Below are 108,966 nucleotides of genomic sequence, written 5' to 3' on the forward strand. Positions count from 1 at the left end.
GGACCGCTGCCGTTCCGGACCGCCGCTGGACCCGCAGGTTATTTAAGTTATTTGGGGGGGGGTTCGGGAGGGTGGGGGATTTAATTTAAAGGGTCGGGGGTGGGTTTTAGGGAGTTTTAGTGTGCCGGTTTTTCGATTTTTCGATTTTTAACGATTTTTAACGATTTTTCACGATATTTTACCCCCCCAAACGGCAACAATACGATTCCCTCCCCCTCCCAGCCGAAATCGATCGTTAAGACGATCGAGGACACGATTCACATCCCTACTAAAAAGTATTGACTACAGTGGATCAATACTAGGATTGGATAAGTCTGTTCGGAATGACGTGGGAGAAGGGGCAGCTCTGCATTAACATGTGAAAGCTATTCTGTGACCTATGTGAAATGATTGCGTGATCTCATCAATCCAGTTCCCATCAGATAAGTAACTACATACTTATTTATTGATATTTATTAAATTTATTCCTAAATAATGACCTTTGATCTTCACCTAAGAATTGAACATTGCGAGTAGTTAAATCTTTTTATTAAATATTATGTATTGATTCAAATCAGTACTTAATATTTCCATAGTTAATTTCTCATTCTACATTGAGCTTATTTTTTAATTAGCAAAAATATTGATTGGACATTTTTAAAAATAAAATAAATAAATAGGAAAGAGGGTCAGTGCCTGATTCTCTCAGTCCTTTTCCTCTGATCTGCTTTTATACAAATTTGCTTTATGAGCGCTTCCAAACAATTCTAAGTCTTAATCGCCTCCACTGCAATTTCTAGATAGATAACACGGGTCTACAACAAGATGGATATGTCCACAGCCATGGACTCATATAATCACAAATTCTGTTTGATCAAGTCCCCTGGTTTCCTGTGGCAGCTCAGAGGTATATTCTGTGGCACAGTTTTTAAAGTTCTGTAATGGATGTGCAGACGGTTGCATGAAGCACACATTATATAATATACAAACATTTTTCTTTACAAATAAAATACATTTCCATTTTTCCTTAAAAAGAGGGTAGGCGCCCTCTTCTGGGTGGACTGGCTGAGATGAAGTGCCACCTGTCGGGCAGATTTGCTGTGAGCAGATGTTCCCTGCAGGGCAGGCTGGCTGTGAACAGGCATCTCCTGCTGACTGTGGCTCCTCCCAGAGTTGCCGACCAACCCATCCCCGGGACGACTCGCTTAAAGCCTCTGGGTCTGGCAGTTCCCCACAACAAGTGCCAAGGTCTAAGCTGCAGTCCCAGTACTGAGAGGGTACTAACCCCCGCCATGAAGGCCATATGGGGGGATAGCCAGGGAAATGAGCCTGAAGCTTGCTATTACCTCCATGTTCACCTCCCTGCCCGGCAACTGGGGGCCCTAGTCTGGTGGGGGCACGCGCTGAACCTACCTGCCTGCAGCCCATGCTGGCCTGACTGACCCATGCGGTAGGGACAAAACCTCGTGGCTGACTGTGGACCCTCGCGCGAGCATGTTTTAAAATCCGCCTACATATGTACGTAAAAGCCAACAAAGTCCTGTGGAAGATGCACGCTAGCTGTGCACGAATAACCTCTTAAAACTAGGAACATTCTTACGGAAGGATGGAACATTTTAAAATGGATGCATGCAAGTGAATGCACAATTTACGATTCCAGTGTTATCTTTGCTCGCATGCCAATACGTGCGGGTATGGGCGCACGTGTGTTCATTTCGAAATTAGCCTATTGCTGTCTGGTGGCTTTATATTTGTTATCCCTACGTTTACCTGCAAGAAAGGCAGGAGCTTAAGCCTTTGAAAGTTTACCCTGCTGTGCCTGTAATTTTACATAGAACTCTATGTGAGCTATTTAATGATTTCAGTTTGTTCAAAGCAGCTGTTTATTATTATAATTATTATTACCAATATTATTTGGACTTATTCAGAATTTTTGATAAGCAGCTAATGACAGAGCCTTTCAGGACACATTCTTAGAACCAGGGTGAAAATGAGCAAGAGCTGGTATTTAACAACAGAGAAAAAAAAAATTTTGAAATTTGTAAAAATAAACCCAGCAGAATCAGCCTAGCATTCAGAAGAAACACTTTCATGCCGTGTATTAAGGAATTAATTGTAATGTATTATCAGAATCTCATTAAAGTAATGACCGGGTTATAAAGCCCGCTTTTATAAGTAATGAATACAATTTTTTTAAAATTTGTCTCGCTCTCCTCGGTCCACTAGCAGAAGAAACAGTCTACAAAAACTCCAATCAGCAGAACAAAGTTTCACTGATGAGCTGGAACCAGCACACCCGCCAGTGACTGCAGAGCACAATGCTGCTGCTCCACCTCTCCGCATGAAGAACGCAGACGAAGAAGGGAGAACCCCTCGGCGGAAACTATAATAAAAAAAGCAATCAGAACACACAAATGTCCGAACCTCGGCACTGTGTCAACACAGAACTCCTGTGCTCGGGGACCACAACCAGTCCCGCCAGCTCCCTGGGCCGATGCAATAAAATTTGCGGAAAGCGGGCGCTGACTTTTCAGCACCCGCTTTCTTAGCGCACGTATGGCGCCCACAAGGCGGGGCGCCATGCAATAAACAAATAAGGGGGTCGAGTTAGCAAGGAGGCGCTAGGGTTGCTAGCGTGACCTTAGCGCCTCCTTGCTAACGTGACCCTGCGGTTACTGGCGGTCTGCCGGTTATGAACACCGATGCCGATAAACTTGGTGTCGGTTTTCGTTACTGCAGCCGACTGGTTATGAAAACAGACGCCGAGCATATCGGCATTGGTCTTCAAAGTGGCTGGCAGAGTTTTTTTTTTCTTTTTTTTTAACTTTAAAAAAAGTACAGAAAAGCAGTTTTTTCTGAACATGGCCAGCCCGTCCATCCCAGTCACCCTGCAAAGCAGATCCGCTTGTGGCCATCCAGAAGGGAGCGGGCTATGCGCTCCCTTGCCCTCCCCATCCAACGCGCCTACCACAATGAAATACCGGCCATGCAGGAAGAGACCGGATGCGGCTCAGTCATAGCACTTTAAACTGTGTGCGACGTCATTGCCCTGTGATCGTTCTCGCCCCGCCTGGCCACGCCACCATCACGTGCGTCGGGCAGGCGTGAGAGGGGGGAAAGGGGAGCCACAAGGCAGCTAATCCAACTGCCGGAGTCCCCGCCGAGGGACGCAGCCAGGATGTCATGGGCGGTGCCCAATTATGTGGTGGGCTCCGTGCAAGGAGGCATAGGCTGACTTTAAACCTCCTATTACAATACAGCAGTAAAATGTAACCATAACAAAATCTAAAATATTTCTATCATATAAATACATCAGTAAGCAAAATTCACATACAACAATTTAGAACCAAACCCTAGACCACCTACTTTCAATAGGAAGGAATAAGCCACTGGTCCATTCACTAAGCTCAACTTCAATCCTATTACAAAAAAGATCTCCAAATTTAACAGAAGAGTTTAGTCATACCCCATGGTCCCAGCAGACCCAATTGACCTACTTATTGAGTACATAGCCCCCTAAAGGGAGTGACCCACCCCTGGCACCAGTCCAGGTCTTAGGTCAGGAGGGGATGACATCACAGCAGAGACAGAGGCATTAGTTCCAGGCAGGCAGCATTGAGGACCCACCGAAAACTGTCACGTTATCCCTTGAATCCAGTTGTAGGGGCAGTATCTGAATAACGTAAATATGTACTTTGAGTCTGTGGTTTCTGATGATGGCAGCTGAGGACTGGAGGTAAATATTGAAGGGGATGGGGGAGAGTGGGGAGCCTTGAGGCACCTCCAGAGTGGAGATCAGAGTTTAGAAGATGTTGCGCCCCAATTTATTATCTGGCGATTCTCAATGAGAAAGGATTGGAACTATCTCAGAATGTTTCTCCCTACAGCCTTGTTTGCCAGTGTAACCTGGGGATAAAATTTATCTGGGGGGGGGGGGGGGGAGTTAATACATTTGTATTTCTTTCTTTATTTAAAAATTAAAACTGACCTGGGCTGCTAGAGAGGAGTGCTGCTGAAAGCTGATGGGTGTGGGTTTGTTATTGCCCATGACGAACAGTCCTGGGATGGATCGTGCCTGAGCCTGGGCTGCAAAGTGTAACTGACCCCCGAGGTGTTCAGGCGCTCTTGAGATTCTTGGGAAGGACCTAGGAGCACACCTGGGGGGGGTTTGCAACTCTCTCGCAGCTGGATGAAGGAGCCAGCAGCATTGTTTTGTCCCAGACCGTAGTGTGAGTGCCAGGGGAGGCACAGCTATCACCTGCGATGGTTACAGGTGAGGAGAAACTGTCCCAGTGCAATCAGTGTAGCAAAGGCAGCCTTGGGGAACTACTACCGCTGGAGGGAGCAGTACTTTAGTGTCGAGGACCCTTGAGAAAGTCCCTGGTGCCGAAAACAGCTGGGTCGTGAACCAGGAGGGCACTTCCAGTTCGGGGCTGGAATGGGGACATTTTCAAAAGCCAATAAAAATAAAGATAAGCAGCAAAATTAAATGAAAAATAGCGATTCTGGGACGGGGGATCCTGCCTTAGCTCCCACATGAGTTTGGGTGCTCTGGGTGTAAGCCACCTGACCCGACCCTAAAAAGTGGCAAAAACTCCTTTAAAACTTGGGAATCTGGAAAAATAATGGTGGTGAGCAGGTCAGGAGAGCCTCCTGAATTGATCCCTTAGCTGTTTTCAGCTAGTCAAGGAATCTGAACCTTGTGTGAAGTTATAAAAAGGCTAAAAAATTCCTAAAAACCATTTTCCACCACATCATATAAAGAAGGGGGGCATTGAAGTGTTGAAAATAGGATATAACTCTCCACAAAGAATCCCCAGGGACTAATTGTGCTTACATCAGGCCAGCGTAAGGATTCTCTGGTGTGTGGCAGTTGAGAATTCTGGAAGACAGACAGTTGGCAGAGGTGAGAGAGAGAGAGAGAGCTCAGCACACCTATTCTCTCACACAGAAGCTGTTAATCTGCCATAATTAATGTTAAAAGACAATGAGGGAGGTGTAGGCACACTGAGATTGAGTGAAAAGTATGTGTATGTGAGTTTCAGTGGTTTCAGGAAAGTATGAGAAAGGTTTGTACAGGTAAGAGTAGAACAAGAGCTGATAAGGAGTTTGAAAGAGTGAAAAATATCACTTTGGAGTAAAGAATTCTTTTCAATGCTATAAGCTGCTGTGATACTCTAATCTTTAAACATTCCTTGATACTAGAGGTTTTTGAAACTTTCCTTAAGGAAAGATAATTCTGGGATATAATCCTCATTTATTTTAAAGTCCCAGATAAAATCAAGTTGATGCATAAAAACAAAGCAGTGTAAGATATTGGGGTTACATTAAGTAAGCCTCTGAAAACCTAAAGCAGGATTGATCATTAAAATTTGGGAACATAGGCAAACCTGCTTCTTTAAATAAAAAAAGGGTGAACAATCTACAAGTGATTTTAAATATCACAATGGTTCACATTTGGTAGAAAAACCTTCACTGAGGGAAAAAGAGGGTAAGAAAACTCTAACATATGACAGGCATTGAACAAAAGTAGCAGAGGTGCCCAGAGTTTAAAACTTGTGCACCTGGTAAATAGCAAAGCTTAGTATAACAATGTTGACAGTTAGTTGATGTGTGGTAAAAATTATGTTAAATTGATACTCATGTAGCCAAGAATTTTTTTGAGTAGAAATGTCCTAGAAAGGCTTCCATTGTGGTGTCTCAGTTCCCAGACACAGAGGCAATAGTTTATATATATGTTATGTAAATAAAATTATTTCAAAACATAGATGGTAACTTTTAAACAGCCGTGCGGGCGTACATGTACCCATGTATGTCGGCTTGCATGTATGGATGCGACTATTTTATAACATATGCGCATAAATGTGCATATATTATAAAATCAACAGTGCATGCGCACATGTGTGCAATTTTATATGGACACACGCATGTGTGCACAAATGCTGCTTCTACCACGTAAATGGGATTTTGCTAGACATATGGGCAGACACATATACCCATTTCCCAGTTTGTTCCCAGTTCACCCCAGTAAAGGATAGGACTTCTTAACCCCCAAGCTAGATACCCTCCCTTTTACTCTATTAGCCCTGACCCTTCAAACCTTGCTGACCAGCCCTGAATTTTATTTTAAAACTTAGATACCATCCACAGCAGAAGTTAAATTACATGGTAGGGGACCCCGATGTGCACTTGTGTGTGTAAATACGTGCACATTTCAAGTGACCTTCCCAGTGCCTCGCCCATGCTCTGCCCAGACCATGCCCACACCATGCTCCTTTTTAAAACTTTTGAGTTGTATGCATACCAGGAGATATGCATGTACTTGGGCGCTTCTTAAAATCTTCGTGGTGCATGCCGGCTTGAGACATGCGCATATCTCCTGGCTTTGGTGCACATAGGGATTTTAAAATTTCCCTGAAAGTGTGATAGATTAGTTGAGAAGTATAGAAAATGGAAAGTGAAAATGACTCTTATAAAACCCTACTTAGGTCAGAGTCATCGAGGTGGTGGTAAGTTTAGTTTACTTTAGTTTATTTCTTAAAATACCATGGTTCATCAAAGCATCAAATTGTGTATAATAAAAACAATATAAATACAATTAATTCAATAAAAATATAAATAGGTCATATCAAATTAATCTATAAAATATAATACAAATGGTAGTGACCCAATAAATTACCTTCCAAGTACCAAAATATTAAAAAAAACATAATTAGTCTTAAACTATTCAATTCAAAAATCTTAAAAACCATATCAACTAAAACATAAAGGAAGTAATTTTAATAGCAGTCCATGATGGTTGCATATGTAAAATTGGCATATACATGTGTAAGTAGTATGTATACTCATATATGCTATTTTATAGCCCATACAAGTTATGTGTGTACTTCCAAGTTAGCACATAATAGTAAGCACGTACTAAATGGATGTATTTGGAGCATATTGGGGCATGGCTTGCGAGTACATGTCCACTTCCAAATTTTATAAACATTAAACAAAGTATGCATGTATGTCATTATATAGGCTTGGATGCTTTTACAACAGCAATTTAATTCGCCAAATTAAAACCTCACTTATCTTTTGGGACCCGATGCTTGGTGTGATGGCTACTGGTAGAGCTGGCAGATTCCGAATTGATGGCAGTTCTTGGAGTGTGTGTGCAGTGCTTGTGTGGTAATTTTTGGTTATTTTTCTGCTATTTCTTTCTTTCTTTTATTTATTTATTTAGCAGTTTTTATATACCGAGGTATAGCAAAAATCGCCTTCACTCCGGTTTACATTTACAACAACCTGTTACATCTAAAGCATTTAACAGTAACTGAAACTGGTTCCGAACAACAACTTAATCCAATTAATATCTACAATATAACAAGGTATATATCCGTGCTCAAATCATGTAAGGGGAAATAATTGATAATGGGTGATAATCGATAAGGTTTCAGTAAGTCAGTGAAATAGTCATTGGAATGATATTGCATGCCCGAAGTGGAAATGCAATAGGTGTGGTCTGTTGTCTTATCCTATGCCATCTTTGAATGTTTGGCTGAATAGCCATGTTTTGAGATCTTTTTTAAAAGATTTAATGTTTTCTTATGAGCTCAGGTGTTGAGGTAAAGAGTTCCATAATTTCGGGCCAACGATGGAGATGGCTCTGTTTCTTGTGGAGGACAGTTTGGCTAGCGGTAGTGATGGCACATCAAGATGTAGTTTACTTGTTGACCTAGTCGTACGTAGTGACCTGTGTATATGTATGACATTGTCCAGGGCTGTGTTGTCTGCTTTGTGAATTGCATTGTGTAGAATTGTAAGAACTTTGAATTCTATTCTTTTTTCTACCGGTAGCCAGTGTAGATTGTTGAGCACGGGGGTGATGTGGTCTGATTTCTTTTTACCAGTTAGGACTCTGGCAGCGGCATTCTGTAGTAATTGAAGTGGTTTTAAGGCCATTTTAGGTAGTCCTATCAAGAGTGAGTTGCAGTAGTCAAGGCTGGTGAAAATGAGGGCTTGTAAGACGGTTCTGAATTCATGGAGGTGAAGCATCGGTTTTAGGTTTTTGAGTATTTGGAGTTTATGGAAACCTTCTTTTGTTTTTGTTGCAATGTGTTTTTTGTAGTTTAGTTCACTGTCAATCCATATGCCAAGGTCTTTTACGTTATCTTTGAGTTGTATGCAGATGTTATCAATTTGGAAGGGTGGTGTGGTTATTGATCCTGAGTTTTTTCTTACGATTAGAATGCATTCGGTTTTGCTCATGTTTAAACATAATTTTAGGTTGTTTAGCATATTTCGAATTGCATCAAGGTGTGAGGCTGCTATCGACATTGCAACTTCTATGGTGGAAGTGATTGTAATGAGGAGTTGTATGTCGTCAGCATACATGTAGTAAATTATGCCTAGGCTTGATAGGAGTTGGCACAGGGGTAGTAGGTAAATATTGAAGAGTATGGGTGATAGAATAGACCCTTGTGGCACTCCTGTTTCAAGGGGGATGGCTTCGGATGAGTTGTTGTTGAAGGAGACTTTGAAAAACCTGTTTTTTAGGAAAGAAGTGAACCAGCCTAGGATTTTGCCGGCGAGCCCAATGGTTTCTAGGCTAGATATTAGCCTCTTGTGGTCAACTGTGTCAAAGGCTGTGGAAAGATCGAGGAGGATCAGTAGGTGGCCTATTTTGTTATTGAAACCTCTTAGTATAGTATTGGAAAGGTTGAGTAGTAGGGTTTCTGTGCTGAGGTTTTTCCTAAATCCATGTTGGGTGGGATGCAGTATTTTGTGGTTGTCAAGATGTTCATTTAGTTGTTTCAGGACTGCTTTCTCAGTCAATTTAGCAAGGAGGGGTAGGTTTGATATTGGGTGGTAATTGTTCAGGTCTTCTGGGTTAAGGTTTTTCTTCTTTAGTATTGGTGTGATTGTAGCGATTTTTAGCTTGGTAGGGAGCTCGCCTTCCTCGAGTGATTTATTGATGATTGCTGCGACTGTCGGGGCTATGGAGTGAGCGATTTCCTTTAGCTCTCGAGTGGGGATGGTGTCCATGTCATGACGTGCTGGGTTTATTTTTCTCAGCATTTTTTCTGTTTCCATGTTGGAGATAGGTTCGAAATCAAACCATGGAGTTATATTGTTTGTTGATATTTGATTTTCTATGATCGAGGGGGTGTTGAAGTCATCAGTTATTTTGGTTATTTTGTTCTTGAAGAACATGGCAAATCTTGGCTTAAAGTTTTGGTTACAGGTGCGTTGGAGTTGATGTTTTTTGAGATGAGATTGTTTACTATGTTGAACAGGGATTTGGATTTGTTGGTGGAGTTTTTTATTTTTTGACCGTAGTAGTCACGTTTAGTGTTCAGGATTATTTTTTTGTAGGTGGCTAGTTGTGTGCGGTATCTCTGCTGTGTTATGGGCTGTTTGTCTTTTTGCCATTCTTTTTCGTGTTTCCTGAGGTCAGATTTCATGTTTCTTAGTATGGTGTTGAACCAAGGGTTCCGTTGTTCTCTCTTATTCTTTAGCCGTTTGACTTTCTCTGGGTTTATGTTGTTTGCGGTTTCTTCAGTGATTTGAAACCAGGATTGGATAGCGTTATTTATATTTGAGATGTCGAGATTTGCTAGTTGATTTCCAAGTTCTTGTTGGAGAAGATCGGTTTGGAACGGTGGTCGGTATTTGAAGAATCTTTGTGTTTCGTTGGTTTTGGTTGAGTTGTTGGAGTTCACTTGTGTCTTGCATTGTAAGAGATGGTGATCAGACCAGGGGACTGGGCTGTATGAAATGGATGTATCAGAGAAATAGCTATTAGTGAAGATCAGGTCCAGTGTGTGTCCAGCTTTATGTGTGGGGTTGTTCACTTGTAGGTTGCAATTTAGACTTGATAGCATGTCTAGAAGGGTTTGGCAATTTTGTGATCTGGGGCTGGCATCCGTATGGAGGTTGAAGTCGCCAAGAATGATCGTTGGTTTTTTCATGTTGATGTTTGTTATTAGGAATTCGAGGAGCGGGGAGATGTCGTTATCTAGAAGTTTGGGTGGGCAGTAAACTAGGCATATTTGCAGGTTTTGAGAGTCGAAGAGAGCTATTTCATATTGTTTTGGGAGGTTGTGAGGGATCACTTTCATTGAGAGATGTTTTTTTATGAGAAGGAGTAGACCACCTCCTCTTCGGGATTTGCGAGGGATTGAAAAAGTATCGTAGGCACTGTTATCTGGTTGGTTCAGTAAGACTTGATCGGTATTTTTGAACCAGGTTTCAGTTATGGCAATGAAATCGGGGTTTTTTTCTTGTAGTATGTCAGATATTAATATGTATTTTTTGGTTAAGGATTGAGCATTAATGAGGAGGAAGGTAAGACATAGTATGTTTTTGATATTTTTCATTAGTGGGATGTTTATTAGGTGTCTGTGTCTGTTCTGATGATGTGTTTTGGATGGTGTCGCCATCTTTGGAGTGTCTGTTTGTTTTTGTTTGTGGTTAATGGTCTAGCCGGCAGATGCTTGGTGGTCATAGGAAGTGCAGGAGGAGGATGTTATGAGGGATTTTGAAGTTGTAGGAGCTCAGACTGAGATACTGGGTTAGATCAGGATGCGTGCTGGAGGATGATTGATGAGATCTGGATGGGGGTTGGAGGGAGTGTGATGAGATCTGGATGAGTGCTGGAGGCTGATTGAGGTCTGGATGATGAGTGCTGGAGGCTGATTGAGGTCTGGATGAGTGCTGGAGGCTGATTGAGGTCTGGATGAGTCCTTCATTTCCTCTATGTTTGTTTTGTCAGTTTGTCTCTCTCTGTATGTCTCTGTAGTTTTCTTGTCTTTGGGTGGCTTTCAATATGTGTCACTCTGTTTAGGATAATATGTTTGGTGTGACTGTGTGTCTGGTGATGGATCTTATAGTGAGGATGGTGGTATTGGTGGTGGTGGTGGTGGTGGTGCTGGGTGTGGAATACGTAGCGGTGGGAGATGTGGTGCAGGTGATGGGGTGGGTAGCTTGGTGTGAGTGGTGATGGTTGGAAGAACAACTAGTGCTATAAATGTGCGGATCCTATGGGAGCAGCATATAGGTAGGAAGAGACAACATATATCTGAATTCTGTGACAAAGCTAGCTTCCCATCTGTTTTGGGGGCAAAAGATTACATACATATAGCAATCAGGCCACCTGCAATGCCAAAGGTCTCATAACAATGTTTCTAGTCTGCTGCATGCTACATAACCTGACAAAATCCCATGGCTTGCCTCCCCTAAGGGTGAAGGTAAACAACAAGAGATCTAGAAGAGGAGAATGGGGAGGAGACAAAACAAAAAAGAGAAGGAAAAATGGAAAAGATACAATACCAAGGACACGATGATGCTGTCTTTTTTATGAATACATTGATACAGAGACATTTTTATGATGATTCTCCATTTATTTACATAGTAATATGTCATTTATGTTGTGTTCCGCACTCGAGGTTGTCCACGGGCGCGGCCCCCTACCTCGTCTCCCGACCGGACTCACGGCGGAGTCAGGGCCGACTGCCCTGTGCCGGGCTCGGCACCTCTGCGCGGCGGCGCGGGCCTTCGGGCTGGCCATCCGAATCGGAGCCGTCCCTGCTCCTCCCTCGTGGCCGCTGCTGCTCTCCTCCGCGGCCCGGATCCAAGATGGCCGCCACCATCCTTAGGCGCGAGGCTGCACCTCTTTGCTAGATTTAAAGGGACCTCGTCCCTTTAATTGGCTCCAGCTGATTCCCATCCACAGGGCCAGAGGAAGTATAAAAGGAGACTTCCTCTGACCATTCCCTGACTTGGCAACATCTCCTGTGAGAGTTGTTTGAGTCTGCTTGCTTCGGTGAGTTCCAGCGTCTTGATTCCTTGTTCTAGCCTGTCTTGGTTTCCTGGTTCCTGACTTTGGATCGGCGAGCGGTGATTCCTGGTATTGACTTCGGATCAGCTAGCGGTGATTCCTGGTATTGACTTCGGACTGGCAAGTGGTGATCCCTCGGTGTGTGACCTCGGACTGGTAAGCGGCAACCCTCTGGCACTCGACCTTGGACTTCCTTCTGACCATCGTCTCCAAGGGCCCACCTAAGTCCCAGCGGCCCGGGTCCCTACGGGCTCCTTCCGGGGGGACCACGGGCTTCCAGGGGTGGAGCTCCAATCAGCACTTGCACCGTACGTTTGCTCCTTGACCTCTCAAAGGTCCACCTAAGTCCCAGCGGTCCGGGTCCTTACGGGTTCCCCCCGGGGGGACCGCGGACCTCCAGCGGTGAAGCCACATCTTGCTCCCCGACGTCACGACTCTTCGTCAGCCTTCACAGTCACACCTGTCTACAGTGCCATGGGTCCACTGGTCACATCTTCAGTTCCTACCTCGCCACCCGACGGGAGAACCTACGGATCTTCCGCCAAGGTATTCCATCCTCCCGTCTGCCCAAGGATCCACAAGCCTGAGCATAACAATTTATTTATATCCTGCTTACATAAGAAGCCCTAAGCAGAGAATAAATTGAACATAAGATTTTAACCACATAACAACATAAAATAAATACAAAAATAAACAAGAAAAATATTCTATTATACATAAAAATTAAATTAAATTAAATTAATTTAAATTAAAGGCAGAAAAAACAAATGGCTAACAATGGACAATCACAATCAATGTAATCATAAGTACAGTGACTTCCTCAATATTCTCATATAAAAATTCATGTCTTAAAATAATAGGTCACGTGCATTGGAACGAGTGATGTGTGTTTTACCTTATGCCCTTTCTTCTGGCAAGATTATGGGTATCATAAAAAAACATTGGACATACTCATTTATCAAAATGCGCTAAGGCGTTTTCGCATACGTTAAGGGCTTATCACATGTGAAAAGCGCTGTTAATGCATGCGAAAATGCTTTTAATGCATGCGATAGCACCATATCGTATGGTGCGATGCAAATTTTAAAAAGAGGAGGAGTTAAGGGTGGGCTTTAACATTTTGTGAAGCCCTATTGCACAGCTGTAATGCTGATTTTAGCTACAACTTTTTCAGGAGTGTTAAGCTGTGTGATAGCTTGCTGTATTGCCCTTTGTGAATTTTTTTGTGGATGCTGGTTTTGGTAGTTTGAAGCTCCCCCCCTGGGGGGGAAGAGAGAGAGAGAGAGAGAGAGAGAGAGAGAGATGTTGCCCAGGTTGAGTCTCTTAAGCTAGGTTGAGAGAACATTGCACAAATCTCATCTTTCGGTGAGTTTCCTCACTCCGAGGGTCATCAAATGGTCACAAGAGAGCACTGTTCTGTTCATACGTCTCACATTGAATGTCAAAGTGGCCCCTAACCCCCTACACTAATACCTAATAGAGATGTGAATCGGAACCGGAATCGGTTCGGTTCCGGTTCCGATTCAAATCTTATAATTTTTATCGTCCGGCCCGATTGTTTTTTTGTTTATCGGCTGCGCTCAATCCGATAAACAAAAAACCCACTCTGACCCTTTAAAACTGACCCATTAGCCTCCCCCACCCTCCCGACTCCCCCCTAAAAAGGTTTTAAAATTACCTGGTGGTTCAGTGGGGGCGCCGGGAGCGATCTCCCACTCTCGGGCCGTCGGCTGCGCTAATAAAAATGGCGCCAATGGCCCTTTGCCCTTACCATGTGACAGGGTATCCGTGCCATTGGCCGGCCCCTGTCACATGGTAGGAGCCCTGGATGGCCAGCGCCATCTTTAAAAATGGCCGTGCTCCTACCATGTGACAGTGATTGGTCCCGGGGCCCCCACTGGACCACCAGGTAATTTTAAAACATTTTTGGGGGGGTCGGGAGGGTGGGGGAGGCTAAGGGGTCAGTTTTAAAGGGTCGGGGTGGTTTTTTTTTTATCGGGCCATCGGCGCAATTTTTATTAGTGGCAGCCGACGGCCCGAGAGCAGGCGATCGGTCCCGGGGCTTCCACTGGATCACCAGGTGATTTTAAAACATTTTGGGGGGGTTTGGGAGGGTGGGGGAAGGTAAGGGATTAGTTTTAAAGGGTCGGGGTGGGTTTAGGGGTTGTTTTGGTGTGCCGGTTTTCTCACCCCCCCAAATAACTCCCATTAGTGGACACAAACCCGATTAATGATTTTTCACGATAAATCAGGGGAATTTCTATTGTATCACACTCTTTAATGATTTTTGACGATTTAAAAAATATCAGATGATATTTTAAATCGTCAAAAAATGATTCATATCCAAGCCAAACTAACCTCTCATCCACTCAAACACATCAAACACGTTTCCACAAGAGAACGTTCTTTTTCTATTGCCGATATCAACATCTGGAACAATATGCCTTTGGACTTGCGTCTCGAATCCTGCCACAAAACTTTCAAACAAAACCTCAAAACATGGTTGTTTGAACAGGCTTACTATCAATGATCAAGGACTAACATTAAAATTCAGTATACCTGTATTATTTTTCACCCGCTCCATGTTCTGGTCATATTCCTTTCACTCCCCATGTTTGGTTCACCCTGATAATTCCACTGTTCCTCTCTCCCTATCCATCTTCATGTTTCCAATTTCTATGAATCAACTTGAACTTGACATCAATGTTGCATCCAATAGATTAATGGCTTAAGTTACTCTCGCGGTTAATTATTTAAATTAAACATTCATGGTTGATTATAGTTACAGTAGTTATATTTTAATTTACTTAATCTATAAACTGTTATATGTAAAAGCTGTTTCTAACTTATATTTAAGTTCCTGTTTACTTTTGTATAATCTGTTTAATGTAAAGCCTGTTGCTAAAATTAATGTTTAATGTAAACCGAGGTGATGTATAACTATACGTACCGCGGTATATAAGAATCTCTAAATAAATAAATAAATAAATAAATATCCCTAATACCTAAACCTCTCCTTGAGTTACTAGGTTAGCCTCCCATAGAGATATAAATACTTATCTAGGGTCAGGGCATTATAGCTAGTCTCTCTCTCTCTCTCTCTCTTTCTCTTTCTCTCTCTTTCTCTCTCTCTCTCCCAGTGGTTGTATATAGCAAATACCACATTCTGGCACTTAGGTATCAGTGATAAACTCCCTAAAGCACACCTCTTTTCCCATCACATGCAATATTTACTGCATTTTGATAAATCCAGGCCATAGTTATGTGTTTTTGCTGACTTTCAGGAGTTTCAGATGTTTATTTTAAAACAATTACAGTGTTTATGTGATTGATTTTATCTGTTATCTCAATAGCTAGTGATATGGATAAGATTTTTAGACAAGGCTCTTACTACTTCTTTTACCTTACCATTAAACAATGCTAGCAATTGTTTGATTTGTCTTCAACTTTTTTTAATGGTTGGCATGCATTTTATCTGGGCTTCCAAGAGGTTATTTTAAAACAATATATACACCTCATTCAAACTATTAACCTTTACATCCATTTAGATTTTTTTAAACTAATGTCCTCATTCTATCATAGTTTCCCTTTTTAAAGGGATATGCTATCGCAGTAGTTTTACTTAATGTCCTCCCTCCAGTGATTGTCAAATTTGATTGCTTTATAATCACTATTGCTTAGCAGCCCCACCACACTAATCAACTTGTACTACTAGGTCATGCATTTCACTGAGGACTAGATCTAAAGTAGCTGCTCCTCTTGCTGGTTCTAGGACCAGCTGCTCCATGAAGCAGCCATTTATGGTGTCTAAACCCTAGAATGACCCGATGAGATACTGAGCCATTCAATACTGGGGTAATTGAAATCTCCTACTGTTATTGTGTTGCCAAATTAATTTGCCTTTCTATTTTAGTTAGCATTTCAAAGTCTGTTTCTTCATATTGGCCAGGCAGATGGTAGTATACATTTACTGCTATATTCTTACCCAACGTGTATGGAATTTCTATTCATAAGGATTCCATAATACATTGTATTTCCTACAAGATTTTTATCATGCTGAACTCTATTTATCCTTTGTATATAGTGCCACCCCTATACCAATCTGATCTACCCTGTTACATTGATAGAATTTATAACCTGCTATCACAGTGTCTTATTAGTTATCCTTTTTCCTCCAGGTCTCTGAGATACCTATAATGTCAATTTGCTTATATAATGCCATACATTCTAACTCTCCAATCTTAGCTTTCAAAAACAGATATTTTAAGGTATGTTTCACAAACAGATATTTTAAGGTATGTTTTTTTATTTGAATGTTTATTTCTGTTAGGCAATTTGTTATCTCCTATGAGTAGATGTTAATTATAAATTAGGTAGTGTTTAAGTATAGACTATAAAAACCTACAGGTTGCAGGACCACATCCCCAAATCATACATGTACCTATAGCACAGAAGCACGGAAATTCAAAACAACTTAATTAGTCATGTTTCTCTTGATGGTACTTCTAGTGTCTCCTCCTGCTCTGTCCCTTATAAATATCTGCAGATCTGGAAGAGAAGCTGTTGTAATCTGACGCTTCACTGAAGCCTCGAGTATACATAGGCTCTTCTCCAACCTAGCTGTTACACATAAAGCTAATTTATTGAGCTGCAGGCATTTGGAAAGCATCATAAATACTTTCTCCTGTATGGTAGCAGTGTGATTGTCTTCTCTTCTGATGGTAGAAATATGTTATAACTGAAAAAATCAATAAAGCCAAAACAAATAAACACAGAGTGTAAATAGAGAAAAGATGAGGTTTCCTTTAAAGATGATTTTTGTTCATTTCTGAAATGAATCTGTGTTGAACATGATGCAAAGTAATAATCTTTCCAGGGTCAGCAAAGTTCCTTGGGAAGATTTCTCAAGCACTACACGACTGATTATCACCATGTTCCTGATGCTGGCAGTTGCAATTGCTGTACTGGGAAACAGCTTGGTCATTGTTGTTTTTGTAATAGACAGGAAACTTAAAAGCCAAAGCAACTTTTTACTTCTTAATCTTGCAATTTGTGACTTTCTAGTGGGTAAGTTCCAATACCATGAAACTAAATGTTTGTTTTTACTTTATTCTAAAATGTACATGTATAAAAAAAACCAAGGAACAATATTGTCTACGGTATGCATCTCATAAATTATATTTTACCTTTTATTTATAAAATTAATATTTCCAGACTTATACTCTCATTTTTATTTGCAGTGTATACTGTAGTTGTGATATATTATTATTTACCATTTGGTTCATTAAAGCTACTTTATTGCAGATTAGTTATTCAAAAATCCATTTTGCAAAAAAAAAAAAAAAAAAAAGCCATGAACAGTAACTAAAAAGAAATGCATGTGTAGAGTATCAGTAATTGTGATTGCTTCTAGCTACTTGGATTTGTTCATAGTGACTGCTCATGTGTGTTTTTTTAGAGCTGCTGTCACTGGCAGATCTTAAATGAGTATTCAGTTATCTATCACAACAGCAGGAGCACTAGAAATTGGATTTTTTTCGGAGGAAATAAGCTTGTTCTGAAAATTATCCAGGAGTACTGCTTCTTGTTAATATGCTGTATTTGACATTTTCAGCTCCTCTGCTGCTTAGCAGCAGCAAATTGTTCTTTATATAGAGGAATATAAAGACAAAAGTACTTCCGTTTTATTTTAAACCATTTTACAGGTATTTCACTGTTAATTATTATACAAATTGAAATATCATTCAGCAATCTAATAATTGTAAGCAAACCTCTAAGATTAACTTAGTTAATGCAGACTCATTGCTCAAAAAAAATATAAAATAATACTTCTTCATCATCATGATTTTGTAAATTTATTTATTAAAAATATTTTATATTCTGTCTTCCTGGAAAACTGTCCAAAGCAGTGTAGCAGCTAATGAACCATTGGCATTAAAAATTGTATATAACCACAAACATTTACACTTTGACCTTTCACTAGTATTATAGCTTTTTATTTAGACTTGATAGTATAGGGCAATCTTCAATAGCCCTTGATGTTTGCAATGTACATGGGAACTTTTAGTCTGTGACATTGCGGCTGATTTTCTAAAGGAAACCATCCACATTTTTTCCTCTGAAAATTAGCAGTCACAGGAAACATTTATGAGCTAAAATTGACTCTTTTTAAATACGTATGCCACATATTTCAAATAAATAAACAATACATTACAGGCAGCCAAGCAGGGACAAAATAGCATGTGCACATTTGAAAATCCAATGCACGCATGCTATTCTCCTCCCAACCATTCCCCCTCAGGAATGTATCTTTTGAATCCAACCAAAATTACACACTCCATGGAAGCCCGTGTAAGAAAGGCAATTTTCAGATAGTCAATTTACTCAGGTAAATAGCTTTAAAAATTGTTGTCCTATTGCAGTTGTATTTTATCTCATTTCTTTTAAAGTAGCAACTCTCCTGAAAGGAAGGTGAGAAGTAGATTGAAATAGGCATTTTTCATGAGTGGGGAAAACTAAATAAAGATGAAAGTGGTGTGTTGTGTTTTACCAATGTCTTTTTTTTAGGGTCTTTCACGTTGCCCATATATATAAGCTATGTGCTAAATGGAAAATGGATACTTGGACGAGGACTCTGCAAACTTTGGCTAGCTATAGATTATCCTACCTGCTTGACTTCGGTATTTAGTATTGTGCTGATCAGCCATGATCGTTTTCTGTCTGTCACAAATGCGGTAAGTAAAACAAGGGATATAGCTTAAGGCATTTCATTTAGGCAGAAACATCAAGGAATATTTTCTGAAACAATTTTTCAGAATGTCTCCTAAATTATATGTTTTGAAGAACAACGTTAGTTCATAACTGTACTCACTGAAGAATGAAACCTGGGTCATTGCCTAGGCTGTCAGGTCTGACTGGACCTATTGCTGGAAGTTTCATGATATGATACAACCATCACAGTGTAAGCTTGTTCTAACATACTGATGAACAAGACATAGCAGGAATATGAAACAGGACTTTATTTATGGTTTTCCACCTTATTGCAGCTTGAGAAAGGGAATGAGGATAATTTCTTCCAAAAATGATCAGTAACTGAACAAAAGAAAGCAACTAAACACACCCAAGTGTCAGATTTTTCAAATCAACACACAGTTCTACTAAACTTAGTTCAAATAAACACACAAATGTATTACATAAACAACATTGAAAAATCATCAGCAATACTGTAAATCTTATTTCTAAAATGATAATTGCATTTACTTTTTAAATGGTATGTGTGTATTATTTTCAGTCAGTTTATAGTATCACAAAATGATTGACACATCTCAGATAGAACAAAAGGTGGTTGTCCTACAATTGAGGGCATTGTTCCTGTTGTCTTTCTTCTTAAGATATGTCATCGCAAATACTGGTTGGACTATATTCTGCAAGTATATGTGTAACTACTAAGAAGCTAATAACAGGAAACATTCTGATTCAAAGTAAAGTGTTCTTTTTCTGAGAGTTCTCTAAGAGCTTTCTCCATGCTTGCTTGTAGCAGCATGCATGATGTTAATCTTTAATTCTCAGAGGCTTCAGGACAATCCTACAGAGCTGGCAACATTATTCATGACCAAAAATTGATAATACTCTTAGATATGAATGTGAAACATAGAAGTTATAGAAGAAAAGAACCAAATGGTCCATCCAGTCTGCCCAGTAAGCCAATGGTAGCTTGTGCTGTACCTTGTAGGTTACCCCATGCTTATTTATTTATTATTTATTTATTTGTTGAGTTTTATATACCATCATTCGGTGAAGCCATCACAACGGTTTACAAGATTCAAAAGGTATTCTCTTAACATATGTGAATTAAGGGTATAACAGGATACATATTATAAACGTAAAGATATTCTTTTTTTATAGTCCAAAAGAAATCATTATCTGTTTCCCAGACCACAAAAGTCAGGACTCTTGTAGGTTGCTGTTTGAATCCAATTGCCCGTTACCCCCATTGCTTATCAGTTTCCCACACTAGCCCTCGTTGATTGCTCTTGAATCCAATTCCCTGTTATGCTTTGCTGTTGAAGCACAGAGCACAATGTTTGAGTTGCATCAAAGTATCAGTCTTATTGGTTAAGGATTATAACTGCCACATCAGCAAGTTACCCCCATACTTGATTCCCCAGACCATAAAAGTCAGGGCCCTCAGTTGCTGAATGAATCCAATTCCCCTTTTCCCCCTGCTGTTGAAGCAGAGAGCAATGATGGAGTTGCATTAACAGTATCAAGGCTTATTTGTTAAGGGTAGAAACCGCCACACCATCAAGTTCCTCTTTGCACTCTTTTCTTCATTTCCATCCTTTAGCCTTTAGGATTCCACAGTATTTATCCCATGCCCATTTGAATTCTTTCACTGTTTTGGTTTTCACAACCTCTTCTGGAAGGGCATTCCAGGCATCCACTACACTCTCCGTGAAAAAATATTTTCTGACATTGGTTCTGAGGTGTCCTCCTTGCAGTTCCATTTCCTGACCCATAGTTCTACTGATTTCTTTCCATTGGAAAAGGTTTGATGTTTGCACATCAATAAAACATTTTAGGTATCTGAAGGTCTGTATCATATCAGCCCTGCACCTTCTCTCTTCCAGGATATACATATTCATATCCTTCGATCTCTCCTCCCCCTTTCTGATACTGACCCCACACCATTTTGTTCGCCCTTCTTTGGACTGCCTGCATCCTGTCTCTATCCCTTTTGAGATAAGGGCTCCAGAACTGAACACAAGGACCTGTACAAGGGCATCACCACCTCCATTTTCTTATTGGTTATTCCTCTCTCTATGCAGCCCAGCATTCTTCTGGCTTTAGCTATCACCTTGTCACATTGCATTGCCATCTTTAGATCGCCAGACACTATCACCCCAAGATCTTGCTCTTGGTCCATGCACATCAGCCTTCAATTTCATACCTCTCCTTTGGATCACCACATTTTCACCAGGTATTGATCCTTGTGTTCCTCTTTTTGGGATCCTTTATATTTCCTGAATGCTGATCTTTTTGCCCTTAATTTTGCAATCACCTCCTTTGAGAATCAAATTCTTTTCTTTTTCCTTGAACTTTTGTTTACTTTTCTAACATATAGATTTGTTGCCTTTGTAATAGCTCCTTTTAATTTAGCCCACTGATGTTCCGCCTTGCCCATTTTGTCAAAGTTGGTATATTTGAAATTTATAACTCTTATAAATCAACATATATTTACATGGTATTGGAACCGATTTGTGTCATTCAATCAACTCTAATTTATTTCTGTACAATAAATGATTGTAATACTATTTTATAAATTGCACTCCACTTTGATGTGCTAAATGAAAGGTGGAAAATCACTTAATAATTGGTAAATAAATAAAGTACCTTTTATCTTGAAGGTTTGCAGATATTGGAAGCTCCCTTGCCATGGTCTGCCCCATACCACCTGTCATCCCTTCCAGTCTCCCCCCCCCCCAACATGGCCTAACCTAACCCAACATGAGAACATCTTCGAGTCCTCCAGCCTCCAGCACCTCTCCCTCCCATGTATTATTGTTATTATTATTATTTTTTTTTATATACCGACATTCGATCTCAATTGAGCTTTCACACCGGTTTACATTCAGGTACTGTAGGTATTTCTCTATCCCCAGAGGGCTTACAATCTAAGTTTTGTACCTGATGGATTGCCTCTTATTACATTTGTAAAACAGAGTAATGTATAATAGTCAAAATATAGTAAACAGCTAACAGAGCAAAACTATCAAAACAAGTTAATATCAATAATATATACAACCAACAATAAAATAGCTTCATAAAATATAAATTACTAACAAAATAAAACTAGTAGAACAAGTGAATATCAATAACATATTAAAATTTAGTAAAATATAAAATATATTAAAAACTGTAAGATAAAAATAAAATAAAATGCTGAAGTAAGAAATTAATTGCAAGACTGGACAGCAGTATAAAATAAAAGTAGGGTTGATTGGAATTAGTATGGGGATAGGCTTGCTGAAAAAGATGAGCCTTCAATGTTTTCCTGAATTTTAGGTATTCCCTTTAGGTTCACAATCTAAGATCAGAATTTTGACCTACACAGGGCTCCATAGATTTGTGATTTGTAATTTCAACCTACCTGATATTTTTTTTGCTATATTGTATATTCCTTTGCATGACTCTCGTTCAATAAACAGATTCAATAGAAAACATAGACCTATATATTATATACAGCATACTGCAGCATGACATAGATAAAAATAAACAAAATCCAAAAAAGAAAATGCCAATAGTTTGAAGGTGTTGACAAGGTAAAGATCAGAATTAATGTAATAGAAAAGCAGACTTCAACAGAAGAGAAATACATTTCAGGGATTAACAAATACAACTTTATTAGCCAATGTTTTATCTCACAAAACAGTTTTATCAGAGTGCTAAAACCTGGTTCTGAACAGCAGTAATGTTCTCATCTACAGTTCTTCACTAGGCCACTAAGGACTGCAGGGTGCAAAGTGCCTGAAACTTTGCTTCAAACACTTCACTGTTCTTACTGGTCCTTAATAGATTGAAAAGAGGCTATGTTGTTTCTTAAGTATCTAGCTATTATGCTTAGGATGAAAGTTGTTTTTATATTTTTTTTGTTTAATTAAGTAGAGCGTTTCAGCACAGTAGGGTTGGAAAAGACCAAAAAAAGAAAGGCACAAGGAGAAGAGCTTCTTAGACTGCAAGGGGATGGGATGGAGTGAGTGAAATATGAAAGTTGGTTCCAAAATTAGTTTAAAATATGATGACAAATAAGGCCCATAAGGCCCATCTAGTCTGCCAAAGAGAAGAAGTAAAAGTATGAAGATGAAAATCTAAAGGTTTGACATGAGGTGAAATATTGATTTGTAATATGAACTAGTGAGGAAATAAAACAAGGGAGGTAGGGGTGGTAATTGTCAAACCAGCGCGCAGACGCACATTTGCACATGTCGGCATGCTCCCAGGGACGCAGCCATTTTATAACTTGCGTGAATATATGCGCATGTGCTATAAAAACGTCTGGCCAGGTGCTCATGTACACCTTATTTTAAGTGGGCAGGAACATGGGCTCACAAATCCTGCTTCTATGTATATATTTAGGGGGTAATTTTCATAAGGATTTACACGTGTAAATGTAACTGCTATTGTAGCAATTTTCAAAAGCCATTTACTCAAGTAAAGTACACTTACATGAGCAAATCCTATGGACAATTCATGGCATATATTGTAGCAATTTTCAAAAACCCACTTACACGAGTAAAGTGCATTTACTCGAGTAAAATCCAGTTTTAAGTGAGTAAATGCTTTTTAAAATCAGGCCCTAAGGCATTTTATATACCGTTGTTCCAAAAGTCAGCAGCCATACAAAGTCAACAATCCTATTTTGAGTCATCGTTCATATACTTGGTCAACATTTATATTCTAGGTTACCACAACAGCAAATCAGATTTTAGGTGAATACATCAATATCAAGTTCATGTTAACTAGGGGGCTATGATAGTGGTTTGCAATCCATAATTTCTATTTAATTGTCCTTCAAATATTTATCAATGAACAGTCATGTTGCAATTTACATCTTTTCATTACTTATTACTATGATTTTTGATAGTGAAGATATTGGCATATTGATATTTTAAGTTAAATCATATGCATTTCTGAAGAGCCATGTTTTCAGCTTCTACTGTGTAAGGGGGTCATTTTCAAAAGTGCAATCACTAAATGGGGGCAAAGTCGGGGCGGAGTCGGCCCCAGAAGAGGAGGAGTCGAGGCGGCACCGGGGCCGACGCTGCGCATACATCGCTGGTGGCGATAGGTAAGGATCCTTATCGCCGCCAGTTTCGCGACGAATAACTACACCTTTTATGGTGCAGTTATTTGGTGCAAAAGCCGGCAGCCAGTGCACCGCAGTGGTGCGATGGCTGCCGGCTTTCTCAGGCCCACCCCCTGCTTCGCCACCCCGCCCCCCGTTTCTGCCGGATTTTCTAAGGTCTGTGATCTTAGAAAATTCAGCTCTAAGTTAGGGGATTTTAAAAGGGGCGCGCACCTACGCCATTCCAAGTTTACCAATTCGTCCACAAATTCACCCAGTTAACAGCTAGGTCCTCCAACCCCCCACCTGGTTTGATAGCCTACACTCCTCAGTTATCCCAGACCCTTTAAACTCCTCAGAAACGGCTTGATCCTTTTATTTTATAACTTAAACATCATTCGTAGCAGAAGTAAAGTTACTCAGCACGGGACTTTGGTGCACGCAAGGCGAGAGTAAGTAATTATGTGCACATCTCTTCTCCAGGCCCCGAAACGCCCATGCCTGCCTAGATCATGCCAATTCCCCTTGGAAACCTTTGCGATATTACGTGTGTATCTGGGCGCATTTTAAAATACGGGTGGAGTGCACGGGTCCGACTTCTTCATGTATTCCTTAATTGATGCACGAGCCGGGCTTTTAAAATTCACTATAAAGTATGTAGTGTGGGCACTTCAAAGTGTTTTGGCAAGCTGTGGCCAAATTCATGAATATAACTGGTGACTGGTAACCAGTAACTATCTTTAATGAGGATTCTGCTGTGAAAAATTCTATTGTTTTTATTATAAACTCATTTATTGTATTGAGGCCACCAAATAAAGAACTGAAGCAGCAAAGGGCCCCGCCCCCTCCTGATATCACAAACTATAAAATTGAGGCAGCTTTTTCCTTCTCTCCTGGCAAGAACAGTAAATATTGGTACAGCTGAGCACAGTTCTGAATGGGGATTGGTCTTTTCACTGACATCTGACGCAATCAGAGCCTGGTGGATCAGAAGAAGGAAAAAGCCTTCAAAGGATGGTGAGAGAGAGGCACCTCAACTCGCTATAATTTTGCATTTAATGGGATTGGGAGAATGTACCTCATCAGCTAGAAGTTTATATTTGATGGGATGGGGAGGGGAGGGGGGCTTCCTTGGCCTGCTATAATTTAATATTTGATGGTTGGAGAGGGGAGGAGTTCAGTTGCTACTGCATGCATTTTTTGTTTAAACCAATATCGCATAAGACCACCTTTGACCGAGTTTCCTGGGTAATTTTATTCAGGTAAATTTAGCCAAATATATTCAGCGAGAGACTTGTCCTGCTGAATATTTGATTAACGATATTTGGGTAACTTTTTCTGGATAACTTTGTCACTGACTGGCTTACTCAATATTGACCTTAAAGTTCCTAACATCAAATTATAAATTTCATGCATAATAACCAGTTTGTGGTTTTATACTTTCATTTTGTGGTGTATAAAAATAATTTTAATTTTATTTACTTTACTTGTAGGTTGCTTATAGAGCTCAGCAAGGAATCACAAGTCGTGCATTTATAAAAATGTTTATAGCATGGATCTTATCTTTCCTTATATATACACCAGCAATATCGTGCTGGGATATTATAGTGGGCTTCAGTGTTATTCCAGATGGGGAATGCACACCTGAGTTCTTCAACAATAGATATTTCCGTTTCTTTGCTTGCAGTGTAGATTTTTTCCTGCCTTTCTCTGTCATTATTTATTTTAATTTAAATATATATTTCACTATCAATAAACGTAAAAAAAGTAAGAAAAGTCATATTGACAAAAACAAAATGAAGACCAGCAATGAAGATTCAACATCAGGCGTTTTCTATGTAACAACTGATGGTACAGAAGTCTACATGTCATCACATCTTGATGTGGGAGCACAACAGAAGAGACCAAATTCTATTTTGTGTTTGAATTCTAATGCCATGGAGAAGAATAGCCAGCTTTTTTCTGCAAAGCATAGAGGAGGCAATCACGATTTCCCCCTGAGATCTGGAGCAATTACAAACAAAAATACATCCCACACTTCAAATATATCAAGGGAGAAAAAGGTAGCAAAATCCCTTTTATATATAGTAACTATTTTTTGCATTTGTTGGTCCCCACTCTCATTGCTTCTGATCATCCGTGAATTCTGTAATCTAACGTGCATCCAACCAGTTTGGTATGAAATAGCAACATGCTTCCTTTGGCTCAATTCAGCAATTAATCCATTTCTCTATCCTTTTTGTCATCCAGCCTTTAAAAATGCATTTAAGGACTATCTGTTCTACAGACAATTCCATCACCACTCAAATCAATAATTATAAAGATCTAAATACTAGCAAAAAATGTAATAAAATGAATGAGGATGGCTGAATGGCTTAGCAAATGGATGCTGGCAAATGGAAAACTTTTGCCTCAATATCACCAGTTCAAATCTGGATCAGACTAATGGTGGTTCAAGTCATTAGCATAGAGTTGCCACCTCATCCAGGTCAACCTGAACAGTCTGATTCCATCCTGGTCTTGCCCCACTGGATGCATGGAGTTGTAGTTCTGACTTTCCTAAGAAAAGGACTACACTTTCATGAATGCAACAGGGCAACAACAGGATGGGATTAGCCTGTTTGTGATTTGAACTGAGAGAGGTAGGAAGCCTAAATTAACATCTGAAAGCTGATCACTGTTCTGTGTAAAATGATTTGTGGCCTCAATCCAGTACTCATCATCAAGACATATCTATGTAACTATTGGTTCACAGATCTTGGGGTTTATTTTTAAAAGGTTTCCATGATTAAAATCAACATATATTGTACGTGTGTAAGTAACGTGTGTATTTGCATATGCTACTTTAGAAATATCATGAATATGCTCATACTTGCGGTTTCACACCTAAATGTTACCAGGAGTGGGATTCATAGGTTTGTGCATAAGTTGCTATTTTGTAAGCATTATATACATACATTAACAAACTTGTCTGTATGCTTTTACACCTGCTAAGGGAGTGGGATTACATTAGATTTTGCATACAGTTTTGGGTTGAGAGTTTTGGGTTAAGTGGTGATGGGTGGGGGGGAGAGTGGTTCAGGATGAAGTGCTGGATAGTCTGGGTGAACGGCTGGAAATGTCAGCAAACTGGTAATTCCAAGTACATGCAGAGTGTGTCATGTAACGCTATAGAAATGTTAAGTAGTAGTATTAAGTATTAGGGATGTGAATCATTTTTTGACGATTTAAAACAATCGTCAGATATATTTTAAATCGTCAAAAATCATTAGAGCCGCGATACAATAACAATTCCCCCGATTTATTGTCAAAAAATTGTAAATCGGGGGAGGGGGAGGGCGGGAAAACCGGCACACCAAAACAACCCTAAAACCCACCCCGACCCTTTAAAACAAATCCCCCACCCTCCCGAACCCCCCAAAATGTTTTAAATTACCTGGGGTCCAGTGGGGGGGTCCCGGCACGATCTCCCGCTCTCGGGCCATGGCTGCGTTAATAGAAAATGGCGCCGGCGCTACCTTTGCCCTGTGAGAGCTACCTTTACCAGTGAGGGCAAAAGTAGCGCCGGCGCCATTTTGAATATTGGCAATACGGCGCGAGTGCAGGAGGTCGCTCCTGGACCCCCGCTGGACTTTTGGCAAGTCTTGTGGGGGTCAGGAGGCCCCTCCAAGCTGGCCAAAAGTCCCTGGGGGTCCAGCGGGGGTCCGGGAGCGATCTCCTGCACTCGTGACATTGGGTGTCAGGAACCAAAATGGCGCCGGCGCTACCTTTGCCCTGTCATATGGTAAGGGCAAAGGGCCACCGGCGCCATTTCTATTAACGCAGCCATGGCCTGAGAGCGGGAGATCGCGGGAGATCGCGCCGGGACCCCCCCACTGGACCCCAGGTAATTTAAAACATTTTGGTGGGTTCGGGAGGGTGGGGGATTTGTTTTAAAGGGTCGGGGTGGGTTTTAGGGTTGTTTTGGTGTGCCAGTTTTCCCGCCCTCCCCCGATTTACGATTTTTAACGATTTAAAAAAAAACCCCAAACATGAAGATCAGATTTCCCTCCCCCCCAGCCAAAATCGATCGTTAAGACGATCGATCACATGATTCACATCCCTATTAAGTATGTATTTTCAGAATTAGAGTACACACATTCTTTACAAAATACATGCCTCTATGTGAAACTCAAGGTTATCATGCACACATGTGACAATTACTTTATATTTGTACTTTTATAAAATAGAGAAAGTATGCATTTGCCTGCATTACTAAAATATGTGTATACTGAAACATATGGGTATACTTTTAAGAGACCCACCACATAGTTTAGAAAATGCTAGCATAAATATCTAAAGGCCCACTTACACTCGCATTTATTGACTTATGCAGACAACTGAAAATTTTGCTTATTATGCAGTTAATTTTCAAAGGAGCTTTTTTGTGTAAAAATAGCACATACACGTGTAAGTAGCATGTACTTGCAGATATGCTATTTTATAAATGTAGAAGTTACTTGCTTATTTTCCATTTCGTGTGTACATTTTCACCAGCAGAAAAAAGGGCAAGGCTAAGGATGTTCTGGGGCATGGTTTAGAAGAACACCTGATAGTTGATATCGTATAAGAGATATAAGCATATACAGTACATTATGTTCAGGGTGAAGTACTAGAGTGTCTAGGTGAACTGGAAATGGACTGGATGAACTGTCAGACTTATCGATGTACTAGCAGTTCCAAGTATGAGTATTTCCAAAATGGTATACATGCATACTTTATAAATAACCTACCGCTGTGTATAAATGAGTGTTATTACATGTACAGGTTATATATGTGCATATGTTTATAAACCAGATAGAGAAAGTGTGCGACTCCTTGTATTTGTAATATTTGTGTATACTGAAATATATGCATATTCTTTTGGAGCTGAACCTCAGGATAGTTTATAAAATACAAGTATAAATCTCTGCACATGTAAATGCTTTCCCCAGATAGGTTTGAAAGTTAAGCTTCCTGATTGCTCCTTACTAATGACTTTTCAGCCTCATCTAAGACATGAACTTTGTGAGTACAAAAGTTTATTGAAATGTGTTAGATATTGATGCAAGTGATTTACTTAATTTTTCTGCAGCTTCTTTCCCATTCGGCATTGATTGACTGCTTCATGAACATTAACATTCACTGTAAAAATTGATAATAAAAAAAAAATGGTGCGCCAATCTGCTTTTATAACTTTTATGTAGCACTTTATTACTTTCATCACTCCTTCCACCTGACACTTTCTTCTTCCCATAATATTTTCCCTCCGGATTTTCATTCCTCCATCCCTCGATGTTCTCTATCAGGCCTCTCATCTGTCTCTCCCACATGCTATACTCTCTCCTCCCTCTACCCACCTCCCCCAAATTGTCAACCCACCTGCCACCTCTCTCATCTTTTCTCTCAGCATTTCCCCTCCAGCTTCATGTGGGAATCCTGAGACAAACAGGGCAGTGATTGTTCAGCAGCCAGTTGGAGTGGTATGGTGGTGAACAAATGAAGGCAGGTTCTTAGAAGGAGGAAAGGAGAAGGTTTTCTGGTGTGGGGTTGAGGATGAGGGATGTATTCATTGGTCCCAGGTATTATATTTGTAAAAAAATGTCTTTTGCTTGTAAAAAGTATAGGGAGTGTTTACTTCCCATAAATATATTTGTGGTCCTTGGCCTGACATGGTATCAAATTTCAACATCATTGCTTCGGGGGCTTCTTTCTACAGTGTCAATTTTTCAAATTCTGAAATCATAAAAAAACAAACCACAGAGGGAATAGATACATCCTTTGAATTTACATAAAATCACTAGTAATTGTAAATGCTATTTCAGAAATGTCCTTAAGAATAAAATGAGTGTTGGTTGTCAACCCACACATTTAAGGACACCTGCAAATACTAGTGATTAGAGATGTGAATCAGAACCGGAATCGGTTCAGTTCCGGTTCCGATTCAAATCATGCATTTTTTTTCGTCCGGCCCGATCGTTTTTTTTTTTTATTGGCTGCGCCCAATCCGATAAACAAAAAACCCACCCGACCCTTTTAAAACCGCTCCCTTAGCCTCCACCACCCTCCGACCCCCTCCAAAAACGTTTTAAAATTACCTGGTGGTCCAGCGGGGGTCCCGGGAGCATTCTCTCGCGCTCGGGCTGTCGGCCAAAAACAAAAAACCCACCCTGACCCTTTAAAACCACTCCCTTAGCCTCCACCAACCTCCCGACCCCCCCAAAAACATTTTAAAATTACCTGGTGGTCCAGTGGGCCCTGGTAGCGATCTCCCGCTCTCGGGCCATCGGCTGCCACTAGTAAAAATGGCGCCGATGGCCCTTTGCCCTTACCATGTGACAGGGTAACCGTGCCATTGGCCGGCCCCTGTCACATGGTAGGAGCACTGGATGGCCAGCGCCATCTTTAAAAATGGCACGGGCCATCCAGTGGACGGCCGGCACCATCTTTAAAAATTTTAAATTTAAAAATAAAAATTTAAAAATTTAAAAAGTCCTGTTTGTAGCTCTTGAGGACTGAAATTGGCTACCCCTGATATAGATTCATTCATCCTGGGAGGAGAATTAGAAAGCTGAAAACTGCAGCCAGCAGATAATTCCCTGACTTTTAGCTCTCTCTGGCTACTGGACAAATAAAGCAGAAATTAGTCCTGTCAGGAAAAAATTCCAGAGAGTTGGCAACCCTAGCTAAGTCTGAACGTGTGGAAAGCAATCCTTGTTAACCAAGTAAATGTATCCAGAAAACTTTAACTTTAACTGACTATATTCAACATACAGCCTGTTAGGTAGCTGCAAAATAAATATTAAAAAAAAAAGTGCTTATGGGCATACAGGCCCAATGTCCGACACTCCACTCCGCTATATCACTAAATTGTACTGCTCCTTACACCGTCCAGCATTGTTTTGACAGCAACGCCAAACGCTGACAGGCGTGGCACGATTGTACTGTGCTCTAGGTGAGTGTAGGAGCTTTGTTGGGGGGAGGGTGTCAGGTAGGCTGGGAAAGTTCCTTTTGGTGCCTCAGATGGGAGGAGATGGCCAGGAGAGCAGATCATTTTTTTGAATTTGGATGGAGTGCAGGAGATTGGGAAAGCTCACTGGGGATAGGCCCACAACCTTTTGTAAATCTTTTAGGGGGTGGGGTGAGGGGATTTCAGCACATCTGTAATTTAGTGGGCTGGGGGCGGGGTGATTGGGCTTAGAGGCCCGTAACCATTTAAAACATTTTTTTGTTTTGCAGCCACTTAACCGACTATGAGTTTATATCCAGTAAAGTTAAAAGTTATCCAGGCATATGTAACCAGAAAACCTTAAACCTAAATGATTATACTCAAACATAGCTGGTAAGGTTTGAAAGTTATCTGGGTAAGCTTACCAGGATAACTTTAGGGGAGGATATTTAGTGGGAGACTTGTCTTGCTGAATATCTGTGATGCTGGATAACTTGTTCTCTTGCTGCTTTTCGGAAAGTTGATCTCATAACTGCTACATTACGCCATCTGCCATTGAAAACAATGCATCTCATTACCTCCTATGGGTAGAGGTTGAGCATAAATAGATAGTGGTTAATTACAGACCATATAAATCTACAGGCTAGAGGTTCGAGCCCAGTAACACATCCAAAAATCTTATAATTAAGCTATAGCTCATAGTATAATACAAACAACAACAAAAAAAAAGCAAAAAAAAATTAATTAGCCTTGTTTCACCTGATGATAATTTTGGTATCTCCTCCTTGGAGTCTCCTCCTGATCTACCTCTTATAAATATCTGCAGATCTGGAAGAGAAGCAGCTGTAACCTGACACTCCACTGAATCGTCAAGGATTCCTGGGCTCTTCTCCAACCTCACTCTTACACATAAAGCTAATTCATTGAGCTGCAGGCATTTGGAAAGCATAATATATACGGTACTTTTTCCTCTATGGTAGCAGCAAGATTATCTTTTCTTATGATGTGGAAATATAACTCTGAAATAAACAATATGTCCCTAGAAAATAAATAGAGAGTGTAAAAAGAGAAAAGATGAGGTTTCCTTTAAAGATGATTTTTGTTCACTTCTGAAATGACTCTGTGCTGTACAAGATGCAAAGCAATAATATTTCCAGGGTCAGCAAAGCTCCTTGGGAAGGTTTCTCAAGCACTACACGACTGATTGTCTCCGTGTTCCTGATGCTGGCAGATGGAAGTGCTGTACTGGGAAACAGCTTGGTCATTTTTGTTTTTGTAATAGACAGAAAGCTAAAAAGCCAAAGCAACTTTTTACTTCTTAATCTTGCAATCTGCGACTTTCTAGAGGGTAAGTTTCAATGCCATGAAACTGTGTTTTTAATTGATTCTAAAATGTACAGGTATAAAAGAATACTCCACTATGCAGCTCATACAATACGTTTTATCTTTTCTCTATAAATCTAATATTCACAGACTTCTATTTTCATTTTATTTATATAGTTTAGTTGTGGGGATTTTTTGACTTTACAATTTGGTTCATTAGAGCTACTTTACTGGAGAGCAGATAAGAAAAAAGTCCATTAAAAAAAATAAAGCCATGTACAGTAGCTAAAGGTAAATGAACATGTACTGTATCAATAAGTGTGATTGCTTCCAGCTACTTGCATTTGTTCATAGTGACTGCTCATGTGTGTTTTTTAGAGCTGCAGTACAATGCTGTCACCAGCAGATCTTACATGAGCATTCAGTTATCTATCAAAAGCGCAGGAGCACAAGAAATTGCTTTTTCTTCAAAGGAAATAAGCTTGTTCTGAAAATTATCCAGGAGTACTACTTCTTGTTAATATGCTGTATTTGACATTTTCAGTTTCTCTGCTGCTTAGTAGTAGCAAATTGTTCTTTATATAGAGGAATATAAAAACAAAAATATTTCAGTCTTATTTTAAACCGTTTTACAGGTATTTCACTGTTAATTATTATACAAATTGAATTATCATTCAGCAATCCAAAAATTGTAAGCAAAATTTTATGATTAACTTAGCTAACATAGTTAATGCAGACTCTTTGTTCCTAAAAAAAGATAAAATAACATTTTGTAATCATTTTGTAAATTTGATTATTTACAAAATTCTATATATTGTTCTCCCAGAAAACATTCAACGAGGTGTACAATTTAATGACCTATTCCAAAAAGGAAACCATCAATGTTAACTTCTAACGACAAACCACTCGCGAGTTAAACATTAAGGGCCGGATTTTAAAAGGATTACACGCATAGTGAGGGCAAAGTTAGCGCCGGTGCCATTTTGAATATTGGCAATACAGCCCGCGTGCAGGAGGTCGCTCCCGGACCCCCGCTGGACTTTTGGCAAGTCTTGTGGGGGTCAGGAGGCCCCCCCAAGCTGGCCAAAAGTCCCTGGGGGTCCAGCGGGGGTCCGGGAGCGATCTCCTGCACTCGTGACGTCGGGTGACAGGAACCAAAATGGCGCCGGCGCTACCTTTGCCCTGTCACATGGTAAGGGCAAAGGGCCACCGGCGCCATTTCTATTAACGCAGCCGTGGCCCGAGAGCGGGAGATCGCGCCAGGACCCCCCCACTGGACCCCAGGTAATTTAAAACATTTTGGGGGGTTCGGGAGGGTGGGGGATTTGTTTTAAAGGGTCGGGGTGGGTTTTAGGGTTGTTTTGGTGTGCCGGTTTTCCCACCCTCCCCCTCCCCCGATTTACGATTTTTGATGATAAATCGGGGGAATTGCTATTGTATCGCGACTCTAACGATTTTTGACGATTTAAAATATATCTGACGATTGTTTTAAATCGTCAAAAAACGAGTCACATCCCTAGCATTAACTATGTTAGCTAAGTTAATCATAAAATTTTGCTTACAATTTGTTGTATTCAGGGTCCAGCTTGCTTGAACCCAAGCTGGTCCCTGAATACAACATACATGCAAGATACAATTATCACCACCGTTTTTGAAAAAACTTTCTAAAAAATATTGCATTCTTTAGACCGCAAATGATTAAAAGTCCGGACGGTCTCATTTTGAAAACCCGTGAGGTACATTGTCAGGCTTGCTGATGTGGCGAAAGAAAATATAATTAATAATAAAGAAGACAAATACATTTAGGGGTAGATTTTAAAACCCCTGCGCGCGTAAGTCCCGGGGCTTCGTAAAAGGGGCGGGAGGGGGCGTGTCCGAGGCGTGTCCGGGGACGTGTCCGGGTCCGGTCCGGAGCGGGTCCGGGGGCGTGGCGACGGTTCGGGGGCGGGCCGGGATGGCGGTCCTGAGTCCCCCAGCACTGCGGCCTGTGCCGGGGGATGCCTGGGCGGCACGCGCAAGTTACGCCTGCTTCAAGCAGGCTTAACTTGTCCAACAAAGGTAAAGGGGGGATTTAGGTAGGGCTGGGGGGTGGGGTAGATAGGGGAAGGGAGGGGAAGGTGGGGGGACGCGGAAGGAAAGTTCCCTCCGAGGTCGTTCCGATTTCGGAGCGGCCTCGGAGGGAACGGAGGCAGGCTGCGCGGCTCAGCGCGCAGGCTGCCGATTTTGCGCAGCCTTGCGTGCGCTGACCCCGGATTTTATAAGATACTCGCGGCTACGCACATATCTTATAAAATCTGGTGTACTTTTGTTCGCGCACGCGTATGTTTTTAAAATCTTCCTCAGCATGTTTAACTCGTAAGTGGTTTGTCATTAGAAGTTAACATTGATGGATTCCTTTTTGGAATAGGATATTGCTAGGGTGGAAATCCAAGGGTGCTCTTTTTTTCGTTTTTGTACAATTTAATGAACCACTGATATTAAAAACAGTAAATCACAATCACCCAGACCTCAGTAAATTTATTACTACTTATACTTTGAATTTCACTAGCGGTATAATTTTGTATTTCAACTTGAGAGCATAGGGGCAGTCTTCAATAGCCCTTGATGTTTGCAATGTACATGGGAATTTTTAGGCTGAGTACATTGTAGATGATTTTCTAAAGGAAACCATCCACATTGCTTCCCTCTGAAAATTAGCAGCCACAGAGAAAGTTCACAAGCTAAAATTGACTTTAAAAAAAATATTTGTGCGCCATGTATTTTAAATAAATAAATAACATTTTCTATTTCCTATTTATGCGTGCAGGGGCAAAATAGTGTGCGGACATTTAAAAATCTATTGTACATGTAATATTTTCCTCCCTTACTAAAACCCACCACTGGGGATGCGTCTTTTTAATCCAGCTAAAAGTATTTATTTATTTATTTATTTGTATTTTTCTATACCGGCATTCACGGAGTTCGTATCATGTCGGTTTACATAAAACAAGGGGTGAGAAATACATTATAACGTAAATAACTAATAACATAAGAGTATACATTAAAAGGTAAAACAAGTGCATGGAAGAAAAAAGTTACAATAAAACGGGGTCATTCTAACTGGGATTAGAGTTAGAGGAAAGATAAACAGTTTAACGAGAAGTAAAACATTGTAATGATTGGTAGATAGAGACTGTTTCAGTTTAATAGGAAATGATCAGTAATGCTGCATTTGATGGTAGAGAATCTTTAAGGGTCCGGAAATGCTTTCATGAACAGCCATGTTTTCAGTCTTTTCCTGAAGGTTTGAAGACATGGTTCCTGTCTTAGTTCTAGGGGGATGGAGTTCCACAGTGGGGGACCTGCTGTGGAGAAGGCCCGATCTCTCAATGTTATATGTTGGGTGGTATTGTTGTGTGGTACCTGTAGATATTCTCTATATGCTTCCCTGATGGGTCTGTTGGAGGAGTGTTTTTTAAGAGCTATTTGTAAATGGAGTGGAGCCAGTCCATGAATATTCTTGTAGATTGTGGTGAGGGATTTATGAATTATTCTGTAGTGGATTGGTAACCAGTGTAGGTCTTTAAGGACTGGTGTAATGTGATCTCTTCTTCTTTTGTTTGTTAGAATTCTTGCTGCGGTGTTCTGTATCATTTGGAGCGGTTTAGTATGAGATGATGGGATGCCTAGTAGGATGGAGTTGCAGTAATCAATTTTCGCAAATATTATTGCTTGGAGCACTGTTCTATAATCATGGAAGTGAAATAGGGGTTTTATTCTTTTTAATACGTGCAGTTTGTGGAAGCAGTCTTTGGTTGTTTGGTTGATAAACGATTTCAAATTTAGTCTGTTGTCTATGGAGACTCCTAAATCTCTTACTTTTGAGGTTTGCAAGTTGGCTGGCGGATTTGTAGTGATTTTGCAGTTATCTGGAGAGATTAGAATGAATTCACTTTTTGATTGGTTTAGGATTAGATTTAAGCTGGATAAGAGCTCGTTAATTTCTTGAAAGCAATTTTCCCAAAGTTCTAGCGCTTTAGTGATGGATTCTTTGATAGGGATCACAATCTGGACGTCGTCGGCAAATATGAAGTGTTTTAGGTTCAATTTGTTTAGCAGTTGGCAAAGCGGGAGAAGGTATAAGTTGAAAAGTGTTGGTGAGAGAGAGGAACCCTGAGGAACTCCTTGTGATGATGGGTATCTGGGGGATTCTTTGTTGTGAATTTTAACTTTGAAACCTCTGTTTTCTAGGAATGTTTTGAACCATGTTAGTGCTGATCCTGCAATACCGATGTTCGCTAGTTGATTTAGTAATATGGCATGGTTCACAGTATCGAACGCTGCCGATAGATCCAATAAGATCAGTAGGAAGGCCTGTCCTTTATCGAGGCCCAAAATAATGTAGTCAGTCAGTGAGATGAGAAGGGATTCGGTGCTTGAGGCTTTTCTAAAACCGAATTGAGTGGGGAAGAGAATTTTGTGTTCTTCTATGTAATCTGCTAGTTGTGTGTTAACTAGTTTCTCCATCACCTTGGCAATGAAAGGCAGATTTGAGATTGGACGGAAGTTGTTAGGATCTTTGGGGTCCAAGTTAGGCTTCTTAAGTAGCGGTTTGATGGATGCTATTTTGAGGTCGTCTGGGTAGACGACCTCAAAGTACCCCACACCATGGAAGCTTACATGCTTTCAGTTAAACAGAAGAAGCAATTTTCTGTCAGGCCAATTTACTCAGGTGAATAGCTTTAAAAATTGTTCCCCCCATTGCTGCTGCTTTTTATCTCAATCATCTTTATACTAGTATCTGTTCTGAAAGAAAGGGGAGCAGTAGATTGAAATATGCATTGCGCGACATCCATATACAGATTAACATGGTGCGTTGTTTTTCATCAATGTGTTTTCTTAGGATCCATCACGTTGCCCATATATATAAGCTACGTGCTAAATGGAAAATGGACACTTGGAAGAGGACTCTGTAAATTTTGGCTAGCTATAGAATATCCTATCTGTTTGGCTTCAGTATTTAGTATTGTGCTGATCAGCCATGATCGTTTTCTGTCTGTCACAAATGCGGTAAGTTATGCACAAGGGGTACTTTAACTTGTCCAATATGAACATGTTTTTGTTAAGGTATTTCATATACACAGAAACATCAAGAAATATTTTCTCAATTTCACTGAATGCCTTCTAAGTTATATGTTTTGAAGGACAAAGTTAGCTCATTACTTTAATCACTGAAGAAATAAACCTGGGTCATTGCCTATGCTAACAGTTCTGATGGGACCTATTCCTGGAAATTTCATCATTTGATATAACCATCACAATGTAAACTTGTTCTAAAATACTGAAGAACAAGATATAGCAGGAATCCCAAAAAGGATTTATTTATTTATTTATTTATTTATTTATTTAAAAAGTATTTATATACCGTTTTTTAAAAAAGAAATTTTATCAAAAACAGTTCACAGATTTAAAACCAAAAATAAAATAATCAAAATAAAATGGAATTTTTAAACTTTACATAAAAATTGGTAATAACTAGACAGAATGCTAGTATATAAGGTTATTAAAAATATAAAAAGTTTGGAACCATGGGCTTATTGTTTTGGGGGAAAAGGGGAAAAAGGGGGGGAAGGGGAACGGGAGGAGGAAGGGGAAGTGGGAGAAATAGAGCGTAAAAATTATATGAGATAAAGGGAAGAAGGGAGAAGGGTATGATAGTTGGAAACGTGTGAATGAGCAGGTATGTAATGGGATTGTAATGGGTGTAACTATGTTTAAGAGGGTAATTTCGGTATTGATGATTAAGTTTAATTAGAAGACGTGTTGAATGCAAGTTGAAAAAGATATGTTTTGAGAGATTTTTTGAAATGTGCAGGGTTGGATATCGAGCGAAGATGGTTTGGTAAAGTGTTCCAAAGTGTTGGACCGGCTATTGAAAAGGCTCTTTTTCTAGTGAGGTCTAATCTGGCTTGTTTAGGAGAAGGGATATCTAGTAAATTTTGGTTAAGTGATCTTAAGTGTCGCGTCGGTTTGTATATGCACAGTATTGAACAAAGCCAGGTAGAAGTATGATTATGGTTATGAATTAAACTATGGATAATAGAGAGAATTTTGTATTTTATTCTGAACTTTATGGGTAACCAGTGTAATGATTGTAGAATAGGGGTGATATGATGACGTAAAGATGTTCTGGTTAGTATCCGGGCTGCAGAGTTTTGGATCAGTTGAAGGGGGTATAGTGAAGAGTCTGACAATCCTAGGAAGAGAGCATTACAATAGTCTAAGCCAGAGAAGATTAAGGATTGAAGAATGGTTCTGTAATCTCGGTAAAATAGTAGAGGACGAAGATGTTTTAACAGACGTAGTTTGAAAAACGATTTTTTTGTAAGTGAGGATATGTGTTGTTTTAGAGAAAGATCTGAATTAATGTTTATACCTAGGCTTATAGCAGAGCGTGTTATGGGGATAGTAACATTATTGATTGTAAGATGTGATGGTGGACCTAATGAAGAATCAGAGATGGAAGTTAAGTATTCGAGCTCAGTTTTTGCTGGATTCAGTTTTAATCGATTGTGGGAGAGCCAAGAGTTGATTGTAGATAAGTATAGAGAAACTAAAGATAGAGTGTCTGACCAGGATGATTTATATGGGACAAAAAATTGGATGTCGTCTGCATAAATTTTGAACTGAAGATTAAGAGAGGATAGAATGTAGCATAAAGGAAGTAGATATATGTTGAACAGAATAGGAGAAAGAGATGAGCCCTGAGGAACGCCGGAATTAATGATATATGGGGAAGAGCAGTGCTGACTATAATTGACTTGTTGAGGTCGGTTGGAGAGGAAGGATGTAAACCAGTTCAAAACTGTACCTGTGATGCCTATGTTTTGAAGACCTGAAATGAGTATCTGATGATTAATGGTATCGAATGCTGCTGATATATCTAAGAAAACTATAATGTAGTCTGTATATGAGTCGAATGCACGGAAAAAAGTATCAAAAGAGGATAGAAGAAGTGTTTCTGTGGAATGACCTTTTCTAAATCCATGTTGATTAATATGAAGAATATTGTGCTCTGTAAGAAAATCGGTTAACTGATGGAGTACTACAGATTCTATTAGTTTGGCCAGGGAAGTAAGAGATGCTATAGGTCTGTAATTGTTGAGATCAGATGTATCTTTTGCTTTAGCTTTTAAGATTGGTAGTATAGAGGTCTTTTTTAAAGTGTGGGGGAATTCACCTGATTCTAGAGATTGATTAACTAGAAGAGTAAGAAAAGAGCAGGCTTCAAGTTTGAGAGCTTTGAAAAAGGCTCCAGAGCATGGATTATAAGGGGAGTTGGAGGGTTTTTGTTTGTTTATAATGGCTAGAATAGAAGTGTCTGAGGTAGGGGTGAATTCTGACCATGATTGACTGGGTACTAATAAATAGGGCTTTATACTTTGTTACAACTTGAGCAGGGACTGAGTAGAATTTCCTCAGCAAATGAGCTGAACGAAAGAATGCAAAATGGAACAAAAGTAGGCTTTCCATCAATTGAGACTCATTGTTCCTATTGTCTTTCCTCTTTACGCTTGATATTTCAAATACTGACTGGACTATATTCTCCAAATATATATGATGCTACTAAGAAGCTAATAACAGGAAAAATTCTGATTCAATGTAAAGTTTACTCTTGCTGACAATTCCCTAAGAGTTTTCTCCATGGTTGCTTACAGCAATTTCCTTGACATTAACCTTTAGTTCTGTGAGGCTTCAGGACAATTCTACAGAGCAGGCAACATTACAAAACTTTTGCCTGTGTACATGCCTAAAATCACTTCAATTAACATGATATAAGAATTGCTTTGTTTCATCTATTAACCTGATAATTTACTGTTGTACAATGAATAATTATAATACTATTTTAGTAATTGCACTCTGCTTTCATGTTTAAATGAAAGGCGTGAAATCCCATTCTACATAACAAACAAATAAATAAAAAAGTAAATAAACAAATAAATGAATAGATAAATAAATGAATAAATATTACACTTTCTATTACAATTCTGCTCGTGGCTAGGGCCGCGAGCAACCTCTCACCTCTTCTCTGTCCTTCCTCTTCGGCCCAGTGGCCGCTGAAGCCGTCTCTACGCGGCTCGGAGCCGCTGTCATTTAGCTTTGTGCCCAGGAGGCCCCCGACGCCATCTCCATGTGGCCAGAGTCTGCAACATTCTCCTTGCTGTGTGGCGGCAGGGAGCCGCCATCGTGCTTTCATGTGACCTGAAGGCCGCCGACATCGGCGGCCTCCTCCATGGCATGGTGCTGCCCCCAGCCTCCTTTCTGCTGCCTGGAAGCCGCCTCTGGCACTGGGACCTGGTCTGGTGGCCTAGTGCCACTCCTGCTCTACTTTGCAGCATGGATGCCGCTCTTCAAGGTCCTGCCCTTAGGCATGAGGCCATGCCTCTCTTCGGTTCTTAAAGGGCCCATGGTGGGAGTAGTCCCATGGCCCCTCCTGATGATGTCATCCTGGTCAGCCCTATAAAAAGGGCCCTTCATCAGTTCTTCAATGCCTTTGCAAGGAGTCAGTCCGCTCCTGGACTTCTCTACGTTGCCAGCTTCTTCAAGGCATTCCATTCCTTGTTGGGAATTCCCTCATTGTCTTCTTCTAGTTCCTGGTTTCTTGTCGGATCCTGTATTTCTGTCTCATCGGTTCCTGATGTCATTGCCTTGATGTCCCTGATGTCATGTTCTCCAGATAGTCCGATGTCCAGATGTTCCGTCTCTTGGTGCCTCCTTGATGCTCTTGACTGAGTGTCCTGGGGGTCCGAGGTCCAGATGTCCTGTTGTATCCAGATGTTGATGCCTAGATGTTCCATCCCTTGGCATCTCCTTGATGCTCTTGACTGAGTGTTCTGGGAGTCTGAGGACCAGATGTCCTGAGGTTCCGTGTCCAGAAGTGATGCTTTGCCTTCTTCAGTCAGCAGCACTAGTCTCTGGAAGACCCTTGTGATTAATGCCTAGTTATGAGTATCCTGAGTCTTGAATCCTTTCCTGGTCTTCGGAGTTCCTGGTGCCTACTTCCATCCTTGCCTAAAGACTTTGATGAGTCTTCTTCGCCTTCGGCATGGTCTGCAAGCAGCCACGAGTAGCTGTGTAGGGCGTGCAGCGATGCAGCACTCACTCAGTACTTTTTCCATATTCTGAACCCTTGCCTGAAACATCCAGCAACATGAATCCTTGTTTGAGTCTACTGAGTATTCTGAGTCCTTGTCTGAGTTCCTTGAGTATCCTGAGTCTATGTCCATGTCTACTGAATATCCTGAGTCTTCGTCTGAGTCTTCTTGTTTCTGCCCTCAACCTCTGTCCATCCTGATGCATCTGCCGTACCCTGTGGCAGGTCCAAAAGGGCTATCAAGTGGTCGAGGGCTATCACAGAGACCGACATTGCGTTGTTGGGTCTCTTTGATGCGTTCAGGTTCGGCAGACGTCAGGGCTCCTGGTCTTCAGCCTATCCGCCCGTGCTTGGACACGTCTCGCCTGCCTCGGGGCTTCCCCGGAGCTCCTCTGTGGTTGCGCTGTGGTCTAAGTGTTAAACTGTCGCTGCCTGACATCTCCACTCCGCCCTCCTTGCCTCTTTGGAGACTCCTCCCATAGTTGATGGACATCTGGCTGCCGCGGCGTCTGCCTGCCGTCCTCTCCAGCATCCCTGGTCCGGCTTGGGCGCTGCTTCCCGCCATGTTGCTCAGCTACCATAGGGCATGCGTGCCGTGCAGCCCTGTTTCTTATTCCTTCTTTGGTGCGAACCTCAGGGGCGTCCCCCTATGATGACATCACGCATCCCGGATACAAAAGCCTACTCTGTTTGCTAGCTATTCGAGTTAGCAATGGTGAAGGGATTCCTGGTGAAGGGACTCCTTACGGATGGGATTTGCTCTCCATACCTAGCTACTCTGCCTCTCCTTAATTGGACTTACTCTATCGGGATACCCGCTCCTCGGGGGCCTCTCTCTTTTCTTTCAGGTCTCTGCTGGAACCTGTACTCGCTCCTCGAGGGCCCCTGTTCCCGGACTCGCTGCCTGAGCTCACTTCTCCTTGGAAGAACCCACTGCCTACACCATCAGTGAGTTACCTTCTATATTCTCTCAGAGCTGTTCTCTGGAACCAGGTACTCGCTTCTCGAGGGCCTGCCTCTATTCCAGCTTCTGTGTTACCTTCTGGGAGAAACCGCTGTGTGAGTAATCAACCAAAGAGGCTCTATTCCAGAACCCTGTGTATGCTCCACTGTACTCACTATCTCAGTTTCTCTCCACTACAGCACAGCTATTGAGGGATCGCTGTTCCAGTGTCCTGAGGGACTACAAGCCCAGCCAGGCTTCATCTTTACTCATTGCCTTGCCTTCATCTTTACTCAAAGCCTTGCCTTGCAGCAATAATGTAATGTTCATCTTGCTTCAGTTACATGTACCAAGTTATTTCCTAAGTTTATTTCAGTTGTTTTAAATTAGATTGTACTTTATCATAGTTTATTCGATATGTTCCATGTTCCATGTATGTTCCATGTAAACCGCCTTCCCGGCGATAGTTTTCTCTGTTAATTGTGAACCGGAGTGATATGTATTGTATACAGGAACTTCCGGTATATAAAAACCTAAAAATAAATAAATAAATAAATTACTGCCACCTCTGGTGACTTTTCAACTCTGTTTAATAAAAGATAATTCTGTCTTGTATGTCCTAAGCTGAGCCTGACCTGTGGCCCCTCACGGGACTCCCCCCCGTGGGCATGGTCATCTGCCACAGTGTCCAAGGGTCCACCCAAAACCTTACAAACAATAACACTAAGGGCACACTAACCTCTCCGGAATTGGGACCACTTCCCAGCACTCTCGTAACTCTTTCATTCATAAGGTTTGGGGTAAAACCCTTTCTGAAAAATAGCTATTTCCAGATAATGGAAGCTTCCCAGCCACAGTCTTCCCCTACCCCACCTGACCTCTCATGGCCTGACCCAACCCAATGTGAGAGCTTCTTTAACCCGCTCCTCTTGCTGCTGGCACCTCTTCCTCTCAGGTGGTTCACAGTCTCAGATGAGATTTTTGAATTGTATAGTGCTCCATAAATTTCTGGTTTGGTATACTACATATTTTAATTGATTTATTTTGATTTATTACCGATCTTTTTGAATAAGAAATTCATCCAAGTCAGAGTGCAACATATTAGAATGGTAACATACAGTCAGAGATTCATGAGTGTAGCAGCTTAACAGTTCTAGTCTAATGGAGACTTCCGTTTTGGATGCCCAGGATTATGAGACCCCTGCTTGCCAGTTTCACTAACTTAGATGGGCAAGAGTTGAAAGTGCAGGTAGTTTGGCATAAAGTGATCAGAGCTTTATTGAATTAAACTACTACCAAACCACAAAAACTGGTAATGAAAATAACAGCACCAAAGCCTTATAATGAATTATTAAACACAATTCCTTAAATAATGTCATCTCAACAGCCGAAAATGCAGTGGGGAAACACTATCATCATGGGAATCGTGTTGATTAAAGTCCATAAAAGAGCTAAGAAGCTTTGAATACAATGAAACACAATGAAAGATTAAATTAAAAAAATGTTTTACTTGCAATAAAAATATAAAAAATATTGGACTTTAATCAACACGATTCCCATGATGATAGTGTTTCCTGGCAGCGTTTTTGGCTGTTGAAGTGTAATTATTTGAGGAATTGTGTTTAATAATTCATTATAAGGCTTTGGTGCTGTTATTTTCATTACCAGAGCTTTATTGAGGCTTTCTTTGGTGGTTGGGGTAAATATGTCCCATACGTCTAAGATACTCAGGAAGGTTGAGATTGTCTTCATGTCTATGTGGGACATTTCTTGAGAGTTCTAGAGGAAATCTTTGATTTTATTGTCAAAGAAGGAGGCAAAGTCATTTTCTGTTAATTTAGGTTGAGAGCTTAGGTTTTGATGAGGTAGGGGATGGATGACACCTTTTATTATTTGAGTTTCTCAGCTGGACTTGAGGCTTGCTCAATACGTTGAGAAAAGTGCCCTTTTTTGACCTTTGTTATTGCTCTGTGCTATGCTGTCAGGTGTTGTTTGAATTTTAGATAGGCCTTCTTTGAGGAGTGTTTCATACTATTTTCTTTCTAGCTTCTGCCCTTGTTTTTTTAGATAACAAAGTTCTTGGGAGTTCAGAGAGCATCTGTGGGGAGGCCACGGAACATTTTTTGTGGGGCTTTTGTTAGATTATCATTCCAGATCTTTATCCGGTCTGTTTTGGATGATAGCTTTTTGTCCTTAGAGGAGTAATCTAGGGCCTTTAGCAGGTTTACAGGGACTGACACTTCTTCTCCTGATCACTTTCCAGAGCCTTGTCATACTTGCTTTGCAAGAGTCTGATGCAGTAAACAGAAGTGAAAGAAAACCTAAACACATATATTGTATATACTCCAGCATTGTGCAGATAAAATAAACAAACATAATACAAAGTAAGATATGCAATACCAATAGTTTGAAGCTGTTGACATGGCAATGATGAGAATTAATGTATAGAAAAGCAGACCTGCACTCAAAAGAAATAAAAGGTTTAGGAACCAAAAACAAAGCTTTGTTAATTAATGTTTTACCTCAGAAAAAGCTTTTTGTCAGAGCGCTGAAACCTGGTTCTGAATTGCAGTAATGCTTTGCTCTATAGTTCTTTATTAGGTCAATAAAGACTATGCATTCATGGATAAACACAGAGGATCCCTAGTGGGTAGAGGATGCAAATGAAGAAATGGGGTAACCTGTGTTAACCTTAGGTAGCATCTAAGCAAACAAATCCCTAATCAAACCTTTCTACATAAATGTCAATCATAGCAAATAAGACAGGGATATAATCAGTAACCAAGGCAAAAGAATATAAAAGAAGGCAGCACGAGCTTGTCTCCTGCTGCTGCAGATAACATGGGGCTAGCAGCAGGGAGCCGTCTAGGTGCAGGTGGGGGGCGAGCGGGGGGGGGGGGGGGGGGGGGTGAGCAACCGATGTGGATGGCAACAATTTTGAATTGCTGCATCCTCATTGGCTGAGTTAGGGATAAGGGGTTTTGGTGCGGTAAGCTGATTTCAGTCAGCTAGTAGCAGCGAAGCAAGCAGCAGGTTTTATTCTGCGTTTGCTCCGCGGCTATTTTCCATGTTTTTGTGTGTTTTTGTTTCAGTTTGCCTCCTTTGTTCAAGCATTTAGCTAGAATGAGGAGAGTCCGAGCCCGTTCCGTGATCACCAGACCTATGATGAGAAGGGAATTACAGCCGGCGGCCGGCGGCGAGGCCTTTGGGGAGGCGGCGATTTTCTACGCTGACCAGTCCCCATTGGTAAGCGGTCCACCCCAGGGGGAACCCCCCCCGATAGCTTCCTTGCCGGTCCGGTCAACCCCCTCCCTCACAGACCTACCTGCAACCTGTTTTTCGGACTCCGGGGAGAGCAGCCTGGAGTCGGCTGACCCTCCGGTTTTTGAGCAGGCCACTCCCCCTCGTTCGCTGTCACCCCCTTCCCCCTCCTCAGCATGTTGGGAGGCGGAAATTTTTTTAGATGCGTCGGGCGCCTTGCTCCTGCCATTGCCTGATACCAACGGCCCCGCCCCCCTACGTGGCTCGCGCCCCATTCACCTGCCCCAGCCTTTCTCCCCCCGGCAATTCTTACCTCCAGCCTGTCGGCAAAAAGGAAGAGGGCCGGGCCTGCACGGAACATGTAGTGGCAGGCCTTGCCGGCTTCAGGCCCAGTAGGGGCGGGATCAGGACAGAAGGCGGTGCCAAAGGGGCGGAGTCAGCCATTTATGGGTAAAGGAAGGTTGGTTCAGATGAGGGTTCCTATTTCCAGAGCAGTGCAGCTCCAGAGGGGAGGAGGGAGTTCAAGCACACAGAGGATTGCTGGATCCAGGCCAGCTCGGCCTATGCAGGGAGCGATTGCAGGCCTTGCTGTTAATTCTAAAGGAGGTAGAGGATTAAGGATGGGGACAGGATAGGACAAAGTAGCAGGTGCTAGCAAGGGATGTGCCACAGAGCGTCGTGGGAGGACGCATTCCCTTACCCCCTTTTCTGCCCCATGTTAGACAGGGGTACCGGGAGTACCAACAGTTGATCTGATAGCGGACATTGTGGGCCAATACATTGACTCGCACTTCGGGATTAGCTCCCAATCTCGCCATATGGCAGAACTTGGGGATAGGAGTGGCATAGGGGGTTGGCATTTGGATTTCGGGGCTGAATTAAGGGATGAAGATTTTCAGGAGGGTAGAAGACTGTCAGAAGGTCAGGGCATGAAAAAAGGGGCTATGGGCCAGGAGCGGTGCTTCTTAGTGCCATGTACCAAGGGGAAAGGACATGGGGTCGAGGGTGTGACTAGAGGTAAAGGGGACGAAAAGGAGACAGCGTCTTTTGCAGATTAGGTGGACGAAACGTTGCCAGGAATATCGCAGCAGGAAGCGTGGAGAGAAAAGGCGTGGCAACAGAGACTGGTGGATCAATTGGGAAGGCGATCGGAGAAGGTTGTGCAGAGAGCGGATATGTCGGGATATGCGTCGAGAGCAGGGACAGGTAAGATTACGGGAAGTGAAGAGAAGTATGCTAAAGGGGAGGCCAAGAAGAAGAAACGTTCAAAGGTTTCTACTTCTTCCAGTTCGTCCATGCTTTCGACTAGCTCAGAAGAGTTTGGGCCATTAGAGAGGACGGTGCTAGCAGAGGGGCCTAAGCATGACATGGGTCATCCTGCCCTGGCATCATTAACGGAATTTTGGGAGGAGGTGCCGAGGAGATTAGTTAAGCGTATTCGCAAATGCAAATTTGTGAATATTTTTAAATTATTGGAAGGAAGACGAGGGGGAAGAAAGGATAAAAAGAAAGCCAGAAAGAAGGACAAAAAGGAAAGTTCAGGGCCAAAAATTTCCAAAAATATCATGAATTGGACAAGGGGTTTCTTAAGGCTTGCTAGTGTGGTGGAACATTTTGATCCGCGCACAGTATGGGGTATTGTTGTCCTATGTGGACAGCATCTTAGGCGCATTTAAGGATTACGAAGGTTGGGCCTGGCTCAACTACAATGAAACGTTTTGGGACAAAATGGCGGGGAACAGGTTTATGTCCTGGGGGACTCAGTGCATTCATCTGTGGCTCACCCAGATGTCAGTTAAGGGAGTAGGCACAGGGAAAAGTGCAGGTGTATGGGGGGGGGGAGTCGGTGGTAACCAAAGTGGGTATATGGTGGGTGGGGGGGGATCAGAGGTGGCAAAAGTGGGTCCTTTCGAGGGTCAGGGGTGGACAAAAGTATGAGACAGGTACCAGAGGGTTCGGGGGAAGTTCGGACATTTGCTGGCGCTTTAACAAGCTCACATGTCTTTTTCCAGAGCACAAGTTCAGGCACACCTGTTCCTCCTCCGGAGGAGCACACTCTGAAATTAAGTGTACGCAAGGACAGAATACCGCCTTTAATAAGGGTGGTAAACCATAAGGTCTTGGAGCAGAAAGCGGATTCCCCGATAGTTGTTCCCGTTTTGAGAGATTGGTTGCGGGGTTATCCCGATGCAGCGGTAGCAAGGTTTTTAGTGTTAGGCTTTAGTTTTGGTTGTATTATCCCTTATGAGGGGCCAGGTTATGGTGGGCGGGCGCGAAATGCGAGGTTGGCTTACCAGTTGGCCAAAGTAGCCAGGGAAATGTTGAGTTCGGAGATACAGTTGGGACGGGTTGTTGGGCCGTTCGAGAGGCCTCCTTTCCCTAGGATGCATTTGTCGCCACTGGCAGTTATACCCAAGAAGGCATTGGGAAAGTTTAGGCTGATCTTGAATTTATCTTATCCGGAAGGGTCGTCCATCAATGATTTCATTCCGCATAGGGAGTGTACCGTGAAGTATGCTTCTTTTGATGAGGCAGTTAGTTTAGTGCGAGGTGCGGGTCAAGGGGCGCTATTAGCCAAGGCGGATAACTTGGCTCTTCCATCAAGCTTTCCCAGAGAGCTAAAAGCAAGAAGAACAAACATCCAGCCTTGTCTTGCAGCAATAATGTAATGTTCATCTTGCTTCAGTTATATGTTCCAAGTTATTTTCTAAGTTGATTTCAGTTGTTTCAAATTAGATTGTACTTTATTATAGATTATCCGTTCACTTTATTCGATATGTTCCATGTTCCATGTATGTTCCATGTAAACCGCCTTCCCGGCGATAGTTATCTCTGTTAATTGTGAACCGGAGTGATATGTATTGTATACAGGAACTTCCGGTATATAAAAATAAAAAATAAATAAATAAATAAATAAATAAATATAGACTCGGCTTTCAGGTTGTTACCGATGCATCCAAAAAGCTTTCCCTTGTAAGGTTTTGTTTTCAAAGGGGGTTATTTCGTGGATCGCTGTTTACCTATGGGTTGCACGATTTCTTGTGCTTTCTTTGAGGCGTTTAGTACCTTTATACAATGGTCGGTGATGCAGCATACCGGGTACGATGCAATGTTGCATTATTTAGATGATTTTGTGTTTGTGGGACCAAGGCACACAAAAGTTTTGTCAAGAACAGCTGGATGGTTTTCTTGAGATTACCAATGTTTTAGGTGTGCTGATTGTGCGGAATAAGACAGAGGGCCCAGTGACTAGGTTGACATTCTTAGGCATTGAGCTGGATTCAGTCAAAATGGTGTCACGATTGCCAATGGACAAGGTACGTGGGCTCAAGGAATTAGTTAGGTCGGTCAAAGGGTCAAGGAAGGTGACGTTAAAGGAGATGCAGTCGCAGATTGGTTCCCTTAACTTTGTATGCCGTGTGATTCCCATGGGTCGTGCTTTCATTCATCGGCTTTCATTGAGCACAGTGGGTGTGAAGGCAGGACATCATTTTATTCGGGTGACGCGAGCAGTGAAAGAGGAGTTGGTAATATGGGAAAGGTTCTTAGACTCCTTTAATGGAGTGTGCATGATGCAGGAGCCGGAAGTGGCCAACAAGGATTTTGAATTATACTCGGATGCGGCAGGGGCAGCAGGTTTTGGGTTATATTTTCAGGGGCAATGGTGTGCGGAAGAGTGGCCTGCGGAATGGGTGGTAGAAGGCATTACTCGGAACTTCACATTCTTAGAGTTGTTCCCAATAGTGGTAGCCATGGTCATTTGGGGGCATAGGTTGCAGAACAAAAAAGTAGTTTTCTGGTGTGACAATTTGGGGGTGGTGCAAGTGATCAACAAGCAGTCTGCCAGGTACCCTCGGGTTGCCGCGTTGTTAAGGGAATTGGTTTTCTTGTGTCTGAAATGGAATGTTTCTCTCAAGGCCAGGCATGTTCCAGGTAACTTGAACCTAATTGCCGATGCTCTTTCTCGTTTCATGTGGGATGTCTTCAGGGAGTTGGCCCCATAGGCGAGCGCAAAAGGAGAGACATTTCCGGAGCAGCTATGGCACCTTGGCAGACGGACACATGGAGATTGATTCAGCAATCACTGGCGCCAGCCGCATGGCGCTCTTATCGGGAGGGCAGAAGAGTTGTGTCTAGTTTCTTGCAGAGTTTGGGGTGGCAAGGGGGAGGGGGGGGGTTGTTCGAGAATGTGATGTGGTTCAGTTTATTATGTGGGCCAGGCAGACCAGTTATTCGTTGGCAACTGTGCATTCCCAGTTAGTAGGTTTTGCCTTTTTTCAAAAATTGGAGGGCTGGAGTCATCCAGCCAGCAGTTTTTTTGGTGAAGTGGGTGTTGGGGGGATGGGGGAGGGTAATGGAGAGCGTCAGGGACTGGAGGGGTCCTATCAAGTACGCTGATTTGTTGCGGTTAGCCAAGCAAGTGAAGTATGTTTGCTGGTCCCGATATGAAGTTGTGCTGTTTCGAGCAGCATTCTCACTGTCCTTTTTTGGAGCCATGCAGGTTAGCAAGTTGGTTGCCAAAATATAAAAGGAATACTTTGCAGTTGAGTTTGATGGCCCAGCATGTTTGGATCGACGAGCAGTCTGTGACTTTGTGCATTTGTAAGTCCAAGACGGATCAGAGGGGCACGGGCCATTGGATTTCTTTGGTACCAGCCAGTGATGAGGTGGCATGCCTGGTGCGTAGTATTCAAGTGTTTGTAAGGGTAAGACCGGCAGCCCTGGGTGCATTTTTGATTCATGAGGATGGTCTGCCCCTGACCATTTTTCAATTCTCCAAAGTGCTGAAATGGGCAGGGGAGGGCTTAGGGTTGGAAGCGGAGTATTTTACGCCGCATTCGTTTCGAATTGGGGCGGCAACCACAGCAGCGGAATTAGGTTTGCCACCTCAGATGATTCAAGCGATCAGGTGGTGGAAATCGGAGGCATATAGGTCATATGTACGGAAGTGAGGAGGCAGTGGGTCAAGGGAGGGAGGTGTAATACAGGCATATGCATAACAGTGTTCTTTTCTTTGCAGAACGACAGAGGGTTCCTCACAATTGGGAATGTGCTTGGGTCATGGGCCATTCCTTTGTCCATTGGGCGCAGCGGAGGGCAGCAAGGCAATCGTATGGAGAAAATCTGAACTTGGATACTAGCAAGTGGACAATCCAGTGGTTCGGAAGCAGGGGCATGTGATGGGGGCAGTTTCTATGTTTCCTGCAAGAGCTAAAGAGGACACGGAGCTGTTCCTGGATCATGATTGTACATTTGGGGGGGTAATGATATTGGGAAGTTGTCGGGTAGGGATTTGGTAATGCACATGAGGAAGGACCTGGCGGGTATCTTGAATATGATGCCAGGAACGAAACTGGGTGGTTGGATATTATAATCCGAATGAAGTATCATACAGAGTCATTATTTCGTAGTGGTGTCAAAAAAGTGAACCATCAAATTGGGAAATGGCTGGTGCACGGGGGGGGGGGGGGGGGGGGGGGGTGTGTGTGTGTTTGGATACGGCATGATTGGTCGTGGGAGTTGATCAGCAGGTTTTTCAGGAGCTATGGGGTACACCTTTCTGACATTGGGAACGACAATAATGCATTGCAAGAAGGATTGGAGCAACAAATCCGGTATGCCTAGGGCCGCAGTGGGGGAACAAAGATAACCAAACAGTTATCTTTGTTTGTGGTGGAAACCCGAGCTCTAAGTGGTATGTTTGTATTGCATTGTAAAGGTTATTGGAGGGGGGGGGGGGAAATTCCCATATAGCTTGGGGCTGCTACACGGGAAGGCCTATGAGCAAGAGGGGGGGCCGATGCTCAGGCCGCTGCTTACCCTCGCTAGGGGCTGCGGCGGGGTAAGAAAGGAGGAATGTCGATAGAGCCTTACCATTGGGACACGGTGGTAAGTGAAGAGGGGGAAGAAGGAGACAAAGGGGGGGGGGCAGATATTTTGGTTATAATGTTAATAATTTAAAGGGCTCGGGTCTAGTTGATAATAAACTGTGGCCTTGTTTTAAATCCACACTGTTGTCATGTGTGTTCTTGTATGGGGGATGGGAAGGAGCGACATGCAAGTCTTGTTTCCCTGTGTTAACCAACTACAGGATAACTGTAATACAAATAAGGGTGTCAGCAAGCCAGGAAGTACAAGACCACCTCGAAGGTGGTTGTCTGGACCTCTCAATCATCCACCCAGAAGAAACGTGAAAGTAATAGATGAACATCTTTTTATGTACTTTTTTTACTATATGCAATTAAAATCAAGCATAGCATTCAAATGCTGCTTAATTGCAAAGACAAACAATGAAACATAGCATTCAGAAAAATCAGCATGACTGCAGAAAAAACAAAACCCCAACATCAGCTGATGTTTTAGTTTCCCTGCATCAGGGGGACTTATCTGACAGCGTGGAATTCTTCATAGAAATGAAACACTCTACTCGGATCACTCGATCTCTGATGAAGTGTGAAGAGTGGCAAAGAACTGACCCATTCCATCGCTGTATTTAAAAGATGGAGCTGCCTCTGAAAACAGAATGTCAAATGTCTGACATCACACCCTACAAGAAAATAAGCTTTATTAGTACGAACAACACAGCGGATGAAAACAAGTATCATCTGCCTATAAGATGGTAATGAAAAACAAGGAAGAAATTAGAGAAAAATGGTAAGATCCAACTCAGAGTTCAATCCCCCAGGTGCTAATGTTTGGAAACGATAAATCCATTTTTGTTCTAATTGTCATAGGTGACAGAAAAAGTCACCACCTCGCCAGTGTGGAGTTAATTGAGCCAGAACACAAAACTGAAGATCTTGAAAAGTATGTCCCATCTTTAAACAGTGTTCCACCAACAGTACAGACTTGAGCACACCGAGCAGTGACCACAAGAGGTATGTCCAGATGTAGAGCTGGTAGGTTTCAAAGATTCCCATTGAAAGTCTGAATGAACCAGGTGATCACAAAGATTTTGACCACATGGTTTATATCTCCGGCTATCCATGGTCTTTTATAAAGAAAGCTTATCTGCATGCTAGGTTTTTCCTATAGGGATTGGCTTTTAGCCCCCCGACAAAATGACTCTTCAGATTCTTTAAGCTGTGTACTCCCCTATTTCCCGGGAGTTGGCATTGCTTGTAAAACTATTTGGAAATACTGTCATTTATTACACCTTTATCCTACATTTTGAGATCCCCCACAATTTGCCTTCACACGGGGAAAAAATCTATGTGTCACTTGGTTCATTCTGACTTTCAATGGGAATCTTTGAGACTTACCAGCTTTATACCTGGACATACCCCTTGTGGTCACTGCTCAGTGTGCTTGATCTCGATGAGCACAGCTACTCTTGAGTTTTCATACTTATATCGAGTTATTCTTCTCCATCATACATCGAACAGTCAATCCTAGGGAGGTCATATATGTCATCAAATGCCCATGTGATAAATTCTATGTGGGCAAAACTACCCACACGATCAGTAACAGTATGATAGAACATCGTAGCTGTTTAAAGCATAATCAGCTGTCTGTACTGTTGGTGGAATACTGTTTAAAGATGGGACATACTTTTCAAGATCTCCAGTTTTGTGTTCTGGCTCAATTAACTTCACACTGGTGAAGTGTTGACTTTTCCCGTCACCTACTACAGTTAGAGCAAAAATGGATTTATCATTTGCAAACATTTGCGCCTGTGGAATTGAACTCTGAGTTGGATCTTACCATTTTTCTCTAATTTCTTCCTTGTTTTTCATTACCATCTTATAGGCAGATGATACTTGTTTTCATCTGCCGTGTTGTTCGTACTAATAAAGCTTATTTTCTTGTAGGTTGTGATGTCAGACATTTGACACTCCATTTTCAGAGGTAGCTCCATCTTTTAAATACAGCAATGGGATGGGTCAGTTCTTTGCCAATCTTTACATTTCATCGGAGATCGTGGGATCCGATTAGAGCATTTCATTTCTACGGAAAAATTCCACGCTATCAGATAAGTCCCCATGATGCAGGGAAACCAAAACGTCATCTGAAGTCGGGGTTTTGTTTTTTCTGCAGTCACGCTGATTTTTCTGAACGCTATGTTTGATTGTTTGTCTTTGCAAATAAGCAGTTTTTTTAATGTTATGCTTGATTTTAATTGCATACATAAAAAAAGTACATAAAAAGAACTTCACCTTCTATTACTTTCAGGTTTCTTCTGGGTGGATGACTGAGAGATCTGGGCAACCACCTTCGAGGTGGTCTTGCACTTAACATAAGAACATAAGAAATTGCTATGCTGGGTCAGACCAAGGGTCCATCAAGCCCAGCATCCTGTTTCCAACAGAGGCCAAACCAGGCCACAAGAACCTGGCAATTACCCAAACACTAAGAAGATCCCAAGATACTGATGCAATTAATAGCAGTGGCTTTTCCCTAAGTAAACTTGATTAATAGCCGTTAAAGGACTTCTCCAAGAACTTATCCAAATATTTTTTTGAACCCAGCTACATTAACTGAACTAACCATATCCTCTGGCAACAAATTCCAGAGCTTTATTGTGCGTTGAGTGAAAAAGAATTTTCTACGATTAGTCTTAAACTTGTTTCCTTGCTGGCTGACACCTTTATTTGTATTACAGTTATCCTGTAGTTGGTTAATACTCTTTTGCCTTGGTTACAGATTATATTAATCTCTGTGTTATTGGCTGTTATTAACTTTAGGTAGAACATTTCTGCATGGGGGTAACCTGCATGGAGTGGCAGTTAATATCCTTAACAACTTGCAGGGCAGACATTTTGGATTGTATCTGTTGTCATTTATTATGAAACTATGAACACTTCACTGTCCTTACTAGACCTTAATAAACTAAAAAGAGACTATAATATTGGATCATGTTTCTTAAGTATGTAGGTCTGCTTAACTAAGAAGTTTGTTTAACTACAGCACTTTCCTTACTCTATACTGACCTCAAAATTTCTAACACATCAAATTGTAAATATCAAGCGTGATTAGTCAGATAAACAATTTGTGGTTGCATGTCTTCATTTTGTGTTTTTATTCATTTTACTTGTAGGTTGCTTACAGAGCCCAGCAAGGAATTACCAGTCATGCATTTGTAAAAATGACTATAGCGTGGATCTTATCTTTCCTTATATATACACCAGCAATATCATGCTGGGATATTATAGTGGGCTTCAGTGTTATTCCAGATGGGGAATGCATACCTGAATTCTTCCACAACAGATATTTCCGTTTCTTTGCTTGCAGTGTAGATTTCTTTCTGCCTTTCTCCGTTATTATTTATTTTAATTTAAATATATATTTCACCATCAATAAACGTAAAAAGAACAAGAAAAATTATATAGAGAAATATAAAATGAAGACCAGTGATGAAGACTCAGAAGACATTTTCTATGTAACGACTGATGGTGCAGAAGTCTACATGTCATCTAATCGTGATGTAGGAGCACAACAGAAGAGGTCAAATTCCATTTTGTGTTTGAATTCTAATACCATGGTGAAGAATAACCAACTTTTTTCTGCAAAGCATAGAGGAGACAATCAAGATTTCCCAAAGACATCTGGAGCAATGAATACAATTACAAAGAAAAATACAATATCCCACACTTCTAATACATCAAGGGACAGAAAAGTAGCAAAATCTCTTTTTCTTATAATAACTGTTTTTTGCATTTGTTGGTCCCCACTCTCATCCCTTATTATCATCCGTGAATTCTGTAATCTAACATGCATCCAACTTGCTTGGTATGAAACAGCAGGATGCTTGCTTCGGCTCAATTCAGCAATTAATCCATTTCTCTATCCTCTTTGTCATCCACACTTTAAAAAAGCATTTAAGAACCTTCTGTGTGACAGAAAACTCAACAATTACTCAAATTAATAGCTGTAAAGATTTCAACAATTATCAAAAAATGAATATAATGAACAAGAGGGGATAAATGTTCAGTAAAATGGACAAACGTAAATGGAAAATTTTGCCTCCATTTCATCAGTTCAAATCTGACTCAGACTAATGGTGGCTGTAAGTCATTAGCATAGAGTTGCCACTTCTCCCAGGTCAGCCTGAACAGGTTGATTCAATTCTGGTCTTGCCTCACTGGATTCAAGGAGTTGTATTTCTGCTTTTCTTAAAAAAAGGACTACACCTTCATGCATGCAATAGGGCACAAGTAGGATGGGATTAATTTGTATGGTATGAGCTGTGTAAGGTGGAAACCCTATGCTAGTTATCTGCTGCCACGATTAGTCTGAGCCTAGCAGATCTAATTTAGCATTTGAAAGGTGATCAGTGATCAATGTAAAATGATTGTTTGGCTTCAATCAGATACCCAGCATCAGAGATGTATCTATGTAACTATGTGTTGACACACATTAAGCTTGCTCCTTACTAATGACCTTTTAGTCTCATCTAAGAAATGAACTTTGTGAGTACTAGAGTTTTTATTTATATGTATTAATCGGACTTTCTCGTGAACATTAACTTTCACTGTAAAAACTGAAAATAAATAAATCAAAAGACGGTGATGCTCTCAGTCCTTTCTCTCTAATCTGCTTTTATAGCTTCCTTCATAAGGGCTTACTAATGTAATATTTTTCCCTCCTCCTATTTCAGACTCTCTTCTGCCCGTAATATCTTCCTTCTAGCTTGTCACTCCTCACTCTCTTGATGTTCTTCATCCAGTCTCTTATCTGTCTCTCCCACACTCCTATACTCCAACCTCTCTCCCCCCTCTCCCCAGCAACCCTCTCCCCTCCTCCCACTTAAAACATCTCCCCTTCTTCTTCTCAGCATTCAGTTTCCAACTTCCTGTGGAAGCAGAGAGATAAACAGGGTGGTGATTGTTCAGCAGCCAGGTGGGGCAGTATGGTGGTGAAAAAATGAAGGCAGTTTCTTAGGAGGAGGAACAGAGAAAGACCACTGATGTGTGGTTGAGGATGAGGGAGGGATGAGAGAGCATGGGCAAAAGAAATAAAGAGCAGGTTGATGTAAGAGTGGGGTATAAGGACACCAGTGATTGGCTGGTGTAGGAGAAGTAGGAGGAAGAACAACTGTTGAATAGAAGTAGGTTTCCAAGTGGCAGGATACAATGTGTTATGATAGCCACCTGCGGCCGGTTCAACTCACATCATTTCATGCTTGGCTCTCTACTCCCGGTGTAGTCGCGGCTGTGGCCAGCCGCTGCCGCCGTGTTCCTCCTGGCTTCCTTGTCTCCACGTGATGGCTGGGACGTCACTGACCAGCGTTCCAACCCTGGGCCTCCCTAGCGCACACGCGCGCCATCTGTCCTCCCTTTAAAGGGCCAATGGTGGGAACTTCAGGCTCTTCCCCGGCTGATGACATCACAGGCCCGGGATATTTAAGGACTACCTCCAGCCACCACTAACCGACTTGGCAACGAGTTCCCTGGTTCCTTTCTGGTGCTTGCTCCAGTACTCTGGACCCGTTCCTGCTCTACAGATCCCTGTGCTTCATATCGGTATCCTGTCTCTGAGTTTCCTGCTCCTCGGGACCTGGCTCAGCGCTACCACACCTGGGACCCTGTCTCCACGCTTCTCGCTCCTCGAGACCTGGCTCAGCGCTACCTCATCTGGGACCCTGTCTCCATGCTGCCCGCTCCTCGGGGCCTGGCTCAGCACTTCTGCATCAGAGATCCTGTTTCAGTGCTTTCTCTACACGACCTGGCTCAGTGCTGTGACATTACTGGACTGTGTCTCTGTGTCCCCACTCCTCGGGGCACCCCTCAGTGCTTCTACATTGCAAGGTCCTGCTATTGAGCTGCTGTGTCTCAGGCAGTTCCTCTGCGCTACTACTCTACTCGTACCTGCTACAGCGGATCCTCCGCTCTAGCCCTGCTTCAGCATATCAGAGCACAAGCTTCTACTTCTGCACCTCCTCTCCTCAGGGGCACTCCCACGCGGTCCTGCCCCAATGTCCTCAGAACTGTAGTGGCCTTTCACCCCTTGAGGCCTTCTCTCCCTTTCCCTCCGAGAGTACCTCGGTCTTGGACTATCCCTAACTTTGCTAACACTCCTTGCCTCCAGCCGCCTACTCTCTCCGGGACCAGCCACACACAAGTGCACCTAAGACCAGCCAGCCCCGGCACCCAAGGGCTCAACCTACAGGGAACCAGGGCCGGTACTGGCAAAGTTCCTGTTTGCCTCTGTTCCCGACCAGCCTTGCCTCCCGACGGTGGGGACCTGCGTGGCCCAACCCCTCAGGTAGCGTCAACCCCACCTTGGGCCAAGGGTCCACAAATCCTAACACCATGAAAGGAAGTGAAGGAGCCTCTGTTAAGGTAGTTGGCAGAAAAAGGTTTAGCTGGCATTAATAGAAAACTATCACTGAGGATGTCACAGCATCTGCATTTCGCAACTAAAAGCATATTATTCTAACTTCTCATCTGTAGAAATAGAAGTCCTTGAGAAGAAGGTCCAGTAGCTGTGCCTCTAGAGGGGGAATGACTGGAGAGCTGCATACCAGGCAGTTCACATAACTCCCATCTGAGAGTTGTCAACATAGTCTTTCTGTTTGCCATATTCATCACATACCTGATTATTACCTACCAGCCAACTAAGCACTCTCTTAGCCAAAGGCTGAAATATCTCTCCAGCACATAAGTCACCATCCTTCTAGGACCAATAGGTATTCATCTAACGAAATGGTGCCAAAGCACAACTGCTGATTCCTGGCCTACCAGGCCTTGACATGCTACTTGCATAGCAGTCATAGGCCTATTACATAAGAAACTAAGCTGTTAATACCAACTCTAAATACCTTAAACCTGAAATCTCCATGCCTCCCTTCCAACAAAAACCCTTTGCCTTGTGACAGAATAATGATCGACGAAGCATAGGAATCCAAGACATACTCCATATTTTATTTATTTATTTATTTATTTATTTATTTATTTAAAATCTTTTCTATACTGTCGTTATTTAACATCACAACGATTTACAAAATAGACACAAATAGTAAAAAAAATAGTTACAGTTATAGAAGTGCCAATAATGATCCGGTTACAAAGAATTCTAATATAATGACAAATTGATGAATTATGTTTATTTATTTATTTAGAACTTTTCTATACCGACTTTCCAGTAACAGAATTACTGATCAATTCGGTTTACATTTTGAACAATAACAGTGACAAGTAAATGTCTTACAAAGAACAGGTATAAATAACTTGGAAATAAATATATGGGGTTAATAACAAAGAGATATAATATACATAGCCTAAGTAGGTAGAGTTTTGGACTGCCAAGGAGTTGAAGTTGAATTGCATAATTCTTTAGAGAATTCTTTAGAGAATTCTTTGTGTTGTTCTTAGGGTATTCATAGAGGGTTCAAAGAATTTTTTAGAGTTGTACTTGTCTGGTTCTTGTGTAGTTCTCTTGTAGGTTATTGAAAATAACTGAGGATCTTAAATAGTTCTCTTTATAAATAGTTCTCTTTATTCCATTGGAAATGACCTAAAGGGGACCTTGGCAGAGACAATTCAGCAGACTGATGTTATGGAAAAGCTTGGTGGAAGAGCCAAGTCTTAAGTCTTTTTTTGAAGATAATGTGGCATTGCACTGATTTGAGTTCCGGCGGGAGCGTATTCCAGAGTTTGGGACCAGCTGTGGAGAATGCTCTTTTGCTTAACGTTGATTTCATTGGTGGTATCTGGAGATTGTTTCTGTAGGCTTGTCTCACTGGTCTAGTAGAGGTGTGGAGTTGGAGAGGGATTTTGAGCTTGAGTGGGGCCAGGTTGTGTATTGCTTTGTGTATTGATGAAAGCACTTTGAAGAGTATTCTGAAATTGATGGGTAGCCAGTGTAGGCTTTTTAAGATGGGTGAGATGTGGTCTCTTTTGTTGGTCTTGGTTAGGATCCTTGCCGAGGCGTTTTGCAACATCTGTAATGGTTTTAAGGCATTTGCGGGGAGGCCTACTAGAAGAGAGTTGCAGTAATCTATTTTCGTGAGTATGATTGCTTGTAGAACCAATCGGAAATCTTGAAAATGGAGGAGTGGTCTAAGTCTTTTTAAGACTTGTAATTTGAAGTCTTTTACTATATTATTGATGAGAGCTCTGTAATTCATTTGGTTGTCAAGTATAACTCCTAGATTTCTGACTTGTGGTGACAGTGTTAGTTGAGTGGTGAGGTTGGTGCAGGGGAGTGAGTGAGTTCCATCTGGAGAAATGAGTAGGTATTCTGTTTTGTTTTGATTAAGAATAAGATTTAGACTTGTGAGTAAGTTGTTGATGGCTTGTTGGCATGTATTCCAGAAATCTAGAGTTTTTTGGAGAGATTCAGTGATAGGGATTAGAATCTGTACGTCGTCTGCGTATAGGTAGTGGATGAGATTTAGGTTGAGCAAGAGTTGGCAAAGTGGGAGGAGGTAAATATTGAATAAGGTTGGTGAGAGGGACGATCCCTGTGGGACTCCCAGGTCACAGGTGATTGGTTGAGATTCTTCCTTGTTGACCTTGACTTTATATTGTCTGTTTTGAGGAACGATTTGAACCAGTTGAGGGCTGTATCTCTAATTCCAATGTCTGACAGACGATCTAATAATGTATTATGATTGCCCGTATCAAATGCTGCTGATAGGTCTAAGAGGATGAGTAGACAAGGACATCTTTTTTCAAGATTCAATAATATGGAATCCGTTAAGGAGATTAGGAGGGTTTCTGTGCTTCTGGACTGGCGGAAAACAAACTGGGCTGGAGAGAGAATGTTGTTATCATTTAGATATTCTGTGAGTTGTTTGTTTGCTACTCGTTCTAAAATTTTAGCAATGAAAGGTAGATTAGCTATTGGGCGAAAGTTGGATGGGATATCTGGTGAAAGATTAGGTTTTTTCAGGAGCGGCTTTATAATTGCCATTTTGAGGGAGTCAGGGACTAGTCCTTGAGATAGGGAGCAATTGATGATTTGTGCAATGGGTTTGGATTGTTGCGATCCCCCCTGCTGCTGCGCTACAGGAGGTCTCTTACCTTCCTCCAGAGGCCGCTCTGAAGCCTGGGCCTCGCCTGTGTTCCATCCGGGACTTGCTCCAGGGCCTGAGAGGCCTAGCTGTGCCTGTGGCTTGCTTGCCAGCGTTTGGACTTCCTGTTCAGCCACGCCCGTTTCCCTAGGGGCTGGCCCGCAGCTCTCTACCCTAGTTATAGGACCAGCGGTGGGCGGTCCTGGCAAGCTCCTCCCAGGGAGTTGCCTTCTACCTCCAGTATTTAAGGACTTTCTGTTCACTTGCAAAGGGCCTCCGGATCGGGCTCTACAGTCGTCTGTAACCTTGCCGATCCAGGTCCCCCGGTTTCGCCTATGCCTTGATGGGTTCCTGTCCTGTGTCTCTGCCTAGATGTATGCTCCTGTTCCTGCCAGCCGTAGGGCTTCGGATGTCAGTATCCCAGCATCGGAGTTCCTGTTCGCCTGGGTCTTCCCCGCACCCTCCTTCTCAGCGTGGTCCGCGACCAGCCTTCCTGGGCTGTGTAGGGCGCATCTGGGACAGGGTGGTCCGCGACTCAGTCCCACGGGTGGGCTGAGTAGGGCGCCCTGATGGACAGTGCCATGTTTCCGTCCAGCCTTGTCTACAGTGTCTTGCTTCAGCCCTTGCCCGGATGTCTTCGTGTCTCTGCCTTGACCTACGTCCTCGTCTGGTTCCTGAGCCTTCTGTCCTGTTGGGCCCTGGAGTGGCCAACAGGAGGGATTCGTCCCACGGGCTCTTGAGCTTCTGCCAGCCGAAAGGGCTTCGGATGTGAGTATCCCAGCATCGGAGTTCCTGCTCGCCTGGACCTTTCCTTCTTGCTTCAGCCCTTGCCCTGATGTCTCCAACGTCTTGCTTCAGCCTCTCTTGGATGTCTGCTTCAGCCCTCGTCTCACGTCCTCTGTGTAAGGACTCTGTCTGCCCTCGCCTCTGTCCGGCCTGCTGCCCATTGCCGTTCCCAGCGGCAGGTCCGAAAGGGCCGGGAACAGTCGGAGGACCGTTCATTAGTCAACTTCCCCGTGTTGGCTACCATGGGCATGCAGGTCCGGCTGAGGGTCGGACTCCCTGCTTCTGTTCCTGCCTGCCTGGCTCACCATGCCTGCTCAGCTCACCTCCCATGGTGTGGCTTGGGGCTCCTCCTTGAGTCCTGCCGTGGCCCAAGGGCTCACCACCACCCGCTTACGACGACCGCGCCCGCGCGCGCTCGTAACATGGATATGGTTTTAGCGCATGAGATGAGGAGATTGATGGGAATGGTATCCTGAGGATGTGAGGAGGGTTTCATTTTTTTTAGAATGTTTTCTATTTCTAAAGAGGCAGTCATTTCGAATTCTCTCAGGCATGTCTTTTGTGATGGGAAGGTTATATGTGGTGAAACTGGCGTGTAACTGTTGTTGTTCTTGGACTGCGTTAGTAGGTTTGGGATCTTGTTCTTGAAGTAAATTGCCAGTTCTTCTGCTTTGCTTGCCGCTTTATCATCTGAAATGGCTGACGATGGAGGTTTCGTGAGGGACGAGATCAGTGAGAAAAGCGCTCTGGGGTCAAAGATGAAGTTGTGTATTTTTTGTGAGTAAAAATCTTTTTTTGCTTGCAGGATGGATGTTTTGTATAGGTGCATCGTGGACTTGAATGTCGAGAGGTTGGAAGATGTTGGATTTTTACGCCAAAGTAGTTCTTTTTTTCTGAGCTCCTGTTTTAAGGATTTTAGTTTTGGTGTATACCATGGTTTTCTGTTGTCTATTAGCTAGGGCAGTTTTGGTGATGGTTGGGCATGAAGAATCGGCCACTTTTTTGGTGATGAAGTTCCAGGATAATATGGCTGAGTCCGCGTTAGTGAGGTCCAGATTGTTGAGTTCAGTAGTTAGGCTATTGTTTATTGTCTCCTGGCTGCATATTTTCCTGAATTGGATAGTGTTATTTTGCTTTTTTGAGGGGGTAGGTATGTTTATTTTTAGTACGGTGTTGATCAGTTTATGGTCCGACCAGGGAATAGTGAGGCATGTGGGGTGGGAGGAGGTGGAAAGATCCTGGTTGATGAAGATGAGGTCCAGCGTATGACCTGCTTTGTGTGTCGGTTCTTTAATTAGTTGTTTAAAACCCATGAAGTTTAGTGCATTTAGGAATGTTTCGCAGCTCGGTGATAGAGGAGATACATCTACGTGAAGATTAAAGTCCCTCAGGAGGATCGCTGGTGTGTCGGTATTGATGTGCTTGGTTATATTTTCAATTAGAGTTGAAGGATCGGATTCTAGGTATCCTGGGGTAGCGTATATGAGACCTATTTGTAGGTGGGCTGCTTTGAATACAGCGAATTCCAGGGAATGCGATGATATAATAGTTTTTAGTTCCATTCCAAATGTTTTTCTTGCTGCAAGGAGGAGACCGCCTCCTCGTTTTTTGAGTCTAGGAATAGAGAATATGTTGTGCGAGTGCGTAGGGAGTTGGTTGATAGTAGCTATGTCTTCTGGTTTTAACCATGTTTCAGTGACTGCAAAAAGGTCCGTGTTTGTTTCCAGCAGGTAGTCATGCAGGAGGTGAGTTTTCTTAGTCAAAGACTGTGCGTTCAACAGTGATAAGGTGAAGAGAGAGAGGCCGAGTAGTTGGTTTAGAGGAGAGATGATGATAGGAATGAGTCTTTTTTGTAAGGAGTGTGGTGTAGCTTGTTTTTTTGTTGTGAGTCTCTTGAAGTTGTGGATGATAGGAATGGTTGAAACAGTCATGTTTGGTTATGTGGTTAGTTTAGTTTTGGAGATCTGTGCTTGATTTAGATGTGGTCCTTTGTAGTGATGTTAGACTAATATAGTGATGATCCTGGGGTGTAAGTACCGATTAGCGGTGATGAGGAAAACAATTTTTGCTTACAGAGGTCATGCAGTAGAACGAGTTGGAGTTGGGGGATGTTTTGTACTTACTACACTTGTCCTATTGATTGCGTTAGTAGGATGGTAGTGCTCCAGATGATTGTGGTGGTCTGCACTCAGGTCTGCACTAAGGGGCGCACAAAGGGGCCAGCCCCTTTGACGCGCTCCTTCGACGCGTGGCGTTCGACGCGTGGCGTCTGGCTGGTTTTTAATTTAAAGGGCCGCTGTGCCTCTGCCTATTGGCTGCCTTGCAGCCGTCTGTCGATTGGCTGGCTGGCTTTCGGGGGCGGGTTTCTCGCCGCGTGGTTTGCAGGGAAGGAAGGGAGCCTGCCTTGCCTCGCGGTCGGCGTCGGTCCTGCCGGGTGAGGGTTAAGATGAAAAACAGGCCTTACCCCGATGGGACGCCGGCGCCGATTGCGCAGGCCTGATCGCCCGTCTGAGCCGTCTCCAGCCGCAAATTCCACGGTGAGTCGCCAAGGAAAAGGGCTTTTCGCGGGCAGGGATTTAATTTAAAGGGCCGCTGTGCCTCTGCCTATTGGCTGCCTTGCAGCCGTCTGTCGATTGGCTGGCTGGCTTTCGGGGGCGGGTTTCTCGCCGCGTGGTTTGCAGGGAAGGAAGGGAGCCTGCCTTGCCTCGCGGTCGGCGTCGGTCCTGCCGGGTGAGGGTTAAGATGAAAAAAAAATTATGTATACTTTTCCTTCTGGTACATGTTAAAATCATCGGCTCAGTGTGCTGCAGCAGTCAAAAAGCAAACAGAATGTTAGGAATTATTAGGAAGGGAATGGTTAATAAAACGAAAAATGTCATAATGCCTCTGTATCACTCCATGATGAGACCACACCTTGAGTACTGTGTACAATTCTGGTCGCCACATCTCAAAAAAGATATAATTGCGATGGAGAAGGTACAGAGAAGGGCAACCAAAATGATAAAGGGGATGGAACAGCTTCCCCTATGAGGAAAGGCTGAAGAGGTTAGGGCTGTTCAGCTTGGAGAAGAGATGGCTGAGGGGGGATATGATAGAGGTCTTTAAGATCATGAGAGGTCTTGAACGAGTAGATGTGAATCGGTTATTTACACTTTCGAATAATAGAAGGACTAGGGGGCATTCCATGAAGTTAGCAAGTAGCACATTTAAGACTAATCGGAGAAAATTCTTTTTCACTCAATACATAATAAAGCTCTGGAATTTGTTGCCAGAGGATGTGGTTAGTGCAGTTAGTGCAGCTGGGTTCAAAAAAGGTTTGGATAAGTTCTTGGAGGAGAAGTCCATTAACTGCTATTAATCAAGTTTACTTAGGGAATAGCCACTGCTATTAATTGGATCAGTAGCATGGGATCTTCTTAGTGTTTGGGTAATTGCCAGGTTCTTGTGGCCTGGTTTTGCCTCTGTTGGAAACAGGATGCTGGGCTTGATGGACCCTTGGTCTGACCCAGCATGGCAAGTTCTTATGTTCTTATGTTTCATGGTTGAGTTACATGTAAATCTCACCTGTAATTTTACATTTTAACTAAGGTTATCAGAAAGACTGAAAAGGAGTCAAGCACATAGAGACTAAATGCCGGGTGTAAGCAACCCTGTTACTGTGCCTACCTCTGAGCTGTTATCATGAGGTAGGCACCATGAAGTAAAGGACAGTGGTACAGAAGTCTCTGTATCTGATAGTCCCTATATATGGCCTTGCAAACCCTTATAGCAAATGGGTGTCCCACTGCTCGGTTCACATCCCATTGCCCCCACCCCTCCCATAAATGGAAGGCACTCTTACAGTTTTTATAATGATGCACATCACCCCTCTGTGCATATCAGCTGACAGCTTGCCCCACACTGTTTTCTATTTTCATAGACAAGACTGAGGAAGAAGCAGTGGACCCTGTTCCTTCTGTCAATGCTGCTGCAGTGTTGGCTGTAGGTGGCCATCAACAATCACCACCTGCAGTGGCACACCAGTCAAATGATCTCCACACATGGCCGCCCTGGGCCTCATGAGGATCAGTCTTCCCTGCCAGTGCTCACTGGATTATCTCCTTCCCTCCAGCCTTCCCTGTACCCTCCCCCATGGGGCCTCCTTCCTGTTTCCCCATGGAACCTCAGGATGCTTCTGAGCAGGTCTAAGGTTATCCAGCCTTGTGTGGTCGGATAATGTGCTACTTAACCGGATACCTTTAAAAGATATCTGGCAAAGTAGAACTGTTGGGCCATGTTTATTTTTACTCCCTGAAACCTCTTAATTGAGTACAGCCCCCCTGTCTGGTTTTTTTTTTTTAATAAACAAAAAGTACAGCCTGCTTACCCACTTGCAAGGATTATAAAATGTACGGACCCTGCTTCCTTCCCTTCCTTCTCCCAATCCTCCCCAAAATTCTCTGATACCTTTGTTTTTAATGACGGGAGCAAGAAACCCTTTGTCCTGTTCCTGGCGCCTCCAGTGCCACTCTAAGGGTAGCACTGGAAGCATAAGCCAGAGCACCAAGCATCAGGTCCAAAAAGGACAATGAATGTTTGAATTTGGTGCAATGAGCAGGTGCAAAAGCATTCATGCATTCTTAATGATGGATACTCATGCTAGCTATAAAATAGGCAAGTATGTGAGATGTAAACCATACCCCAACATGTCCCAAACGTGCCCTCTTTGTATGCGCTTAAAAACATGAGTTTGCACATACTCTTTTTTCAATATCGGTATTAAAAGTACACATGAACAAGGAACTTTTGCATACAAAACCCCTTTCAAAATTTGCTCTGTTGATTACAGTGTGAAAGATAAAGTGTGCCTAGCAAATGGAAAATATATTTCTGGGATAAGAAAAGGAGATGGACAGCTTAAATATGTCATTCCTTCTGGATGCAGGCCCAGAATACTCATGAAAAAAGTGCGGTATGTGCGAGAAGGGGAGGGTGCTAACCGAGAAATGACTGACAAACAGGGGTTTTACTGGGTTTTTGCACCAGGATATATGCATGATTAAAAAGGGGGGCAAGAATACTGGCCCGAGGGGTTGTGGGCGACAACTTGCACAGAATTACCTGCAAAAATGAAGAAGCCAAAACAGCTGCTCAAACCCCATACCAGAACTGCATACTAGAGATGTGAATCGTGTCCTCGATCGTCTTAACGATCGATTTCGGCTGGGAGGGGGAGGGAATCGTATTGTTGCCGTTTGTGTGTGTAAAGTATCGTCATAATCGTTAAAATCGTGAGCCGGCACACTAAAACCCCCTAAAACCCACCCCCGACCCTTTAAATTAAATCCCCCCCCCAAATGCCTTAAATTACCTGGTGGTCCAGCGGCACACTAAAACCCCCTAAAACCCACCCCCGACCCTTTAAATTAAATCCCCCACCCTCCCGAACCCCCCCCCCCAAATGCATTAAATTACCTGGGAGTCCTCCGTAGCGGTGGTCCGTGGCTCAATCGGGGGAAGGGGGAGAGCACGAAAACCGGCACACTAGATCGTGAGGTCTTCAGCCGGCGCCATTTTTCAAAATGGCCGCCGCAAAATGGCGGCGGCCATAGACGAAAACGATTCGACGCAAGAGGTCATTCCGGACCCCCGCTGGACGTTTGGCAAGTCTTGTGGGGGTCAGGAGGCCCCCCCAAGCTGGCCAAAAGTTCCTGGGGGTCCAGCGGGGGTCAAGGAGCGATTTCCTGCCGCGAATCGTTTTCCGTACAGAAAATGGCGCCGGCCATACGCGTATGGCCGGCGCCATTGTCCGTACGGAAAATGGCGCCGGCAGGAGATCAACTGCAGGAGGTCGTTCAGCGAGGTCCGGAACCCTCGTGAGATTTCCGGACCTCGCTGAACGACCTCCTGCAATCGATCTCCTGCCGGCGCCATTTTCCGTACGGAAAACGATTCGCGGCAGGAAATTGCTCCTTGACCCCCGCTGGACCCCCAGGAACTTTTGGCCAGCTTGGGGGGGCCTCCTGACCCCCACAAGACTTGCCAAAAGTCCAGCGGGGGTCCGGAACGACCTCTTGCGTCGAATCGTTTTCGTCTATGGCCGCCGCCATTTTGCGGCGGCCATTTTGAAAAATGGCGCTGGCTGAAGACCTCACGATCTAGTGTGCCGGTTTTCGTGCTCTCCCCCTTCCCCCGATTTAGCCACGGACCGCCGCTACGGAGGACTCCCAGGTAATTTAATGCATTTGGGGGGGGGTTCGGGAGGGTGGGGGATTTAATTTAAAGGGTCGGGGTGGGTTTTAGGGGGTTTTAGTGTGCCGGTTTTCCTGCCCTCCCTCTTCCCCCGATTTACGATTTTTTGACGATAAATCGGGGGAATTGGTATTGTATCGTGGCCCTAACGATTTTTGACGATTTAAAATATATCGGACGATATTTTAAATCGTCAAAAAACGATTCACATCCCTATTGCATACACACATGGCACAGGCACCTGGGTCACAGATAAATACCCAGATGCAATAAATAACTTGCTGAGCCAAAAGAGATCTCCAGACAAATAAACTGGAATCACCAAAAAAGAAATTATCCATTAAATATATTCAGTTATTGAATTAAAGGTATGTGCACATGTATTACAGATCAATGTTCACAAAACTGTCCCTAAAACAAATTCAAAAAATGGCTGATGGCAGCATGAAACACCATATTGATATTTAAATGCATACATTACGCAGATACAATGTGCTATGTATGGCAATTCTATTGGCTTAAAATTGGCCAACCAATGCTTAAAAAACAAAACAGAAATTGATCAAACAGTTTTTTGTAATCCTTTTCTATCACCACTTGTACATCAACAGTGTCCTATATATGTTGTAACCTTAGATTTATATAAATCTTTTAAAAGAAATGTCTCACTCAATACAAGCATTCAAACCTTCCGGTTCCAGGCTGTTCAGGCTATGAATCCAATCTTGTTCTGTCTGTATGAGACTTTTATCCCAATCACCACCTCTAGGTTTTTTTTTTTAAATATGTCGATAACAAAGAACCTTAGCTCTTGAAATGTGCGATTGTGAAATAAACAATGTTCAACAAGAGGCGCTTGAACTCTTATATATTTGTAACAACTACGATGTTCCGAAATTCTTATTCTTAAGCTCTTTCAGGTTTTGCCCACATAGATCATACTGCACAGAAATAACAACACCAAGATAACATATGTTGATGAGCAATCTGAAAAATGGCGTAATGGAAAGACTTGATGGTTTGTTGGGTGAATAAACTCTTGAAGAATTATCATGGCACTGCAGGAGTGACAAAAACCACACTTGAAATGTCCAATTTTCTTAGGAACGCCATTATATTCAGAATCCAAATATGCTGGAATGATTTTTTTCTTTTAAATTCTGTCCCCTTGTTAATGCAAACCGCAAGTCCTTCTTTTGAAACAAAACCTGAAGGAGCCTAAGAATAAGAATTTCGGAGCATTGTAGTTGTTACAAATATAAAAGAATTCAAGCACTTGTAGTTGAACATAGTTTATTTTGAAATCACAAATTTGATTAAGCTAAGTGTAATTTTTGCTTCTTTGATAGAGCATTGAGAAGCATATTTAAGGACCTCTTCAATCACATGGAGTATAGAGATTTAAAAAAAAAAAAAAAAAATAATAATAATAATGATTCAATGATAAACCTTGCTCCATGCGCATTAGCAATTGAGCAGTATCACAGCAGCCATTTGTAACTTTATGAAATTAAAAAATATAAAAATTTATAGAAAATTAGAAAAAATAAACGGACTGCTGTTATAGTTGTGCTGCCCTTTAACTTGGAGGCTTTTTTGTGACTAATGATTTTACCTTTTCAACCAATTCATAAGGTGGCTGCCTGTGAATTGGCACCTAAGTCTTTTTCCTTTGTTTTAAAATCAAATCTGTAAATTTGCTACTGGAGCTAATCAGCATTGATCTGAGTAGCCCAATGAAGACTACATACAACTCCTTCTAGAAACAGATATTTCCTGACCTTCACTGATGCTTCATCCAGGTAATCAAAGCCTTCACAAAAGTGAAATACTGGAGACTTAAAAGAAGTACATGGCTGTGACAAGCAACAAGTTCCAGCACAAACCTGGAACCATATGCACTGGTGGGGATAGCAAGGAGCATGCTGCTGAATGCCAACCTTCCTGACAAGTTCTGGGGAGAGGTCCTGATGAGTGAGAGCTATCTGCAGAACCTGAAGAACTTGCTGCCAACAAGGAAAATTGAGGTGACACAGCATGAAATGTGGCACAGCAGAAAACTTCACGTGAGTCACATGAAGGTATTTGGCTGCAAGGAAAGGGCACCAAGACAGCAAACAGAGCCACAGATGAAGTGCTGTTGGAATACAGCGAACAATGCTGGGGATACAGGATCCTACTTTGTGGGGCAACCCATGTGAAAGTATCTCAGAATGTTTACTTTGTTGAGGCACTCTCACCAAACGTCACGACTCTAATGAGCCCTGAGCAGATGCGTCCTACAAGTACTACCGCTGACATGAGTCAAGGTGAAGCCTCGGATGAATCAGGTATGACCAATGGTGCCAACCAGGGAGGAGCTGCAGAACGTCAAATATTGCTGCAGATGCAAACCCAGACGAGACTGTGGAGCCACCAGCTGAGATGAAGAAGGAGGAAACCTCATAGAGGGGCAGGGCCTGCCTACAGGGGTTTGGATTTTACATGTAGGGCCCACAAGTGGCTCAGGGATTGGGGTGGGGGGCCATTAGATCACCAATAACTTTTACTTACACTTGTGAGGAGTGGGACAGGTACCTCAAATAGACCACATGGCCCCTGTAAATCTCTGTAGCAGTTCATACAAGGCTGCTTCCCTGGCCAGGTTCTTGCATTGCCAAGGTTGGGAATGCATGAAGTTCTTGGCTGTGAGAACACACATAAAAGTCTTGTTTAATTTTGTCATGGATGCTAATGAGCTTGGAGCTGCTTTTTCCTAGAGTTGGACTCTGGACCAGAGTTGTGATGCAGCCACCCCATCTGGCAGGGGCCAAAGCCCTCCAGATTGGGTGGCAGAAACTAAGCACAAGTGGAGAGAGAGAGAGAGAGAGAGAAAGTGAGAGCCAGAGAGCTCAGAGAGCACAGGCTTTAAGACAGAGGCAGTATCATCACACACATACATGTTTCAAATTAAGAATATAAAAACATAAGAAATGCCATACTGGGTCAGACCAAAGGTCCATCAAGCTCAGTATCCTGTTTCCAACAGTGGTCAAGTCACGTCACATGTACCTGCCAGGATCCCAAATTGAATCACACAAGGCAGTGAAAGCACCAATGAGGCTACATTGCATGTGCATCATATACATCAATCAACCTATCAGCAGGCAGGATGCTGCAGTGGTAGCAAGATACTGACTGGATGACTGAGAGTGGTCTAGGTGGAGTAGGAATCACAACATAGACAAGGGGTGGCCAAGTCCAGTCCTCAAGAGCCATAAACAGGTCAGGTTTTCAGAAAATCCACAATGAATATGCATGAAATAGTTTTTCATGCCCTGACTCCATTGTATGCAGATCTATCTCATGCATATTCTTTGTGGCTATCCTGAAAACTAGGCCTGTTTGTGTCTCTCGAGGACCGGACTTGGCCATCCCTGATCTAGACTCATTCATCTTGGGAGGAGAATTAGAAAGCTGAAACTGCATCCAGCAGTGTGAGACTTTGAGGATTTAAATCCAGATCATTTCCTGACTTTTAGCTCTTTCTCTGGCTTCTGAACAATAAAGCAGAAATCAATCCTGTCAGGAAAACTTCTAGAGATTTGGCAACCCAAGCTAAGTGTGGAAAGCAGTTCTTATTAATTGAGTAAATGTACCCAGATAACTTTAACTTTAACTGGCTATATTCAACATACAGCCTGCTAAGTGGCTGCAAAATAAATATTAAAAAGAATGTTTACAGGCCCAATGTCCCACAGTCCATTCCACTAAACCACTACACTGTACTGCGCACTGTCCAGAATAGCTTTGACAGCAATGCCGGACGCTGACAGGAGTGGTATGATTGTCCTCTACTTCAGGTAGCTATAGGAGTTTTAGGGCGGGGTTCCGGTCTGGTATGGTGGGAAGTTTCCGTTTGGGTTGGGGTGGATATTAGGAGGGGGCCAGGAGGCCAGATCATTTTTCCGAATTTGAAAGGGTTGAGGGAGATTGGGGAGGCTCCTTGGGCAATAAGCTTGCAGCTTTTATAAAATATTTTTTAGGGGGGAAGTGGAGTGAGAGGATTTGAGCACAAAGCCCCACATCTGTTTAAGTAATTTAGTGGGGTGGGGGGATGGGTGATGGTTTTCAGCCAATGACTCACTGCTTGAACCCCTATCTGTATTATATACTGATTTTTTTCCTGAAACCAATTTTATCTGAGACGCCTACCTACATATAAGACACGGCTCATTTTTTAAACATTCTAGATGGATTAGAATTATTAATGGGAAATGATTTAATTCTGGCAACATTTGATGTACATTCTCTTTGTACGGTAATTCCACAGAATCAGGCATTGCAGGTAGTGTCCTTTTATTTAAAGAAGAGAGCACGACTGCATACGGTACCATCATCTTTTGTAGCCACTTAACCAGCTATAAGTTTAATATACAGTTCTGCTTATAAGTTTATATACTTCCGGCAGAATTTGTAAGATGTATAGCATTTTAAGAAAACATTAGTGATCAGACAAAACAAGTCTGTTATTTTTAATATGTTTCAAATGAATCTATTTTATGCATTACAGAATAGCAGAATCATTAAACAAACCATTGGAATAAAGGAAATAATAAAATGGTCCTGTTCAATCATTTACTTACCCTTAGTTCTTAATATCGTGTATTGCCTCCTTTTGTATCAATGATGGCTTGCAGTCTTTTGTGATAGTTGTGAATGAGGCCCTTTATTTTCTACTGTGGTAAAGTTGCCCATTCCTCTTGGCAAAAAGCCTCCAGATCCTGTAAATATTTTGGTTGTATAGCATGAACTGCATGTTTAATTTCTCCCCTAAATGGTTCAATGATACTGAGGTCAGGAGACTGTGATGGCCACTCCAGAACCTCCACTTTCTTCTGCTGCAGCCAATGAAGGGTCAACTTGGCCTTATGTTTCTGATCATTGTCATGTTGGAAAGTCAAAGTGCACCCCAGGTGGAGTTTCCTGGCTGATGAATGCAAATTCTCCTCCAATATTTTCTGATAAGACACTAAATTCATCCTGCCATCAATTTCGACTAAATTCCCTGTGCCACTGTAGTTTACACCCCCCTCCCCCCCAAAAACAGCAGAGATCCACCTCCATGCTTCATGGTAGGGATGGTGTTGACTTCTCTCCAAACATAGCGATTATGGTTGTGAGCATAAAGTTCAATTTTGGTCTCATCATTCCAAATTATTTTGTTCCAGAAGTTTTGAGGCTTCTCTAGGTATTGTTTGGTGTATTGCAAGTGGGTTGTTTGGTGGCATTGGTGCAGCATTGGCTTTTTTCTGGCAACTCTACCATGCAGCCCTTTTTTTTTTTTCAAGTATCTCTTTATTATGCATGCTAAAACACCCTCACCACTTTTTTCAGAGAAGCCTTTATTTCAGTAGTAGTTGCGGTCCCGACCGCTTCCCTTCTGATAGGGCTCAGGCCCGCCTACCTCCGCTTCAAGTAGTCACCGCATTCCGCCTGCTCCGGACACCGGGGGCTTCTCTCACTCCACGTGGCGGCCGCCATTACGGGCCTGCTTCCCTCCGGTCTCGCGCGCGCGCGCGAGGACGTCCGTCTTGAGCGCCCAGCTCCCGGAAGCCCAGCCCCGCCCTCGCGGCTGATGTCATGCCCGATTCCCGATATAACCGGCGTTCAGACTCTCTCTCAACGCCTTGCAACGAGGTTCACAACTTCCTAGTTGCTTCCAGTTGCGTTCCTGTTGATCTCCACGTTGCCTGCTTCTGACTCCGGTTTGCTCCTGACTCTGCTTCAGCTTGCTGCCTGCCTCTGACTCCGGTTTGCTTCTGACTCCACTTCAGCCTACAGCCTGCCTCTGACTCTGGTTTGCCTCTGACTCCGCTTCAGCCTACAGCCTGCCTCTGACTCCGGTTTGCCTTTGACTCCGCTTCAGCCTACAGCCTGCCTCCGACTCCGGTTTTCTCCTGACTCCGCTTCAGCCTGCAACCTGCCTCTGACTCCGGTTACTTCTGACTCCGCTTCAGCCTGCAGCCTGCTCCAGACTCCGGTTTGCTTCTGACCTCGCTTCAGCCCACGTCTTGCCTCTGACTCCGGTTTGCTACAGACTCCGCCGCCGCCCGCTGCCCTGCCTTCAGCCGGCTCTCGGCTCTGCGCAGCCGGTTCCCTGCCTTCCGGGTACCTTGGACTTCCTATTCTCTGCCTGCCCCGGTCCCGGCCTATGCCCCACCACAGCCTTCTGGACATTTTGTAAACAGCTCCCAGTCCCAAGGTCCCGGGACCCTAAGGGCTCTTCCCGGGGGGTCCCTGGTTCCTGGGTGAACCCTTCCAGCTTGTGGCTCCGCCTCCCGGCCTACCCTGTCTCCCTAGGTAGGTTGGCCCAAGGGTCCACCATCCTCTCCAGCAGCATCAAACTGCAACAGTAGTTGCTTGTGGGTTTTTCCCAACAAATTTTCCTGGAATTTGTGTCTGAAATCTTTCTTGATCTGGCTTAGTATTAACAAACCCATAATTTTCCACTTCTTGATCAAAGTCTGAACAGTACTGATCGGTATTTTTAAATCTTTTGATATCTTTTGATATCCTTTTCCTGATTTATAAAGTTGAACTACTTTTGCTCGTAGATCTTTTGACAGGTCTTTTGCTTTCCCCATGCTTCAGTAATCATCAAAGTTAGTGCAGCTTTGGATGAAATGCACAAGGGTTTCTCAAGACCTAAGAAACTCATTGACTAATTCTACACAGACACTAATTACAGTGAAACAAGGCACAGGTGTGGATACCTACCCTTAGTTGTCATCTCAACCTGTGTGTGAAAACTTGAGTATATATTATCAACCCAAACATTCAAGGGTTTGTAAAATTTTGAACAGGGCCATTTTATTAGTTCCTTTATTGCTATGGTTTGTTTGATTGTGCTATTCTGTGCTGCATAAAACAGCTGAGTTTGAAATTAACAGACATGTCTTTTGTCTGAACACTCATGTTTTCTTAAAATGCTACATATCCTACAAACTCTGCCAGGGATATAAAAATTTATGAGCACAACTTACATATCCAGTAAAGTTAAAAGTTATCCAGGCACATGTACCCAGAAAAGCTTAAACCTAACTGACTATATTCAAACATATATTGTAAACCGATGTGTTGTTTCCTACGAACGTCGGTATATAAAAACGAATAAATAAATAAATAGCTAGTAAGGTTTGAATGTTATCTGGGTAAGCCTATCCAGATAACTTTAGGGTAGGATATTCAGTGGGAGACTTATCTTATTAAATATCTGTGATTCTGGATAACTTGTTCTCTCATTGCTTTTCTGAACACTGATCTCATAACTGCCACATTACACCATCTACCTTTGAAATCAATGCATCTCATTACCTCCTATGGATAGAGGATGAGCGTAAATTAGGTAGTGGCTAATTAAAGACCATATAAACCTACAGGTTGAAGATTTGAATACAGGAATACATCTAAAAATCATACATGTAGCTACAGCTCAGAATATAATACGAAAGCAAAGAAAAGCAAAACAACTTAATTAGCCTTGTTTCACCTGATGATACTTTTGGTGTCTCCTCCTTCTCTACCCCTTATAAATATCTGCAGATGTGAAAGAGAAGCAGCTGTAACCTGAAACTTCACTGAATCTTCAAGGATTCCTGGGCTCTCCTCCAACCTCTCAGTTACACATTAAGCTAATTAAGTGAATTGCAGGCATTTGGAAAGTATAATTTATACTTCCTCCTGTATGGTAGCAGTGTGATTATTTTCTTTTATGATGTGGAAATATAACTCTGAAATAAGCAATAAGTCCCTACCAAATAAACAGAGTATAAATAGAGAAAAGAAGACGTTTGCTTTAAAGACGATTTTTGTTCACTTCTGAAATGACTTTGTGATATGCAAGATGCAAAACAATAATCTTTCCAGGGTCAGCAAAGCTCCTTGGGAAGGTTTCTCAAGCACTACACGACTGATTGTCTCCGTGTTCCTGACGCTGGCAGATGGAAGTGCTGTACTGGGAAACAGCTTGGTCATTTTTGTTTTTGTAATAGACAGGAAGCTAAAAAGCCAAAGCAACTTTTTACTTCTTAATCTTGCAATTTGTGATTTTCTAGTGGGTAAGTTCCAATGCCATGAAACTGTTTTTACTTTATTCTAAAATATACATGTATAAAAAAGCATATCAATGAAGAACAATGCTTTCTCCACTATGCAGGACATGCAATAAATTTTATCTTTTATCTAAAAATATAATATTCAGTATGCAGTGCATAATTTAGTTTTGGGGATTTCTTATCTTTACAATTTGGTTTATTAAATCTACTTTACTGTACAGCAGATAAGAAAATAGTTCATTTTGCAAAATAAATAAATAATAATAAAATAAAACCAACCCAAAAAGCCATGTACATTAGCTAAATGGAAAGGCATGTGCATTGTTTCAGTATGTGTTATTGCTTCTAGCTACTTGCAATTGTTCATAGTGACTACTCACGTGTATTCTTCAGAGCTGCAGTACATGCTGTCACTGGCAAATCTTATATGTGTATTCAGTTATCTATAATAAGAGAAGTACTAGAAATTGATTTTTCTTCAGAGGAAATAAGCTTGTTCTGAAAATTATCCAGGAGTACTACTTCTTGTTAATATGCTGTATTTGACATTTTCAGTTTCTCTGCTGCTTAGTAGTAGCAGCATACTGTTCATTACTTAGAGGAATATAAAAACAAAAGTACTTCAGTTTTATTTTAAGCCATTTTACAGGTATTTCAAAGATAATTTATACACAAATTACAATATTCATCAGCAATCCAATAATTGTAAGTGACAGTTTAAAATTAACTTATTTCACATAGTTAACACAGACTCTTTGCTCCTAAAAAAGTTAAAATACTTTTTAATCAGGGAGGTGATTGTTTGAGGAGAGCCCTCTCCTAGTGAGAGGTATTGGCTGGGACTGACACTGGGGTTTTCAGCCCTCTCCGGGCTGAAGATGGAGGAACAACAGCTGTGCGGATTTGCTGGTTGCTCTGCCCCCCTTGTGAGGTCATCGTCGGGGGACGGAACTTGGCTCCTATAAGAAGTAAGAAGCTACGGCTGTTGCGATCCCCCCTGTTGCTGCGCTACAGGAGGTCTCTTACCTTCCTCTGGAGGCCGCTCTGAAGCCTGGGCCTCGCCTGTGTTCCATCCGGGACTTGCTCCAGGGCCTGAGAGGCCTAGCTGTGCCTGTGGCTTGCTTGCCAGCGTTTGGACTTCCTGTTTGGCGACGCCCTTCTCCTAGGGGCTGGCCCGCAGCTCTCCACCTGACTTATAGGACCAGCGGTGGGCGGTCCTGGCAAGCTCCTCCCAGGGAGTTGCCTTCTACCCCCAGTATTTAAGGACTTTCAGTTCACTTGCAAAGGGCCTTCGGATCAGGTCCTACAGTTGTCTGTATCCTTGCTGATCCAGGTCTTCCATGATCACATATGCTTTGATGGATCCCTGTCCAGTGTCTCTGCCTAGATGTCTGATCCTGTTCCTGCCAGCCGTAAGGACTTCGGATGTGAGTATCCCAGCATCGGAGTTCCTGTTCGCCTGGAGTTTCCCTGCACCCTCCTTCTCAGCGTGGTCCGCGACCAGCCTTCCTGGGCTGTGTAGGGCGCGTCTGGGACAGGGTGGTCCGCGACTCAGTCCCACGGGTGGGCTGAGTAAGGCGCCCTGATGGACAGTGCCATGTTTCCGTCCAGCCTTGTCTACAGTGTCTGCTTCAGCCCTTGCCCGGATGTCTTCCTGTCTCTGCCTTGACCTACGTCCTCGTCTGGTTCCTGAGCCTTCTGTCCTGTTGGGCCCTGGAGTGGCCAACAGGAGGGATTCGTCCCACGGGCTCTTGAGCTTCTGCCAGCCGAGGGGGCTTCGGATGTGAGTATCCCAGCATCGGAGTTCCTGCTCGCCTGGATCCTCCCTGTGTCTCGCTTCAGCCCTTGTCCTGATGTCTCCGTCTTGCTTCAGCCTGCTTCTGCCCCGTCTGATGTCTTCTGTTTAAGGACTCTGTCTGCCCTCGCCTCTGTCCGGCCTGCTGCCCATTGCCGTTCCCTGCGGCAGGTCCGAAAGGGCCGGGAACAGTCGGAGGACCGTTCATTAGTCAACTTCCCCGTGTTGGCTACCATGGGCATGCAGGTCCGGCTGAGGGTCGGACTCCCTGCTTCTGTTCCTGCCTGCCTGGGTCACCATGCCTGCTCAGCTCACCTCCCACGGTGTGGCTTGGGGCTCCTCCTTGAGTCCTGCCGTGGCCCAAGGGCTCACCACCACCCGCTTACGACGACCACGCCCGCGCGCGCTCGTAACAACGGCGCTGTGTTGGAGGTGATTGTTTGAGGAGAGCCCTCTCCTAGTGAGAGGTTTTGGCCGGGACTGAGACCGGGGTTTTCAGCCCTCTCCGGGCTGAAGCCGGAGGAACAACAGCTGTGCGGATTCGCTGGTTGCTCCGCCCCCCTTGTGAGGTCATCGTCGGGGGACGGAACTTGGCTCCTATAAGAAGTAAGAAGCTACGGCGCTGTATTGGAGGTGATTGTTTGAGGAGAGCCCTCTCCTAGTGAGAGGTTTTGGCCGGGACTGAGACCGGGGTTTTCAGCCCTCTCCGGGCTGAAGCCGGAGGAACAACAGCTGTGCGGATTCGCTGGTTGCTCCGCCCCCCTTGTGAGGTCATCGTCGGGGGACGGAACTTGGCTCCTATAAGAAGTAAGAAGCTATGGCGCTGTGATGGAGGTGATTGTTTGAGGAGAGCCCTCTCCTAGTGAGAGGTATTGGCCGGGACTGAGACCAGGGTTTTCAGCCCTCTCCGGGCTGAAGCAGGAGGAACAACAGCTGTGCGGATTCGCTGGTTGCTCCGCCCCCCTTGTGAGGTCATCGTCGGAGGACGGAATTTGGCTCCTATAAGAAGTAAGAAGCTACGGCGCTGTGTTGGAGGTGATTGTTTGAGGAGAACCCTCTCCTAGTGAGAGGTATTGGCTGGGACTGAGACCGGGGTTTTCAGCCCTCTCTGGGCTGAAGCCAGAGGAACAGCAGCTGTGCAGATTCGCTGGTTGCTCCGCCCCCTTGTGAGCTCATCGCTGGGGGACGGAACTTGGCTCCTATAAGAAGTAAGAAGCTACGGCGCTGTGTTGGAGGTGATTGTTTGAGGAGAGCCCTCTCCTAGTGAGAGGTATTGGCTGGGACTGAGACCGGGGTTTTCAGCCCTCTCCGGGCTGAAGCCGGAGGAACAACAGCTGTGCGGATTCGCTGGTTGCTCCGCCCCCTTGTGAGCTCATCGCTGGGGGACGGAACTTGGCTCCTATAAGAAGTAAGAAGCTATGGTATGTAGCCGTCAGCGCATGGCCTAAGCCACGCGCCAAAGGAGCGCGCCCCTCCTGGAAATTTCCTCTTAATAAAATAATATTTTTATGGGTAGGAAGAGGAAAGTGAAGGTTTGGACCTCATCACCAGGACTGCCTGTGAGGGGCCCAATGGACTCCCACGTTGCAAGAGGGGTGAGTCAAACTAATTTAAGACCAATTCCTGATATTTCCTTTTCATTGGGATCTCCCAAAACCCCTGGAGCTCAAGGGCCATCGCAGATGTCTCAATCAGGTATGGATTCGGCCCTACCCACACACCATGAGTTTCCTGGACTAAAAGAACGGGCTACAATAAATAAAGTTGTTATATCTCCTCCTAATTTAAAAAATGTTGGGCAACAATTGGACTTGAGACCACATGAGACGGTCAACGTGCCGATTGTTCCCCAGAATATTACCTTGCGTGATGTGTGGGTGGCTGTAGATAACCTTCAGAAAATTATGTCAAACTCAATAGAGCAGAATAGAACAACTATTTCTGAAATTAAAAATGTATTGGAAGGACATAGTAACCGTTTGGCATATGTAGAAAAACAATCAAAGGCTATGTCTTCCCAGATAGAAACACTTAAGGATGTAAATAATTCTTCAATTAAAGATGGTATAGTTATTCACCGGCAGATGGAAATTCTGGAAAATCAAAATCTATGTAGAAATCTAAGGTTGTTGAATTTCCCTGAAACCAGATTAATATCTGCCACTGAATTACTTAAAAAGTATCTTTCTGAAGTTTTATCTATTACAACAATAGATGAGACTAGTATATCCAAAATTAGAGATGTGAATCGTGTCCTCGATCGTCTTAACGATCGATTTCGGCTGGGAGGGGGAGGGAATCGTATTGTTGCCGTTTGGGTGTGTAAACTATCGTGAAAAATCGTTAAAATCGTGAGCCGGCACACTAAACCCCCCTAAAACCCACCCCGACCCTTTAAATTAAATCCCCCACCCTCCCGAACCCCCCCCAATGCTTTAAATTACCTGGGGATCCGGCGGTGGTCCAGAACGGCGGCGGTCCGGAACGGCCCCCTCAATAGAATCGTGTTGTCTTCAGCCGGCGCCATTTTTCAAAATGGCCGCCGCAAAATGGCGGCGGCCATAGACAAAAACGATTCGACGCAGGAGGTCGTTCCGGACCCCCGCTGGACTTTTGGCAAGTCTTGTGGGGGTCAGGAGGCCCCCCCAAGCTGGCCAAAATTTTCCTGGGAGTCCAGCGGGGTTCCGGGAGCGATTTCTTGCCGCGAATCGTTTCCGTATGGAAAATGGCGCCGGCAGGAGATCGACTGCAGGAGGTCGTTCAGCGGCGGTCCAGAACCCCCGCTGAACGACCTCCTGCAGTCGATCTCCTGCCGGCGCCATTTTCCGTACGAAAACGATTCGTGGCAAGAAATCGCTCCCGGAACCCCGCTGGACTCCCAGGAAAATTTTGGCCAGCTTGGGGGGGCCTCCTGACCCCCACAAGACTTGCCAAAAGTCCAGCGGGGGTCCGGAACGACCTCCTGCGTCGAATCGTTTTTGTCTATGGCCGCCGCCATTTTGCGGCGGCCATTTTGAAAAATGGCGCCGGCTGAAGACAACACGATTCTATTGAGGGGGCCGTTCCGGACCGCCGCCGTTCTGGACCACCGCCGGATCCCCAGGTAATTTAAAGCATTGGGGGGGGGGGGGGGTTCGGGAGGGTGGGGGATTTAATTTAAAGGGTCGGGGGTGGGTTTTAGGGGGTTTTAGTGTGCCGGTTTTCCTGCCCTCCCCCTTCCCCCGATTTATGATTTTTTAACGATAAATCGGGGGAATTGGTATTGTATCGTGACCCTAACGATTTTTTGACGATTTAAAATATATCGGACGATATTTTAAATCGTCAAAAAACGATTCACATCCCTATCCAAATTATACTATGTCCCTAAGACGAGGTAAAGTACACAAGAGGGTCATGAGGATATGGATGTTGTCCAACACTCTCCAAATTTGACTTCATTTTTGGAAGCCTCTCATGATGATATAACATTAAGATCTACTTTATTAGTGACTTTTTGTAGAGAGAGAGACAAGAACTTGGTTTTGCAAAAATATTTTGAAAATAAAGATTTTAGTTTTTGTGGACAACGGATCCAGATTTTTCCAGATGTTGCTAGAGCAACTCAAGTAAGATGTAAGCAATTTCTGAAACTTAAGGTAAGAGTGTTGGCCTTAGGGGCAACATTCTATTTATAATTTCCGTGTAAATGTTCGGTGATGTATCAGAAGAATAAATGTATCTTTCAGGATCCGCCCCACTTAGAGTCCTTTTTGTTGGATAAAGAACAAGTGTTGAGAAATGAATCTGCAATAAATTGATATACTCTCCTTTTCTGTAAGAATTGATTACAGATTTTCCATGAGGTTATTACTTCTGTTAGACCTCCTGTAATGTGGACTATATATTACTGTATTAATAGTATAATGATAGATAATTATGTTTGTTTATGTTTTTGGTTAATACAGATTATTTGCCTGTTTTTTACAATGTAATAATTGTTTAAAAGCTCAATAAAATATAAATAAAAAAATACTTTTTAATCATCATTTTGTACATTTAATTATTTTAAAAAATTCTTTATACCATTTTCCTGGAAAACCATTCAAAGTGGTGAACAATCTAATGAACTTCTGGCATTAAAAATAGAGCAAATCACATACACCCAGACCTCAGTAGATTTGTTATTACTGGAGAAATTACTTAACTGATAATTTCGTTTTCCTTAGTGTAGACAGATGGACTCAGAACCAATGGGTATAGTGTACTCCTGATAGCAGTTGGAGATGGATCAGATTTCAATCTGACGTCAGCCCTAGTACATATACCCCTGCAGGAAGTGCAGCTCTTGAGTATTCTCTTCGAAAAGCATTGTGGATATATGTGTGACTGACTAATTTGAATGACTTGTATAACTTCGTAACTTGGAGAACTTGATTAACTTTATAACTTGATTAACTTGATAAACTTGAGCTGGTTGAATTGGCTATACCTGGAGACCGCCAGTGCCCTCAACAAGAAAATGTCAACACCCGGTAGGATGGGTGTCCTAGATGAAGGAAAGCATGGCTTACCCTTGAGTCACTTGAGCATTCCATGAGTAATGGCAGCCATGGGTGGGATGCTGAGTCCATCTGCCTACACTAAGGAAAACGAAATTATCAGGTATGTAATTTCTCCATTTCCTAGCGTGTAGCAGATGGACTCAGGACCAATGAGATGTATAAAAGCTCCTCCCGAACTGGGTGGGAGGCTGTTCGTGACCCACTTAGTACTGCCCTTGCAAATGCTGTGTCCTCTCGAGCCTGAACATCCAGGAGGTAAAACCTGGAGAAGGTGTGGATGGAGGACCATGTCGCCGCCCTGCAAATGTCAGTGGGTGACAACATCTTGGTTTCTGCCCAGGACACTGCCTGGGCTCTAGAAGAATGGGCCTTGACTTGTAGTGGCGGCGGCTTGCCTGCTTCTACGTAGGCCACCTTGATGACTTCTTTGATCCAGCGGGCAATGGTTGCTTGCGAGGCCACTTCCCCTTGCCTGTTCCCGCTGTGAAGGATGAATATAGATGGTCCGTTTTTCGTACGGGATCCGACATTTCCAGGTATCTGGATAGGAGTCTGCTGATGTTGAGGTGGCGTAGACTTCGAGCCTCTTCCGAATTCTTATGTTCATCTGGCGATGGTAGTGAGATGGTTTGGTTGATATGGAAGAGGGACACCACTTTGGGGAGGAATGACGGAACTGTACGTAACTGGATGGTTGCCAGGGTGAGTCTGAGGAACAGCTCCCGCAGGACAGTGCTTGTTGATCGGATATATGACGGGCTGAACAAACTGCCAGCAGGAAGGCTGTCTTCAATGTTAGTAGTCGGAGAGACAGGCCGCGGAGAGGTCTGAAAGAGGCTCCTGCTAAGAAATCCAGGACCAGGTTGAGGGGGTCGGATGTGCTTGACTCCTTTCAGGAAGCATGAAACATCCGGGTGAGAGGCTATGGTGTCGCCCTTGCGCTTGGATCCGTAGCATGACAATGCGGCCACCTGTACCTTGATGGAATTGAGGGACAATCCCTTCTGTAGGCCGTTCTGTAGGAATTCCAAGATTGCCGGAATTTTGACTGAGCATGGAATGATGTCGTGGTCCTCGCACCAGGCTTCGAATATTCTCCAAATCCTTATGTATGTTAGAGATGTAGAGAACTTGCACGCTCAGAGTAGGGTGTCAATTACAGCCCCTGAGTATCCGTTCTTTCTCAGGCGAGCCCTCTCAATGGCCAGACCATAAAAGAGAACCAAGCTGGATCTTCATGGAGGATCGGCCCTTGCTGGAGCAGGTCTCTGTGTGGAGGTAGTGGCAGGGGAGTCCCTGTCAGTAGTCTTCACATGTCTGTGTACCACTGTCTTCTTGGCCAGTCCGGGGCCACAAGGAGTACTGGTCCCCTATGTAGACCAATCTTGTGGATGATGGCGCCTAATAGGGGCCACGGCAGGAAGGCATACAGCAGAGTCTCCTGTGGCCAGGTCTGCACCAGGGTGTTGATCCCCTGGAACTGAGGTTCCCGCCTGCGACTGAAGAAACTGGGCACTTGGGCGTTGGACCGGTTTGCCAGAAGGTCCATGGTTGGTGTTCCCCAATGGTTCACTATCAGCTAGAACGCTGTTGTCGATAGCTTCCATTCTCCTGGGTCTAGACTTTCTCTGCTGAGGTAGTCTGCCATGATGTTGTCTTTCCCGGTGATGTGGATGACCGAGATCTTTTGGAGGTTCCCTTCCGCCCACGACATTAGGGAGTCTATTTCCAGAGACACCTGTTGGCTCCTGGTTCCTCCCTGATGGTTGATATAGGCCACTGTTGTGGTGTTGTCCGACATAACTCTGACCGCTTTGTTTCGGAGTCTGTGACCGAACCGTAAGCAGGCTGGTCTGACTGCCCGGGCTTCTAAGCGAATGATGTTCCATCCCGACTCTTCTGCATTCCACTGCCCTTGGGCGGTTAGCTCTTCGCAGTGTGCACCCCATCCTTTTAGGCTGGCATCCATGGTGAGCAGGATCCAGATCAGTGAGGATAGTCTTATTCCCTGGCTCAGGTGGTCGTCTTGTAGCCACCATCGTAGTTGGGTCCGAACTCTGCCCGGGAGCTGTAGACGTACAGTGTAGTTCTGAGACAGTGGATTCCATCACGATAGGAGAGAGCGCTGTAGGGGTCTCATGTGAGCTTGTGCCCATGGTACTGCCTCCAGAGTGGATGCCATGAGCCCGAGGACTTGTAGGTAATCCCACGCTGTGGGGCGAGGTTCGCTCAGCAGGGTTTGCAACTGGTTTCTCAGTTTTGATCTCCTTGTCGGTGTTAGGATGACCTTGCCTTCCTTGGTGTCAAAGCAGACTCCTAAGTATTCTAGAGACTGTGAGGGCTGCAGACAGCTCTTGTTTGTTTTGACCACCCATCCGAGGCTCTCCAGTAGAGTTTTGACTCTGTTGGTTGCCTGGTGACTTTCCTCTGGGGATTTCACCCTGATCAGCCAATCGTCCAGATAAGGGTGTACGAGGAACCCTTCCTTCCTCAGTGTTGCTGCCACCACCACTACAATCTTGGTGAATGTCCGGGGTGCTGTGGCTAGCCCGAAGGGTAGTGCCCGGAACTGGTAGTGATGGTCCAGGATTTTGAAGCTTAGGAAGCGCTGATGATCTTGATGGATCAGAATGTGTAAGTATGCTTCCGACAGATCCAAGGATGTGAGAAACTCTCCCGGTTGTATCGCCCTTATTACGGAGCGTAGAGTTTCCATGCGGAAGCGGGGAATCCGCAGGTGATGGTTGACAGACTTGAGGTCCAGGATGGGCCTGAATGTACCCTCTTTCTTGGGGATGATAAAATAAATGGAATAATGTCCAGTATTTATTTGTTGTGGAGGTACTGGGGTTATGGCCTCTAGGGCCAGTAATCTGTTCAGCGTAGCCTCCACTGCCACCCTCTTGTAGGGGTCGTGGCTGGGGGATTCCACAAACTTGTTCGGAGGGGTTCAGAGGAAATCCAGGTAGTACTCCTCTCGAATGATGGTTAGGACCCACTTGTCCAAAGTTATCTCAACCCATCTCTGGTAGAATAGGGCAAGTCTGCCCCCAATGGCTTCTTGCTTTGGACAGGTCGGCTGATTCTTATTGTAGGGTGCGGCTGGGGCCTGAACCCGAGCTGGTTCCCCTTTTGTTGTGCCAGTTCTGAAAGGACTGGTTCCTGCCTGTGGGATGAGGCGCTTGTTAAGTGTTTCTGTGTGGATTGAAGCGCTGTGAACCTCTGCCCCTGGAGGATCGGGGGAAGGGTGACTGGGTTCTCTTATTCCTGTCCTCCAGTAGCCGCGGCAGTGGGGACTCGCCCCATTTGTCAGCCAGTTTCTCTAGTTCGCTGCCGAAAGGAGGGATCCCTTGAAGGGCATCCTTGTGAGTCTTGTTTTGGAGGACACGTCGGCCGACCAGCTTCGGAGCCAGAGTTGCCTCCTGGCTGCCACAGCTGATGACACTCCTCTAGCTGCAGTGCGCTCCAGGTTGGAAGCAGCATCTGCGAGGAATGATACTGCTGGCTCCATGGCTTCCCCAGGGGTGTTGCTCCTGGTCTGTGATAGGCAGGCACGTGTTACCATAGTGCAGCAGGTGGCTATCTGTAGGGACATTGCGGCGACGTCAAAGGACTGTTTAAGGATGGATTCCAGACGTCTGTCTTGGGCATCTTTGAGTGCTGCGCCTCCCTCCACTGGGATAGTAGTGTGTTTCGAGACTGTGCAGACCATGGCATCCACCTTTGGGCATGTCAGAAGGTCTTTGGCCGCTGGCTCCAGAGGATACATGGCTGCCATAGCCCGTCCCCCTTTGAACGAAGACTCTGGAGCAATCCATTCCAGCTCAATTGGTTGTTGGAAGGCTTGTAACAGAGGGAAATGGCGGGAGGTCTGACAGAGTCCCTCTAGCAGGGGATTTGTCTTGGGCTCCCCCGAGGCACTTGTGTCCGGGATAGCAAGCTCTTTCAGGCTGTGAGTGACCAGGTCTGGAAGCTCGTCCTTGGTGAAAAAGCATCTCATGGTCCAGTGAGGCTCTGTCCCCGGGGAGAGTTTCCCTTCCTCCAGGGGCTCTGATTCCTCCTCCGAGATGTCCGTGTCCCCATACATGGGACTTCCGGGTGGTGGAGTCACTTCCCTGGGCCTAGAGGGGCCCGGAGCATAGAGGTCCTCTGGTGAAGGCTGTGGCCATGATAACGGAGGCTCCGTCTGCATGTGAATGAAGGTGTGCAGGCCTTTGAAAAATTCCACCCAGGAGATAGATGCTGGGTCCAAGCTAGGGGGCGCTGTGTCCCTGCTAGCACTCAGGCCCGGATGGGACTGGCCCTGGGCTTGATCCTCCAGGGCCTCCTCACACTGGATACACAGGGCGTTGGCCTCTTCGTGTTGTGTGGCTCTGATGTGGCATGCTGGGCAGAGGCTCTGAACCTTGAGTTCCTTTTCCGGCGGTGCCATAGATATAGGCGCGTAGAATTTATTATGCGCTCCGGTGCATCGAATATATGCGCCTGGATGCATGTGTGTCTAGGATGTGGGCGCTGGTGTGCGCACAAGTCGCAGTTATGCGCCCGGACCAGTAAGCGTGAGTTGCGTGCGTTACCCGTGCGTACGGTACTTGAGTGTGTAAGTTGTGTGCACAAGGAATGTTGTGTGCACAGCTCGCCTTATGCGCACGGATTAAAACGGCGGACAGGGCAGCGAATAGGACAAAATGGTGACGGCGACCACGCGGGCAATATGGCGACCACTTCGGAGGGTCTCCACGTGGGAGAGCCCTTGGATCTAACTGAAGTCTAGCCCTGCTAGGGCGGATCAACCCGGTGGCACTGGTCCCGACCGGCGACCTGTGTGACTCCTCGAGTTTTGGAGACCAGAGTCTTTAAACAAGATTTCTACTTTACCTTGTCGGTGCTTCCCGGTTTCGTTCCGGACGGTCTCCGGCTGCGGGAAGAGAGGACAAATACCTTCACCGCCGCGCTCGAGGTTGCACCAGCTGCCTCTCAGCTGTGCCTGAGATCGAGGGCTAGGTCCCCGCCGAAGGTCGGCTGCCGGATCGAGGCTCACCTCCGAGGGACCACGGAAATCACCTCTGGAATTCTCACCTGGGGGAGGGACCCAAGGGTGTCACTGCAGGAGAGTGGGGCTTGCTGATGAGGTAAGTTTTCTTCTTATTTTGGGTTTTTTTCTCTGTTAAATTTTGCTCTAACTCTGTGAGAGCGTGCAGGTAGTCCCTAACTGCTATGGAGACGGAAAATACTGAAGAGCTGCACTTCCTGCAGGGGTATATGTACTAGGGCTGATGTCAGATTGAAATCTGATCCGTCTCCAACTGCTATCAGGAGTACACTATACCCATTGGTCCTGAGTCCATCTGCTACACACTAGGAAATTATCCTTTGACCTTTCACTAGTGGTATAGTTTTAAATTTTGCATAGAGAGCATAGGGGCAATCTTCTATAGCCCTTGATGTTGCAATGTACATGGGAACTCTTAGTCTGTGTACATTGCAGATGATTTTGAAAGGAAAATCAACTACATTGTTTCCCTCTGAAAATTAGCAGCCACAGAGAAAGTCCATGAGCTAAAATTGACTCTTTTTAAATATGTGGGTGTCAAGTATTTTAAATAATACTTTGTATTTCCTATATTTATGCAGGCAAGCGAGCAAGGGCAACATAGTGTGTGTACTTCTAAAAATCTAATGTATATGGGATATATTGCTCCCTGACCGAAACCCACCACTGGGAAAGTGTCTTTTTAATCCAGCTAAAAATACCCACACCATGGAAGCCCGTTCAGTGCATGCTTTCAGCCAAGCAGAAGGCAATTTTCCGACAAGTCAGTTTGCTCAGGTGAATAGCTTTAAAAATAGTTTTCCCCATTGCTGCTGCTTTTTATCTCAATCACTTTATACTAGCAACTGTTCTGAAAGGAAGGGGAGAAACAGATTGAAATATGTGTTTTTCATGAGTGTGGAAATTCACATAAAGTTAACATGGTGCGTTGTTTTTCATCAATATGTTTTCTTAGGATCCTTCACGTTGCCCATATATATAAGCTACGTGCTAAATGGAAAATGGACACTTGGAAGAGGACTCTGTAAATTTTGGCTAGCTATAGAATATCCTATTTGTTTATCTTCAGTATTTAGTATTGTGCTGATCAGCCATGATCGTTTTCTGTCTGTCACAAGTGCGGTAAGTAATGCACAAGGGGTACTTTTAACATTCCTAATATGAAAATGTTTTTGTTAAGGCATTTCATATACTCAGAAACATTAAGGAATATTTTCTCAAACTATTTTACTGAATGTCTCCTAAGTTATATGTTTTGAAGGGCAAAGTTAGCTCATTACTTTACTCACTGAAGAAATAAACCTGGGTCATTGCTAGGTTGCCAACTCTGACTGGACTTGTTCCTGGAAGTTTCATCTTTGATACAACCATCACAGTGTAAGCTTGTTCAAATATACTAGGGATGTGAATCGTTTTTTGACGATTTAAAATATCGTCCGATATATTTTAAATCGTCAAAAATCGTTAGAGCCGCGATACAATAACAATTCCCCCAATTTATCGTCAAAAAATCGTAAATCGGGGGAAGGGGGAGGGCGGGAAAACCGGCACACTAAAACAACCCTAAAACCCACCCCGACCCTTTAAAATAAATCCCCCACCCTCCCGAACCCCCCCCCCCAAAATGCTTTAAATTACCTGGGGTCCAGAGGAAGGGTCCCGGTGTGATCTTTCACTCTCGGACCTCCGTGCGTTGTAGAAATGGCGCCGGCGCTACCTTTGACCTGTCATATGACAGGGCAAAGGTAGCACCGGCGCCATTTTGTTTTTTTGTCCCCCGACGGCAGGAGCGTAAGAGATCGCTCCCGGACCCCCAGGGACTTTTGGCCAGCTTGGGGGGGCCTCCTGACCCCCACAAGACTTACCAAAAGTCCAGCGGGGGTCCGGAACGATCTCCTACCGCAAACCGTTTTTCCATACGGAAAAACGATTTGACTGCAGGAGGTCGTTCCGGACCCCCGCTGGACCCCCAGGGACTTTTGGCCAGCTTGGGGGGGCCTCCTGACCCCCACAAGACTTGCCAAAAGTCCAGAGGGGGTCCGGAACGACCTCCTGCAGTTGAATCATGTTGCCGTACGGCCGGCGCCATTTTGCGCAAAATGGCGCCGCAAAATGGCGCCGGCCGTATGGCAAAACGATTCGACTGCAGGAGGTCGTTCCGGACCCCCGCTGGACTTTTGGCAAGTCTTGTGGGGGGTCAGGAGGCCCCCCCCAAGCTGGCCAAAAGTCCCTGGGGGGGTCCAGCGGGGGTCCGGAACGACGTCCTGCAGTCGAATCGTTTTTCCGTACGGAAAAACGATTCGCGGTAGATCGTTTCGGACCCCCGCTGGACTTTTGGCAAGTCTTGTGGGGGTCAGGAGGCCCCCCCAAGCTGGCCAAAAGTCCCTGGGGGTCCGGGAGCGATCTCCTACGCGCCTGCCGTCGGGGGACAAAAAAACAAAATGGCGCCGGTGCTACCTTTGCCCTGTCATATGACAGGTCAAAGGTAGCGCCGGCGCCATTTCTACAACGCACGGAGGTCCGAGAGTGAAAGATCACACCGGGACCCTTCCTCTGGACCCCAGGTAATTTAAAGCATTTTTGGGGGGGGGGGGTTCGGGAGGGTGGGGGATTTATTTTAAAGGGTCAGGGTGGGTTTTAGGGTTGTTTTAGTGTGCCGGTTTTCCCGCCCTCCCCCCCCCACTGGACCCCAGGTAATTTAAGGCATTTTGGGGGGGTTCGGGAGGGTGGGGGATTTATTTTAAAGGGTCGGGGTGAATTTTAGGGATGTTTTAGTGTGCCGGTTTTCGATTTACACGATTTACACGATATTTAAAAAACCCAAACTGCGACGATCCGATTCCCTCCCCCTCCCAGCCGAAATCGATCGTTAAGACGATCGATCACACGATTCACATCTCTAAAATATACTGAAGAACAAGACATAGCAGGAATCTGAAACAGGACTTTAATATATGTCTTTCCTCTTTACGCTTGATATTTCAAATACTGACCAAACTATTCACTCCAAATATATGAAACTACTAAGAAGCTAATAACAGGAAAAATTCTGATTCACTGTAAAATTTTATTTTGCTGAAAATTTTCTAAGACTTTTCTCCAGAGTTGCTTGCAGCAATATCCTTGCCATTAACCATTAGTTCTCTGAGACTTCAGGGACAATCCTACAGAAAAGACAACATTATTCATGACCAGAAATTGATAGTAATCTTAGATAAGAATGATCATCATGCAAAACCACTTAGGATGTGCATTTATTTGACATGAATGGCAACAAATGAGATGATTTTTGTTTCATTCATGGGCACCCGAAATAAATGAAAGCTACCCACAAATTAAACAAACATTTTTGTTTCATAAGTTTATGGCTCCCATTCAAGTTTATGGCCCATTGAAAAGTGCTGAAGTGAGACGGGAAAGTATAGCAATCAAGAAATTCCTGAGTGAGGTAGTGGCCAGACCACAGCCAAGGTATGAGACAAGGTAAATAGACAAGACATAGGACCAGTCAAGATAAAGTTTTCCTGCTCCTGATGACACATCTTGGGGGGGGGGGGGGGGGGGTCTGGCTCCCACTCAGTCTTACTGGCATATCCCAGACTCTATACATTAGAGGTCTTGCTATCACTCTGTGGAAGTAAGGCCATGGCCCTGACACTACATTTACCATGGCCCTGATGATACACTTACCGGACTTGCTGATGCTCTGCCTTTCTGCTATACCCTTTCTGCTATACCTTGGGGGTCTAGATGCTACTCTGCCTTGCTGCCATGCCCCTAACTCTTCATCTTGGTGGTCTTTCTTACACTGTGCCTTTCTGCCCTGCTTTTGATGCTACATCTTAGGGGGTCTTGCTGCCACTCTAGCATCCATACCCCCAGGGCCGGTGCAAGGGGATTAGGCGCCCTTGGCGAGCCTTCTCCCTTGCGCCCCCCCCCCCCCCCCGGTCTCGGCCCCAACTCCTACATCGTTCTCGATCATGCCCACCGACTGTGTGGTTTTCTGGATCACGAGCAGGTTGGGCACTGCTCGCGGCCCGCCAAATCAGACGGACGGATGAATCCTTTTTCTAGATTCTCCTTAATATACTCAGACATAGCTTGAGTCTCAGGTTGAGACAACGGATAAGTTCTGCCTTTGGGAGGCATAGTGCCCGGCAGGAGTTCAATAGGACAGTTGAACTTGCGTAACGGAGGCAGGGTATCTGCTTTCTGCTTCTAGAAGACATTGTTGAAGTCAGAATACTGCGGAGGCAAACCAGGTAGTGTAACAGATTTCAGGACAGGAACTACTGGAGATACGGATGCAAACATGTTTTTTGGCATTTGGAGCCCCATTGTCCCAACTGCAGGGAATGCCAATCGAACTGGGGTTCGTGGGCCTGGAGCCGGGGCAACCCCAGGATAAATGGATGGGTTGATCACTTCAATACGTAGAAGGATATCTCTTCCTCATGGAGAGTACCCACAGTAAGATGAACAGCCACTGTCTGGTGAGTGATGAGTCCTGGGAGGTGATCTCCTTGGATGGAGGCTATGCGAAGACTCACCTCTAATGACTGGAGAGGAATGTTCAGGAGCTTGACAATGTCTTTCATAATGAAGCTGCCACTTCCTCCGGTATCAACAAGAGCAGTGGTAGTGAAGGTGTGGGCCTTGATACCCAGGGATGCAGGAAGCAAGAGTTGAGGGCCAGTAACAGTTGCGCCCAAGCTCGGGACCCCCGCCGGGCTCAGGCGTTGCAGTTTCCCAGCTGAACCGTACAGGACTGCAGACAATGTCCAGAAGTGCCACAGTAAAGGCAAAGACCCTCCTTCCGCCGACGGAGGTGTTCGGTCGGAGACAAGCGCCCATGATTCACCTCCATAGGTTCCACCATGGAGGTGGGTGGCGATGCTGATGTTTTCACTGGATGAGTGGAAGCACTTGTGGGATGTGCTAAAGGAGAGCGTGAAGCCTTTTCTTCTAGGCGTCTTTGCCGGAGACGATGATCAATCTTCCCGGCAAGGGAAATCAGGTCCTCTAGAGACGTGGGATTCTCACGGACGGAGAGCTCATCTTTGAGAGCATAGGAGAGTCCATCTAGGAAGATGGCTTGCAAACAATCTTCTTGCCACCCAGGTTCCATGGCCAGAGTCGTAAACTCCACCGTATACTCGGAGAGGGTTCTTGACCCTTCATGGAGGTGGAGTAAGTCGTGGCTGGCCACAGTCTGGCAGCTTGGGTCTCTGAAGGTCTGCTTGAAGAGAGCGATGAATTCAGACAACTTGTAAAGGATGGGATCAGAATGTTCCCATAAGAGAGAAGCCTAAGCAAGGGCCTTCCCTTCTAAATGAGACAGGATGAAGGTCACCTTAGTGATTTCCTTCAAAAACAGCGAGGGTTGTAGTGTGAACTGCATGAAGCACTGATTAAGGAAACCATGACAGGAACGTGAGTCCCCATTATATTGAGGAGGAGCAGGAAGTGCCAGTGATACTTTGGGAAGCATGGTGGCCGAGAGGCCCACAGGGTTGGCCAAAGCTGTATCTTGTAGCTGGGAACGAAGTTCTTCCACTGAAGAGGCCAGCATTTCCAAAGCTTGATGATGTTGTTTGACTGTAGCGGCCAAATCCGGTAGGGCCCGGGTGGCAGGAGACTCTGCCGAGTCCATGGCCTTGGCAACCTGTTGTGCTTGGGGGTGGACCCTTGTCCTGAGGCAGTGGAGAACTGCCTCCTGTTAGGGACCAGGAAGCAACTTCCCCCAGTGGGCGAGCACTGGAGGAGACAGAGGCTAGGAAGAGCTTCACCACTGGAAGTCCGAGGTCCCCCCGGGAGGAGCCCATAGGGACCCGGGCCGCTTGGACTTAGGTGGGCCTCACAGGGTCTCCTGGGAGAGTGACAGCCTGGCGTGCCCACAGGTAGAAGGGGAGCGAGGTCAGGTTTGAGACTGGAGGTCAGATGTAACAAGAGCATAGGTGATGACAAGGCTAGGAACAGAGCCATCATCTAGAGATGAGGTCAGGCAGGCAGAGGTCAAAGTCCAGGAGTAAGTCCGAGGAGTAGTCAGCAAAGCAGAGGTCAGGTTCCGGAGGTCAGACAATTTCACGAGCAGGCTGAGGTCAGAAGGCAGGCAGCAGGCAGGCAAGCAGATCGAGGAACAGACTGGAGTCAGAAGGCAGGCAGCAGGCAGGTCGAGGAACAGACTGGAGTCAGAAGGCAGGGAGCAGGCAGGCAGGTCGAGGAACATACTGGAGTGACAAGGCAGGCAGCAGGCAGGCAGGTCAAGGAATAGACTGGAGTCAGAAGGCAGGCAGCAGGCAGGCAGGTCGAGGAACGGACTGGAATCAGAAGGCAGGCAGCAGGCAGGCAGGCAGGTTGAGGAACGGACTGGAGTCAGGAGGCAGGCAGCAGGCAGGCAGGCAGGTCGAGGAACAGACTGGAGTCAGAAGGCAGGCAGCAGGCAGGCAGGCAGGTCGAGGAACAAGCCGAGGTCAGTACTAGTAAGACAGTCCGGTGGTACTACCTGGGTAGACGAACAGACGAACGGGAACAGAAGGATGCTGGTAAACTAGGAAGCAGGAGCAAAGCAGGAACAGAACTGGAACAGAAGGATCCTGGAACGAGACTTGGAATAAGACTAGAGCAAGAAGCAAACGCAGTGACAATCTAGCACAAACACCAACCCGATTGCTAAGGCAAGGAAGTACAATGACTTCCTTATAATAGGGAATAAATCAGGGCGTGCCGCGGAGCTAGGACTCGCCCTTGGCCCTACAAGAGACCGGGCGGTCCGCGCGCGTGTGTGGAGGGGCGTGGCCAACACAGCCGAAGACGCCGAGCTCCGTGCCGGGGGATCACATGCCAGCACTCGGCTGACGTGCACAACCTACACCTGCCCAGAGGCAGGCCTTGGAGGGAAAGGGGAAAGCCATCAGGGCTCCCCTAGGGCTTGGCGCGCACAAGAGGGTAGATTTTCAAAGGGGTACGCGCATAAGATACGTGTGTACCCCCCGAAAACCTACCCCAAACCCCCCTGCGCGCGCCAAGCCTATTTTGCATAGGCTCGGCGGCACGCGCAAGCATCGGGACGCGCGTAAGTCCCGGGGCTTGCGTAACTTTGCCGATAAAGGTAGGGGGGTTTAGATAGGGCCGGGGGTGGGTTAGGTAGGGGAAGGGAAGGGAAGGTGCGGGGGGGTGGAAGGAAAGTTCCCTCCGAGGCCGCTCCGATTTTGGAGCGGCCTCGGAGGGAACGGAGGCAGGCTGCGTGGCTCGGCGCGTGCAGGCTGCCGATTTTGGGCAGCCTTGTACGCGCCGACCCCGGATTTTAATGGATACGCGCGGCTACGAGCATATCTATTGAAATCCCGCGTACTCTTGTTCGCGCCTGGTGCGCGAACAAAAGTACGCGTGTGCGCAGATTTATAAAATCTGCCCCAAGGTGCACAAGTGTGAACCCCCTTGCGCGCACCGACCCCGGATTTTATAACATGTGCACGGCTGCGCGTGCATTTTATAAAATCGGGCATATATTTGTGCGCGCCGGGTTGCGCGCACAAATGTATGCCCGCTCATACTTCTTAAAATCCGGCCCTAAATGATTGCAATACTATTTTATTAATTGCACTCTGCTTTGGTGTGCTAAATGAAAGGTGGGAAATCACATTTTACATAATAAATAAATAAATAAATAGAAAGACTTTAATCCAAAGGTTTGGGATCAAGCCCCTTCTGGAAAATAGTTATTTCCAGATAATGGAAGCTTCCCAGTTACAGTCTTCCCCTACCCCACCTGACCTCCCATGGCCTGACCTAACCCAGTGTGAGAGCTTCTTTAACCCACTCCTCCTGCTGCCTGTACCTCTCCCTCCCAGTCGATTCACAGTCTCGGATGAGAGTTTTGAATTGTACAGGGCTCCATAGATTTCTGGTTTGATATACTACATATTTTAATTTATTTATTTTGATTTATTACCCATCTTTTTGAATATGAAATTCACCCACGACAGGATACAACATATTAGAAAGGTAACATATAGTCAGAGACCCATGAGTGTAGCAGTTTAACAGTTCTAGTCTAATGGAGACTTTAATTTTGGATGCCCAGGATTATGAGACTCTGCCAGCTTCACTAGCTTAGGCCTGGATTTATCAAAATGCACTAAATATTACATGCGATAGGAAAAGGGGCATGTTTTAAGGTAATAGGCTGTTTATCACAAAGTGCTTTTCATAGGTATTACCACAGACTGACGAGAGAGAGAGAGAGAGAGAGAGAGAGAGAGAGAGAGAGAGAGAGACTAGCTATAAGGCCTCATACTAGGTAGGTATTTATACCATATGAGATCCACCTAGTTACTCGAGGTGAGGTTTAGGTAGGTGGGTATGGGTTAGGAGCCACCTTGACCTTCAAAGTGAGACTTATGAATGGAACAGTGCTCTCTTGTGGAGATTTGATGACCTTTGGAGTGAGAAAACTCAACCAAAGATGAGATTTGTGCAATGTTCTCTTAACCTAGCTTGATGGACTCTCTACCTGGGTAACATCAAGCTAGCTTGAGAGACCATTGCACAAATCTCATCTTTGGTTGAGTTTCCTCACTCCGAAGGTCATCAAATCTTCACAAGAGAGCACTGTTCCATTCGTATATCTCACTTTGAATGTCAAAGTGGCCCCTAACCCCTACACTCCTACCTAAACTTCACCTCGAGTAACTAGGTGGGTCTCATATAGAGGTATAAATACCTACGTAGTATGGCATTTTTGCATGCGTTAAAGGCATGTTTTGCATGCGAAAACACCATATAGCACTTTGATAAATGACCTCCTTAGATGGGCAAGAGTTGTAGGTGCAGGTAGTTGGGCAAAGGTTGACCAGTGTTTCATTGAGGCATTCTTTGGTGTTTGGGGTAAATAAGTCCTATACGTCTAAGGTACTCAAGAAGGTTGAGATTGTCTTCATGTGTATTTGGGACATTTCTTGAGAGTTTAGAGGTAATCCTTGATTTAGTTCTCAAAGAAGGAGGCAAAATCATTTTCTGTTAATTTAGGTTGAGAGGTTAAGATTCTGATGATTTATGGGATGGATGAGGCCATTCACTATTTGAGTTTCTTAGCTGGGTTTGAGGCTTGCTCAATATGTTGAGTAAAGTGCCCTTTTTTGGACTTGGTTATTACTCTGTGCTATGCTATCGGGTGTAGTTGGATTTTTAGTCAGGCCATCTTTGAGGAGTGTTTAACAACATTTCTTTTCCAGTCTCTGCCCTTTTCTTTCTAGATAATAAAGTTCTTGGGAGTACCAAGGAGAACATCTGTGGGGAGGCCACAAGACTTTATTTGTGGTGCTTTGGCTAGATTATCATTCCATATCTTTATCTGGTCTGTTTTGGATGATAGATTCTCATCTTTTGGGGAATAATCTAGGGCCTTTAGCAGGTTTTCAGGATTTGACACTTCTTGTTCCTGATCACTTTCCAGGGCCTTGTCATACTTGCTTTACAAAACTCTCATGCAGAAACAGATGTGAAAACTCCCCCCATAAATAAATATATTGTATATACTCTAGAGATGAGCTTCATTTTTTTCTACCCTGTCGTTTTTTGAGTCGGATGCTTCGGGGTAAAGTTCGTTTTTCCTCGGTTAGTTTTTTGGAAAAACAAACAAAAAACTAAGTGGAGAAAAATGAAACAGGCCCAAAAAATGACGCGGGAAAGCGAAGTTCAAAAAAACCAATGGCACCGGTAGCCCCTGTGACATAGTGAGGGCAAAGGCTATCGGCGCCATTTTGATTACTGGCAGCTGATGGCGAGATTGCTCCCGGACCCCCACTGGACCACCAGGGACTTTTGGCAAGTTTTGTGGGGGACAGGAGGGTCCCCCAAGACTTGCCAAAAGTCCCTGGTGGTCCAGCAGGGGTCCAGGAACGATCTCCTGCACTTGGGTCATTGGCTGCCAGTAATCAAAATGGCACCGATAGCCATTACTATGTCACAGGGGCCACCGGTGCCATTGGTCAGCCCCGTCACATGGTAGGAGCACAAGATGGCACCAGCCGTCCATTGCTCCTACCATGTGACAGGGGCTGACCAATGGCACCGGTAGCCCTGTGACATAGTAGGTCAAAGGCTATATTCGCCATTTTGATGCGAGGCAGGCTGGACAGCCTGAAGGCACGGAGGGAGTAATCGCTTGCAGGACCCCGCTGGACCACCAGGGATGTTAGTAAGTCTTGGGGAGGGATCAGGATGGTGAGGGAGCGTTGTATTATAGTAAATTTTAATGCTTGGGGTGGTTTTTTATTTTAAAAAATAAAATGTGCCTCTCCCCCTGTACAAACCCAAAAAACAAATTTTCCCCGAAGTTCAGTGAAAATCCGTTTCGGGGTTCAGGGCCCCCGACCCATGACGAATTAGGCAATTTTGAAAAAATTGCCTAATTCGTGATAAATGAATGCACATCTCTAATATACTCCCACATTATGCAGATAAAACAAACAAACATAATCCAAACAAGAGTTTGAAGCTGTTGACTTGGCAATGATGAGAATTAATGTAATAGAAAACCAGACCTGGATTCAAAAGAAACAAAAGGTTTAGGAAAAAGAAACAAAGCTTTATTAATCAATGTTTTATCTCGGAAAGAGGTTTTTCTCAGAGCGCTGCATAGTGGTTTTGAATAGCAATAATTCTCTCCTTTATAGTTCTTTATTAGGCCAACAAGGAATGTACAGACATGGATGAGGCATGGGATAAACACAGAGGATCCCTAGTGGGTAGAGGCTGTAAATAAAGAAATGGAGTAACCTGTGTTAATATTAGGTAGAACATTTCTGCATGGGGGTAAACTGCACGGAGTGGCAGTTACTACCCTCAAAAACTTGCAGGTCAGACATAATAGATCATTTGACTGTTTCTGCTGTCATTTATTATGAAACTAGGAACACTTCACTGTTCTTACTAGTCCTTAATAAACTAAAAAGAGACTATAGTATTGAGTTGTTTCTTAAGTATGTAGGTCTGCTTAACTAGGTAGTGTGTTTAACTACAACACTTTCCTTACTCTATACTGACCTCAAAGTACCTAACATATCAAATTGCAAATACCAAGCATGATCACCAGATAAACAATTTGTGGTTACATACCTTCATTTTGTGTTTTTATTTATTTTACTTGTAGGTTGCTTACAGAGCCCAGCAAGGAATCACAAGTCGTGCATTTGTAAAAATGACTATAGCGTGGATCTTATCTTTCCTTATATATACACCAGCAATATCGTGCTGGGATATTATAGTGGGCTTCAGTGTTATTCCAGATGGGGAATGCATACCTGAATTCTTCCACAACAGATATTTCCGTTTCTTTGCTTGCAGTGTAGATTTCTTTCTGCCTTTCTCCGTTATTATTTATTTTAATTTAAATATATATTTCACCATCAATAAACGTAAAAAGAATAAGAAAAATTATATAGACAAAAATAAAATGAAGATCAGTGCTAAAGACTCAACAGCAGACATTTTCTGTGTAATGACTGATGGTGCAGAAGTCTACAGGTCATCAGTTCTTGATGTGGGAGCACAACAGAAGTGGACAAATTCTATTTTGTATTTAAATTCTAATACCATGGAGCAGAAGAGCCAACTTTTTTCTGCAAAGCGTAGAGGAGACAATCAAGATTTCCCCATGACATCCAGAGCAATGAATATAATTAGAAAGAAAAATACAAAATTCCACACCTCTAATACATCAAGGGACAAAAAAGTAGCAAAATCCCTTTTACTTATAATAACTGCTTTTTGTATTTGTTGGTCCCCATTCTCAATGCTTCTGATCATCCGTGAATTCTGTAACCTAACGTGCATCCAACCTATTTGGTATGAAGCAGCAGGATGTTTCCTTTGGCTCAATTCAGCAATTAATCCATTTCTCTTTCCTCTTTGTCATCCACACTTTAAAAAAGCATTTAAGAACCTTCTGTGTGACAGAAAACTCAATAATTACTCAAATTAATAATTGCAAATATTTCAACAATTATCAAAAAATGAAATATAATGAATAAGGAGGGGACAATTGCTTAGTAAAATGGACACAAGTAAATGGAAACCTTTGCCTCCATATCATCAGTTCAAATCTAGCTCAGACTAATGGTGGCTGCAAGTCATTAGCATAGGGGTGCCACTTCTCCCAGGTCAGTCTGAACAGGCTGATTTAATTGTGGACTTGCCCCATTGGATTCATGAGTTGTATTTCTGCTTTTCCTAAGAAAAGGATGAGACCTTCATGCATGCATAGGGCAAAAGTAGAATGGGATTCATTTGTTTGGTATGACTTGGGTAAGGTGGCAAACCTATGCTAATGACTTGTAGCCACTATTAATCTTAGCCTTGCAACCCTAAATTAGCAATTGAAAGGCGATTATTATTCTATGTAAAATGATTGTTTGGCTTCAATCAGAAACTCATCGTCAGAGACATAGCTACATAACTATGTTTTGACACACATTAAACTTGCTTCTTACTAATGACCTTTTAGTGTCATCTAAGAAATGAAGTTTGTGACTAGTAGAGGTTTTTTTTTTATATGTACTGAACTGACTTTTTCATGAACATTAACTTTCACTGTAAAAACTGTAAATAAAATGGGAGTTAGTGTGCGCTAACTCCCATTACTGTGTGCTAACTCTGCCATGTTAGCGCGCACTATCAGGTGTTAGCATGTGCTAACGGGAGTCAGTGCATGCTAACGTGAAAATTGGGGTCCCCGGAAAAAAAACTCTGAACCGCGGGAAAAATGAAATTCCCGCGAGAGGGCCCTGAACAGAAGCCCGATACAAAATCTTAACCCGAAGCACATCTCTAGTTACTAATGTGACATTTTTTCACTCCTCCTACCTCAAACTCTCTTCTGCCCATAATATCTTTCTTCCAGCTTGTCACTCTTCCCTCCCTTGATGTTTTCCATCCAGCCTCTCATCTGTCTCTCCCACACTCCAACCTCTCTCCTCCCTCTACCTAGCATTTCTCCTCCAGATTGTCAATTCTCTTCCCTCCACCCACCTGCCACCTCTCTCATCTTTTCTCTCAGCATTTCCCCTCCAGCTTCATGTGGGAATCCTGAGACAAACAGGGCAGTGATTGTTCAGCAGCCAGCTGGAGTGGTATGGTGGTGAACAAATGAAGGCAGTTTCTTAGACGGAGGAAAGGAGAAAGTTCGCTGGTGTGGGGTTGGGGTTGAGGATGAGAGCTGGGTGAGAGAGCATGGGCAAAAGAAATAAACAGCAGGTCGATGTAAGATTGGGATATAGGGTCACCAGTGAATGGCTGGTGTTGGAGGTAGGAGGAAGAGCAACTGCCTATTGGGACAAAAGGAAGGGGTCTAGATGGCAGGCTACAATGAAAGGAAGCGAATATGCTACTGTTAGGGTTGCTGGCATGAACACATTTAGCTGGCATGAAGAGAAAGCTATCATTGAGGATGAAACAGAATATGCATCATGCAACTAAAAGCATATTATTCTAATTTCTCATCTGTACAAATAGAAGTCCTCAGAAAGAAGGTCCAGTAGCTGCACCACATAGAGGGGGAATGGTTGGAGCAGTTGCATTCCAGGCAGTTCATATGACACCCATCTGAGAGGTGTCAATATAGTCTTTCTGTTTGCTGTATTCAATTCATCACATACCTGACTATTGCCCTGTTGCAACAAAAACTCTCATAGCCAAAGGTTGAAGTATCTCTCTAGCATATGAAGGGCCAGGCTTCTAAAAGCCATAGGTATTCATCTAACAGAATGGTGGCCAAAGTACAGCCTCTGTGTCATGGCCTGCCATGTCATGAGGTGCTACTTGTACCTCAGTCATAAGCCTACTATATAAGTAACTAAGGTTTTAATTCCAACTCTAAATACCTTAACCATGAAATTCTCTTTGCCTCCCTTTCAACAAGATCCCTGTGCCCCATGGAAGAATAATGACCGATGAAGCAACTGAGTCCAAGGCACACTCCATAAAAAGCAATCCTGACAATAGGCCTACCTCTGAGCTGTTGTCATGAGGTAGGCACCATGCAGTAAAGGACAGTGTTATAGAAGCTTCTTTTACTGATGGTCCCTATAAATGGTCTTGAAATCCCTTACAGCAGATGGGTGCCCCACCTCTAGATTCACATCCCATTAGCCCCTCCCATAAATGGAAGGCACTCTAATAGTTTTTATGATGTTTCACATCACACCTCTGTGCAAACCAGCTGACAGTTTCCCAAACGCTTTTTTTTTCGATTTTCACAGAAAAGACTGAGGAAAATGCAGTGGACCCTGTTCCTTCTATCAATGCAGCTACAGTGTTGGCTGTAGGTAGCCATCAATGACCACCACCTGCAGTAGCACACCAGCCAAATGACCTCCCCACATGGCAGCCCCAGGCCTCATGAGGATCAGTCTTCCCTGCCAGTGTCCAATGGATCATCTCCTTCCCTCCAGCCTTCCCCCACGGGGGCCTCCTTCCCGTTTTCCCATGGAACCTCAGGATGCTTCCAAGCAGATCTAAAGTCTTGTGTGGCCAAATAACATGCTACTTAATTGGATATCTTTAAAATATATCTGGCTTAACAGCACTGTCATTAGGAAACAAAATCAAGTACATAACAATCGCTAGCAGGCCAATCCCCTCATATCTGTTGCGTCCGTTGGTCACAGATGGCTGAAACCGCTCTGCCTTAACTCTTTTCTTCCTTTTTCTCTCTCCTTGGGCAAGGTGGCTGCCTCCGGCGCCGAGTGCCGAGGGTCTCGGTGTTTCCGATCTAGCATGGGCGTTCCAGTCCGCCATGCTCACTCCCATGGACTCCTAAGGTGCGAGCGCACACACGTCCTACGCTCAAATACACGTCATGGCGGGAAACTCGTGGGCGGCCCCTCCGCATGATGTCAATGCCTCCGGGTATTTAAAAACTCCGCTTCCACTACCATCTTGAGTTAGCAAGGACTTCGGTTTAGCTTCTCTGACCGCTCTAAGCTGCATGCTTAGATGCTGCTTTCACTCCAAGGGCCTCGCTCCTCTGAAGCTCTAGACACCCGCTCCTCGGGGGGTCTCTCGCTTCCAACTTCCCTTCGAGGTCTTCACTAACTAAGATAACCGCTCCTCTGGGGTCTTTCTCTCTCTTCTCCATTCCAGGATATCGGACTATCAGGTATTTGCTCCTCGAGGGCCTACTAGCCTATGTATCCTGCATCACGGACCTTCGGTCCCACCATTTCATCATCAGGAAGACACCTTCATTCCTGTGAGTACCTCTATGATCCTGTGCTCCAGTTCCACCCACCAGCCGCGGCATTACCCGCACTGCGGGCACCCGCCTATCGTCAACATCTGGGTGAGATTATACATCCGAGCCTGTTGAACGTATTGGCACCTCATAGATCAGTGCCTTACCTTCCTGTCTACATCATCTATCTACAGCAGTACAATAAAGCCCTCTATCCATACTGTGTCTGCTATCTGAGTTTAGCCAATCATTGTGGTTCCCCATGGGGCCCCTCCCCGTGGGCGGAGTCATCTTCACAGTGACCAAGGGTCCACAATGCCACAAACACAACAGATTGCTAACTCCATGGACTCGGCTCAGCTCGCACCCCTGCAGGCCATCCCTGGCCTAGCCCAGCAGTTCACAGAACAACAAAAGTCTTTGGAGAGCCTATCTACTACCTTCAATCAGTTACACTCTCAACTGAATTCTTCAGCTCCTCCTGTGAAGGAATTGCTGTCTCCCGTGGTAGCCCTTAAGACCACTTTACCTTGATCCATGCCTACCCGCTTTACGGGTGAAGCCAAGATGTGCAGAGTGTTTGTTAATCAATGCAGCATGCATTTTTCATTACAGCCTACCCTCTTTCCCACTGAAGCTTCAAAGACCAGTGAAGCCCCCTGGCATGGGCTTCACCGTTAAGGGAATGGGAAGATCCTATCCTGAATGACCTACCAGGATTTCTAAAACTTTTTAAACCTGAGTTTGATGACCCAGTTCGCCAGACCATCGCTGGATCCGCCTTGCTCAACCTTCAGCAAGGTAACAAGCCACTTACAGACTTTGCCATTGAATTTAAGACGCTAGCATCCGAACTTCATTGGGACACTGGATGCTTATGTGCCATATTCATGGAGGGTCTCAACTCTTGCATAAAGGATGAACTAGTGGCTCGTGATTTGCCTGAATCCCTTGAGGCCCTGATGGAACTAGCAGGGAGAATTGACCGCCGTATCCGCGATCGTACTCAGGAGGCTAAGAGTCCACGAAAGTCCACGGTAGGGGTTAACCATCCTAAACCTATGCCTATTGCTTCCAGCTTACCGTCTGCACCCCTAGAGGAAGAAGAGCCTATGCAACCAGGCCGAAGCCATTTGACCTCTAAGGAGAGACGTTATCGCAAGCGCATGGGGTTGTGCCTGTACTGTGGCCAATTGGGCCACGCAGTCCAAACCTGTCCCATTTGTCCGGGAAACTGATGGGCCTGGGATCTGCAGGAGGACTTCTCCTGGGCCTCACCTCTCCTACGCCTTCATTATCATTACCAGTATCTGTGCTCTGCGGAGGTCTCAAATTTCAGACTCTCACTCTCATCGACTCTGGTGCCGGAGGTAATTTTATTCTGAAGTGCTTGGTTGAACATCTACGGATTCCTACCACACCAATAGCTAAGCCTCTGCTATTATTCTCTATCGATGGAGAACCACTTCTGGAGAAGTTTCATTGACCACCCAGGCCATTGGCCTGAGCACTGGAGCTCTACACTCAGAATCTATTTCTTTTCTAGTGTTGGAAAAAGCCAGGCATCCGGTGGTATTGGGGCTGCCATGGCTTCAAGACCATATGCCACAATTTAATTGGGCTACCTTGAAACTGTCCCGGTGGGGACTAGACTGTCATGGTCGGTGTCTTGCGGAAGTTTCACCGCTCATCTGCATGCCCACTACCCCATCATTACCTGGCTTACCTCCACAATACGCCTCCTTCCAGGATGTTTTCTCAAAGTAAGCAGCTGACGTCCTTCTGCCACACAGAGAGTTCAACTGTGTCATAAATCTGAAGCCAAATTCAGAACCTCCCAAAGGAAAAGTTTACCCTCTTTCTGTAGCTGAGACTAAAGCTATGTCTACCTACATACAAGAAAATCTACAAAAAGGCTTTATCAGACCTTCCATGTCTCCTGCAGGTGCAGGCTTATTTTTCATAGGAAAGAAGAATGGCACCTTACACCCCTGTATCAACTACAGGGGTCTGAATGAGATTACCATCAAGGACAGGTACCCCCTGCCCTTAATTTCTGAACTGTTTCAGGCTCCAAGGAGCCAAAATATTCTCCATATTGGACTTAAAAGGAGCTTACAACTTGGTGCGTATTTGAGAAGGAGACGAATGGAAAACTGCTTTTAACACCCGTGATGGACACTTTGAATACCTCATCATGCCCTTCGGCTTAAGTAACGCACCTGCAGTCTTTCAAAATATGATGAACGACATCTTATGGGAGTTACTGTATCAGTGCATAGTAGTATATCTCGATGATATACTGATCTTTTCTCAAGATCTGCAAAGTCATCAGGAGGATGTTAAGAAAGTCCTAAGACCCCTGTGTGAGAACCACCTTTATGTAAAGCTTGAAAAGTGCGAATTCCACAAAGAGGCTGTACCCTTCCTGGGATACATTGTTTCTAAGAATGTTTTTCAAATGGACCCCAAGAAACTTGAGAGTATCCAGGACTGGCCTCAACCCACAGGCCTGAAGGCATTGTGTCACTTCTTGGAATTCACCAATTACTACAAATCCTTTATTAAAAACTACTCATCATTGACAGTCCCTCTAACTTCCATGACCAAGAAGGGAGCCAACCCTGCCAATTGGTCTCCAGAAGTCATCAGCCTTCCTGATGCTCAAAGAGGCTTTTCAAAAGAAGCCGTGTGTCCACCACCCTGACCTACACTGTCCTTTCATCGTCGAGTGAATCCCATCTGTAGAGTTCCGAGTTGCTAATTCGATTAGCTAGCAAAAGTTGTAGTCTTAAATATTCGGGCAGCGTGACGTCATCTCAGGGGGACGCCCCTGAGGTTTGTGCCAACGAGGAAATAAAGATGATGGAGGCGTGCGCACACGCACCCTATGGTACCTTGGAGGAGCATGGCGGGAAGCAGCACCAAAGCCAGTCCGGGGATGCTGGAGAGGATGCAGACAGACGCCGCGGCAGCCAGTAGTCTGAGGTGAGCGGGAGGAGCCGCAAGAAGAGTGAGGTAGGCGGGGCGAAGCGGTCGCAGACCGATGGTCGCAACAATTATCCACCAGGGCAATGATGACTGCTTCTATTCCATGGCCTTGTCTGAATCTTGATTCACAAGGGTACAGCCAATTTCTCTATAACTGAATTTACACTGTATGTTCCACTAGTTTCTTCAGGAAAGGAATATTAGATACTTGGCGGTAATTTTCCAATCTAGCTGGCCGATAAAGTAGATGCATGTTTTCCCTTACCCCTTATTCAGTAAGGGGCCGAAAATGAGCGTCCAATCCGCCGAACCTAATAGCGCCCGCAACATGCAAATGTATGTTGATGGCCCTATTAGGTATCCCCGCGTGATTCACAAACAAAATGAGCAGCCAAGCCGCACATTTTGCTTTCAGAAATTAGCGCCTACCCAAAGGTAGGTGCTAATTTCTTCGGGCCCCAAGAAAGTGCACAGAAAAGCAGTAAAAAACGCTTTTCTGTGCACCCTCCAACTTAATATCATGGCGATATTAAGTCGGATGTCCCGAAACTTTCCAAAAGTAAAAAAAAAAAGAAAAAAACTTTGAAGTTGGCCGGCGGCTGTTGGGTCGAAAACCAGATGCTCAATTTTGCTGGCGTCTGGTTTCCGAGCCCGTGGCTGTCAGCGGGCTCGAGAACCGACGCCGGCAAAATTGAGCGTCGGCTGTCAAACCCTCTGACAGCTGCCGCTCCAGTCCAAAAGGAAGCGCTAGGGAGAGCGAGCGCCACTCGCCCGCTCTCCCGCGGACTTTACTGAATCGGCCTGTAGGCTAGCTGTTTTTAGTAAGGGCCATGCCATGGCTTTTTTTTTTTTCAGATCTACAGGTAACACTCCTTCAGAGATGGAGGAACTTACAGTTTTGGATGCCCAGGTTATCAGGTTCCCCACTTGTCAGATTCACTAACTTAGATGGGCAAGAATTGAAGGTGCAGGTAGTAGGGCATAAGGTGACCAGTGTTATATTGAGGCATTCTTTGGTGGTTGGAGTAAATAAGTCCCATACGTCTAAGGTACTCAAGAAAGTTGAGATTGTCTTCAAGTCTATGTGGGACTTTTCATGAGAGTTCTAGAGAAAGTCCTTGATTTAATTCTCAAAGAAGGCATCAATGTCATTTTCTATTAATTTAGGTTGAGAAGTTAAGGGATCTATTATGAGAGTGGATCCTTGGGCCGACGGGAGTGGAAACCAATGGGAAGGAGCCCCAGAGGTGCCCTCTATCAGCAGGCAAGGCTGGAGTGACCTGAGACCCTGCTGGGGCTTCACCACTACCAGCCCTCATTCCCCTCAGGTTAAGCCCTTGGGTACTGGGGCTGGCTAGACTGGGGTCTCAGGCAAGCAGTGTATCTCATAGTCAGGCAGACAAGGGTCTTGGCAGGTGGCGTATTTTGTAGTTAGGTAGGCAGGGGTCTTGGCATGGAGCAGGCAAGCGTAGACATAGTCAGGTGAAGCAAGGGTCTTGACACAGAGCAGACAGAAGACAGGAACCAGGAAATCAGTTGATGGAGAGTCCAACCAGGAACAGGAGCCAGGAGTAGCCAAGGCAAGGCCTGAGAAGCAGATGGCTTGGAAGTGTTTCAAGAAGCCTGAGAGGTCTTGGCAGGTGGTGTATCTCGTAGCCAAGGCAAGGCCTGAGAAGCAGATGGCTTGGAAGTGTTCCAAGAAGCCTGAGAGGTCTTGGCAGCCGGTGTATCTCATAGCCAAGGCAAGGCCTGAGAAGTAGGCCTTGCCTAAATAGCTGAAGGCCTGGGAGGAGGAGTCCTGGCCCCTCCCACGGTGACCCCTGAAAAGGGGTCAGGTGGCACACGCGTGCCCCTGGGAAGCCGAGGGTCAGGAGGAAGGCCAGTGTAGGAGCCGATGGCGTGCCATCCTGCTCCAGCATCAGCATGGTGGCTCGGGAGGATTCCTCAGTAAAGATGATACAGTAATGGTCCGCAGAGCGGGGTACACCGATGAGGGTTTCTCAGTAGAGAGAATACAGTAATGATCCACAAGGGAAGTACCCACAGTGGAAGTAGTGATAGTTCCAGAGAAAGCCCCGGGGAGTGGGACAGGGAGCGGTCCTAGGAGCATGGCCCTCCGAGGAGCGGCTAGCTAGAGACGAGGAAGGGGCCCCCGAGGAGCGGGTACCCCGGACGTCTCACGCCGAGGAAGCAGGATCTGGAACTGAAGTGCGTAGTGAGCGAAGCGGATTCAGCAATGAGGGAACACATTGCCAAGTCATAGGCAGACAGGGCCAGCCAGCTTAGGAGTCCACGATGAATGACATCATCGGGGGGGGGGACACGCCCCCGAGGTTCCTGTCATGACGTGAATAAGACTGGCCCGGAAGCGCGAGCGTGCGCCTAAGGAGCTCCAAGGGTAAGATGGTGGTCAGCAGCGTCCACACCATCCAGGGAAGCCCGGGAACAGGGGCGGACAGGCCAGCGAAAGCTGGCAGAGGCCATGAGTCTTCCTAGTGGAGTCAGATTCGTGAGGCAAGAGGTGAACAATAGCGGTCACAGCCATCTGCGACCGATGGGCGTAACAGAATGACATATGTTTCATTCATGGAACTTGCTCATTTGATTTCAGGGGCAAACAAATCAAATAAATACAACATATTTGTCATGGATTGGCCCTTTGTTTTAAATGAACGCACATTGATTTACTCACCACAGAGGTCAGACCAACAAGTCTATATTTTCCAGTCTCCTCTTTACTTTCACTTTTGTGAAGAGGAACCACTACTGCCTGTCTGCAGTCCTCCAGAAGTACACCCAACTCTAAAGAAAAATTGAAAAGGTCAGACAGCAGAACTGCTCTACGTTCCCTCAATACCCTTGGATGTATCTCATTTGGACCCCATTGCTTTATCTACTTTTAATTTAGCTAGTTCCTCACAAACATAGGGCCTCATTTTCCAAGGAGTTACCGCGTGTGATAAATCCGCAAATCGTACTAACACGATTTTTTATTTTGTATTCAGGGGGCGGAGTAAATGTAAAGCAGGGAGCATTTATTGTGTGCCACGAAACAACTGCACTGTTAGCACCAATAACTACACCTCTTTCATTTGTGTTACAGCTGGTTCATGATGTTTCCAGACAGGCCTGTTTCAGGAGAGAGAGAGAGAGAGAGAGAGAGAGAGAGAGAGAGAGAGAGAGAGAGAGAGAGAGAGACTTGCTATAGTGCCTCCTCCCTAGACAGGTATTTGTATCCCTATGGGAGGCCCACCTAGTAACTTGAGGTGAGGGTTAAGTATTAGTGTAGGGGGTTAGGGGCCACTTTCACATTCAACGTGAGACATACGAACAGAACAGTGGTCTCTTGTGAAGATTTGATGACCTATGGAGTGAGGAAATTCACTCCAAGATGAGATTTGTGAAATGTTCTCTCCACCTAGCTTGTTGTTACCCAGGTAGAGAGTCCATCAAGCTCTCTCTCTCTCAGCCTGCAGCAAATTGGGCTAATAGCTGATATCGCAATTTGCGATACACATGCTTATTAGCATAAGGTACACCCCTTTTTGGTATCGCATGTGATACCAATGCGATATTGGAAAATGAGGCCCATAATTTTCTGAAAATTGTTTACCTCACTTCCAATCCTACTTGTGTTCATTTTCTTTAGTCCTATTCCTGGCCCTTCCTTAGTGAACAGAAATATTTGTTAAACAATTCTGATTTTAGCTTGTTCGCATTTACATATTCCTATCCACCTTTGAATCTCACAATAATACTTTTGCTCTTACTCCTATCACTAATATAACTAAAAATAAATCTTGTCTTCCCTTTTAACTGTATAAGCTATCTTCCTAGTCACTCTCCTGATTACTTTCCCATATGAACCTCTGTTTTTCTTTGGAGAATATAATGTAGCATAAAGACTCACTGTCATATGTAAGCAATTATCTCTATCAACAGGTCTCTTTAGGAAGCATCCCAAGAGAAAATGTGAATAAATATATAAAAACTGAAAAGACAAG

At 44.2% G+C, this 108,966-nt stretch overlaps 3 protein-coding genes across 3 annotated transcripts; all 3 read left to right on the forward strand.

The window, feature by feature from the left end:
- Positions 1-10,861: 10,861 nt before the first annotated feature.
- On the forward strand, positions 10,862-31,464 carry LOC115083369 (histamine H3 receptor-like). The gene is made up of 5 exons (XM_029587169.1): positions 10,862-10,941; positions 16,680-16,870; positions 18,371-18,537; positions 25,142-25,415; positions 31,442-31,464. Exons 1-5 carry the CDS (start codon positions 10,862-10,864, stop codon positions 31,462-31,464), a joined length of 735 nt encoding a protein of 244 aa, XP_029443029.1.
- A 285-nt stretch (positions 31,465-31,749) lies between these two features.
- On the forward strand, positions 31,750-68,618 carry LOC115083370 (histamine H3 receptor-like). The gene is made up of 4 exons (XM_029587170.1): positions 31,750-31,963; positions 36,821-36,987; positions 54,313-54,699; positions 68,598-68,618. The coding sequence occupies exons 1-4, from the start codon at positions 31,750-31,752 to the stop codon at positions 68,616-68,618; spliced, it is 789 nt and encodes a 262-aa protein (XP_029443030.1).
- A 6,515-nt stretch (positions 68,619-75,133) lies between these two features.
- LOC115083371 (histamine H3 receptor-like) lies at positions 75,134-99,152 on the forward strand. The gene is made up of 3 exons (XM_029587171.1): positions 75,134-75,347; positions 87,692-87,858; positions 97,892-99,152. The coding sequence occupies exons 1-3, from the start codon at positions 75,134-75,136 to the stop codon at positions 98,720-98,722; spliced, it is 1,212 nt and encodes a 403-aa protein (XP_029443031.1). The 3' UTR covers positions 98,723-99,152.
- Positions 99,153-108,966: the final 9,814 nt, after the last annotated feature.

Source organism: Rhinatrema bivittatum, chromosome 2 (genome assembly GCF_901001135.1).
Source record: "Rhinatrema bivittatum chromosome 2, aRhiBiv1.1, whole genome shotgun sequence".
NCBI classification, from domain to species: Eukaryota; Metazoa; Chordata; class Amphibia; order Gymnophiona; family Rhinatrematidae; genus Rhinatrema; species Rhinatrema bivittatum.

Bases quoted from the DNA above. Each gene is read 5' to 3' on its own strand.
- LOC115083370 (XM_029587170.1), top strand. From the start codon at position 31,750: ATGCAAAGCAATAATATTTCCAGGGTCAGCAAAGCTCCTTGGGAAGGT. The intron at 36,988-54,312 runs GTAAGTTATGCA...TTTTACTTGTAG, and splicing joins TTCTGTCTGTCACAAATGCG to GTTGCTTACAGAGCCCAGCA. The intron at 54,700-68,597 runs GTAGGAGCACAA...CTTCTTTGATAG, and splicing joins ACATGTCATCTAATCGTGAT to AGCATTGAGAAGCATATTTA.
- LOC115083369 (XM_029587169.1), top strand. From the start codon at position 10,862: ATGGTGGTATTGGTGGTGGTGGTGGTGGTGGTGCTGGGTGTGGAATAC. The intron at 16,871-18,370 runs GTAAGTTCCAAT...TCTTTTTTTTAG, and splicing joins AATTTGTGACTTTCTAGTGG to GGTCTTTCACGTTGCCCATA. The intron at 18,538-25,141 runs GTAAGTAAAACA...CTTTACTTGTAG, and splicing joins TTCTGTCTGTCACAAATGCG to GTTGCTTATAGAGCTCAGCA.
- LOC115083371 (XM_029587171.1), top strand. From the start codon at position 75,134: ATGCAAAACAATAATCTTTCCAGGGTCAGCAAAGCTCCTTGGGAAGGT. The intron at 75,348-87,691 runs GTAAGTTCCAAT...ATGTTTTCTTAG, and splicing joins AATTTGTGATTTTCTAGTGG to GATCCTTCACGTTGCCCATA. The intron at 87,859-97,891 runs GTAAGTAATGCA...TTTTACTTGTAG, and splicing joins TTCTGTCTGTCACAAGTGCG to GTTGCTTACAGAGCCCAGCA.